The sequence below is a fragment of the Neoarius graeffei genome, chromosome 3, assembly GCF_027579695.1.
Source record: "Neoarius graeffei isolate fNeoGra1 chromosome 3, fNeoGra1.pri, whole genome shotgun sequence".
In the NCBI taxonomy this organism is placed as follows: Eukaryota; Metazoa; Chordata; class Actinopteri; order Siluriformes; family Ariidae; genus Neoarius; species Neoarius graeffei.
The window spans coordinates 66,922,538-67,066,716 of NC_083571.1; the positions used below are offsets into that span (position 1 = coordinate 66,922,538).

Sequence of the window (144,179 nt, forward strand, 5' to 3'; positions counted from 1 at the left end):
CACTGCTTAATTTTTATAATCCATGTCTATGTCTGAGCGCAGCTGAGCTTCAAGATGTAATGAGACAAGTACGCCCTCCAGTTATATGGACAAGGGATTTCAACGCACATAATGTACTATAGGGAAGCAGTAAGACTGATGGTAATGGAGTGGTAATTGAGAATATTATGCAGGATTTTAATTTGGTGTGTCTTAATGATGAGCATCCTACGAGAGTGCAGCTAGCTTCTTTAACCCCTTCATGTTTGGACTTGATGTTAGTTTCTGGCGAGTTGGCAGGTAAGAGTGCATGGGAAGTGCTTGACCCTTATAATTTGGGCAGTGATCATTTTCCAACTATAGGAACTTTTGGACTGAGGTTACCTGCTGAGTTGGACAGGATAGGAGGGAGGTTTAACTTTTTAAAAGCAGACTGGGAAAAGTTTGAAACTTTGTGTGATGACCTCTTACCAGGCCTTCAGGATAACTCAGTAGATGAGTGGAACAATGGTCTTTCAGGCATAATCTCAACAGCAGCAGCTTCAACGATTCCTAAAAAAGGTATAGGCCTACAGAAGAAAATGGTTCCCTGGTGGAATAAAGAATGTGATGAGGCAATCAGGAAAAGAAATAAAGCCTTTAGAGTTTTGAGGAGATTCCCCACTCCTGATAACCTTATACAGTATAAATACTGTAGGGCTCTGGTTAGGAAAGTAATTAAGTCTGCCAAGAAAAGTAGTTGGAGGGAATATTGTTCTTCTCTCTCTGGTGAAACTCCCATCTCCCAACTGTGGTCCACTGTAAGAAAGATGAATGGTGTAGGAAGGAAGGCAAATCTCCCTGTCCTGGTAAGACAGGGAGATTGCTGCAACATCTGTAGAGAAGGCCAATCTTCTAGTGGAAACGTTTAGAAAGGTGTACAGCTCTGATAATTTAGATGAAGAAAGCAGGGAGACCAGGGATCAGTCTGTGAGGGGGTTTATGTTTCCCCAAGAATCAGTGTGTAATGAGGTCAATGTCTTCTTTTCCTTAGAGGAATTAAAGCGAGCCATAGCTGCAGGGAGAAATACAGCTCCTGGAATGGATAACCTGCATTATGAAATGTTTAATCATGTCTCTGATGTCCTTTTGGAAGAGCTCCTCAGCCTAATGAATGAAAGCTGGAAGCAAGGTAGGCTACCAAAGGCATGGAAGCATGCTGTTATTGTTCCTGTTTTGAAGCCCGGGAAAGATCCTAGTTCTCCATCCTCATATAGGCCTATAGCCCTTACCTCTGTTGTGTGTAAGCTGATGGAGCGAATGGTGACTGACAGATTGGTCCACTTCTTAGAAGTAAAGGGAGCATTAGTAGATCACCAGAGTGGGTTTAGGAAAGGAAGGAGCACTATGGATAATGTGGTTGCACTTGACTATGAGGTTAGAAAAGCTTTTGCTAATAAGGAGTCTCTTATCGCTGCTTTCCTAGATATAGAGAAGGCATATGATATGTTGTGGAGGGAAGGCCTTCTTGTGAAACTGTCTAGACATGGTGTCAATGGAAGGATGTTTAGTTGGATCAAGAATTTCTTGGAAGACCGCACCATTCAGGTAAGAGTAGGGGATGCCATTTCAGATGTAGTTTTGGTAGATAATGGAACTCCGCAGGGAAGTGTAATCAGCCCCGTACTTTTTAACGTTATGATTAATGACATATTTTTAGATCTAAGCCAAGGGACTGGGAAGTCACTGTATGCTGATGATGGGGCCCTCTGGGTTAAAGGAAGAAATATCCCTTTCGTTTTAAATAGGTTGCAAGGAGAGCTGAATGTCGTAGAAAAGTGGGCTAGGAAATGGGGCTTTAAGATTTCGGTCTCTAAATCTAAATATGTGTTTTTTAGCCGTAGTAGGAAAAAATGGGACATGTCCTTAACTCTTTATGACTCTTCCATAGAGAAAGTAGAAAGTTTTAAATACCTAGGAGTGTGGTTTGACAGCAAACTAAATTGGAACAATCACGTCTCTAAAGTAATAGCTAAAACTAACAAAGTGTTAAATGTCATGAGGTGTTTGACTGGCTTTTTTTGGGGGGCGAAAAAGAGCACCCTTCTGACCGTCTATCAAGCTATGATTAGGTCCATCTTTGATTATGGTTGTCAAGCTTATGGAGCTGCTGCAAGCTCTGTCTTAAAAAGACTTGATGTTATTCAGTCAAAGGCCCTTAGAGTCTGTTGCGGTGCATTTGCCTCCACATCAACCTCCACTCTTCTTGTTGAAACAGGAGAGAAGCCTTTAATGTTAAGAAGGATCCAGCTCTCTCTTCACTACTGGAACAGACTTAGGGAAAGAATCAGCATCTGCCCCGTAAGTTCCATGTTAACCGACTGTTATGAATTTGCCTCTGATCAGGTGAGGAGTCAGCCTTTTCTAAAACAATGTATGACATGGGCCAAAGATTTTAACTTACTTGAGATGGTCCCAGTTAAAAGTACTTATTGGGGACCAGTCCCAACCTGGCTCCTCCCCCCGTCCAGGTGGACTTTAGGTTACACGAGGACAAACATAATGAAGAGGTTGAATTTTCTAGTGATTCTGCCACAGAGTATATTCAGCTTAACTGGAACTCTTGTTTGCAAATTTATACTGATGGATCCAAAGACCCAGATTCAGGAAGAGTGAGTTGTGCTTTCTATATCCCTCAGCTTAATATCAAAAATGGGTATAGACTTAGTGACAATATGGCTGTTTTTACAGCTGAGTCTATGGGTATCCTAAAAGCTTTACAGTGGGTAGTGGAGGCACAGCCCAAAAATGTGGTTTTATGCTCTGTCTCCTTTTCACTCCTACATTGTCTTAAAGTGTACACTTCCAATGCTCGTCCCAATTTAATTACTGATATTCTTATACTGCTGAACAACCTACATAGGAGAGGTTGTGACGTATCATTTTTGTGGGTTCCTGCCCATATAGGTATAAAGGGGAACGAGGTAGTTGACCAACTGGCAAAAGAATATTTAAATAATGATGTGGTTACGTTGCCAGTTAGTCCAGGAAGGACCGAGTTGAGGAGCCAGCTTATGGAAAAAGTGTTCCAGACATGGCAAGCTCAATGGGACAAGGATTTAAAGGGGAGACACTTGTATTCAATCCAGCCTTCAGTAAATGCACAGTGCACTCTCTCAGGAGTTAGGTCTCAACAAGTGGTGCTGACCCGTCTCAGATTGGGGCATTGCGCCCTAAACTCTACATTACATCTGATTCATAAACACAGAGACGGATTATGCGAAGTGTGCAGAGTTCCTGAGACAGTTTCTCATGTTTTATTAGAGTGTGTGCAATATTGTGAGTCTAGATGTACGTTTTTTAACGACTTGTCCAGCTTGGGTGTTACTACTGTTTCCCTCCCTGTTCTGCTTCAACTGAAGGATTCTAAAGTTGCATCCAGTCTAGTTAGATTTTTAAAATCCTCTGGCCTTTACGCCAGAATCTAAGAGACTGATGGACTAGTAGTGGACTTAATTATCCTGTAGGTGGTGGTAATACACCGGATGGTGTCCAATCCGCCATTATATCCTGAAGAAGAAGAAGTCAGTGTTTCTGTAGGCTTAAATTCTGTTACTGAAAGTGTGTTATGTTTACAGTGAAGGACTGTGTGCACTTTACATTATTTTTTTACTTAATACAAGAAATTAATGGATGCCAACATTTTTGCCAAAATGGTATTTTATTTTCCATTGTTTAGGCAGCTTCAGCATCATACTGTGAGATTCTGTTCAAATTGTTTTTTTCTTCTATGAAGCCTGAGCCATTTATTTTATTAGTTTATAATTATTGTTTAATTTAGTCTTCAGGAGAGACTGCCTGCACACAGTACTAGTATTAATAGTTTTTTTCTTACATGAAAGCTGAGGCATTTATATTATATTTTAAGGTAACTTCATGTTGTGCTGTGAGGTTCTATGCACTTTAACTTTTGAGCCAACAGGTGCATTTGGATAAGTAAAGCCTATTTTTCTGCATTTTTGTAGTCCTGGTAATCTTTTATATTGGTAAAGTTGTTTATAGGACCATTTCTCAGTGTCTTTGTTTTTTTTAATCAATAGTTTTTCAGTAATAACTTAATATTTAACATATCACTCAATTTTAATCACAAAAAGAGAAAATCGCAACAATTTCTCGCAACTTTCACTTCCTTCCGCAATGTAATCGCAACAAAAACCTAAAAAACACTGCAACTTTTATCGCAATTTTTTGGAAAACCCCCTGCAACATCAGACATTTTAGCCCGCAACAATCACAAAAAAGGCCCGCGGAATCCTGGGGGGACTGAATAGCTCTCTCTTCATTTGTTTGTTTCAGATTCTTTCTCTTTTCCTGCTTATACCTTAAAGCATATACGCAGAGCCATGGCCTCACTTTTGTTTATAAATGCCTTGAGACCTCAAGAATGGCACAGGAATAGTTTTAAGCATTAACAATAAATCTAATATAGTATGTTTTACGATTAAAGTGATTTATATAGGTAGCAGTCTGAGTGAATGACCTTGATGTCCGTGACGTCACAGCAGGAAGGCTATCGGTCTCATCGCCATTTCCGCTATACTAAAACACAGAGCTGACTGCAACTCAGGTCCTCCATTTTGAGATAATTTATCGCCATGCCACGTAGATGTGTTGCTGCACTCTCCAGCAACATGACAAAAGGTGGATTTATGTTGCATTCATGGCCCAAGAATGTTCAAACTGCAAAGATTTGGACACATTTTGCAAGAAGTTCACGGGCAGGTTGGGCGGCTACGAAGTGGTCTCTCCTCTGCTCTGCACATTTTACTGAAGACTCATACGAGACCTCTGATCTGTTGAGGAGCGCTGGCTATAAGCCCGTAATGAAAGAGGGTGCAGTACCAACAATTAAAGAAAAAGAAAACAAGAAAAGGAAAGTATTTATTTTATTTTTTTAAAGGAAAGTGAGTTCAGTTGCACCAGTCCTCCTGGAGCGTGAGCCGAGGGTTGTTGGTAAAACCCGGGACGGAACGGGACGGGATCGCTCAGGCAGTGACCTCCCTGCGGTTGTTGCTAAAACCGGTGACGTCCCATTCCGTCCCAGGTTTTAGTAATTGCCTAGGCTGAGCAGTAATGCTGGAATACTCAGTAATGGAGAGAATGGAGAATGAGTGGAGCAGCCGTCTTATTTCTAAACTGGATATCGCTGCCATCTCGCCCTTACATGGAAGAAGCGAATGAACGGAGAACTGAAAGTCAGATTGTTTCAAAACAATCGGCCACAAGATCGGCCTTCAAGAAGCGAGAACACAGATGGGTAAGCTCCGACTCTTCTTTGGATAAAAAACAACAAAAACACATTGTTTACCTGCATTTAGATTAATACATGTAACTTGTATTGTGTATTTAAGTTAGCCGTATAAGATTATTTAATTTGCTTCAGAATGTGATTGTCTCAGTTCATCTGATTATTTAATTAGCCTTTTATGTTTTATCAGTGAAAATGCATGCATGTACATGTATGTTGCATAAGTTACAACCCCGATTCCAAAAAAGTTGGGACAAAGTACAAATTGTAAATAAAAACGGAATGCAATAATTTACAAATCTCAAAAACTGATATTGTATTCACAATAGAACATAGACAACATATCAAATGTCGAAAGTGAGACATTTTGAAATTTCATGCCAAATATTGGCTCATTTGAAATTTCATGACAGCAACACATCTCAAAAAAGTTGGGACAGGGGCAATAAGAGGCTGGAAAAGTTAAAGGTACAAAAAAGGAACAGCTGGAGGACCAAATTGCAACTCATTAGGTCAATTGGCAATAGGTCATTAACATGACTGGGTATAAAAAGAGCATCTTGGAGTGGCAGCGGCTCTCAGAAGTAAAGATGAGAAGAGGATCACCAATCCCCCTAATTCTGCGCCGACAAATAGTGGAGCAATATCAGAAAGGAGTTCAACAGTGTAAAATTGCAAAGAGTTTGAACATATCATCATCGGGCTGAGAGGCTGCTCGAGAGCGGGGTGAGAGGCTGCGCAAGAGCGAGAGTGGGCTGAGAGCGAGAGCGGGCTGAGAGGCTGCGCGAGAATGAGAGCGGGCTGAGAGCGAGAGCGGGCTGAGAGGCTGCACGAGAGCGAGAGCGGGCTGAGAGGCTGCACAAGAGCGGGCTGAGAGGCTGCGCGAGAGCGGGCTGAGAGCGAGAGCGGGCCCGGGCCGCGGCTGAAGCCTCAGACTTTCCTGCAGCGCTGCTGCCGCCGCCCCGCTTGTTCTTCCTGCGCTTCGCTCCTCGCTTCGCATCGCTCAGAAGCTGAAAGGGGCTAAGAAGCTACCAGTGGGCGTGTTATGATAACGGGACACCATGCCACCAAAAAAGAATACAGCACAGGTTGAGGAGGTCGACGATATTAAAAGATCGCTCGACATGTTGATGGAGGAGGTTTCTGCTGTTAGACAACAGCAGAAAACCATCATGAGCCTGGTGGAGGAAGTTAAAGCCTTGAGGCTACAAAACACTGAGAAGGACAAGCGGATAAACTTGCTGGAGAACCGGGTGGCCGATCTGGAGCAATATACCAGAATGAATGACATCATAATCACTGGCTTGGAAACGAAACCTTGTTCATATGCACGGGCAGTGACGATGCGGAACGGAGAGGAGCCGAGCGAGGAGGACGAGGCATCGGTGGAGCAACAGGTGGTGGCGTTTCTCCGCTCAAAGGGAGTTGAGTTAGACAGGGAGAACATCGAGACCTTCACCCGCTCCCAAGGAGAAACGTGAAGACAAAACCGGCAATAATAGTTCGGTTTGCAAATAGAAAACACAAAAACGAACTGCTGAAACAGGGGAGACGGCTGAAGGGATCAGATGTGTACCTCAATGAGCACCTGACAAAGAAAAATGCGGACATTGCCAGAATGGCCCGTCTACTTAGAAAACAGAAGAGAATACAAATCTACATGGACTTCAAACTGCAAAATATACATTAAGTTAAATGGAACACCAGAACAAGCCAAAGTTCTAGTCATCAGGGAGCTGGAGGAGCTGAGCAAATATTAACGAAACGTACAACAACAAGGTATCCTTAAACTATATCCATGACAACTCCTGATAATAAACACACATTAGGACTAGAAAACTTTGTATATACAGAACATAAAATACAGGACATAGAACATGATATCGATCCGGATAACAACTTACTCAGTGATATAGGAAACAGCTGCAGTTATTACACAGATGAGCACTACAACACAACATTCCAATCATAACATATCAATCATCCACTTCAATAGCAGAAGCCTATATGCCAACTTCCACAATATTAAAGAATATTTGAAACAGTTTAAGAACCCATTCAACATCATAGCAATTTCAGAGACATGGATCAGCACTGACAGAGGTGTGGACTTTGAGATGGAGGGTTATGATCTAAATCATATAAGCAGAGTGAAAAAGAGAGGAGGAGGTGTGGCAATATATGTGGACAAAGGATTGAAGTATAAGGTGGTGGAGAGTATGACAGCAGCTGTTGATAATCTGGTGGAATGTATCACAGTGGAAATTTGTATGGAAAAAGCAAAAAATATAATTGTGAGCTGTTTGTACAGAACTCCAGCATCAAGTATTGATATATTTGAAAACTGGATGGAAAACATGTTTTCTAACTCAGTGCAGAAGACTGTGTTTATCTGTGGGGATTATAATATTGATCTGTTAAATCCAAAAAAGCATAAAATGACAGAAGATTTCATAAATACAATGTACAGTATGGGTTTATACCCAAAAATCACCAAACCTAGTAGAATTACTTCTCATTGTGTCACATTAATAAATAACATATTTACAAACAGTATGGAAAATAATACAGAAAGTGGGCTTTTATATAATGACATCAGTGACCATTTGCCTGTATTTATTGTCTATCACTGTAATTACTGGAAACCTAAGGATATGATTCAGCTGAAATACAAACGGGTAAGAACCGAAGAAAACATAAGGACACTTAAGAGTGAATTACTTAAACAGAACTGGAAAGTAGTATATGAGGAAGAAGATATTGACAAAGCATACAGTGGATTTCTAAATATCTTTAAAACACTATATGATAAAACCTGTCCTGTAAGGAAATACAGTGATGGACATAAACAAGCAAATGGTCCATGGATCACCAAAGGATTAAAAAATGCCTGTAAAAAAAAAGAACACGCTGTATAGACAATTCATAAAAAAAAGAACTTTAGAGGCAGAAATTAAATATAAAAAATACAAGAATAAATTAACCAGCATTATGAGGCCATGTAAGAAGGAATATTATAATAAATTATTAGATAGTAATAAAAATAACATGAAGGGGCTATGGAATGTACTGAATAGTATTATTAGGAATGGAGCTAAAAACAAAAACACAAGCTACCCTGATCATTATATTCAGAATGACAGATCAATAAATAATATGGAAGAAGTGGTAAATGGTTTTAATAGATTCTTTGTAAATGTGGGACCAGATCTGGCAGAAAAGGTTCAGGATACAGACACACCTGGAAGGGCGGAGGCTGCTCGATGGGAGAGAAATCCTAAATCTATAGTCACTGGTGCAGTTGGCATAAAAGAGGTCATAGAAATTGTAAGGAGAAGTGAAAGTAAAACCTCCACTGACTGGAATGATATTGATATGAGTTTAATAAAACAAGTTATTGAAGAAATTGCAGAACCATTTACTCACATATGTAATATGTCTTTTCAATCTGGTAAATTTCCAAACAACATGAAAATAGCTAAAGTTATACCTTTATATAAATGTGGGGATAGACACCATTACACAAATTACAGGCCAGTTTCTTTACTCTCTCAGTTCTCCAAGATCCTCAAAAAACTGTTTACAGCAAAACTAGACAACTTCATTGAAAAATACAAACTTTTAGCTGACAGTCAATACAGATTCCAGAAAGACAGATCAACAACCCTGGCATGAATGGAACTTATCGAGAAAATCACAAATGGTATAGACAATAAAAAACATGTTATGGGAATTTTCATAGATCTAAAGAAAGCATTTGACACAATAAATCATGACATTCTATTCAACAAATTAGAGAGGTATGGTATCAGAGGGGTTGGTTTGGACTGGGTGAAGAGCTACTTAAGCAACAGGCAGCAATTTGTAAAAATTGGAGATCACACATCTGATTATTTGCCCATAACATGTGGAGTACCGCAAGGGTCTGTCTTAGGTCCTAAACTGTTTATATTATACATTAATGATTTATGTAATGTATCATGTATAATTAAATGCATTTTATTTGCCGATGATACAAACATCTTTTGTGCCGGGGACAATGTACAGCAGCTTATGGAAACAATCACAACCAAAATGAATAAATTAAAAAGGTGGTTTAATGTAAACAAATTGTCATTGAATTTTAGTAAAACAAAGATTATGTTATTTGGAAAATATAAGTCGAACCCTCAAGTTGAATTGAAAATTGACAACATAACCATAGAAAGAGTTTATGAAATAAAATTTCTGGGTGTGATTGTTGATCATAAAATCTGCTGGAAACCACATATTAATCATGTTAAAGCAAAAATACCAAAGATTACTGCAATTTTGGGGAAATCAAGACACATTCTGGACTATAAATCACTACATACTCTGTATAATGCACTCATACTTCCATATCTGAGCTACTGTGTGGAGATATGGGGTAATACCTACAAATCTAACCTGCAGCCGTTATGCACATTACAAAAAAGAGCAATAAGAATTGTCAATAATACAGGATATCTTGAGCATACAAACGCATTATTCGTAAAAGCACACACTCTGAAATTCACTGATCTGGTTAAACATAAGACTGCACAAATTATGTATAAAGCAAGACATAACCTTCTTCCGGGTGAGGTACAAAATATGTTTATGGAAAGGCAGGGTGGGTATAACCTGAGAGGGGAAATGAATTTTAAGAGAGTAAATGCAAGAACAACTATGAAAAGTATGTGCATAACAGTCTGTGGGGTGCAATTGTGGCATGGTCTGGATAATTAACTCAAAAATAGCACCAACATAAAACTGTTTAAAAAATTATATAAAAAGATGTTACTAAAATATATATGAGAATGAGGACAGGCAGACTATATAGGTGATGATGAAATTGAGAGTAAGTCTGTGACTGGTCTTCTTGTATTTTGTGTATAGTTATAGGTAGGTGTATATGTATGTACTGTATATATGTATTGTATGTGTGTATATATGCATAACATAAGTATCTGTATATATGATTTGATTTGGTCGATATTATACCATGTCGGTATGTCTTGGTATGTTGGTATGTTTTCTTTTTCTTTGTTGCTTTTGTTTTCTTTTGTATATATAGTTTATTATGGTGTAAAGTGACGTTTGATTAGCGGTGGTATAGAGGGTTAAGATTGGATAAGTTATTACTTCTTCCTAATCCTTTCTGAACATTATTATGTTACTGCCTTGTGGCTACGCTATTCTGTTTGTTTATGACAATGTTTTGATTATTGCATTTTTTATTTAAATTTTTTTATTTTTATATCTTTCTTCTTTATTGTTCAGAATAAAGTAATCAATCAATCAATCAATCTACAGTGCATAATATCATCAAAAGATTCAGAGAATCTGGAAGAATCTCTGTGCGTAAGGGTCAAGGCCGGAAAACCATACTGGGTGCCCGTGATCTTCGGGCCCTTAGATGGCACTGCATCACATACAGGCATGCTTCTGTATTGGAAATCACAAAATTGGCTCAGGAATATTTCCAGAAAACATTATCTGTGAACACAATTCACCATGCCATCCACCGTTGCCATCATGCCATCACCATGCCAAGCGCAGACGTCTTCTCTGGGCCAAGGCTCATTTAAAATGGACTGTGGCAAAGTGGAAAACTGTTCTGTGGTCAGACGAATCAAAATTTGAAGTTCTTTATGGAAATCAGGGACACCGTGTCATTCGGACTAAAGAGGAGAAGGACGACCCAAGTTGTTATCAGCGCTCAGTTCAGAAGCCTGCATCTCTGATGGTATGGGGTTGCATTAGTGCGTGTGGCATGGGCAGCTTTCACATCTGGAAAGACACCATCAGTGCTGAAAGGTATATCCAGGTTCTAGAGCAACATATGCTCCCATCCAGATGACGTCTCTTTCAGGGAAGACCTTGCATTTTCCAACATGACAATGCCAAACCACATACTGCATCAATTACAGCATCATGGCTGCGTAGAAGAAGGGTCTGGGTACTGAACTGGCCAGCCTGCAGTCCAGATCTTTCACCCATAGAAAACATTTGGCACATCATAAAACGGAAGATACGACAAAAAAGACCTAAGACAGTTGAGCAACTAGAATCCTACATTAGACAAGAATGGGTTAACATTCCTATCCCTAATGTTACGGTCGGCTGCACTAATGCTTGTTTGGGCTACGCCCCCTCCTGTTTGTGCTTGTTTCTTTTCAGAGTGTGTGAGACAGGTGTGGTGCATTCTTCCTGATTGAGGCCAGTATAAAGATACTGGGTGTCTTCCCTTCTCTCTTGGTCTCGACTTGCGGTGCCAGGCTTATCCCTCCCTCCTGAGAAGACTTTTTATGATCTATTTTTAATATTAGGCATACTTTTGCATACACGCATTACACTTTTATCTTATTCATTACTGACATTTTGTATGTATGTAAATAACTGTTTGGTCTAATTGACGCTATGGTGTGGTATCCCTTTATGTTGAGGTTGCCTTGAGCCAGGCAGTCTTAACATATGGGGGCTCGTCCGGTGTCTGGAGATTTTTTTTTCTCTTTCTCTCCGGGACACCGTTCTAGTTTTGTGATATTTGTAACAGAATTATCTGTCTGTTTGTGCTCACGTAGTTGCGTGAGTATGGGGAAACCCCTGTAGCGTTTGATTGGTTGGGTTAAGTGGTGACGAGGGTTGGGATTCCCTTTTGGATTAATTTAGCTGGCGTCGTTTTTTTTTTTTTTGAACACACGTCTGGTAAGTAATTGTTTAATTGTTGGTGGTTCCTGCTGCAGCGAAGAGAAATTTTAGAGAGGGATTTACGAGGAGCAATGTGTACACCCTGCCGTAGGTAAGACCACTCAAAAGTTTATTATTTTTCTTGTGTGGCATGTCGAACGGGGGGGCGTATGTGGCTCAACCGCGGGGGCATGTGAAGACGTAGGCTTTAGAAATAGGTAAATGTGCTTAGATGCAGGGCTGCTCCAGGTTTCTGAAGTTGTAGTCCTTCATTGTGTCAGGGAACCACTTTAGTGTCCAGACGTGTGTTTTTTGTTTTGTGAGAGAGGTAGTTTGTGGGTGGCGCGGTGGATGTTGGTATGATATTGGATATAGCATTTTGGCTTAGTGGGCATGTTTTGATTAGTGTTTCTGAGTAGTTGGCTGTATGTTTTAAGATTGTTTAGGATTTGTATTGTAGCACTTGATTTTGGTAACCCTGTTAAAATTGTTTGGTCGGAAATGGAATCTTTTGATGAGTTTTTGGCTGTCCCATCTGCTGTGGGGTTGAAGGCACTGAAGAAAGGTCAGCTGTTTACGGTGATTGACCACTTTAATATGGAATTGAAGATTCCTAAGGGTGTTAGAAAAGATGAGTTGTTGAAATTAGTAGAGGATGGGCTTATTGGTAAGGGGATAATTCCGGCCAAGCCTGTTTCTGTAACGCCAAGTGGCGCGACAGCGGAATTTCATGTTCCAGTCTCGTCATCCCTAACTTATGATCAACAGGTGAAGTTGTTGGAGATGCAGTTGGAGCGAGATAAGTATCTTGAATGTGAACATGAGAAAGATAGGGAGGAACTGTCAGAAGAGTGATAGGCAAACACACTTGGAGGTGGTGCGAGAATTGAACACACTTTTTACTCGCTGGCGAACATCAGAAAAGGTTGATACGTTTGAAAAGCTATGTGATTTAGTGGTATTGGAGCAGTTTAAAAACATCGTCCCAGCGCGGGTTGCCATCTATATTGATGAACAAAATGTTAAAATTGCTATTGAAGCTGCCACTTTAGCTGATAAACATATCTTGGCACATAGGCAGCATGAGAATGCAAGAGTTGATGTCCGTTTTCCACGTTTGAGTGGATCACAACTTGATCATGTTGATAGGAGAAAACCAGAGTTACAAGATATTTGTAGATATTGCTTGGAGAAGGGGCATTGGAAAAATGAATGTCCCATGCTGTGATCAACACGTGGAAATTCTCCAGTGAAGCCTACAGCGTGTGCAGCACCACTCCTGTCCTCTGATAAATCATTGTGTGGCGGTTCCATGTTTGGTAGGGGGTGTGAGAACACTGATGTGGTTAGGGGGGGTGACAGGCGGAGTTTATGGACCCTTTATTACAGCTGGATTTGTGTCTTTAATTGGTAGTGACGTAAAAGTGCCAGTTAATATATTGCGCGATACCGGCGCCTCGGAATCTTTTGTGCTCCAATCAGTCTTGCCTTTTTCAGGTCAATCAGATACGGGAACGTGTGTTCTTATCTGTGGTATTGAGATGCATACAATTTCGGTTCCGTTACATCGGGTGGTATTGGAGTCAGACCTGGTAAATGGGGAGGTGGTATTGGCTGTGCGTTCATCCTTGCCTGTAGAGGGTGTTCAGGTTATTTTGGGGAATAATTTAGCGGGGATTTGGTTTGGCCTGAGGCTTCACCCACACCTCTAGTAAACATCAAGCCTGTAGCACCTTTAGATCCAGATCAGTGTGCTGTTGATTTCCCTGATGTGTTTGTCTCTTGCGCAGTTACACGTGCTATGAGTCGGGCTGTAGAAAGCGATAAGTTGGGGATTTTGGATAAAGACTGTGTGGGGATGGAATTGTCCATTTTGCCCCCTACCCTCACTCAAGAAGAGGTGGTGGCGGCTCAAAAAGAAGACAGAGTTGGCCGGGTTTTTCTCTGAGGTGCTGTCACCAGAAGAGATGAGAAGTGCAGCAAGTGGGTATGCTGTTGTGAATGACCTGTTGGTGCGTAAGTGGACACAGTGTAATGGGGAAATTGTGAATCCTGTGGTACAGATTGTGGTGCCCAAGCAGTTTCGGGATGTGGTCTTGCAGACGGCACATGGGGGTGTGGCAGGCCATTTTGGTATCCGTAAGATGTACCAGCAGCTGCTACTACATTTTTATTGGCCAGGTATGAAACGGGATGTTGTCCAGTTTGTTAGGACCTGTCATATTTGTCAGCTGGCTGGAAAGCCCAATCAGGTTATCAAGCTGGCACCTTTGTGTCCTATTCCAGCTGTGGGGAAGCCTTTTGAACACCTTATTATTGATTGTGTGGGGCCGTTGCCCCCTTCCAAGTCAGGATGCAGTTATTTGTTAACTGTTATGTGTCAGTCAACACGCTATCCTGCCGTTTATCCTATTCGTAGTATTACCACTAAGGCGGTTGTGAAAGCGCTTACTCAGTTTATTTCAATTTTTGGTATACCAAGAGTGATAGTGACAGGGGTACCAACTTTACCTCCAAGATGTTTTGCAGCATTTTAAAACAACTTCATGTTAAACAACAGCTGAGCAGCCCATATCACCCCCAGAGCCAGGGGGCCCTAAGTCTCTTCTGCAGGCTTATTGCCTTGAATTGGGGAGGGACTGGGAGGAGGGTGTTCCATGGCTATTGCTAGCAGCACAGGGGGTAGTACAAGACAGTATGGGTTTTAGTCCCAATGATTTGGTTTTTGCACACCATGTCCGTGGGCCCTTGTCAGTGTTGAAGGATGGATTGGAGGAGACCCAGGCCCCTGTCAATGTTATTGATTTTGTCCATGGGTTCCGGCGTAGGCTGACATTGGCCTGGAAAATGGCTAGTGACAATTTAATGAAAACTCAGTCACATATGAAGAAACGATATGATGGCCGGGCTGTGGGGAGGCAGTTCAGTTCGGGAGACCAGGTGTTGGCTTTGTTGCCCATGCCTGGCTCAGCGTTTAGTGCTCGGTTCTCTGGGCCATATACAGTGGTACAAGTGTCTGAGTGTGACTATTTATTAGCAACTCCAGATCGTAAGCGTTCTACACAGGTATGCCATGTGAACCTTCTCAAGCCTTATCTCTCCCCAGGTTCATCTTTAGGAGGGGGGAATGTGTTATCTGCAGCAGTGATGGTGGCTAGTGGGGTCCCGTTTTGTCCTTTGGTTACTGCCGATGATGAGGTTGGTTCAGATGATTTGTGTATGCAGCCAAGGCTTAAGAATTCTGAGACACTGTCTAATCTGGATCACTTGGTGGCTCATCTGTCAGCAGAGCAGAGTGCAGAGTTGAGGTCTTTTAATAATGTCTTATCAGTGTCTATTTTCAGATACACCATCATGCACTGATATGATGGAGCATGACATTGACACTGGGGGGTCTCTGCCTATTCGCCAGCAGTTTTACCGGGTGGGGCCAGAAAAAAGGAAAATATTGGATAAGGAGGTACAGTATTTGTTGGATCATGGACTTGCAGAGCCTTCACACTCCAGTTGGGCTTCTCCGTGTCTGCTTGTGGGTAAGCCAGATAACACCTTCCATTTTTGTACGGATTACCGTAAGGTTAATGGGGTGACTAAAGCTGATTCGTTTCCGCTGCCCCAAGTGGGTGCTGCTCGATATGTTAGCAAGTTTGACTTGTTAAAAGGCTACTATCAAGTCCCTCTTATGTCACGTGCCCAAGAGATATCAGCATTTATCACTCCCTCTGGCCTCTATTCATATAGGGTAATGAGTTTTGGGTTGCGGAATGCACCCGCAACTTTTCAGTGACTAATGAATAGGGTGATATCAAGCCTACCAGGGTGTACAGTGTACCTTGATGATGCTGTGATAGTGTCTGATACTTGGGGGAGCATCTGGATCGTATACAGGCATTTTTTGAACGGTTGGTACAAGCAAAATTAACAGTTAATTTGGCTAAATGTGAATTTGCCCATGCAACTGTAGTTTACCTGGGGAAGGTAGTAGGCCAGGGTCAGGTCCGCCCAGTGCGGGCCAAAGTCCTTGCAATTGATCAGTTTCCAGTGCCCACGACAAGGAAAGAGTTGCAGCGGTTTTGGGGGATGGTGGGATATTATAGAAGTTTCTGTAGAAATTTTTCCACCATTGTGTGTCCACTCACTGACCTTCTTAGGGGGGGTGTTAAGTTTGTTTGGTCTGCCCCTTGCCAAAAGGCATTTGAGAAGGTAACAGTTGCTTACCACTGCACCTGTGTTGGCAGCACCTCGATTAGATCAGGCATTTCAACTTCAGGTGGATGCTAGTCAGGTGGGTTCTGGGGCCGTGTTGTTGCAACTGGATGAGGAGGGGGTTAGCCGTCCAGTATGTTACTTCTCTAAGAAATTTAATAAACATCAAATTTCGTATTCCACTATTGAGAAAGAGGCTCTGGCCTTGGTTTGGGCATTAAAACATTTTGAGGTCTATGTAGACAGTGGGGTGCCACCCATAATTGTGTATTCTGACCATAACCCACTCATATTTTTTACATGCGTTGCACAATCCAAATCAGCATCTTGTGCGTTGGACCTTATTCTTGCAACCTTACCAATTGGACATACGGCACATCGGGGGCCGGACAATGTGGTTGCCGACGCATTGTCCCGCTCTATTGCAAATGCATAATTATGTTGTCCCATTCATTTGTCTGTTTCTCCTGTTCCTCTTTTCCTGTCCCCTTTCCTTAAATTGCTTTCCCAGGGTTTGGGGTATGTTGGTGAAGGGGAAGAGGAGGTTTTGGGGATCGGCAATGTACTTGGTGATGGTTGATGTATCTCATGGGTGTGATTAGACACTGGGGAGAGGTTGAGATGTAAAAGGTGGTTTGTGAAATTTTGCTACCAGAATACAGTGATGTAGTTGATATAGTTGAAACTGCTGATTTGCTATGTCTAAGTAAATTTGAATTATTCAAATGTTTAGTGCAGAGTCCCACTTTGGTTGGCCTCTGTTTTAAGAGGGGGGGGGGTATGTTACGGTCGGCTGCACTAATGCTTATTTGGGCTACGCCCCCTCCTGTTTGTGCTTGTTTCTTTTCAGTGTGTGAGACAGGTGTGGTGCATTCTTCCTGATTGAGGCCAGTATAAAGATACTGGGTGTCTTCCCTTCTCTCTTGGTCTCGACTTGCGGCGCCAGGCTTATCCCTCCCTCCTGAGAAGACTTTTTATGATCTATTTTTAATATTAGGCATACTTTTGCATATGCGCATTACACTTTTATCTTATTCATTACTGACATTTTGTATGTATGTAAATAACTGTTTGGTCAATTGACGCTACGGTGTGGTATCCCTTTATGTTGAGATTGCCTTGAGCCAGGCAGTCTTAACACTAAACTTGAGCAACTTGTCTCCTCAGTCCCCAGACGTTTACAGACTGTTGTAAAGAGAAAAGGGGATGTCTCACAGTGGTAAACATGGCCTTGTCCCAACTTTTTTGAGATGTGGTGTCATGAAATTTAAAATCACCTAATTTTTCTCTTTAAATGATACATTTTCTCAGTTTAAACATTTGATATGTCATCTATGTTCTATTCTGAATAAAACATGGAATTTTGAAACTTCCACACCATTGCATTCTGTTTTTATTTACAATTTGTACTTTGTCCCAACTTTTTTGGAATTGGGGTTGTATAACACCTATCCTGTTTTAATGAGAGTCAACCCACAATCAATGAAGTCAAATCAGTCTTAGTTGAGCAAGTCGGTAACAGGATTTTTTACTTTCACCATAAATTTTTATTTATATAACTTTGGTCTATAGCTGTAAAAGGCCTCGGCCTTAAAACCCGTTACCGCAGTGATGTCACACACTCAGGGCTGGCTGGCTCAGTGGGGCAGCTCGAATGCAAACTTTGCTGTCGATTTTAACTCTCAAAAATATATATATATTTTTTTATTCCCAGTTATGCAGCATACAAGAGTCAAGGATGGAGATACTATCCACTCAGAAATGTATTTAAAAAAAGGTTCTATGTATCTGCTTTAGGCACGGTGGTGTAGTGGTTAGCGCTGTCGCCTCACAGCAAGAAGGTCCTGGGTTCGAGCCCCGGGGCTGGTGAGGGCCTTTCTGTGTGGAGTTTGCATGTTCTCCCCATGTCCGCGTGGGTTTCCTCCGGGTGCTCCAGTTTCCCCCACAGTCCAAAGACATGCAGGTTAGGTTAACTGGTGACTCTAAATTGAGCGTAGGTGTGAGTGTGAATGGTTGTCTGTGTCTATGTGTCAGCCCTGTGATGACCTGGCGACTTGTCCAGGGTGTACCCCGCCTTTCGCCCGTAGTCAGCTGGGATAGGCTCCAGCTTGCCTGCGACCCTGTAGAAGGATAAAGTGGCTAGAGATAATGAGATGAGATGTATCTGCTTTAACTCTATCATCTCCTCTCTCTTGTTTGTTCCACTTTTTTAATCTTTTATTCCTTTTACTCAGGCAAACCCTGACACCCCGTACCAGTCACCCAGCTACAAAGGTGTGACGAAGGACTGCAGGTGTTAAGTATACTGCCTGGCAGGTGCAGGCAATCCAGGTTAATCAGCCTGGAGAATTCTGGGTAACTGAGTTCTCACTCACTGTGCACCACTACTGCCCTCTACTGGCTGCCAGCGGTGTTGCGCAGCCACTTACACCATTACCTGGGATTTCTTCCATGTTTGAACCTTGAAACTCAAATGTCTGATGCTTGAGTCAAAAATTCATCTTCAATCTTTGATGTCTAAAGTAAGGAAAGGTATAGTGATGGTCCGACAGCTGTTTTTTTTCTTATCTTTCTGTTCACACACTGAACAATGCCACAAAGCTGACTGAAGAGACGCCACAGTGTGAAAGCTGACACGTATATTTATGATGCTAAATTGAGGGTTATAAGGCTCTCTTACTTGTTTGTATCAACGCATGACTAAAGACACCAGGCCTGTGTCTGAAATCGCTCCCTACTCACTATTTAGGGCATGATATAGTGGGGACGCCATTTTGTAGTGCTGTCCAAAACCTTAGTGAGGATTATTTACACCCTATATAGTGCACTCTAAGTATCCCTCAATGCATCACAAAAAGTAGTGTACAACCGATGGTCACTAAGCAAAGCAATATATCCCATCATGCATTGTGGTCACACTGAAAGAAATCAAATTAAAAGTCTCAAATTTTATTTAATAAAAAGCAGCAGGGCCATGTTAACCCTTGCCGAGGCCCTGGGCAGACACACCCCCGAGGCCCCACCCCCGCCTGTTGTCAACTGCGCTCAGCAAATTCACCCCCTCAGACGTGCCTGTCTAACTAGACACAGAAACTTAAATAATGACATTGGCACAATTAGAAATACTATCGAACGATAAAACTTTATATCAATCAACACCTATTTAATCGAGAAAAAGCAATGGTGAAATAGGCAATTGCATGGTGAAAAAATCCATCAGACATCACGGTTAACAAGTCTGGTTAACTAAAGTTTAGCCTCAAGAAGCCTTTGAATGATTGAGTCAATGAACAACATGTCAAGAACATAACCTAGGCCTACAACAGTTTCTTTAGTATTCAGAACAAGAACATTCATTTGATATAGAACCGTTCGTTTTCATTTTGGAATCCAGGTGACTTTTAACTTGTGAAAACAAAGAGCGATAACAAAGAAAGAAAAATATCTTGCTTCTCAGAAATAAATCTCAAAATGTTAGGCTATGTGAAACATTTCATCCTTTCACACACGTAATGTCCCAAACAGCAGTGGCACACAGCTTTGCGCATTCAGTTTGACAGCCATGGGTCAACTTACAAGGGCACTTTCCTACTTTTCTGGAAAGCGAAGTCATTAATTAAATCATTGAACTCAAGCTGGTGTAGCATGTGAAGACATGGTGGACAGTGCTCATATTGACAATAATGGGTGATTTATGCGACGGGACAAGGTGGGCTTCCTTACGGGTGGCAAAATGCATCAAAAATGTTATCAATATAATCAAAACTTCTGAAAATATCATTTCATATTTTCCGATCTCGCTACCTCCGAGGCCCCCTAGTGGCTGAGGCCCTGGGCAGCTGCCCATGAAGCCCATTAGGATAACGCGTCCTTGAAAGGCAGCGGCAAAGAAAAAAGTATTCAACCTTGATTTTAAAAAAACCTGAAAGATGCAGGTACTTTGTATTGATTAATGTGGGAAATACTCTCAGAATAATATGGATTTATCACAAAAATACATGCATATATTTATTATTTTGAAAACCCACCAGCCGACTGATTGGCACGTTTTAATTGAGCAACAGTAATGACGTAAATACCAGTACGACGGACTAGTGTCCAAAAGTTGTTGGGTTTTTTTTCATTTTACCAATGAGCTCCCAATAGAGTCCTCTATATAGTAATTCCCTATATAGGGAGTAGGGAGGAGTGAACAAGTGACTGATTTTGGACACAGGGTAAGTCTCAAGTTTTGTAGCTGAGATAAATTGTCCTAACTGGTTCAGTGGCCACCATGGGACAGCAGGATACAACTTATTACAATCAAACCAAATAGATTAAATAATAGCACTTTCATTACGGACTATTAAATTTATGAAATCTAATTATTGCACCTCAAACCCCCACATATACCTTAAATGTTTGATATTGTATCTTTTATAAATTACATGATTTTATTTACATGGTTTGCTTTGCTATCACACATCATGTGCAATCTTATTAAAGCTTTATTAAGCTAATGAGTGCATTAGAGCATGAAAAACACCGATGAAGTGAAAAACACATCCAGATTTCAGGTACATGGTCATGTGACTAATTTACCCATCAGCCAAATGCACCTGTGGGTGGGGCTTCTTCAGAATGATATGAACTTTATTTTAAACTTCATTTTGTGCTGAGGATTTTCAGATATTGAAACCCAACACATGTTTACTTCCAGTGTTGAAAATACTGTGTACAATGTATTTATACAGTGGTGCTTGAAAGTTTGTGAACCCTTTAGAATTTTCTATATTTCTGCATAAATATGACCTAAAACATCATCAGATTGTCACACAAGTCCTAAAAGTAGTTGAAGAGAACCCAGTTAAACAAATGAGACAAAAATATTATACTTGGTCATTTATTTATTGAGGAAAATTATCCAATATTACATATCTGTGAGTGGCAAAAGTATGTGAACCTTTGCTTTCAGTATCTGGTGTGACCCCCTTGTGCAGCAATAACTGCAACTAAACGTTTCCGGTAACTGTTGATCAGTCCTGCACACCAGCTTGGAGGAATTTTAGCCCATTCCTCCGTACAGAACAGCTTCAACTCTGGGATGTTGGTGGGTTTCCTCACATGAACTGCTCGCTTCAGGTCCTTCCACAACATTTGGATTGGATTAAGGTCAGGGCTTTGACTTGGCCATTCCAAAACATTAACTTTATTCTTCTTTAACCATTCTTTGGTAGAACAACTTGTGTGCTTAGGGTCGTTGTCTTGCTGCATGACCCACCTTCTCTTGAGATTCAGTTCATGGACAGATGTCCTGACATTTTCCTTTAGAATTCGCTGGTATAATTCAGAATTCATTGTTCCATCAGTGACGACAAGCCGTCCTGGCCCAGATGCAGCAAAACAGGCCCAAACCATGATATTACCACCACCATGTTTCACGGATGGGATAAGGTTCTTATGCTGGAATGCAGTGTTTTCCTTTCTCCAAACATAATGGTTCTCATTGAAACCAAAAAGTTCTATTTTGGTCTCATCCATCCACAAAACATTTTTCCAATAGCCTTCTAGCTTATCCATGTGATCTTTAGCAAACTGCAGACAAGCAGCAATGTTCTTTTTGGAGAGCAGTGGCTTTCTCCTTGCAACCCTGTCATGCACACAATTGTTGTTCAGTGTTCTCCTGATGGTGGACTCATGAGCATTAACTTTAGCCAATGTGAGAGAGGCCTTCAGTTGCTTAGAAGTCAAGTCAAGCCAAGTCAAGTTTGTTTGTATAGCGCTTTTAACAATAGACATTGTCCCAAAGCAGCTTTACAGAATCTGAATGACCCAAGACATTAGACAATTTTATCCCTAATCTATCCCCAGTGAGCAAGCCCATGGCAATGGTGGCAAGGAAAAACTCCCCCAGATGACACAAGGAAGAAATCTCAAGAGGAACCAGACCCAAAAGGGAACCAATCCTCACCTGGACAACAACAGACAACATGACTATAACATTCACAGTTTTAACATGAAGTCAGTTTCATTGATGTTATAACTCTTCATTAATGGAAACTTGAGTGCAAAACTCTTCATGACAACCGCAGTCCCAAAGTTAGCCAGCCAACTGTAGTCCTCAGCCACAAAAGCATTACTGTAAGTGTCCAGAGTGTCTTCCAAGTGTGACTTTCAACTGTCCATATGGGGCCGTCCTCCACAGGAGTGATGTGATGAGACTCCAACCAGACATAGGGCATCAGGATGGATCAGGCAGGTCTGAGGAGCAGAAGAGGTCAGCACCTTGATCCCAGGATTGACGTAACTCAGAGGGATAGATTGGAGAGGGGGGGATGAGAGAGAAAACACAGGTTGTTAGGTATGCCCAATGTCACCTGAATAAGTAGGTACAGTATACATTTTACGCTGAGTACAAGCAGGGACTCCGGCAAAACTAACTATGACAGCATAACTAAAAGGGGAGAGGCAGAAGGTAACACGGGCATGAGGGAACCCCGGGACATAAAGCAGCCAGCCACTACACCGTCAAAAAACTTGAGTGAGCAAGCGAGTGGGGACTGACAGCATCCATACATCCCAATTTACCAAAACACTCTATGTCTGAGGACCCTCCACATCTACACCTTTACCTCATAAACACCATTAACAAAAAGCTTGACTAAACAGATATCTTTTCAGCCTAGACTTAAATGCTAAGACTGTGTCTGATTCCCGAACACTACTTGGAAGGCTGTTCCATAACTGTGGGGCTTTGTAAGAAAAGGCTCCGCCCCCTGATGTGGCCTTCACTATATGAGGTACCAGCAGATAGCCTGTACCTTTTGATCTAAGTAGGCATGGCGGGTCATAAAGGACAAGAAGTTCGCTCAGGTACTGTGGTGCGAGACCATTTAGTGCTTTAAAGGTCAATAGTAGCATTTTATAATCAATACGAAATTTGATTGGGAGCCAATGCAGTGTGGATAAGACAGGGGTGATGTGGTCATATTTTCTAGTTCTAGTAAGGACTCTTGCTGTTGCATTTTATACTAACTGGAGCTTGTTTATGCACTTATTGGAACATCCAGACAGTAAGGCATTACAATAATCCAACCTGGAGGTAACGAAAGCATGAACTAGTTTTTCTCTGTTGTGTAGTGACGTTAAATTTCTTAGCAATATTTCTGAGATGAAAGAAAACTATCTGGGTAATGTTATCAATGTGAGTTTCGAATGAAAGACTGAGGTCAATAATCACCCCGAGGTCTTTTACTGCTGCACGTGAAGAAACAGAAAGGCCATCCAGAGTCACTGTGTAATCATAAAACTTACTTCTAGCTGTATGTGGTCCTAGTACAAGTACTTCAGTCTTGTCAGCGTTAAGCAGAAGGAAGTTAATAAGCATCCAGTCTCTAATGTCCTTTACACATTCCTCAATTTTATTAAGCTGGTGTCTCTCATCTGGTTTTGCAGAAACATACAACTGTGTGTCATCAGCATAACAGTGGAAACTAATACAATGTTTACAAATAATATCACCCAGAGGTAACATATATAAAGAAAAAAGCAGTGGACCCAAGACAGAACTCTGTGGAACACCAAACTTTACCTCAGTATGTCTAGAAAAATCACCATTTACATCAACATACTGATAGCGATCAGTTCAATAAGAGCTGAGCCAGGAGAGGGCTGTTCCCTTAACTCCCACAACATTTTCTAGTCTGTCCAGAAGAATGGAATGATCAATGGTGTCAAATGCTGCACTAAGGTCAAACAACACAAGCAGCGAGACACAGCCCTGATCAGACGCCAACAGTAGGTCGTTTACTACTTTAACCAAAGCTGCTTCTGTGCTGTGATTTGGTCTAAATCCTGACTGATACATTTCATGGATGTTATTCCTATGTAAATATGAGCATAACTGCTGTGCCACAGATTTTTCAAGGATCTTGGAGATATTAGAGTTTTGATATTGGCCGATAATTGGACAGCTGTCAGGGATCAAGGTCAGTTTTTTTAATCAGGGGTTTGATAACTGCTAGTTTAAAGGATTTGGGTACATAGCCAATCGTGAGAGAAGAATTTATTATTTTTAGAAGCGGTTCAATTACTTCAGGTATTATCTGTTTGAATAGACGTGTTGGTAAGGGATCTAGTACACAAGTTGAGGCTTTTGATGTGGAGATTAATGAAAGTAATTCAGTTTCTTTAAGGGGAGTAAAACATTCTAATTGCTGATCTGATACAGTTATATTGTTAACTACAGGGTCACTTGCATTGTCTGACCTTAAATTAGGAGTTTTAATTTTTTTGTCGGATATTCTCAATTTTGTCATTAAAAAAATTCATGAAGTTGTTACTACATACTGCAGGTGTGCATGTGTCTATTGTGGACTTATTCCTGGTTAATTTTGCTACAGTATTAAATCGGAATCTAGGGTTATTTTTATCTTCTATTAGGGAGGAGAGATATGTTGATCTAGCAGCACTAAGAGCTTTTCTATACTTCAGGAAGCTCTCCTTCCACGCTAATTTGAACACTACCAATTTTGTTTGACGCCATTTACGCTCCAATTTTCGAGTGGTCTGTTTTAAAGTGCGAGTGTCATCTTTATACCAGGGTGCTAATTTTTTCTCTCTGATCATTTTCCTTTTAAGAGGAGCTACATTATCTAAAGTATCGTGGAACATTGACTCAAAGCATTCAGTTGCCTGATCAAGCTCTGCAGGGGCTGACAGTGACCCAATCAAAGTTGATAACTCTGGGAGATCATTTATAAAGCTCTGTGCAGTAGTTGACGTGAATGTATGTTTAATACAGTAGTATGGTGAGGGGCGGCACGGTGGTGTAGTGGTTAGCGCTGTTGCCTCACAGCAAGAAGGTCCAGGTTCGAGCCCCGTGGCCAGCAAGGGCCTTTCTGTGTGGAGTTTGCATGTTCTCCCTGTGTCTGCGTGGGTTTCCTCTGGGTCATTCCATGTCATTTCACACACCCTCCCCAGTGACACCTCTTCAATTTGCCTGATATTTATTTTATTAGTGCCTTATGATGTCAAAGGAAAGAATCCAAAATTTTAGCTTCCTAGCTGGAACAGTTTTTGAATTTTGGCCCTTCAAAGTTTGGGTGCCACGCCCACTTTTGGTGTCTGGGAATTGTACACTTAATTTGCAAGCATTTTTGGAGGCCCATATCTTTTGTTCTAAGGGGAATATAGACCTGTAAATTGCTATATCTATGTATTCTGGCCCTGTCTATCTGATTCTGCACCTAAAAATAGCACAAGTTTACTAACTTTAGAGATATTAACCCCTTAAAAGTGGATTTTTTTTAATGACACAATTTTTTTTTTGACATTTCAGGGGTCCATATATTGGAAAATTTTTGTGTTGATAGGGTTTAAACTGATTTATCATCATATTTGGGAACTCTACTGTGTACTTAGAGAGTTTCAGGGCACTCAGAGGTTTGGTGGGGATACAGGAGGGCCCCAAATATGGCTTCGGGACAAAATTACCATTTGGTACATCCTACTTCAGGCCATTAGTTGGCCATGTGGGCACATGATGACTGGAATGAGCCTTTAACCCTATCAACAGACACCTTTTATCAAACTTTTAAGCCAATAAAAACTTTGATTATCCAACTCCTTCAATATAAACTAAGCATTTGTATATGGTACTGTTTTTGCATATTTTCTGAAAAATCCGAAAAGTCCGGAAATGAATGAGGTAATTATACACATCTGGGTATTCCGCTGGCAGTTCAATATCCACTGACACGGTCGTGAAAACTACGTCTGGTAATCGATAAGGGTCACTAATCTGTAGGTCATTTATTTTAGACATATATCTAGTTATCTGTTCATTAGAAAAATGAGCCGTGTAGTCCGTCGGTTGAAATTGATCCATTTTGTACACGAGTGCAGCAATATTCAGCTGTGTTTTTTACTGACAAGATGGTGGCTGTTTACATTCCGGTCACGTGACTGCAAGAGGTCTATATTCATTTGGTTTAATCCATGTTTCAGTTAAACACAATACATTAAACTCCTGATCGGTAATGAGTTCATTAACCATTAGCGGTTTAGATGTAAGAGATCTAATATTTAATAGCCCCACCTTGAGATCAAAGGTGTTGGCAGCGGCTGAACAGTCAGTATGATCTAATTTTATATTGATTAGGTTACTGGAACAAACTCTCTGAATATTTCTACTTTTTTGTTGAGCTCAGGGAACAGACACAGTCTTGATGTAGTGGACCCTGAGTGACGACTCTGTGCAGCTAGCAGACAGTCAGTTGAGCCTGTTTGTCTGCTCCCTGGCCTTGGCTCTGGGTTGTCAGGAATTAACTCGGCCTGTTCTGAGACTATGACCTATGCTGCAAGAAATGTGAGCAGCACCTTCCCGAGTGGGATGGATACCGTCCCACCCTAACAGGCCAGCAATGCCCTCAGAATTAGCCCAATTATCTATAAAGCCCACACTCTTTTCAGAGCACCACCTGGGCAACCAGCAGTTCAGCGACCATAACCTGCTGTAAGCTACATCGCCATGCCGCATTGGGATGGGGCCAAAGCATACTACAGCATTGGACATTGCCTTCGCTAATTTAAACACCTCTACGAAGTTACTGTTAGAAGTTACCCTGGGGTCCTTTGTGACCTCGCCGACTATTACACGCCTTGCTCTTGGAGTGATCTTTGTTCATCGACCACTCCTGGGGAGGGTAAAAATGGTCTTGAATTTCCTCCATTTGTACACAATCTGTCTGACTGTGGATTGGTGGAGTCCAAACTCTTTCGAGATGGTTTTGTAACCTTTTCCAGCCTGATGAGCATCAACAACGCTTTTCGTGAGGTCCTCAGAAATCTCCTTTGTTCATGCCATGATACACTTCCACAAACATGTGTTGTGAAGATCAGACTTTGATAGATCCCTGTTCTTTAAATAAAACAGGGTGCCCACTCACACCTGATTGTCATCCCACTGATTGAAAACACCTGACTTGACTTTCACCTTCAAATTAACTGCTAATCCTAGAGGTTCACATACTTTTGCCACCAACAGTTACCGGAAACGTTTAGTTGCAGTTATTGCTGCACAAGGGGGTCACACCAGATACTGAAAGCAAAGGTTCACATACTTTTGCCACTCACAGATAAGTAATATTGGATAATTTTCCTCAATAAATAAATGACCAAGTATAATATTTTTGTCTCATTTGTTTAACTGGGTTCTCTTTATCTACTTTTAGGACTTGTGTGAAAATTTGATGATGTTTTAGGTCATATTTATGCAGAAATATAGAAAATTCTAAAGGGTTCACAAACTTTCAAGCACCACTGTAAATCACACATATATTATAGCCTTATATGATCAATGTAAGGAAGTAATTAGCGCACCGATTATAAGTAGTGTAATTAGTAGCCTAAGTAATAAGTCTGTGAAGATTCTCAGTCATCCAGGTCATAGTAAACTGTGGGTGGTAAAAGAGGTTCAAGCAAGTCCAGTTGCTCTCTTTTACCACCCACAGTTTCCTAAGTAATAAGTAGTTTATAGATGTCACTGAAGATCATCCAGTTTCCTCTTGTGTTGGTGGAAATTAATTGAACAGAGTTTTCTTCTTCTTGTGAAATGTTCAGTGGAGAAAATCAGCTCTTGAGGTGTGAATCCAGGACAAAGGACTGATTAGTGGAAGTCCAGCCAAGCTGCAGTGACAGCACTGTGTGTGTATGTGTATGTGTGTGTGTGTGTGTGAGAGAGAGAGAGAGAGAGAGAGAGAGAGAGAGAGAGAGAGAGAGAGAGAAGTTCCTCAGTCTACTACAGCTTTTATTTTTTAACAAACTGGAGGTTGACGTCTGTGAAATATAGCAACACACACACACACAATTATTTTAGACAAACATTACAAGACTAGGATCCTCAATACAGGGATGAAAGAGGCTTATAAAGCCAAAACATATCTCTGACAGATTCGGTTCATCCATTGACACAGATTTGATCAGTTCAAATATTTTAATTTGATTCATTCACCGATTCAGATTTGATTCCTTCATTAATTCAGATTTGATTCCTTCATTGATTCAGATTTGATTCATTCATTAATTCAGATTTGATTCCTTCACTGATTCAGATTTGATTCCTTCATTGATTCAGATTTAATTCACTTGTTGACTCAGATTTGATTCATTCATTAATTCAGATTTGATTCCTTCACTGATTCAGATTTGATTCACTCATTGATTCAGATTTGATTCCTTCATTGACTCAGATTTGATTCATTCATTGATTCAGATTTGATTCTTTCACTGATTCAGATTTGATTCACTCATTGATTCAGATTTGATTCCTTCACTGATTCAGATTTGATTCCTTCATTGATTCAGATTTAATTCACTTGTTGACTCAGATTTGATTCATTCATTAATTCAGATTTGATTCCTTCACTGATTCAGATTTGATTCACTCATTGATTCAGATTTGATTCCTTCATTGACTCAGATTTGATTCATTCATTGATTCAGATTTGATTCCTTCACTGATTCAGATTTGATTCACTCATTGATTCAGATTTGATTCCTTCATTGATTCAGATTTGATTCAATTGTTGACTCAGATTTGATTCATTCATTGATTCAGATTTGATTCCTTCATTGATTTGCTCATTGATTCTTTTTTGATCTGTTCTTTGATTCATATTTGATTTGTTAATTGATTAGGATATAATTCATTCTCTTATTCAGATTTGATTTATTCACTGAAGCAGATTTGATTCATTCACTATTTCAGATTAGATTCATTCACTGATTCCTTCATTAATTCACATTTGATTGTTTCATTGATTTGGATTTGATTAATGCATTGATTCGGAATTTTTCATTCACTGATATAAAGTTGATTAATTCATTAATTTGGATTTGATTCCTTCAGTGATGTGTTAATGAATTCAGAGTGGATTAGTTCATTGATTAGGATATAATTCATTCAAATGGTTTGGATTTGATGAATGCATTGATTTGGAACTTATTCATACAATCATCTGGATTTGAATTGTTCATTGATTCATATTTGATTTATTCACTGATATTGATTTGATTCCTTCACTGATTTGCTATACGACACTGATTTAGGGGGCACGGCCAACTACCAACTCTGTGAGCTATGAGATCTCGAACACTATGCTGTTGACGGGGGATGACAGAATAAACATTACTGTCAGTTGAATCATTGGAACAGGATTTGTTTGATCAGAGACAGAGACATTACCAACAAGGTGACTGGCTTCTTTTAATAAAACTGCTGTCTCTGGCACAAATAAAGCAAGAAAGACAGTGCAAGTATTTTGCTTTTATTTCCTTCAAAATGTGGTAATTTTTATTTACAGTTCAAGTCAATCACATGCAACATTTTTTTAAATGAATAAAACAAAATTAGCAAAACAACAAACAAAATAAAATTACATCTTCCTTCTATTTCTCTTTTTATTTTCTCCAAAATGTCAATTAAATATACAAAAATAGAGCTTACAAATACTGTACAAGCAAGAATGTCTCCAAAAAATATTCTGCTGCAGAATTCTTAGTTTTACAACCATGTCTGTGAGCATCACAAACATTATCAGTGTTAAACACAGGGGGTGGGTGCAGTGTGTGAGTGCAAGGGCTAAGAGGTCAAACACATGGCATGAGGAACTGGGACGCTAGGAAACACTGTACACCACAAACCATGAGGGTTATTTCAGGACAGGACGGGGGACAAGGAAAGAACTGTACAATATCAAGGCCAGAGTCTACAATCTGGAAGATTATTTACGCAAATCATTTAAAGATGACGCCACCGTAGATTATGTAACTAAAGTCTTCAGACTTGGACTGTCAGAGTGAAGATGAGGCCAATATCAAGTGGCACTTTGGCGTTTAACTCAAATCTCAGTGATCTTTGTGTCTAGGAGCCGTGACACACCGAGCCATCGTCATACACTGAGGCTCAACCAATATATGCTGATGACTTCCTACAATTCCTCCCAAAAGTTATGACAAATGATGACCAAAGAATGTTCTGCATCTGTATGAAAGAAAACCTTTCCACAACAGGACAGAGCCACAGCGTGTAATCTTGTGTTTGTAATCATAAGTAATAGTACAAATAATAATAACGTAAAGATGCATTAATAACAAAGTTGAGCTTAGGTGACAATCACCAACATACCCGTACATGCTGCATCTGCACCAAGAAAAACTTCTCCACACCAGCAGGGGGCAGTAGTGCACATTGTGTGTTCCTAACCAAATTGATTTGTGTTGGTAATAATATGAAAATATGCAACACAGATAATAACAGCGTCCTACTGTCTCACTGTCGTCTCGTGTTTTGTGAAGACGACCAAGAATGCATGTAAATTTGAGCGCCGCATTAAAGAAAAGCTCTGCACACCAGCAGGGGGCAGTAGTGTCAATCTGTGTTTATAATATTACAAATAAATATGAATTGATTATTTTGTTTTTTGTCATACATCAACATCATATAAATAAATGTAAACAAATAGGCTGCAGTAATACTGTTGCACATCTTTTGTTGAGGTCGAACGTACCGCCATGACAGAAAAATGATGAATGACATCCACGTATATTGTGCGTTGGCATGAAAGGAAACCTCTCCACTCCAGAAGGGGGCATTAGTGTGTAATCTGCGTTTGTAGTAATTTGCATTAATAATCGTTAGGAATATTTCACAATAATAACTGCCTTCTACTGTCACAGATCTTTCACGAAAACTGACTGAGAACATACCACAAAAACGAGAAATGACAACCAACACTCACATACAGTGCTGTGCAAAAGTCTTAGTCACGTGTAAAGAAATGCTGTAGACCAAAAACGGCTTAAAAATAATGAAATGTTTTAACATTTAAAAAAAAAAAAAATATATATATATATATATATATATATATATATATATATATATATATATATACTATAAAACAGCAGTAAGCCATAATAAATGAAACAAAGTCAATATTTGGTGTGAGACGACCCTTTGTTTTAAAAAAAAAAAAATAGTTGTCTCAGGTACAGTGAGTGCAGTTTAAGACATTAAGACAGTAGGTTTTACTGAGCATCTTACAGAACCAGCCACAGTTCTTCTGGACACTTTGACTGTCACACTCACGTCTTCATTTTGCACCAAAACCCAGCAGCCTTCATTATGTTTTCTTTTTTAATCTGAAAAGTGCTCTCTTATGGAATATGCTGCTCAGGTACACACTGTTTTTTTTTCCTGTATCATTTAATTTTGTGCTGGAAAACGAACATTTGGACTCTAAAATGTTTTTGTACTGACTCGATAATGTAGAAGTCATAAAATAGAAACCTATAACAAAGTTTGCATGAAAAAAAAATGTGTGCCTCAGACTTTTGCACAGTGCTGTTTATTCTGTGTCTGAATGGCGAAAAAACAGAAGGGGGCAGTAGCACATAATCCAGATTCAAATAACTCAAATAACTTCCTCTGATTCCTCCAGTTTCTGTCTTTTAAGAATCTGTGCGCTCAAAGACATCGTAAAGATGCCAAATGATGACCGATACATTCTCTGTGAGTGTGAAAGAAAACTGATTACCAGTTATGTCGTACATCATGTCACAAGTAGAATACTCCTGTATGTAAAATTATATTTGACAGGACCTGACTCACATCACCAATGACGGAAATGTCTTAAATGATACAACACTATGTTGTTGAGCACTAGAGCTTGGATTTTGACATTAGCTCCAGGGGAATCCATGCAACGATTGGCTGAAATTTGGGTTAACGTGATCCGAGGCGATTCAACAACGCAAAACAGACTACGCAACAATCGGCTAGATGATTAGCGAATGTTTCTCAGTCGGCTCGGTGGGTCAAAGCTCAAACATTCACCAGGGATCAGGGGAGTTCAAGTCAATGTTCTTCACAACGTTCCTTGCAGATATGCGAATGACATGATGACTTTTTTTAAAATGTAAAGATTATTAACAGTATAACTTCCTATGTTTTGAATATTTAAGACTCATTTCTTTTCTTCTGTACCACTTTGATTTGGCTTTTCACATCTTTGCATGGCCATTTAGCTCATCATTAGACGTCGTGATTTCATAGGAATCCTTTAAGACAAGAAGAAAAGAAGAAGTCGTCCACCATGAAATGAACATGCACCGATACAAAGATTAGTGTGTAAAATAAGCTTACATTCTGGACGCAATCAAACAAACACATCTTTATAGCATGACTGAGAATTCATTTTAAGTAAGCTGAACAGATTTTCAAATATCTCTCCTAAAAAAAAAGCATGAGATGTGAGACCGGAACTGGACACATGGCACTAAACTGATCCGAGCTTTCACCAGTGTGACAAAGAACGCCTTCTGCTTTCATAAAGTTTTAACCCACAAGATCTATTTAAAACCTGTGACCTCCATTGAAAGTGTCTGACGCAGCACTTTACACCACGAACAATGCAGCTACGGGGAGGGAAAGCACCAGAATGCAGATTCAATAAAGGTGCAACCTGCTGACTAAAATGCTGCAGCAAAATGCGCTTAATGCATTTACAGCTCTTTGTGTCTTTTTTTTTTCAGATATGCTGAGCGATGCTAGAACCTAGCTGCCTCTGGCTCTGGGACTGTCTGTAAACATGGATGCAGAAACTGACTTGACTTGAGCTGTAGTTTGTAGTGTTGGCTAAGGGGGGGGGGGGGGGGGGGGGGGTGTATGTGTGTGTGTGTGTGTGTGTGTGTGTGTGTGTCTGGTTCAATGCGTCTAACTGGAATATTACTGTGTAACAGAACATGAGACATGCCTTGTCCTTCCAGTGGAAAAATATACAACCCTGATTCCAAAAAAGTTGGGACAAAGTACAAATTGTAAATAAAAACGGAATGCAATAATTTACAAATCTCAACAACTGATATTGTATTCACAATAGAACATAGACAACATATCAAATGTCGAAAGTGAGACATTTTGAAATTTCATGCCAAATATTGGCTCATTTGAAATTTCATGACAGCAACACATCTCAAAAAAGTTGGGACAGGGGCAATAAGAGGCTGGAAAAGTTAAAGGTACAAAAAAGGAACAGCTGGAGGACCAAATTGCAACTCATTAGGTCAATTGGCAATAGGTCATTAACATGACTGGGTATAAAAAGAGCATCTTGGAGTGGCAGCGGCTCTCAGAAGTAAAGATGGGAAGAGGATCACCAATCCCCCTAATTCTGCACCGACAAATCTCATCTCATTCATCTCATCTCATTATCTCTAGCCGCTTTATCCTTCTACAGGGTCGCAGGCAAGCTGGAGCCTATCCCAGCTGACTACGGGCGAGAGGCGGTGTACACCCTGGACAAGTTGCCAGGTCATCACAGGGCTGACACATAGACACAGACAACCATTCACACTCACATTCACACCTATGGTCAATTTAGAGTCACCAGTTAACCTAACCTGCATGTCTTTGGACTGTGAGGGAAACTGGAGCACCCGGAGGAAACCCATGCGGACACGGGGAGAACATGCAAACTCCGCACAGAAAGGCCCTCGCCGGCCACAGGGCTCGAACCCGGACCTTCTTGTTGTGAGGCGACAGCGCTAACCACTACACCACCGTGCCGCCCGCGCCGACAAATAGTGAAGCAATATCAGAAAGGAGTTCGACAGTGTAAAATTGCAAAGAGTTTGAACATATCATCATCTACAGTGCATAATATCATCAAAAGATTCAGAGAATCTGGAAGAATCTCTGTGCGTAAGGGTCAAGGCCGGAAAACCATACTGGGTGCCCGTGATCTTCGGGCCCTTAGACGGCACTGCATCACATACAGGCATGCTTCTGTATTGGAAATCACAAAATGGACTCAGGAATATTTCCAGAGAACATTATCTGTGAACACAATTCACTGTGCCAGCCGCCGTTGCTAGCTAAAACTCTATAGTTCAAAGAAGAAGCCGTATCTAAACATGATCCAGAAGCGCAGATGTCTTCTCTGGGCCAAGGCTCATTTAAAATGGACTGTGGCAAAGTGGAAAACTGTTCTGTGGTCAGACGAATCAAAATTTGAAGTTCTTTATGGAAATCAGGGACACCATGCCATTCGGACTAAAGAGGAGAAGGGCGACCCAAGTTGTTATCAGCGCTCAGTTCAGAAGCCTGCATCTCTAATGGTATGGGGTTGCATTAGTGCGTGTGGCATGGGCAGCTTACACATCTGGAAAGACACCATCAATGCTGAAAGGTATATCCAGGTTCTAGAGCAACATATGCTCCCATTCAGACAGTGTCTCTTTCAGGGAAGACCTTGCATTTTCCAATATGACAATGCCAAACCACATACTGCATCAATTACAGCATCATGGCTGCGTACAAGAAGGGTCTGGGTACTGAACTGGCCAGTCTGCAGTCCAGATCTTTCACCCATAGAAAACATTTGGCGCATCATAAAACAGAAGATACGACAAAAAAGACCTAAGACAGTTGAGCAACTAGAATCCTACATTAGACAAGAATGGGTTAACATTCCTATCCCTAAACTTGAGCAACTTGTCTCCTCAGTCCCCAGACGTTTACAGACTGTTGTAAAGAGAAAAGGGGATGTCTCACAGTGGTAAACATGGCCTTGTCCCAACTTTTTTGAGATGTGGTGTTGTCATGAAATTTAAAATCACCTAATTTTTCTCTTTAAATGATACATTTTCTCAGTTTAAACATTTGATATGTCATCTATGTTCTATTTTGAATAAAATATGGAATTTTGAAACTTCCACATCATTGCATTCCGTTTTTATTTACAGTTTGTACTTTGTCCCAACTTTTTTGGAATCGAGGTTGTACCATCTTTCCAAGCCAAGACAAACAAAAGTCACCATTTTATGTAAATGATCTACAGGGATACAAGACTCCAAGTTAAGACCTTTCTGAAGAACTCTTTGTTCTGCTTGGACCTTCTTAGAACTTGCCATGACTGAAAATGGTTTGGGACGTGTCAGGATCTCAGACTATTCATTAACGTACAATGGGATTGGGAAATGGAAACACCTCCAATTTCAAACAGCTAGCTAGCAGCTAAGTGCTTGTTTGATCTCAATCTCTGTCCTTTTCTCAACACATTAAACGTGACCATAACAACGACAATTTGCATCACGAAAATACTGAGCGAGTCTTGATTGACAAACAGAAGGACATAAAATAAGTTGCATCTGCAAATTCAGTCATTCGAGAGCAGGTGATCATTTCAAATCATGCTTCGAAGTTCAGGAGTCGAGTGGAACTGATTTAAGAGTCTTCACTCTGAGGTGTGTTCCGATACCTAAATCGATTCTGTAGGACGTAGTTGTTGAAGCCAAAACACAAGTAATGCTCTGGTTTTGGGGGTAAATGACGACAGTGTGGGTGAGTTTTTAAGCAGGTGGAGGTTGATTTGATGTGATTGTCACTTTTTACACAATGGAAGGACATTCAGATGTTGGACCAGTGTAAGAAACCTTGCACGTTAACACCAGCAAAAAAGCAACTGGGACATAAATCTTGTTTGGCCGTACTGCTGCAGTCATGCTGCTGCTGATGACCGGATAGAAACTAGCGACAGAAAGTTTGTCTCATGATCCTTTCCTCCATTGTTGAACTTCTTATTCACATTTAGTTGGCCAACACCTTGAGGTCTTCCAGCCAATCTTCTGTGCTGATACAAAACCCGAACCACAAAACTAGTCTCGTACCAGCTCAGCCCAGAAAAGCTCCTTCTATCCACCTAGAATGGCTTCCTAGTGCACTACAACAGAGTGTGAGTGATCGACTCATCAACCTTCTCCAGGAAGCCAAATGTCAAAAGACAATTTCCGCTTCCATTTATAGCTTCTTCATCGACAAGGACTCCACTGCCAACAGTTGACCTTTTGCACTGTGCAAAGCGGTTGTTTCTTTTTTTATCACATTCTGTTCATGTAACTGACCACTAAAAATGAAAAATAGATAGTAATAATAATAATACAGTTAATTGAAATAATACAAAATGTAAATTGCTACCATCTTCACAAGCAATTATGATTCAGATTGAGTCCAAGTAAAGTGCTTGTTAGAAAAAAAAAACACTTTTTGTTTGTTGTTGTGAATAATTCTTCTTCTTCATAAATAGTTTGTGTTCGCCTCTTCAATAGTGTCCCCAGAAAAGTGCTTTGGTGTAGAACAGTCCGAATCTTCACTGTCCTCTTAAAGAAAACTGAAATAATAAAATGTTGATCTTGGTTAGGACTCGCCAGTCGTCACCGGAGGACGAGAATCTGTTTGATCATGACTCTGCCAAGGCAGAAAGCGAGGATGCTGCGGTTTGTTGTTGTTGTTGTTGTTGTTGTTGTGTACCTGTACAGTAGAGCAAATGAGGGCGGAGGTAGGAGGAGGAAGATGAAAAGACGAAGACATCAAGGCTACACCAGGTTCTCCACCCCAGGCAGGGGCTGCTGCGTCAGGGCCGTCGTCTCAGAGGTTCCCTGCTGTTGCGCCAGCTGTAAGACGGGCATGTTACACAGCGGACACACCTTCCTCACCTCCAACCACTTGATGAGGCACCTGAGCGAGGTGATGAGAGGGTCAGAAGGAGGGGAAGAGAGATGGAAAGAAGAACAAGATTAAAGGTTAAAGCTGATGACTAAATAGTCCTCGTCAAATCTCATCTCATTATCTCTAGCCGCTTTATCCTTCTACAGGGTCGCAGGCAAGCTGGAGCCTATCCCAGCTGACTACGGGCGAAGGTGGGGTACACCTTGGACAAGTCGCCAGGTCATCACAGGGCTGAGACATAGACACAGACAACCATTCACACTCACACCTACGGTCAATTTAGAGTCACCAGTTAACCTAACCTGCATGTCTTTGGACTGTGGGGGAAACCGGAGCACCCGGAGGAAACCCACGCGGACACGGGGAGAACATGCAAACTCCGCACAGAAAGGCCCTCGCCGGCCACGGGGCTCGAACCCGGACCTTCTTGCTGTGAGGCGACAGCGCTAACCACTACACCACCGTGCCGCCCCCTCGTCAAATCGATCTGGTCTTAATATATTAACAACTATTCATTTTAAATACAGACAAAACAGCTTTTTCGGATAGGGGGAATTTTATTTGGAAAGTTGCAAAGTGTGCTTTATTTTGTCAAGGTGTCAGATCACCTGTATCACCTTAGAAAGAGCTGTCTGCTATGGCTAAACCATAAATGTTGGCACCTCTGCTACAGGTCCAATTTATGTGTACGGTCCAATTTATCAATCTGGTACAGGCCCAATTTATCGATCCAGTTATCTTTATTTTCTGAAAATGAACGAGCTCGTTTTCCTGACGCTCCACCACCAGGACCAGGATCAGGAATTGGGAACGGAGAGTGAACAACAAGGACGTGGGAAATAAAACTAGGGATCGACCGATATGTTTTTTTCAGGGCCGATACCGATACCGATCATTATGGAATTGGGATGCCGATAACCGATATGTGCAACCGATAAATGTAAACATTATAATTCACATGAAATTAAACATAGCACACACTGACACAGACCTTCATATCCATGAAATGTATGTTTAATTGTAAAATTGAACATGAAATTTTGTGCAGGGAGATGCCAGCAGCATTTGTACAATAAAGTCAAACATTAGTTAGAATAAAATGAGAAATAAAATAATAATAAAATAAATATTCACCAATAAAAAAATAAATCACTCCCTACTATATTACAGCTCACCATTTTCAGTGGAAAATAAATGAAAATACACTCTGGATTCTTTTACACTAAGAACTAAGTAAGACTTACCAACTTCAAGTAGTTTTTAAATAACAAATCAAGTGTAGGGAGCTGCCTGCAGCATTTTTTAAAAAGTAAAATCAAACATACAGTAAAGTAGGCTATCACTCCCTATTAGGAGCGGCTGCTCCTTTAAGAGTATATCGCTTTCCGAATCAGAAGCGCTAGCGAGGAGAATCACTTGCGCAAAAATTATAAATACTAGTCACACCTGGCTTGTTTAAATGTTCAAATAGCGCTTTATAAAGTTACCCAACATATACAAGTGCAATGCACTTTTTGAGCACGGATCACGTCATGAAGTTTACTCATCACCATAACAAATAGCCTTCTGTAGGCTAGGCTTGCGCTAGCCTACAGAACACAAACACTACGTTTTATTTCGTCTTCCCTTGACCACCTCTCTGTATGGCTGTCATTCTACTGTTCGAGTAGAACTACTGACACATTCACAACGTTTCCAGACGGGGATTAAAAATGACTGCAGCCTACGTTATGCTGTTTCAGAGAGACTAGTTGGTTGTAGGCTAATTCAAGTGCTTCCTTCTGTAAGCTAAGTTTGCCTGGCTACACAGATGCAAATGGACAATTTTAACGAGTAGTAGATGAAGAATGTAAACATATAATGATGTTGTGCTTTTGCAACTTGTGTGTTTGTGACTTATTGCGGGAAAAGCAGCGTGTCCTTACCTTGATACGGGCGCCTTGAAACAGTTCAGAGTGTTTAGCTGCGCGTGTCGATTGGCTATATCTCTTGTGCCAAACAAATCAGATGTTGTGGTGGGTGGGACTGTGTTCTTGAACTCAGAGAGGCGAGTGCAGGAAAGGACCAATGAAATGTGCCCTGTGCCACTGACTGCAACACAACTCCAAAGCATGATCGATCCACACCCATGCTTCAGAGTTGGAGAGGTGTTCTTTTCCTAGAATTTGGCACCCTTTTTTCTCCAAACATACCTTTGCACATTGTGGCCAAAAAGTTCAATTTTGATTTCATCAGTCCATAGGACTTGTTTCCAAAATGCATCAGGCTTATTTAGATGTTCATTTGCAAACTTCAGACGCTGAGTTTTGTGGCTTGGACGCAGGAATGGTTTTCTTCTGATGACTCTCTCATGAAGGTCATATTTGTTCAGGTGTCACTGCATAGTAGAACAGTGCACCACCACTCCAGGGTCTGCTAAATCATTCTGAAGGTCTTTTGCAGTCAAACAGGGGTTTTTATTTGCCTTTCTAGCAATCCAATGAGCTGTTTTTTCAGAAAGTTTTCTTCATCTTCCAGACCTCACCTTGATCTCCACTGTTTCTGTTAACTGCCATTTCTAAATAACATTACAATCTAAGGAAACAGCTACCTGAAAACACTTTGCTATGTTCTTGTAGCCTTCTCCTGCTTTGTGAGCATCAATTATTTTATTATTCAGAATGCGAGGGAGTTGCTTAGAGGAGCCCATGGCTGTTGATTTTAGGGACAAGTTTGAGGAGTCAGAGAATTTATACAGCTTTGAAATCTGCATCATCTGACCTTTCCTAACGAAGAATTTGAACAAGCCACAGCTCAGTAAGCTAATTAAAGTCTGGAACCTGTCAAGGACCAGACAGGAGAGAAGATCAAATGCACTCGAACCACAGTTTATTAATAACAGGGGAAAAGGGAGTTGGGAGAATGTGTGTGTGTGAAGTTCAGTGGCAGGAGGACTGAGAGGTTGGTGGGAGTGTGGTGGTGACGTCTGAGGTATCCCATCCAAGTACTGACTGGGCCCGACCCTGCTTAGCTTCTGAGATCAGACAGGATCAGGCATAGTCAGAGAGGTGTGGCTATAGGCTGACAGCTCTTGGGTTTCAGGCAGTCTCCCAGCAAGCAGTCCCTCAGCAGGCAGGAGATAGAGAGCAGGCTGGAACACAGAGTCACAAATCAGGTAGCAAGATAGGGGACAGAAATGCAGGGTCAGGTTACCAGGGCAGAAGAGTAGGGCTCCAGGCAGGGCTGCTCACACCAGGCAGATGGAGAGGCAGGCGAGCAGCAGGGCTGGGCAAGCTGGAGATCAGGCAAAGGTACAGGAGAGGCAGGCAAGAGGCAGAGTCGACAGGACAGAAGGCAGATCAGGTTACCGGGGCTGGAGAGCAGACAGAGTCAGACGGAACAGAATATCTTCAGGAGTCAGAGTAGTAGGAACACAGAGCAGGTTATCACGCTAAGAGTTGCAGACGATCTGACACAGAAGCTTGGGAGGACTGAAGAGAGAAACCCACAGGTAGGACCATGACAGAACCCCCCCTCAAGGGACAGCTCCAGAAGTCCCTAGCCACAGATCCACAAAGACGGGCGGGAGGAGGGGGAATACCGGTGGAGGGTCAGAACTCCTCTGACCGGTCAGTGTCCAAGGCCTCAGGATCTGGTTCAGAATTGGACTCGGGGACAGTAGCAGTTGGCGCATCGTCATTCCGACAAGGACCCTTTGGTCGACCCCTCCGGTTGGCCGGCTGGTCTGGATGCAGGCAATGAAAGGTGCTGATGAGGGTACGGTCTACGATTCTCCCAGCAGGGAGAATCCTCTCCTCAGGACCATAGCCCTCCCAATCCACCAGGTATTGGAGGCCCCTGCCCCTGCGCCGTGACTTCAGCAGTCGCCGGATGGAGCAGACCGGGCCACCATCGATGAGACGAGGAGGAGAAGGTGCAGCTGGGACCAGCGGGCTCTCGTGCACTGGCTTAATCTTAGAGACATGGAAGATGGGGTGCACTCTCATTGACTTGGGCAGTCGGAGCCGGACAGCAGACTGGCTGATTATCCTCTGGATCGGGAATGGTCCGACGAACCAAGGTGCCAGCTTACGAGACGCCACCTGGAGGGGCAGGTCCTTGGCTGATAACCACACCTTCTGGCCCACCCGGTAGGTGGGCACAGGCGTCCTCCGCCGGTTGGCTCCAGTAGAGTAGCTGGTGACTGACTTGAGGAGTGCAGCGCGGGCTTGAGACCAGGTGTGGCGGCATCGGCGTGCATAGGTGAGGGCAGCCGGGCAGGTGACCTCTCCCTCCTGGCTGGGGAACAGGGGTGGTTGGTAGCCATACATGCAGTGGAATGGGGACAGCCCAGTGGCAAGCTGGTGAGGGAGTTGTGAGAGTATTCCACCCACAGCAGGTGCTCACAACAGGCCCTAGGGTTGCGTGACGCCATGCACCGAAGTGCCTTCTCCAACTCCTGGTTAGTCCGCTCTGACTGGCCGTTGGACTGGAGTCGGAATCCGGAGGTGAGGCTGGCGGTGGCCCCGAGTAGGTGACAGAACTCCTTCCAGAAAGAGGAGGCGAATTGCGGCCCCCGGTCCGAAACGATGTCCTTGGGCAGCCCATGGATGCGGAAGACATGCTGCAGGACTATCTGGGCGGTCTCTTTGGCCGACGGTAGTTTTGGGAGGGGAACAAAGTGTGCCATCTTGCTAAAGCGGTCCACAATGGTGAGTATGACTGTCATCCCGTTAGAAGGGGGCAGACCCGTAACAAAATCCAGGGAAATGTGGGACCAGGGTCGCATTGGCATGGGCAGAGGCTGGAGTAAATCGGCAGGAGGCCAGCTGGAGGACTTATTTTGATTACAGGTAGGGCAGGCTCGGACGAAGTCTCGCACATCCCTGCTCATAGAAGGCCACCAGAACCGTTGGGTGAGCAGGTGGTAGGTGCGAGTGGAACCAGGGTGGCAGGCTAGACGGGAGTCATGTCCCCATTGTATAACCTGGGATCACAGGTCTTCAGGAACAAAGAGGCAACTTGCGGGGCATGCACTGGGGCTGGGTTGGTCACGGAGGGCTTCCCGCACTCGTTCTTCGATGTCCCAGGTCAGAGCAGCAACGATACAGGGATCAGGTAGGATGGGAGCCGGCTCCTTGGAGGGGGCATCATCCTTCTGGAACTGGCAGGAGAGTGCGTCAGGCTTGGTGTTGCGAGATCCGGGCCGGTACGAAAGGGTGAAATTGAATCTGGTGAAAAAGAGAGCCCAGCGGGCCTGTCTGGGGTTGAGTCGTTTGGCGGTGCGGATGTATTCCAGATTCTTATGGTCTGTCCAGACCAGGAATGGGACTACGCACCCCTCCAGCCAGTGACGCCATTCCTCCAGGGCGAGCTTGACCGCCAGCAGTTCCCGGTTGCCTATGTCGTAATTGCGTTCAGCCGGCGATAGCCGGCGGGAGAAGAACGCACAGGGGTGGAGTTTGTTGTCATCCGCTGACCTCTGTGAGAGCACTGCCCCGACTCCCACATCCGAGGCGTCCACCTCTATAATGAATTGCCGCTCCGCATCTGGCATCCGGAGGACGGGAACAGTGGTGAACCGAGCCTTGAGGGTGGCAAAAGCTTCATTGGCAGCCAGGGTCCAGGCGAAGGGCTGTTTGGTGCTGGTCAAGGCAGTGAGGGGTGACACAATGGTGCTGTAATTACGAATGAATTTCCTGTAGAAATTTGCGAAGCACAGGAACTGCTGAAGCTTCTTCCTGCTCTCTGGTACTGGCCATGAAGTCACTGCTGAGACTTTGGCAGGGTCCATCTGGATGCTCCCCTCTGCCACGATGTACCCCAGGAACCCCACAGACTTGGCATGAAACTCACACTTCTCTGCCTTGACGAAGAGGGAGTTTTCAAGGAGACGACAGAACACTTGCTGGACATGCTGGGTGTGTTCAGACAAGGTTTGGGAGAAGATCAGGATGTCATCGAGGAAAACGAACATGAACTTGTTCAACATATCTCACAGGACATCATTCACCAGAGCCTGGAATACCGCTGGTGCGTTGGTAAGGCCAAACGGCATCACCCGGTATTCATAATGACCGGTGGGGGTGTTGAACGCGGTCTTCCACTCATCTCCCTCCCTTATCCGAACCAGGTGGTAGGCATTCCGGAGATCGAGTTTGGTGAAGACCGTGGCTCCCTGGAGCAGCTCGAAGGCGGAGGTGAGCAGTGGGAGAGGGTATCGGCTCTTGACGGTGATGTCGTTGAGACCCCTGTAATCGATGCAGGGGCGCAGGGATCCATCCTTCTTTCCCACGAAGAAGAACCCAGTGCTGGCGGGAGAGGAGGATGGATGGATGAGGCCGGCAGCCAGTCACTGATGTAGTCCTCCATCGCCTTCCTTTCCGGGGCGGACAGAGAGTAGAGACAGCCCTTGGGTGGTGCAGTGCCTGGGAGGAGATCAATGGCGCAGTCGTAGGGCCGGTGAGGAGGCAAGGAAGTGGCCTTGGCTTTGCTGAATACCTCCCGAAGGCTGTGATAACACACTGGGACATTAGTGAGGTCGGGGGCAGAGCTGGCAGGTGGAGTATGGGGGTTTAGAGTGGCGGCTCGTAAGCAGGTCCGGTGGCAGTCCTTGCCCCATTCTCTTATCGCTCCAGTGGCCCAGTCGAGGTGAGGACTGTGCTGGCGGAGCCATGGATAGCCCAGGATGAGAGGTTGGCCGGGGGAACGGAGCAGGTGAAACTGGATGGTTTCATGGTGGTTGCCTGACAGAGTCATCGGAACAGGGGCAGTGAGGTGGGTGACGGTGCCAAGGAGATAGCCATCCAGCACCCTGGCTGGAACGGGAGAGGATAAGTGATGGCTTTGCAGACCCAACTGGCGCGCAAGCTCGGTGTCCATGATGTTAGCCTCGGCGCCAGAGTCAACCAGGGTGGCCAGGGTGTGGGTGGAATCCAACAGATGAAGACAAACTTGGAGCATAGGTTTCTGGCTGGTGGAGGAATGGATGGTCATTGAGCTCAGCCAGGCCCCTCCTATGTCCGGTGAGCTCGGGCTTTTACTGGGCAAGAGGCAGCATGGTGACCGTCACCCCCACAGTACAGGCACAGATTGGAGGTGATCCGATGCTGGCGCTCTGCCGGGCTGAGGGAAGCATGGCCAATCTCCATGAGCTCTGACTGGTCCAGAAGGCTCGGCGGAAAAGCAGCAGGAGACGTGGAAGGGGCTGGGTTACTCCGTGTGCTGGTGACTGACTGAGTCTGGCGGGCCCTCTCTCGTCGGCGGGTCTGGACCCGGCGGTCAATGCGGACGGCCAGGGCAATGGCCTCATCGAGTGTCGATGGTTGTTCGTACGAGACCAGGTCGTCCTTCATGTAGTCGGCCAGGCTGTGCAGAAAGGAGTCCACCAGCGCCTGCATGTTCCACTTGCTGCGCCGGGCCAAGGTCCGGAAATCGATCGAGTAGTCAGCCACTGTTCGTCTGCCTTGGCGAATACTCATCAGTCCTCCGGATGCCTCTACTGACGACGAGCCCAGGTCAAAGACCTTAGTTATCTCCGCTGCAAACAGGGAGAAGGAGGCACACGCCCGTGTCCGGCGTTCATACTCAGCAGTCCCCCACAGGCGGGCGCGGCCAGTCAGACAAGTAATGATGAAGGCCACCTTCGCCGCGAAGGTTCTGGGCTGCAGGTCAGGAAAGCATGAACTTGGGAGGGGTCACCGTCAAAACGCTCCAGACTGCCAACCTTGGGTTCCAGGGCATCGAGTACAGCAGGAGCACCTCCCGGAGCTGGCACGTCAGCAGCGGGTATGACAGGGGCTGATGCAACGAGGGGCGGTGGTGGTTGACTCAGAGGAGCAGGGGGTGCTAGGACGGTGAGCAGCTGGAGTGCTTGGTCCAGTTGTTGTTGCTGGAGCTGTTGCTGCTGCCCAAGCTGGATCAGGGCTGCAATGTCGGCAGACATCTGACTGACATCTCCTTCTGTGCGCTGCAGCCGGTCTAGGGCAAAGGGTTCGGGCGCTGACTCCATGTCATGGTCAGATCGTTCTGTCAAGGACCAGACAGGAGAGGAGATCAAATGCACTCGAACCACAGTTTATTAATAACAGGGGAAAAGGGAGTTGGGAGAATGTATGTGTGTGAAGTTCAGTGGCAGGAGGACTGAGAGGCTGGTGGGAGCGTGGTGGTGACGTCTGAGGTCTCCCATCCAAATACTGACTGGGCCCGACCCTGCTTAGCTTCTGAGATCAGATGGGATCAGGCATAGTCAGAGAGGTCTGGCTATAGGCTGACAGCTCTTGGGTTTCAGGCAGTCTCCTAGCAAGCAGTCCCTCAGCAGGCAGGAGATAGAGAGCAGGCTGGAACACAGAGTCACAAATCAAGTAGCAAGATAGGGGACAGAAATGCAGGGTCAGGTTACCAGGGCAGAAGAGTAGGGCTCCAGGCAGGGCTGCTCACACCAGGCAGATGGAGAGGCAGGCGAGCAGCAGGGCTGGGCGAGCTGGAGATCAGGCGAAGGTACAGGAGAGGCAGGCAAGAGGCAGAGTCGACAGGACAGAAGGCAGATCAGGTTACCGGGGCTGGAGAGCAGACAGAGTCAGACGGAACAGAATATCTTCAGGAGTCAGAGTAGTAGGAACACAGAGCAGGTTATCATGCTGAGAGTTGCAGACGATCTGACACAGAAGCTTGGGAGGACTGAAGAGAGAAGCCCACAGGTAGGACCATGACAGAACCTTGGTAAAAGTTACCTGAGAACTCAAATGTATTGGGGTGCCCAAACTTTCGCATAGTGTTCCTTTTCTTTTTTCACTCTCCAATGGTACAAAACAAAAATAATACACAAATCTTGCAGAAAATGCTGAAAAGAAATGTGTCGTCTTTATCTTTATGTCTTTTGGTGATCAGTTCATTTTCTGCTCACTTAACTATTCACAGTAACAGACATTTTCAGTAAGGGTGCCCAAACGTTTGCATGCCACTGTATATGTTGCATCTGTAATTATTTATACATTTGATCGGAAGTTATTGGTTCTAAATGATTAAGTTAAGTTACATTATTAACTATTGCAGTGTACAATTTTTAATTCCTTTTAAATTATTCTGCTATGCTAACTTAACCAAATTAAAGTGGATTCTCTGTGTAAAAATTCAGTTACTACAATGTAAAATTATAAGTTAGTACAACTTACGGTTGAGTTGACAAAAATCAGAATTCAGAGTTGAGCAAACTCAAAAGCAAAACTTAAAATATTTAGTGTAATTGCCCAACTTAAAATTTTATCGAAGTTTGTTGCCTTGAAATTTCGTGTTCACCCGACTTTTTTTTTGCAGTGTAAAATGTTATATTACCTTCGAAGTTGTAGTTTATGATTTTACTTGATTAAGCACAAACAACTTTAAATTTTACATACGTACTAGTAAAACTACACTACATATAGTCACATCCATAATTATTGGCACCCTTGGTAAATATTAGTTGAAAAGGTTACAAAATTATATTTGTGGCTAATTAATTGAATCTTAACCTGCACATGGATTTTGATAAGGTTTTGTTGTTGTTTGCTTTTTTAATTTACTTTTGAAAGTTTACATTTCAGTGTCAGAATAAGAAACCATTTTTGTGGCTACTGCCTCATAGAAACGAAGCGAGGCAGTAGCCACTATGTCATCGTGTAATGTAAGAATGAGTGTAACAATAGTGCACTGCGTATACGCATAAGCATTACAATCACCAGAACGGCGAATCGTGATCTCGTGAAATGAACATTTGATCTTGTGTTGTCAAAGGTATATAAGAACGAGTGGCAAAGCCACTATATCATCGTGTTGTAAGAATGTAAGAATGAGTGTAACAATAGCGAAACTTCGTAACCAATCAGCACTTATCCTGATCAAGTTTGATCACCCATTTTACTTCTTGATCAACTTCAGAACCAATCAGAACCAGAAACAAAATAAGAGAAACCTTGTTATAACTTCTTAGTATCGGAAGATAATCGGCGGATAAAAAGATAAACGAAATTCACCTCGGGGTTCGCCAAGGCTACTGATTCGATATCAAGTAAGTGGTGTTTATTTTGAAAGGTTTGCAAGGTTTTTTTAGCTTTTTGGCAGATATACTGAAAAGCTGACATCAAACTTCTGCTATTCGCTTTAATTTTTTATTGTATTTTTTATTTTAGAGTCTTTACACTACACTTGTGAAACAAAATGTGTTCATTAGTACTAAATAATGCTTCTAAGACAATTCATGAACAAGTGCTTTCTTACTATTTTGAAACTAGATCTAGTTCACAGCACTGTATTTTGAACAAAACACAGTAAACAAAATACACCAAGCCCTGATGCTGCTCACAGCTTGGTGATGCTTGCAAGAGATGAGGCGAGTAGAATTGATAACATGTATATATGCTATATTTACTGTATGGACATGGGATCAGAAAACTATTTTATTTATAAGCAGTAGCCACATATACCCATAAGGTACCTATTTTTTTACCTCGCCCCGGGACAGAGTCCAAGGTATTGTTTTCGGTCGGGTTTCTTTGTTTTTTTTGTAAATGATATTACAGGAAAACGGCTGGGTCAATCTTCATGAAACTTTCAGGATAGATGGGCACTGGTCTCAAATAGAACCTCCAATATTTTGGGAGTCATCTGGTCAAGATCAAGGTTTTTGTGGCTACTGCCTCATACACTCATATGTAAGAGTGTAACAATCGCACACTGCTAGTGATGTGGTGATGCGGACTGCGCATGCGCATACACATGTTCCAATTAAAACAGCCAGTGAGTATATACAATTCGGTTCACCATTCGAAATAAATGGACTAAAGAAATCACTTTCAGACATGTTTATGCTTATTACAGAGGGAAAGCATGTTCCACTGAGCTCTAGTGCCGGGCCATTTCTGGGAAATAAGAGTTTGGGTCATGGCGACAGCGTGTGTATGTCAGCCTCGGTTTGGAGGTTTCAGTTTCAAAAACTGTAAGAGAAGAATAATATAAAGTACAGACACTTGGTATATTTTACTTCTGTGATTTTTAAATTGTTCATTTTTGGATTATGCTTCATTTTTGTGGCTGCCGCCGCATAGAGTAAATATATATGCTATATTTACTGTATGGACATGGGATTAGAAAACAATTTTATTTACAGTGGTGCTTAAAAGTTTGTGAACCCTTTAGAATTTTCTATATTTCTGCAAAAATATGACCCAAAACAACATCAGATTTTCACACAAGTCCTAAAAGTAGATAAAGACAACCCAGTTAAACAAATGAGACAAAAATATTATACTTGGTCATTTATTTATTGAGGAAAATGATCCAATATTATATGTCTGTGAGTGGCAAAAGTATGTGAACCTTTGCTTTCAGTATCTGGTGTGACCCCCTTGTGCAGCAATAACTGCAACTAAATGTTTCCGGTATCTGTTGATCAGTCCTGCACACCGGCTTGGAGGAATTTTAGCCCATTCCTCCATACAGAACAGCTTCAACTCTGGGATGTTGGTGGGTTTCCTCACATGAACTGCTCGCTTCAGGTCCTTCCACAACATTTTGATTGGATTAAGGTCAGGACTTTGACTTGGCCATTCCAAAACCTGAACTTTATTCTTCTTTAACCATTCTTTGGTAGAACGACTTGTGTGCTTAGGGTCGTTGTCTTGCTGCATGACCCACCTTCTCTTGAAATTCAGTTCATGGACAGATGTCCTGACATTTTCCTTTAGAATTCCCTGGTATAATTCAGAATTCATTGCTCCATCAATGATGGCAAGCCGTCCTGGCCCAGATGCAGCAAAACATGCCCAAAACATGATACTACCACCACCATGTTTCACAGATGGGAGAAGGTTGTTATGCTGGAATGCAGTGTTTTCCTTTCTCCAAACTTAAGGCCCGGTCCCACTGGCCGATGGACACAAAACGTATGCAAAAAGGACACAGCGGACGAGCAAAATTTCGGGGGTGGCTCTATCCGTTTTCATCCGCTCCAGAAATGGACAAAATTGGCGAAAATTTGCGAAAACAGAACGGAAAAGAACGGACGTGGGTAGTATATAGCGGGGATGTTAAACGCATGTTCATAGGAAGCCTAGCGGATGAAAGCGGATGGAAGTGGATGACAGCTCCGAAGGGGTTACCGGTGATAACTGAGAAGCGGACGCATAGCAGAAAGAGCGGATGCATAGCGGATGAAGGGGATGCATCACATACGCCTAACGGAAACAAAGGGGATGTTGCGCGGATGTATATCGGATGCAGACCGTTCACTGCGCATGCAGGGGGTATGAATTGCGTCTGCTCCGCAGATATAAAGGGATGCAGCACGCACGCCATCAGCATAAAGCGGAAAGACGTGCTGGCGGCTACATCGATACATCTCTACTACTAGATGATTTTCTCCCCCTTTTTATACAAAATATCGATTGTCCGCTAGGTGTCCTTCTACATACTCTAGACATACTCCAGACATCCTAAATATACGAGATACATCCCAGATATAAACGCTTTGTCCGTTTTGAATACTTTATATACGAGATGCATATGCTTACATCCTTTCTATTTCCGTGCTACTAACGATGAATAGACGTTTCATGTACCTTATCTTTCCTCCCTCTTTCCGTTTTCAGCTGCAGCGGATGTGAGTTGCGAGGATGCCCAGAGGATGCAGAGAGGATACAGCAGACGTTTAACGGATGATGACGGATATAGAACGTTTGTTGCTCGTACATGTCGCGGATTTACATTGTACACGGCGGAAAGTTCATCCGTTCTAAAAGTTTTGTGCAGCTCAAAACTTTTTGCGCGGATGAAATCACAGTGGACGGATTCTCGATGGATAGAGCGTATGAAGCACGTATGCAATGAGTACACAACGGATGCATAGCGTTTTCCAATGGATGGCAAAGATTTTTTTATGTTTTACATCCTCTTTGCATCCATAAGTGCAGTGGGACCGGGCCTTTAACGCTTCTCATTTAAACCAAATTGTTCTATTTTGGGCTCAGCCATCCACAAAACATTTTTCCAATCGCCTTCTGGCTTGTCCATGTGATCTTTAGCAAACTGCAGACAAGCAGCAAGTTTTTTGGAGAGCAGTGGCTTTCTCCTTGCAACCCTGTCTTGCACACCATTGTTGTTCAGTGTTCTACTGATGGTGGACTCATGAACATTAACATTAGCCAATGTGAGAGAGGCCTTCAGTTGCTTAGAAGTTACCCTGGGGTCCTTTGTGACCTCGCCAACTATTACACGCCTTGCTCTTGGAGTGATCTTTGTTGGTCGACCACTCCTGGGGAGGGTAACAATGGTCTTGAATTTCCTCCATTTGTACACAATCTGTCTGACTGTGGATTGGTGGAGTCCAAACTCTTTAGAGATGGTTTTGTAACCTTTTCCAGCCTGATGAACATCAACAACGCTTTTTCTGAGGTCCTCAGAAATCTCCTTTGTTCGTGCCATGATACACTTGCACAAACATGTGTTGTGAAGATCAGACTTTGATAGATCCCTGTTCTTTAAATAAAACAGGGTGCCCACTCACACCTAATTTGTCATCCAATTGATTGAAAACACCTGACTCTAATTTCACCTTCAAATTAACTGCTAATCCTAGAGGTTCACATACTTTTGCCACTCAGAGATATGTAATATTGGATCATTTTCCTCAATAAATAAATGACCAAGTATCATATTTTTGTCTAATTTGTTTAACTGGGTTCTCTTTATCTACTTTTAGGACTTGTGTGAAAATCTGATGATGTTTTTGGTCATATTTATGCAGAAATATAGAAAATTCTAAAGGGTTCACAAACTTTCAAGCGCCACTGTATAAGCAGTAGCCACATGGACCCATAGGGTACCTATTTTTTCTACAATATCTTCCTTCATGTTCATCATAAGTGCTACCGGGCGAGGTTTGTTTTGCCTGGCAACACTTGTTAACCATTGTTACCATGAGTGCCAGTAATTCTGGAGCTGACTGTAACTGTATCATGATATAAGAGTTGGACAATATCGCCCACCTTTAATATACTATACTTCAAATACATTTACAATAAATTTGCTGACGCTATTCCTCCTGCTAAATTCCAGCAGTGAAAATGTCAGTATTAGTATGATGATTGTGCAGCAGGACTGACTGAGCTGATATGAGTGCAGATTTCATGGTTAATAATTGGTGAGGTGATGATACACAGAGAAAGAGATTGAGTCAGTGGCGGTACACATTCCACGCTGATGAATTATTCACCGCTTCTTCTGCTGTATTTAGGACACCGGGAGCCGTAGGGACAGCAGGAGACATGGCATTTCGAGGATTTTTTATGCATATGGCAATTGCACAGCTAAGAGTGTTGGAATTAGGGCTGTCAAACTTAATTGCTTATACTAATTAGTATTCGTATTCATTTGAATATTCATGAGTTTATATGTAATGATATACTGTTACAGACAGCGAACGTTGTGTTTCACACATCACATAAATCCTAATACAGTTAAAATTTGTCACTTTTTAAAGCAATAGAGATCAGGAGGAGGAAAAAAACTGAATTTTAACATTGAAACATTAAAGTTTCAGATGTGTTTTATTTGTTTGAGTTGTTTTTTTCGACATTCATGTTTCTTTTTTACTGATATTTAGGACCAAATCAAGTTACTATAGGTCAGCCATTTTACTCAAAATAAAATCCAATATACACTCACAACACATTATTTAAAGGTTCTGACTTACTACCTCAGAATGCTAACGTCTCATATATTATCTCAAAATGCTGACATTTTAACATTGTTATGTATTATCTCAAAATTCTGAGGTATTATCTCAAAATGCTGACATTGTAAAATTATTATGCATTGTCTCAAAATTCTTATGTATTATCTCAAAATTCTGGCATCTCAAAATTCGTATGTATTAGTCAAGTCAAGTTTATTTGTATAGCGCTTTTAACAATAAACATTGTCGCAAAGCAGCTTTACAGAATTTGAACGACTTAAAACATGAGCTAATTTTATCCCTAATCTATCCCCAATGAGCAAGCCTGTGGCGACGGTGGCAAGGAAAACTCCCTCAGACGACATGAGGAAGAAACCTTGAGAGGAACCGGACTCAAAAGGGGACCCATCCTCATTTGGGCAACAACAGACAACATGACTATAACATTAACAGTTTTAACATGAAGACAGTTTCATTGATGTTGTAACTCTTTATTGATGGAAACTTGAGTGCAAAACTGTTCATGACAACTGCAGTCCTAAAGTTAGCAAGTCAACTGTAGTCCTCAGCCATAAAAGCATTACTGTAAGAGTCCAGAGTGTCCTCCAAGTGTAACTTTCAACTGTCCTCATGGGGCCGTCCTCCACAGGAGCGATGCAATAAGACTCCAACCAGACACAGGGCACCAGGATGGATCAAGCAGGTCCAAGGGGCAGAAGAGGTCAGCATCTCGATCCCAGGACCGACATGTAACTCAGAGGGACAGATTGTGGGGGGGGGAGAGAAAACACAGGTTGTTAGGTATGCCCTAAAAATGACACAAGTATTAAGTCTGTGTGGTAGGCTCGCAGAGACAAGAGTCTTGACATCAGGCATAATACACAACAATGGCATGTTAATATGGTTAAAAAATATCATGACCTGCTCTGGCTGGATGCTTGATTGGGTGATGGGAGCACACTCCTCAGCAATGATGGGATGCAGATGGGACCCTTAGGGCTGGCCAAGACAATTCAGTTACATTTCACCGGGTCTGGGACATGCGACAGAATGTCTGACGGCCGATTCCCTGCAGGCTACGATAGCCAGTCGAGGTCTCCACCCTCTCCACCAAAAGATTTCCTGTTGACTCCATGTAACTCAGAGGGACAGATTTGGGGGGAGGGGGGAAAGAGAGAGAGGGAAAGAAAACACAAGTTGTTAGGTATGCCCAATGTCACCTGAATAAGTAGGAACAGTATACATATTGCACTGAGTACAAGCAGGGACTCCGGCAACTAACTATGACAGCATAACTAAAAGGGGAGAGCCAGAAGGTAACACAGGCATGAGGGAGCCCTGGGACATAAAGCAGCCAGCCACTACACCGTCAACAAACTTGAGTGAGCAAGCGAGTGGGGACTGACAGCATCCATACATCCCAGTTTACCAAAACACTCTATGTCTGAGGACCCTCCAGATCTACACCTTTACCTCAAACACCATTAACAAAAAGGCTTGACTAAACAAATACAGTATGTTTTCAGCCTAGACTTAAACACTGAGACTGTGTCTGATTCCTGAACATTACTTGGAAGGCTGTTCCATAACTGTGGGGCTTTGTAAGAAAAGGCTCTGCCCCCTGATGTAGCCTTCACTATACGAAGTACCAGCAGATAGCCTGCACCTTTTGATCTAAGTAGATGTGGGTGCAATCAGTTAATTATTGAAATTAAGTGATCAATCTCGTTAAATCAGTCTCATTAAATTTTGAAGGTTAATAATTAAAATGAATCAATCCCATTGAATCATTTACTTTGACTCACTTGAAGTGAATCATACCATAGAATCAGTCTCATTCAGTGAATCATTTAGTGAATCGTTCAATGAATTGTTTAGTGAATCATTTGGTGAATCGTTCAATGAATCATTTAGTGAATCATACCATTAATCCTGGTGCTTAATAATAAATTACCAAACAGCTAAATTATGGTATATTTCCAAATTATTACAATCACTTACCACATTACATAACTTTTATATGCACCCTTTTTGAATTCTTTGAGAAGATTGGGGACTTCACATATTGTTCACCAACAAGATGAATACACACAGCTTTGATAAATGAATTTATTATACAAAGATAAAAATGGATAATCAATATATACAAGCAGTGAGGTGTATATACCTGTGGGTTTATGTGTGGTGTGTGTACGGCCTAGCTTGTTGCTAGCTAAAACAAAGGAATGTTATCCAAGTAGAACAATAGGTTAGCTCTGTTGCTAATCTTTACTTGTGCGTGTGTGTGTGTGTGTAGGACTTGACCATGTGTTTAGCCTCGTGTAGCTAACTACACGTGGTGGAGGCCTAGATTAGCCTTGTGTTGCTAGTGTGTGTTTGCTAAAGGCCCTATGGCCTAGCTAAAGTGTGTTTGTTAGGCCTTATGAGGCCTACTGAGCACGTGTTGCTAAAGACAAAGGGAAGCTATCTAAAGTGCATCAGGCCTGGTCAGGCCTGTTGAGCACGTGTTTTCTCAGTAACAAAAAGATTCCACACTCATAACATTACCAAACTCACTGAAACCTTGATAAGGTCAAAATGTATGATAAAGAAATTAGTGTTAGTCAGAATAAGAGAGAGAAGCATGCGTAGCCTATCTATTAAACAATTTAGAGAACATAGAACCAAAATAAATCAACACGCTGCATGTCTAACAGTGTAACAGATAAACCGGGGTTTAAATTCACACTATTTCAAATAAAAGCAAATTCCTAAGACTATCCTAATTATGCCCAAATGCCAAAATCTTACTTAATCCTGCCTTTAGCAAGATATGAAGAACTATTCGCCGGTGTAGTTTCGGGCCTCGCCGTGGGAGCATGTGAGCCGCTCATGATGGAGGCGTAGAAAACTTTCGGGTCCAGCGGAGCACTTGGGTGGTTCCCGTGGAAAGCAGAGGATTCTTGGTCCGAACCTCAGCGTTCGTGAGAAAAAGTCTCTGATCAGAATAAGATGCACAGCGCTTTTGAGTTAAAAAGGATTCAATCGCTTCTTAACTTTTAACTGCCTGGGCTGCAGTCGTGACGTCACTTCTAATGCAAGTAAACCGGTTGTAACTCAGGTTGAGTTTAAAGATCGCGTGACTCTAGAGTTTACCTTTGCCAAGGGTAAGTAAGAAAATCGCGCTGAGTGATGGATCTTGCAAGAGAGAAGGCGTCTTTTTGATGGAGAGCGCCTCTTTATACGTCCAGATTCATCGGAAGCCAGACGCGAGAGACAAAGATGGTGGAGCTTCCGCTTGGACTTATGCGTGCATGGCAGACTGACGTAGGTGATCCCGCCCACGCGTGATGTAGGTCACACGGAAGTTGCCTGGGAATTGTAGTTCTGACACAAGATGGCGGCATGATACCTACATAGGCGTGACGGGTCATAGAGGACCAGAAGTTCACTCAGGTACTGTGGTGCGAGACCATTTAGTGCTTTAAAGGTCAATAGTAGTATTTTATAATCAATATGAAATTTGATTGTGAGCCAATGCAGTGTGGATAAGACAGGTGTGATGTGGTCATATTTTCTAGTTCTAGTAGGGACTCTTGCTGCTGCATTTTGAACTAACTGGAGCTTGTTTATGCACTTATTGGAACATCCAGACAGTAAGGCATTACAATAATCCAACCTGGAGGTAACGAAAGCATGAACTAGTTTTTCCACATCATGTAGTGACATTAAATTTCTTATCTTAGCAATATTTCTGAGATGAAAGAAAGCTATCTGGGTAATGTTATCAATGTGAGTTTCGAATGAAAGACTGGGGTCAATAATCACCCCGAGGTCTTTTACTGCTGCACGTGAAGAAACAGAAAGGCCATCCAGAGTCACTGTGTAATCATAAAACTTACTTCTAGCTGTATGTGGTCCTAGTACAAGTACTTCAGTCTTGTCAGAGTTAAGCAGAAGGAAGTTAATAAGCATCCAGTCTCTAATGTCCTTAACACATTCCTCAATTCTATAAAGCTGGTGTCTCTCATCAGGTTTTGCAGAAACATACAACTGTGTGTCATCAGCATAACAGTGGAAACTAATACAATGTTTACAAATAATATCACCCAGAGGTAACATATATAAAGAAAAAAGCAGTGGACCCAAGACAGAACCTTGTGGAACACCAAACTTTACCTCAGTACGTCTAGAAATATCACCATTTATATCAACATACTGATAACGATCAGTTAAATAAGAGCTGAGCCAGGACAGAGCCGTTTCCTTAACTCCCACAACATTTTCTAGTCTATCCAGAAGAATGGAATGATGAATGGTATCAAATGCTGCACTAAGGTCAAGCAACACAAGCAGTGAGACACAGCCCTGATCAGACGCCAACAGTAGGTCGTTTACTACTTTAACCAAAGCTGTTTCTGTGCTGTGATTAGGTCTAAATCCTGAATGATACATTTCATGGATGTTATTCCTATGTAAATATGAGCATAACTGCTGTGCCACAGCTTTTTCAAAGATCTTGGAGATAAAGGGGAGGTTTGATATTGGCCGATAATTGGACAGCTGACAGGGATCAAGGTCAGGTTTTTTAATCGGGGTTTGATAACTGCTAGTTTAAAGGATTTGGGTGCATAGCCAATCGTGAGAGAAGAATTTATTATTTTTAGAAGAGGTTCAATTACTTCAGGTATTATCTGTTTGAATAGACGTGTTGGTCAGGGATCTAATACGCAAGTTGAGGCTTTTGATGCCGAGATTAATGAAAGTAATTCAGTTTCTTTAAGGGGAGTAAAACATTCTAATTGATGATCTGATAGAGTTATATGGTTAACTACAAGGTCACTTTCATTGACCTTAAATTAGTAGTTTGAATTTTTTGTCGGATATTCTCAATTTTGTCATTAAAAAAATTCATGAAATTGTTACTATAATATACTGCAGGTGTGCATGTGTCTCTAGTGGACTCATTCCTGGTTAATTCTGCTACAGTATTAAATAGGAATCTAGGATTATTTTTGTTATCTTCTATTAGGGAGGAGAGATATGTTGATCTTGCAGCACTAAGAGCTTTTCTATACTTCAGGAAGCTCTCCATGCTAATTTGAACACTACCAATTTTGTTTGACACCATTTATGTTCCAATTTTCGAGTGGTCTGTTTTAATGTGCGAGTGTCATCATTATACCAGGGTGCTAATTTTTTGTCTCTGACCATTTTCCTTTTTAGAGGAGCTACATTATCTAAGGTATGGCAGATTGTTGACTCTAAGCATTCAGTTGCCTGATCAAGTTCTGCAGGGGCTGTGTGACAGACGGCCCTGTCTAGCTCCTCCTCAAGTCTGTTTTCCCTTTCCCAGTTAGTTACTACAGCAGGGGTGCACACCTGACTTTAGTAGCAGCACACACACACGGCAACAAACAACAGTACATGAGAACAAAAGCGCACACACACGGTGAGTACAACACTACATGCGACAGTACACGCGAACAAACACACGCACACGCGACCACACGCAAATACAATTAAACTCGCGTTTTTTCCCTACCGCGGTAAAAACACAACTCGCTAAAATAAACATATACTTACCTGTTTGAGCTATCTAGGTAATGTTGATTGTGTCTTGTGTTTAGTTTTTTTCTGTCTTGTCCGTCTTTTCCATGGGGTTTTAGTCCAGTCGGCGTTTGTTTAGGGAAGGTTTGAATGGCTTGCGCGCTGCCATGACAGGCCAACCCGAGCAGCAGTAACTGAGGGCTAATTCAGTAGCATCAGGGCTGCGCAATGCAGCATGGGTACGGGCAAAACCAAGTTTTGAGGGTGTTTTGCAAACTAATGAAATAATAGTGTTTGTGGGGGATAAACTGTTGTGAAATGGATGCTTATGCAGGGTATTGTTAATAAACTATTTGATGGCTGTGTTATTTATGTCTGAAAATGTTTACTTGTGGTAATTTATTTTAAAACTGTGTAATGGTATGACCTGGGGGAGGGGTTGAGAGCCTAAAATGTTCACCCTGATCATTCTGTGGGAGAGAGAGTGAGGGAGAAGCAACAGAGTACCAGCTCAGGTAACCAATTGTAATGCAGATTGCGGCTGTAGTTGTTGGATGTAATTTAAACTGAACTGAATTGCTTTGGAATATTCTCGTGTTTGATTTGTTACACTAGGAAAGTACTTTTTTTTCTTTAGTGTTAGTTTTTTTTTCTTAGTAAATTTTGCTACTGGCCAGCTTTATTTGCAATCCTCACCTTTGCACTGTTGGACTATTTGGGTGCACTTTTTAAAATAAACACCTTGCACTAAAGTGCTGCTGTGGCGGAGCCAGTTTATTTATGAGTGGACCTACACCTGAGCTGTGCTACTCCGTGACACATGGTGTCAGAAGTGGGATTGGCCAGCCACAGAAAGTGCATCTGAAAGACCCAAAATGGCAGATGTAAAGGGCGAGAAGGGCGATGAGTGGGCGGATGCCTCTGAGGAGCAGTTGGACCAGACGCAACCAGATGTACGGCCAAAGATGATGGCTAGCACACCAGCAGACCAGCACGTCAAAGCCCGAGCATGGTTCCACACAGAAGCAGTGGCTACAGCGACAGCACCTGAGACAGACAGGGCTATGAGAGAAATAGCAGGCCTGCTGAGGGATTTCCTGACCACCCAGCAGCGACGTGAAGAGAGCATCTTGGAAGAATTCCATGGCCTAGCTACAAACTTCATCCAAGGGCAAGCAGGAGGACAACAGCCACACCACACAGCCCCGTCAGCGTCAACAACTGCGTCTGAGAATCCACGGATGGGCCTCCCCACACCAATCCCCCATCGATGTCCAGCGGCCCGAGAGACATTGGCAGATTCTTTTACTGAGCTATGGCAAGTTCCTGCTCTTCAATTCACCCAGGGTCCTGCTTCTCAGCCATCCTGGCCAGAGAGGGTTGTGCGTAAGGAGCCCAAGATGCCTGTTTATCAGTAAGGGGAAGACATTGAAGATTACCTGCTGCGGTTTGAGCGCATGGCCAGAACCTGGGCTTGGCCAGAGCGAGACTGGGCGTGTCGCCTGGTGCCACTGCTGACTGGGAAGGCGCTTGCTGCATACACAGCCATGGATGAGGAGCATTCCACCACACACAAGTGCCTGCGAGAGGCCCTGCTGGAGAAGTTTGATATTGCACCAGAGATGTATCGTCAGCGCTTCAGAGCGTCCACGACACCACCTGGAGAGACCCCTACTGAGACCTATAACCGCCTGAAAGGCCTCTATCATCATTGGATACGACCTGAGCAGCATTCCAAGGATGACATCGCAGAGATGATTATTCTGGAACAGCTGATCCAAGTCCTACCATACGACATCAGAACTTGGGTCAAAGAGCATGAGCCAAAGGATGGGCAAGTGGCTGCAAAACTTGCCATGCAGTACTTGAACGTGCATCGGAGGGGTAATCAGTGACCTCAAGCACCACTACAATCTCAAGCAACACCACCACCTCAAGCATGACCTCAAGCATCTACGCAGGACAGTAGAGGTACCGTGGGTGGGGCTGTAAGATGGGACAATGCGCAGAATAGATTTCAGGAGTTAGTCTGTTTTTACTGTCAGCAACTGGGTCATAAAGCTGTTGTATGTCCTATGAGAAAGCCAAAGCTGAATGGATTCTGTTATGTACCAAGGGAGGGGGACTGTCTTTGTGGGGATACTGATGGTGATGAATTGAAATGTGAACTTTTGTTGAATGGTCAAGCTGTGCAAGCACTGCTTGATACTGGAAGCTCTGTGACTCTTGTTAACAAATGTGTTGTTCCTGCTGATAATCTGAACTATGAAAAGAAAATGGTTGTGCAATGTGTACATGGTGATAAGAAAGAATACCCGACAATGGAGGTCACGGTAACTGTAAATGCACAAATGTTTTTGATTAATGCTGGAGTGGTGGAGGGTTTACCAACTGACATGGTGTTAGGCAGGGACTTACCAGCGTTGTTTGATCTCGTGACTGCCCCTAAGGGTGAAACTGCAGATGTGCATCTGTCTTGTCCAGTGTTTACAAGATCCCAAACTCGGGGAGGACTGGAGCCCCTACCAGACTTGTGTGGTAGTCTGTGCCAGGGCGAGTCCAAAGCCCCCAGAAAGACGCGTAGACAACGGTGTCTAGAGAAGCATCTGGGTACACCGGTGGTCAAACCAGAAGTAGGTGGGCTTGAAGTTGAGGGGTTGTGGGAGGTACCAGAGAACATTGGGGCCTTGCAAACTGCAGATATGTCTTTGAAACCTTTATTTGACAAAGTAAATGGGAAAGAGGGTGATCACAAGGGGGTAGATGGGGAAAAAGTGTTGGTGGAAAATGGTATTTTGTACATTGAGGGGGATAATGTCAAACGCCTAGTCATACCAACATGTCGACCGTTAGTGCTTCACCTCGCACACACGCTTCCCTGGGCAGGTCATTTAGCTCTACAAAAAAACTATCTTAGGTTAAGTGCACGGTTCTACTGGCCCTCTATGTATGCCAACATGCGTGCATATTGTGCATCCTGTCCTGTGTGTCAGAAAACAGGTGCTGTGAGGAGAGCTGACAGTCCCTCTGCATCCACTACCCATGATCGCCACCCCCTTCCAACGGATCGATATGGATATAGTGGGACCACTTGAGAAGAGCAGCTCTGGGTACAGGTTCATCCTTATCATATGCGATTACACGACTCGCTATCCAGAGGCCTTCCCACTTTGATCAATCACCACGCTGAAGGTCATCAGTGCCCTGGTCCAGCTGTTCTCCCAGGTCGGATTCCCGAAGGAAATCCTTACCGACCAGGGGACAAACTTCACATCGAGACTGATGCAGCAGCTCCACCAGCAACTGGGTATCAAAGCCCTCCGGACCAGTCCCTACCATCCACAGACGGACGGGCTCATGGAGAGATTCAACCACACCCTCAAGAACATGCTGAGGAAGTTCATCTCAGATACCGGCAAAGATTGGGATCGATGGCTACCCTTCCTCCTGTTTGCATACAGAGAGGTGCCTCAGGCATCCACAGGGTTCTCCCCATTTGAGTTGGTGTATGGCTGGCAAGTTCAGGGCCCATTGGACCTGCTGAAGAGAGCCTGGGAGAAATCACCTGACGCTTCATCAGAAGTAGGAATTGTGCAGTACGTGCTGCGAATGAGGGATCGCCTGGACCAGTACAGAGAAGAGGCTGCAGAGAATCTGAGGAAGGTACAGAAGGCCCAAAAGCTCTGGTATGACCAGTATGCCAGCCACCGTGAGTACAAGCTAGGTCAGAAGGTCCTGTTGCTGCTTCCCACCAGTACCAGCAAGCTCCTTGCGAAATGGCAAGTCCCTTATGTCATCACCAAGAGAATGGGTCCAGTTACCTATGAGGTACATCATCTTGACAAGGGCAAGACTAAACAGGTGTACCATGTGAACTTGATGAAGGAGTGGAAGGAGATGAAGACAAATTAAATAAAAGCAGAGACAGAGGTGGACAGAAAGGAGGTGAAGGAGGTGATGGCAGAGGTGGACAGAACGGAAGCCAAGGTGATGATGGTGCAGAGGGTGGAGGCAGATAGAGAGGATGAAGATGATATGCAGACCTGGCAGCAGCAGAGAGAGGCAGAACCAACCCTTGATCAATTGAAGAATGACCTACAGAGGGCTCTTCTGAAGGTCTTTGACCTCTTCCCAGCTTTGTTCCAGCCTAGACTGGGCCGCACTGGAGTGTTGGAGCACAGAAATTTAAAAGACCCTACTCCAATTCGGCAAAGGCCTTACAGGGTGCCGGAGACCCTGGTGTCTGGACTGAGGGAAGAAATTCAAACCATGCAGGAGCTGGGAGTCATTGAGCTGTCAACAAGCGAATGGAGCAGTCCAATTGTAGTTGTCCCAAAAAGGGATGGGTCCCTGAGGATATGCATGGACTTTAGGAAGCTCAACGCAGTGTCACAGTTCGATGCCTATCCAATGCCCCGAATAGATGACCTGCTAGAAGATTGGTCGTGCCAGGTACATCACAACGCTAGACCTCTGCAAAGGTTACTGGCAGGTGCCACTGGAGGAGAAGTCCAGGGAGTATACAGCATTCAGAACACCTGTAGGGCTCTTCCAGTTTACCGTGATGCCCTCCGGGCTGCATGGAGCCCCAGCAACTTTCCAACGGCTTATGGACAGAGTCCTACAGGGGTGTGACGACTGCTGTGCTGCCTATTTGGACGACGTGGTCATCTTTAGCCAGACCTGGGCAGAACACTGCCATCACTTGCGGAGGGTCCTCCACCGTATCCAAGAGGCAGGACTGACCCTGAATGTACAAAAGTGCGAGTGGGCCAAGGCTGAAACCAAGTACCTGGGATACCTTGTTGGCCATGGGGAGGTTCGGCCACAAGTGGACAAGGTGGAGGCCATTAAGAACAGTTCACGTCCTCGCACCAGAAAACAGGTCAGGTCTTTCCTGGGTCTTGTTGGGTGGTATCGGCATTTCATACCCAATTTTTCCACCATCGCCGCACCCCTAACTGACCATACAAGCAAAGCCGCCAGGAATCCAGTTGAGTGGACGGAAGAGTGTGAGAGAGCATTCACTACCCTGAAGACATGTCTGTGTTCCTCTCCTGTTCTGCAAAGTGCCGACTTCACTCAGCGATTTCTTGTGCAGGTTGATGCCTCATCTGTGGGGATTGGGGCAGTCCTGGCACAAGGGAAGCCAGGAGAAGAAAGACCAGTCCTCTATCTCAGCCGGAAGATGCTGCCCAGGGAACAAAGGTACTCCACCATTGAAAAAGAAAGTCTTGCAATTAAATGGGCACTGGATAGCCTTCGCTATTATCTGCTAGGAAGAGAGTTTGATCTGGATACTGACCATCGGGCCCTGATGTGGATACAGACCATGAAGGACCATAATGCCAAAGTGACAAGATAGTATCTGGCGTTACAGCCTTATAGATTCCAGATCCGTCATAAAGCGGGAAAACAAAATCTGATGGCTGACTACCTGTCCAGATTGCCGATGCTCTGCAATCTAGGAGAAGGGGGAGGTAATGTGACAGAGGGCTCTGTCTAGCTCCTCCTCAAGTCTGTTTTCCCTTTCCCAGTTAGTTACTACAGCAGGGTTGCACACCTGACTTTAGTAGCAGCACACACACACGGCAACAAACAACAGTACATGAGAACAAAAGCGCACACACACGGTGAGTACAACACTACATGCGACAGTACACGCGAACAAACACACGCACACGCGACCACACGCAAATACAGTTAAACTCGTGTTTTTTCCCTACCGCGGTAAAAACACAACTCGCTAAAATAAACATATACTTACCTGTTTGAGCTGTCTAGGTAATGTTGATTGTGTCTTGTGTTTAGTTTTTTTCTGTCTTGTCCGTCTTTTCCATGGAGTTTTAGTCCAGTCGGCGTTTGTTTGGGGAAGGTTTGAATGGCTTGTGTGCCGCCATGACAGGCCAACCCGAGCAGCAGTAACTGAGGGCTAATTCAGTAGCGTCAGGGCTGCGCAATGCAGCATGGGTACGGGCAAAACCAAGTTTTGAGGAGTGTTTTGCAAACTAATGAAATAATAGTGTTTGTGGGGGATAAACTGTTGTGAAAATGGATGCTTATGCAGGGTATTGTTGATAAACTATTTGATGGCGGTGTTATTTATGTCTGAAAACGTTTACTTGTGGTAATTTATTTTAAAACTGTGTAATGGTATGACCTGGGGGAGGGGCTGAGAGCCTAAAATGTTAACCCTGATCATTCTGTGGGAGAGAGAGTGAGGGAGAAGCAACAGAGTACCAGCTCAGGTAACCAATTGTAATGCAGATTGCGGCTGTAGTTGTTGGATGTAACTTAAACTGAACTGAATTGCTTTGGAATATTCTAGTGTTTGATTTCTTACCTTAGGAAAGTACTTTTTTTTCTTTAGTGTTAGTTTTTTTTTTTCTTAGTAAATTTTGCTACTGGCCTGTTTTATTTGCAATCCTCACCTTTGCACTGGGGCGGCATGGTGGTGTAGTAGTTAGCGCTGTCGCCTCACAGCAAGAAGGTCCGGGTTCGAGCCCCGTGGCCGGCGAGGGCCTTTCTGTGTGGAGTTTGCATGTTCTCCCCGGGTGCTCCGGTTTCCCCCACAGTCCAAAGACATGCAGGTTAGGTTAACTGGTGACTCTAAATTGACCGTAGGTGTGAATGTGAGTGTGAATGGTTGTCTGTGTCTATGTGTCAGCCCTGTGATGACCTGGCGACTTGTCCAGGGTGTACCCCGCCTTTCGCCCGTAGTCAGCTGGGATAGGCTCCAGCTTGCCTGCGACCCTGTAGAACAGGATAAAGCGGCTACAGATAATGAGATGAGATGAGACCTTTGCACTGTTGGACTATTTGGGTGCACTTTTTAAAATAAACACCTTGCACTAAAGTGCTGCTGTGGCGGAGCCAGTTTATTTATGAGTGGACCTACACCTGAGCTGTGCTACTCCGTGACAGGCTGACAGTGACCCAATCAAAGTTGATAACTCTGGGAGATCATTTATAAAGCTCTGTGCAGTAGTTGACGTGAATGTACGTTTAATACAGTAGCGTGGTGAGGTGCATATATATTATATTATTACTCAGACATAGTTTGAATGAGATGAGATAATGAGCTGAGATAACTTCAGACTGTGGAAGTATGACTATATTGTCTACGTTTAACCTGAATGTTAGTATTACATCAAGGGTGTGACCACCATTATGGGTCAGTCCTATGACATTCTGATTAATCCCTACTGAATCTAAAATGGACACAAATGCTGTTTTTAAAGGGTCTTCTGAGTTATCAAAGTGAATATTAAAATCTCCGACAACTAAAGCTTTGTCTAAGGAAATAACCAGATCTGAGATAAAATCTGCAAATTCAGAAAGAAACTCAGAATATGGCCCCGGGGGCCTGTAAATAATAAGCAATGGAATTAACTGGGTAGACTTATTTTTCGAGGCTACATACATTATATGAGTATGAAGAACTTCAAATGTGTTAAATTTATAACCAGGTTTTTGTGTTACACCTAGATAATCATTATAAATAACCGCAACACCTCCTCCTCTGCCAGTTTGACGAGGCTGGTGTATATAACTGTATCCAGGAGGACTCGCTTCATTTAATGCTATATATTCATTTGGCTTAATCCATGTTTCAGTTAAACAAAGTACATTAAACTACTGATCAGTAATGAGTTCATTAACCATTAGCGCTTTAGATGTAAGAGATCTAATATTTAATAGCCCCACCTTTAGATCAAAGGTGCTAGCAGCAGCTGTACAGTCAGTATAATCTAATTTTATATTGATTAGGTTACTGGAGCAAACTCTCTGAATATTTCTACCTTTTTGTTTAGCTCGGGGAACAGACACAGTCTTGATGTAGTGAACCCTGAGTGACGACTCTGTGCAGCTAGCAGACAGTCAGTTTAGCCTGTTCGTCTGCTCCCTGGCCTTGGCTCTGGATTGTCAGGAATTAACTAGGCCTGTCCTGAGACTATGACCTATGCTGCAGGAAATGAGAGCAGCACCTTCCCGAGTGGGATGGATACCGTCCCGCCCCAACAGGCCCGCAGTGCCCTCAAGATTAGCCCAATTATCTATAAAGCCCACACTGTTTTCAGAGTGCTACCTGGACAGCCAGCAGTTCAGCGACCATAACCTGCTGTAAGCTACATCGCCATGCCGCATTGGGATGGGGCCAAAGCATACTACAGCATTGGACATCGCCTTCGCTAATTTAAACACCTCTACAAAGTTACTCTTAGTAACCTCAGACTGATGAAGGTGTATATAATTAGCTCCTGCATGGATAACTATCTTTGAGAACCTGTGCTTGCCTAGGACCCTAAGATTACCTGCTGTATCCAGCACCCTGGCTCCCGGTATACACCTGACTAAAGCTGCTGGTGCCCCTAAAGGCTGAGCTAATTTAACATGCCATATGATAGAGTCCCCTATAACCAGAGCTCTTTCAGGTTTCTCAGTGGGTGCATCACTAAGGAGAGCAAACCTGTTCGACACGTGACGCGGAGAGGAGTGGTGCTCCTGTGGACGAGCCTCAGCGGTAGCTTTGGCTCTATACTTATGCCGCCGAGTTGTCACCCTTTCGCCCCGCTGTAAGGGCTCTAATGCCGGAGTTGGGGGATTACTAACTCCACCTAGGGCATCCAGACTTTCCCCTACAGAAACTACACTGTTCTCACACTCACTAACCTTCTCTAAAGCCGGGATACGCGCTTCTAACACTGTAATCTTCTCCATCAGAGAGCTAACTAATCTGCACTTATCACTAATAAAGCTATCGCTAGCGATGGAGGAAGAATGACTAAACATCCTGCACTCAGCACACTGAACAGGCTGAAGGTGTGCCATGATGAAAAGATTCACGTACCTTAATCAAAGATCTGTTGATATTAAAGCAGATCCGATGTAGATGGCCTCCGCTTGTGGTCTTTACACAGGAGGAGAGAAAAAGAAAAAGAAAACTTCCGGTCTCGGTGTTCTTCCGAAAAAAGAGAAAGAAAAAAACGGAAAAAGGAAAGCGAAAGTGAAAAGTACAAAAAGGAAAGCGACAGTACAATAAAAATGAAGAGGATACTGGAAAATTATTTGTAGAAAAAAGTTAAAGTGCCATTCCACCATTGGATGTATTCTTTGGCATAAAATACAATATATTTTATGACAACATGACTAGACAGAGAAATCTTTTAGCTTCAAAATGATATATTTTTTTGACAACGACAAGTATATTAATTTTGCAACCAAAGTCACCTACCCTTTTAATTTCCGCGTGGTAGTGAAACGTGATGTCATCGGCAGGTTCCCCTTCTTGTGTACCACGTCACGTGTGACGTGGCACAGATTATCAGCAATGGCGGATAGAACGCGATTTCCACTTGTCGATTGCTGTGCCGATATTCACCATCGACCGTCTCCTTTGGGCATCACTTGCTATTTTCCTTTGCTTCTTTTCCGAAGCTGACAATCGCGTTCTATCCGCCATTGCTGATAATCTGTGCCACGTCACACGTGACGTGGTACACAAGAAGGGGAACCTGCCGATGACATCACGTTTCACTACCGCGCGGAAATTAAAAGGGTAGGTGACTTTGGTCGCAAAATTAACATACTTGTCGTTGTCAAAAAATTATGTTTGAGATATCATTTTGAAGCTAAAAGATTTCTCTGTCTAGTCATGTTGTCATAAAATATATTGTATTTTATGCCAAAAAAATACATCCAATGGTGGAATGGCACTTTAAAAAAGATTAGTAATTAACGCCAGCACTCGCGGGAAAAAAGGACTCGGCGCAAACAACTCAGGAACCAGGAAGTGCGCAAAGAACTCAGTATGTACTCAGTATGTAAAGAACTGAGTATGTATTATCACAAAATGCTGACATTTTAAAATTCTGATGTATTATCTCAGAATTATGACATCTCAAACTTCTGACTTATTATCTCAAATCTAGAATTATCTGAAGGGACTGACTTATTATCCCAATATTATGATGTATTACCTCAAAGTTCCAATTTTTTTTTTAACCTCAAAACTTACTTATTATGTCAAGGTTCCAACTTATTTTAAGATTCAGACTTATCATCTCAAAATTCTGATGTATCATCTCAAACTTCAGACTCATCTCAATTCAGAATTATTTCAAATTTCTGACTTATTATTTTAATAATATGACTTATTATCTCAATTTATGAAGGCTTCCAAAGTTTTAATGCTTTCATGAAGTGACTAAAAGCGAAACAAAGAATTTCTTGGGGCTTCAAATACATAACTATGAACACTTAAAGAGGTAGAGGTGTATGTATAGGTGTATGCTGAGGTGAACATCTGAAGGTAGAAGCATGTGCATGTTATAAAACAAAATACAATGGCATGCAAAAGTTCGGGCACCCTTACTGAAAATGTGTGTTACTGTGAATAGTTAAGTGAGCAGAAGATGAACTGATCACCAAAAAGCATAAAGGTAAAGACGACACATTTTTTTTCAGAGTTTTCTGCAAGATTTGTGTATTATTTTTGTTTTGTACAATTGGAGAGTGAAAAAAGAAAAGGAACACCATGCGAAAGTTTGGGCACCCCAATACATTTGAGTTCTCAGGTAACTTTTACCAAGGTTCCAGACCTTAATTAGCTTATTGAGCTGTGGCTTGTTCAAATTCTTCATTAGGAAAGGTCAGATGATGCAGATTTCAAAGCTGTATAAATTCTCTGACTCCTCAAACTTGTCCCTAAAATCAACAGCCATGGGCTCCTCTAAGCAACTCCTTCGCATTCAGAAAAATAAAATAATTGATGCTCACAAAGCAGGAGAAGGCTACAAGAATGTAGCAAAGTGTTTTCAGGTAGCCGTTTCCTCAGATTGTAATGTTATTAAGAAATAGCAGTTAACAGAAACAGTGGAGATCAAGGTGAGGTCTGGAAGATGAAGAAAACTTTCTGAAAGAACTGCTCGTTGGATTGCTAGAAAGGCAAATAAAAACCCCTGTTTGACTGCAAAAGACCTTCAGAAAGATTTAGCAGACCCTGGAGTAGTGGTGCATTTTTCTACTATGCAGTGACACCTGAACAAATATGACCTTCATGGAAGAGTCATCAGAAGAAAACCTTTCCTGCGTCCTAGCCACAAAATTCAGCGTCTGAAGTTTGCAAATGAACATCTAAATAAGCCTTATGCATTTTGGAAACAAGTCCTGTGGACTGATGAAATCAAAATCGAATTTTTTGGCCACAATGTGCAAAGGTATGTTTGGAGAAAAAAGGGTGCCAAATTCTAGGAAAAGAACACCTCTCCAACTCTGAAGCATGGGTGTGGATCGATCATGCTTTGGGGTTGTGTTGCAGCCAGTGGCACAGGGCACATTTCATTGGTCGAGGGAAGCATGGATTCGAATAAATACCAGCAAATTCTGGACGCAAACATCACACCATCTGTAAAAAAGTTGAATTTAAAAAGAGGATGGGTCCTACAATAAGATGATGATCCAAAACACACCTCAAAATCTCCAATGGAATACCTCAAGAGGCACAAGCTGAAGGTTTTGCCCTGGCCCTCACAGTCCCCTGACCTAAACATCATTGAAAATCTGTGGATAGATCTCAAAAGAGCAGTGCATGCAAGGCAGCCCAAGAAACTTGTAGAACTGGAAGCCTTTTGCAAGGATAAATGTGTGAAAAATCCCCCAGGTAAGAACTGAAAGATTATTAGCTGGCTACAAAAAGTGTTTACAAGCTGTGATACTTGCCAAAGGGGGTGTTACTAGGTACTAACCATGCAGGGTGCCCAAACTTTTGCTTCGGGCCCTTTTCCTTTTTTTGTCATTTTGAAAATGTAAAAGATGAAAATAAAAAAAATTGCTTTTGCTTTAAATATAAAGGGAATGAGTCATCTTTAACTTTATGCCTTTTGGAGATCATTTCATCTTCAACTTGCTTAACTGTTCACAGTAACAGCAATTTTGACCAGGGGTGCCCAAACTTTTGCATACCACTGTAACATGCATGTGAGCATGAGACCCCTTTCTTCTCCCAGACCCCCAGTGAGGTGGACTGCAGGGTCCGTTTACACTCTGCGGAGAGGTGGGGTGAGAGAGAGGAGCTGACACTGAGCCAGCAGACACCTTTCTCCTATTTATACATTACAAACTGCTGATTTCTAGAAGCTTCCTGCTTGACACATACATCCACATGAACCACAGCCAGGAATTCATACTATGTAGGTTCTGTGGAAATTGTTTTATTAACATCACACTGATGTAGCTCTCAGTCAGTTTACAGTCTGTCAGTTGCTAGAGTTTTATTTAACCCATTCATGCACCTTGTTCACATTTATGGAGAATTAATTTATGGCTATTTTGGGAAAATACACTCACCGGCCACTTTAATAGGAACTTGTTCTTGATTCTAAGATTCCTGTTCTTGGCTGCAGGACTGGAACCCAATGTGTTCTTCTGCTGTTGCATGCTGAGAGGCTTTTCTGCTCACCACGGTTGTAAAGAGTGATTATATGAGTTACTATATCCTTCCTGGCTAAAAGCTTGACCCAATTTGGCCATTTTCCTCTGACCTCTCTTATCAACAAGGTGTTTGTTTACACCCACAGAACTGTTGCTTACCTTATGTTTTTTTGTTTTTTGCACCATTCTGTGTAAACTCTAGAGACTGTTGGGTGTGAAAACCCCAGGAGATCAGCAGTTTCTGAAATACTCAAACCAGTCCATCTGGCTCAAACCAACACCCATGCCACAGTGAAAGAAAGTCACACTTTGAGATCACAATTTTTCCCATTCTGATGTTTGAAGTGAACGTTAACTGAAGCTCTTGAAACTTTTATCTGCACGATTTGATGCATTGTGGTGCTGTCAAGGGATTGGCTGATTAGAGAACTGCAGAAAACAACACTGTTCCTTCGGGCGTTCCTAAGAAAGTGGCTGGTGAATGTAGCTAAGAAAATAAATGCATTGAGACACGCTCTGCTATCTTAAAATCATCATGGAGATCACATCCAGAAAGGTATGTTTAAAATAAACAGATTTTCACAATCTCCTGATCTGATTCATACATGGGAATGCTGTTTTTCTGGATTTTATATTTTAATGATATTTAACGCTGATGCATGCACTGATACTCACTTCCTGTGAAAGGCATGTTTGCATGGGCAAATCCCCAGCTCGTCCTTCTGCTTGAACTCCTCCAAGCATACGGCACAGATCTGTGGACGGAAAACAAGAACTGTGAACTGAATGAATAAAATATTTTGCTTCGACACAATTTCCCAAAGCATCGGCAGGGAACTTTCCAGAACATTCAGGATCATGTTGGTTTTAGATGTCATTGATGCTTTGCTTGTACCATCAACTGTTTATTTTTAAATACCATACACTCAATATCAGGTATATCACACACATTATGGTATAAAAGTCGCTAAATAAGTGCGTGAGACTAGCAAGCAAGATTTTTCAATGCTTTACAGGATGAAAGCTCTGGATTACACTTCACACTGACATTCAGGAGTGCTAAATATATGAAGGTGCTCAGAATAACGTGTAATTTGTTTGATACATCTATGTATGAATTCACATGAGCTAGCCTGCTAGACGAGTTAGCAAAGAAATCTAGCAAGCTACTCAAGCCCTCTAAAGCTGCTTAAAAGGCTGCTAGCATGACTTTTTTTTTCCTTTGCCAGTTGTAGCCAGGTAAAAAGATCATTTGATGACTTGTTTCCTCTTATCTTGATCAAAACTTTTACTTTTATTCAAGTGAATCATTACTACATTAGCATGGTTTGCTCTGAAGTCGGTATGTTTTTTATGTCATTTTCTTAACGCACCACAGTGCATTAGTGATCTAACACCCACCCAATTTAGATTCAGGAAAAAAAGGAAAAACAGGTGTTTATTCAGATTCGTTCTATTCACAGACATGACGTTAACTGCTGACGTGCTGATGGCAGCGGGTCTCTTCTACACTCGGCAGCTAGCATAAATCCAAACCACGCAAGTGCTGATTTCTGAGCAACGAACCCCAGAAAGCCTGCGAGATCAAAATAGCAGCCGTGTGAAATGAAAAGCTGAAATAACAATCAAGCATTTCAGAGTTTTATAAAGCTCAATGGCATGAGCACTTCAAAGAAAAAAGTCCTTGCTGTGAGATAAGAAGGAGATAAAGTGCTCTGGAGAGAGAGTTGAACAATAAGATAAACAGCAAGCGTCTTTCCAAGGATTTGTGCATCCTAGCGACTGATTTTTTTCCCATGGATCATGATAGTAGCTCAGCGATTCAAATAATTGCTGTTTTTCATTATAGATAGCTCCATGACTCAGTGTTTCTAGTTTCAACAAACAGAACTCAGGCTAAGCTGAGGCTGGGAAATTCACACTGGAGCATTAGTGCTGGCCTTTCATTAGCATTCATCCAACAAGTCACAGCAAAGATCCCAGATATTTGCTATATATAGCAGAGGGAAGAAGATCTAGTATGTGTTTTTTATCTTCACCAAGGTGCTGGGGGAAGCAGCATAATTCTTAAAAAATCAACCATTTATTTTGGTAAATTTGACCAAAATGTCACATCCGTTCTTGTCTAATCATCTCATCTCATCTCATCTCATTATCTGTAGCCGCTTTATCCTGTTCTACAGGGTCGCAGGCAAGCTGGAGCCTATCCCAGCTGACTACGGGCGAAAGGCAGGGTACACCCTGGACAAGTCGCCAGGTCATCACAGGGCTGACACATAGACACAGACAACCATTCACACTCACATTCACACCTACGGTCAATTTAGAGTCACCAGTTAACCTAACCTGCATGTCTTTGGACTGTGGGGGAAACCGGAGCACCCGGAGGAAACCCACGCGGACACAGGGAGAACATGCAAACTCCGCACAGAAAGGCCCTCGCCGGCCACGGGGCTCGAACCCAGACCTTCTTGCTGTGAGGTGACAGCGCTAACCACTACACCAGCGTGCCGCCCCTTGTCGAATCAATAAAAATATAATTAATAAAAATAATAAAATATTTGCGGTGGTGTAGTGGTTAGCACTGTCGCCTCACAGCAAGAAGATCCTGGGTTCGAGCCCAGCAGCCGGCGAGGGCCTTTCTGTGTGGAGTTTGCATGTTCTCCCCGTGTCCGCGTGGGTTTCCTCCGGGTGCTCCGGTTTCCCCCACAGTCCAAAGACATGTTGGTTAGGCTAATTGGTGGCTCTAAATTGACCGTAGGTGTGAATGTGAGTGTGAATGGTTGTCTGTGTCTATGTGTCAGCCCTGTGATGACCTGGCGACTTGTCCAGGGTGTACCCCGCCTCTTGCCCATAGTCAGCTGGGATAGGCTCCAGCTTGCCTGCGACCCTGCACAGGATAAGAGGTTACGGAACAGGATAAAGTGGCTACAGATAATGGCTGGATGGATGGATAATAAAATAATCATAAAATGCAGATATTGCACAGTAACAATCTGTTCAATATCTGCTTCTACTGCATGCCCCCCCACATACTTTTTCTTGTATTTTATTATGATGATTTTTTTACATTACTGCTTTTTCTTTTTGTGCTATCAAACAAAGTTTTGTTGTGTAACTACAATGACAATAAAGTCTTATCTAAAATGGTTAGCTCTTCTAAAGATCACTGATTTCTGGATGTATCACAACAAATTTTTCATTTTAACAAATAATTTTTAATCCAACACAGACAACTTATTCACATACCATAAATGTATGAAAAAGGTGTTTTCTTGAAGATGTATTTATTTATTTATAACAGAAGGAGTCTCCAGTGTTAGCACTTTGTAACAATCAGAGATAAAGCTCTAACTTTAACAGAAATAAAAAAAAAACAGAAGTTGGTGAAGGAATGACTGTATAGCAGCTATAAGACAAGCGAGAACAGGAATGAACTTGTTTCTTGGTCAATAAATGTAATTACTATAAATATGGAGGTGATTACAGGAAATTATGCATGCTGATTGGTCGCAAAATTAGACTATTTCTCGATAATCACCTCGAGCAACTTGGCATAAGTGAGGAAGAATTAAAAATAATGAAATAAAATGCAGCTTCTAAAAGCACTAAAGATGCTATGAAGTTTGGTCTAAAATGATTGAAAGGTAAGATGGAATTGTGATTTATTTTATCTATTTCAAAACAAAGTATTTTATGTGACTCAGCGTAGATAAGTGACACAGGTCTGTGCTGCGCCATTATTACATATGCATGCTGCTTTTGAAGTTTGAAATAAATTTTTTTAATATGATTTTTCAAAATAATCACGTGTATTTATATTCAAGCAATTATCTGCCTCAGGCTCAGTGAACATTGACTTGACTTCATCTCGGCGATTATTTAAATAATATTGACTGGCGTTGAGTGGTGTATCAGATCTATTCCACTCAGCTTGCATGATATTGAATGAGTCAAAGACGAGTAGCTGAATGGAATATACAGTGGTGCTTGAAAGTTTGTGAACCCTTTAGAATTCTCTATATTTCTGCGTAAATATGACCTAAAACATCATCAGATTTTCACACAAGTCCTAAAAGTAGATAAAGAGAACCCAGTTAAACAAATGAGACAAAAATATTATACTTGGTCATTTATTTATTGAGGAAAATGATCCAATATTACATACCTGTGAGTGGCAAAAGTATGTGAACCTCTAGGATTAGCAGTTAATTTGAAGGTGAAATTAGAGTCAGGTGTTTTCAATCAGTGGGATGACAATCAGGTGTGAGTGGGCACCCTGTTTTATTTAAAGAACAGGGATCTATCAAAGTCTGATCTTCACAACACATGTTTGTGGAAGTGTATCATGGCACGAACAAAGGAGATTTCTGAGGACCTCAGAAAAAGTGTTGTTGATGCTCATCAGGCTGGAAAAGGTTACAAAACCATCTCTAAAGAGTTTGGACTCCACCAATCCACAGTCAGACAGATTGTATACAAATGGAGGAAATTCAAGACCATTGTTACCCTCTCCAGCAGTGGTCGACCAACAAAGATCACTCTAAGGCTGCGTTTACATTACGTCGAATCAGCGGATCATCAGATTAACGTTCTAAAACGATTCGCGTTTACACTAAAACCATTAGCCGTGCACACAGCAACGCCAATACGTGGATACGCTCGGCTCCGCAGACATCCTGCGCTCCAAATCACTCCGCCCTGAACAGCGAGTGCCTTCTGGAGGGTGCGCACTCCGGCCCTGCGCAGCTCACACAGCGCGCGAGTGAAGTGCACAAGCCACGATTCGGGACTGAGCCGCTGTGTGTGAGATCCCAGCGCATATCACTTACTACTTGCAAGTGGAAGGATGGCAAGCCTAAAGACAATCATAACTACACAATGGGCAGTATTTGCATCAGTATTTGCAGTATTTTCATACTTTTATACTCTTTAATGAAAGGTGATACAAGGCGGAAGTCCGTGCCATTTTTCAGCAGTCGCGTCACATGACCAACGCCAACGAATCAGGAAGGTGGATGTCACAGTGACGTTGTCCAATGAGATGCCAGCTATAGCTCAGCACAGCGTATCTGCGTATTTTGAATGTTTACACAGCACCGGAGCTGACACGATCTGGATTGAATACGTGGACGCTGGCGGATTCCCGTTTCCAGGCGTTTCCAGGCGGTTTAATGTAAACGGACAGTGCATCCGCGAAGAAAACGAGATAGATACGGTCTAGTGTAAACGTAGCCTAAGAGCAAGGCGTATAATAGTCAGCGAGGTCACAAAGGACCCCAGGGTAACTTCTAAGCAACTGAAGGCCTCTCTCACATTGGCTAATGTTAATGTTCATGAGTCCACCATCAGGAGAACACTGAACAACAATAGTGTGCATGGCAGGGTTGCACGGAGAAAGCCACTGCCTTCCAAAGAGAACGTTGCTTCTCGTCTGCAGTTTGCTAAAGATCATGTAGACAAACCAGAAGGCTATTGGAAAAATGTTTTGTGGATGGATGAGACCAAAATAGAACTTTCTGGTTTAAATGAGAAGCGTTATGTTTGGAGAAAGGAAAACACTGCATTCCAGCATATGAACCTTATCCCATCCATGAAACATGGTGGTGGTAGTATCATGGTTTGGGCCTGTTTTGCTGCATCTGGGCCAGGACGTCTTGCCATCATTTATGGAACAATGGATTCTGAATTATACCAGCAAATTCTAAAGGAAAATGTCAGGACATCTGTCCATGAACTGAATCTCAAGAGAAGGTGGGTCATGCAGCAAGACAACGAACCTAAGCACACAAGTCGTTCTACCAAAGAATGGTTAAAGAAGAATAAAGTTAATGTTTTGGAACGGCCAAGTCAAAGTCCTGACCTTAATCCAATCGAAATGTTGTGGAAGGACCTGAACCGAGCAGTTCATGTGAGAAAACCCACCAACATCCCAGAGTTGAAGCTGTTCTGTACGGAAGATTGGGCTAAAATTCCTCCAGGCCAGTGTGCAGGACTGATCAACAGTTAACGGAAACGTTTAGTTGCAGTTACTGCTGCACAAGGGGGTCACACCAGATACTGAAAGCAAAGGTTTTGCCACTCACAGATATGTAATATTGGATCATTTTCCTCAATAAATAAATGACCAAGTATAATATTTTTGTCTCATTTGTTTAACTGGGTTCTCTTTATCTACTTTTAGGACTTGTGTGAAAATCTGATGTTTTAGGTCACATTTATGCAGAAATATAGAAAATTCTAAAGGGTTCACAAACTTTCAAGCACCATTGTATCTGATATACCACGAAAAAAGCCAGCTAATAATATTATTATACATACACATCCTTTCAGGTGTTCAATGCATCTTTCTCTTTCAAAATTCTCTCAAAATCTTCCATATTTAACGAAGCAAACCTGGTGGCCATGTTTGTTTACAAATTGTCACAGTCGCTCGCTAGCGTGGAAATTTGATGACTCAAACGTGCCTCTTTTCCAGTTTTTCGATGTCCGTTGGTATGTTTTTCTCTTGTAAATATGTGTGAAGAATATCTAATGAACTTCTGGTAGCCTTTCCAGTGTTCAACATGTCTTTCTCTTTCCTGGTGAACAAAGAAATGCTTCTGTGCATGTGCAGCAGAAAACTTTCTCATTGAATATTTGCATCAGCTCTGACATGTGACGTCATGTTGTCTTGACAACCATATGATATCATACACCATATTCAATGCTCATTCTCCATTGAGTAGAGTGATGTAATATATAATGATGTAATATATGATAAGTGATATGCTAACAATATTGCATGCTATCTAACCAAATGAATGAAACACGCTAGAAGGGAATAGAACACGTTTTTATTCCATTGAACAAGTGTCCTGTACATATACACTACCGTTCAAAAGTTTGGGGTCACCCAGACAATTTTGTGTTTTCCATGAAAAGTCACACTTTTATTTACCACCATAAGTTGTAAAATAAATAGACAATATAGTCAAGACATTTTTCTGGCCATTTTGAGCATTTAATCGACCCCACAAATGTGATGCTCCAGAAACTCAATCTGCTCAAAGGAAGGTCAGTTTTATAGCTTCTCTAAAGAGCTAAACTGTTTTCAGCTGTGCTAACATGATTGTACAAGGGTTTTCTAATCATCCATTAGCCTTCTGAGGCAATGAGCAAACACATTGTACCATTAGAACACTGGAGTGAGAGTTGCTGGAAATGGGCCTCTATACACCTATGGAGATATTGCACCAAAAACCAGACATTTGCAGCTAGAATAGTCATTTACCACATTAGCAATGTATAGAGTGCATTTCTGATTAGTTTAAAGTGATCTTCATTGAAAAGAACAGTGCTTTTTTTTCAAAAATAAGGACATTTCAAAGTGACCCCAAACTTTTGAACGGTAGTGTAATAATAGCCGATATTAATTTCACCTTCGGCGAATAAATGTAACCATGAATGGACAAAAATCTTGTGTGTCATGCTTTATTTAAATAAAGGTGGTATAAGTGGAATAAACACTTCAAGACGTTGAATGAAAACAGTCATCACTGGGAATGGTAACAGTAACTCAGCATCATTGCATCATCACTCCATCATATTATTGATTCTTTTCCGATAACAGCAGAACAAGGAGTATTTAATTCCTGACATAAATAACTTGAACTGTGTACATTACTTGAATTGTTGTCAAGTCTATTTGTATAGCGCTTTTAACAATAAACATTGCCACAAAGCAGCTGTACAGAATTTGAACGACTTAAAATATGAGCTAATTTTATCCCTAATCTATCCCCAATGAGCACGCCTGTGGCAACGGTGGCAAGGAAAAACTCCCTCAGATGACATGAGGAAGAAACCTCGAGAGGAACCAGACTCAAAAGGGAACCCATCCCCATCCGGGCAACAACAGACAACATGACTATAACATTAATAGTTCTAACATAAAGTCAGCTTCGTTGATGCTATAAACCCCCCACCAACGGAAACCCGAGTGCAAAACCGTTCACGACAACTGCAGTCCTAAAGTCAGCAAGTCAACTGCAAAAGTCAATTGTTGTCATAGAGGCAAAATGATAACCATCCTTTTTTTTTTTTTGGTGGATAAACATGGAACCAGCACTCACGCTACTTTTGACTGTTTGCAATCATAATCTGTGTGTGTTTGAGACTAAAACTAAAAGCCTAATCATGGCTCCATGTTTCCTTCACAAATATACAAAGCCGAGCCAATCTCTACACTTATCCAGTGACAAGCCAAAGTTCCCCCCAAAAATAAAGCCCTTCAACACCAAATCAATCATGGCTTATACCAAACTGTACTGACAAATACCTGAGTATGAGCTTACAGGATCCCATCTCCTATTTTACCCATAAGATCACATGTTTGGAAGTGAGCAAGCCCTAGAACATGCAAGTATTTTTAGCCTTTCTCTGTAAGCAATCTGCATATTCACAAGCTGTTCTCAGATCTTCAAGCAACACAACCTTCATCAACACCATCATACGACTCGAACGGATCACTTTTGCAGCTGTGTTGCTGTTTTGGGGGGCTTTTTATGGAGAGACAGCTTGTAAAAGGAAGGCTTGAATATCATTATGGTTGGCCAATGTAGTGATACACTCGAGCGAGTGCAATAAACTTCAACAAAATGGAGGATTTTTCAAAACATCAGTTCCATGATGGACTGTAACCCTGTATTTCTCTCCTTCCTAATGACATCACAATGAATAATATTTGAAGATATATTTAAAAAAATTGTCAGTGCTTTAAAACCACAGTACTGTGCGAAAGTCTTCGGCACCCTTTTTTTCATACAAACTTTGTTACAGGTTTGTATTTTATGACTTCTACATTATCGAGTCAGTACAAAAACATTGTAGAGTTCCAAACGTTTGTTTTCCAGCACAAAATTAAATATTACAGGAAAAAGAAAAAAAAAAGTTTGTATCTGAGCAGCATATTCCATAAGAGAGCACTTATCAGATTAAAAAAGAAAACATAATGAATGCTACTGGGTTTTGGTGCAAAATGAAGAACCGAGTGTGAGTTTGTTTTTAATGTTGAAACATTTCATTTCATTATTTTTTAAGCCATTTTTGGCCTACAGCATTTCTTTACATGTGCTGAAGACTTTTGTACAGTACTATCTCATCTCATCTCATTATCTCTAGCCGCTTTATCCTTCTACAGGGTCGCAGGCAAGCTGGAGCCTATCCCAGCTGACTATGGGCGAAAGGCGGGGTACACCCTGGACAAGTCGCCAGGTCATCACAGGGCTGACACATAGACACAGACAACCATTCACACTCACATTCACACCTACGGTCAATTTAGAGTCACCAGTTAACCTAACCTGCATGTCTTTGGACTGTGGGGGAAACCGGAGCACCCGGAGGAAACCCACGCGGACACGGGGAGAACATGCAAACTCCACACAGAAAGGCCCTCGCCGGCCCCGGGGCTCGAACCCAGGACCTTCTTGCTGTGAGGCGACAGCGCTAACCACTACACCACCGTGCCGCCCTGTACAGTACTATATGTTAGCAAAACAATTTCATTATGTATTGCATGGTACTAGGAGGCAGGATGCAAGTGCATGAACCCAAGCATGTTCTTTATTTGGAGCGAATCCACAAACCCAAACAGGCAAAAAAAAAAGTCAATCAATAAAGTGGGATGTACATATAAACAGGAATCCAAGACACAGTATTTAACCATACAAATATGCACTATGAGACTTGGAAGACTTTGCATTTAGACAAAGAAACAGCAGGGCATGAATACACAAACTAATTACGGACAAAACACGGAACAGGCGCACACATTAGGAGCACAAACCAATGACAGGACAGAGGTACAGACAGGACCAGATGAAAAAACAAAGCACATGGCAAAACAAACAAAAGAACATGAAGGACATAGAACAGAGGGCAGTTCAGCAGTGGTGAAGGATATGATTGTCGTTTTTTTCTTTTAAATGCGCTTATCATGTATAACATCCCATCACCTAGCACTTTTAAAAGTTTAATTACATTCATATGTGGAAATATTAGCACCTTGCTATAATTTGCAGGAAATCGATAAAAAAATATTGGTGTTGAACAATTCTTTAAGAAGAACTTTCTTCGTTTCTCTCTGCAGCAGCAAACACACATGTGAGCAATGAGCACACACACATACCCAGAGCAGTGGGCAGCCATGCTAACAGCACTCAGGGAGCAGTTGGGAGTTAGGTGCCTCGCTCAAGGCCGTCCCATATTAACCTGACCGTATGTCTTTGAACTGTGGGGGAAACCAGAGCACCCAGAGGAAACCCACGGGGAGAACATGCAAACTCCACACATTCTGGCCCTCGTCAGCTGCTGGACTTGAACCCAGAACCTTCTTGTTATGAGGCAACCGTGCTAACTACTTACACCACCGTGCCACCCACAGTTTACTGTTTGCTGTTTACCCCACGGTTTACTGTTACCACGGTAACTCAGTGAACCATCACCAAGCAAATAAAACCAACACTGGATTCTGAAATTCTGAAAAGTAAAGATGTGAATGTAAGGGTGCTTACCTCATGCAGATTTAGCTCTTTGACCTTTTCCTTCTGAATCACCTGGAAATAGATGAGGAAAAAAAGCCACTCAGTTTCACTTGGTTAATTTTCCAAGAACAGAATAGTTCACTAATGTGTTTACATTAACTAAGTTATTGTAACATTGGCTCGCAAGCAAACTAGCAAGCTAGCTTAGATGATACAAAAGTGACTCTCAGGTTGCGGTAAATCAGACTGCAAGGGTGAAATGAATTATTTGAATTGATTCCGCCCTCTATTTAAGTATTGCACATTCATCATGGTTTAAAAAAAAAAAGAAAAATGGGCAAGATGCTGTTCTGCTCGTGTGAAAATGAAAATCAAATTCTGCACTGTCTCTGTTAATAAAGCAGCATTCACATTGTTTGTGTGTATTATTAATTATTATGTGTTTTAATAAGTGCAAAATCATTCAGTAGATCAGGGCCTGAGTGAGTAGGAAGCAGGCTGTCGACTTAAAGCTGTCACTTTGCGTATAATTAGATTCGAAGAACCAACACGGCTCAGCTTTACAGATTACTCAGATTTATTTGTGTGTGCGGGTTTTAATGTCATTGGCAAAGTGTTTCTAATTATGTAACAGAATTATGCACATTATTCTCACAGCTTTCAATCAATAATAATTATAATAATAATATAGAGCACCTTTCATACACTGAAATTCAGCTCAAAGGGCTGAAAAAAGTAAAATAAAATTAAACAGCAAAAGGGAAATAAATTAGAGAAAAATAAAAATCCAATGGAAATTCCAAAAATAAATAACTCAAAAAAAGAATAACACCATCTTTTCCATGTTTCTACTTCATAGCTCGCTCTCTCTCTCTCTCTCTCTCTCTCTCTCTCTCTCTCTGTTGTTTTATGTAAGTACTGACTGAATAAGTTTGTATGTGTAAAAAAAGTGCTTCATGTTCGTCTGTGGAGTGGTGGTGAGAGAGAGAGAGAGAAAGAAAGAAAGAAAGAATGTTGATCTTCCAAATCCAGCTCATACGCCACTTTGCTTTTATCCTATAGTAATATAAACTGCTGAAAGGACTGCAAACTCAATTTAATCATGGGGGGGGAGGGGGGGGTAACTAACTTTTGGAACAGGCCAAAATAAGCATTTCAACAGCCAGAATGCCCATTTAAATAACGGTTTATAATGCAAGTAGTCACTAAATACCTGTTTATATGCGTAGAGCTCCTTGTGTGCTTGGTGTCGTAACCTGCGGAACCCAAACGAAACATTTTTCATCAGTCACTAATTTAAAACAGCAGACATTTAAAAAAAAAAAAAACGGACAAAGGAAATATGTCCTGTTTGGCAATATTAAATAAAAAAAATTGAGGTGGTGTAAGGGTGAAGGGTAAATAAATAAAATTGCATCCACTAAGAGCAAAAACAGCACTTCATTTTAGCTGCAAATAATATCTGATATACAGTAACAAATTAATGGAAAAAACAACAAAATGTTAATATATTAGTAATATCAACATCTCAGTTTTGATGATGGTCTGAAAGACATCGTGCCACAATCTCCCAAAGGTGTTGAATTGGTTTGAGTGTGAAGGCTGTATCATGTGACTTACATCACTTTTGTGTTATTAAAAAAAAAAAAATTGAGTCCACCATGCTGTCATCCAAAAACCTGCTTGTTGTTTTTGTAATGAAAGTTTTAGGCTCCAGTAATTTTCCACTCACATACCCACTCCCTCTCACACAAGCATCATGATTTATCAATATACTGTAACAAATGGGTGTTGGCAAAAGTGGCTGTGTATACTTGCTTGGATGCTTGGACTTCCATATCGGGTCTGAGCGCTAGCTGGGAAGTGTTGAATTTCAGACAATGTAGTCGTTCCAGTAAAGGCTGGTTCAGAGCAGCTAATGGGGTCCAAAATCTAGCATCAGATCATGTTCACATTCGTATTATCTTCCAGATTCAGGGTCATTTGAGCCCAGAGAGTTTGATATAATTGTTGGGTGTGAAAGCTCTTCAAACTGGTGGTCTGGGGTTTGCTTCAACCAATGTGGAAACTGTCCAATCTCAGCACCCCATACTGCGTGATGTGATTGGTTCAACTTGTCATGTTACTTCCTGTTTCAAGGTTAGTGATTGTCGGGAAAGGGTTGTTACGGTCAGAGGAGGAGGCAGAGGAACTTATACTTGAGATTCTTGGAACTGAAGTGCTGGAATTAGCTCAGCATTTCAGTGCTTGCATTGTAAAATAAAAATACAAAGAGTTTAATCAGATGCAAGTATTCCTGCACAATGACATGACATGCGTCCAAAAAGCACTGTTCTTCACTGCTTGAATGTCGGCACTAAAGGAAAATAATAAAACAAACAAACAAAAACCCAGCAAATTGAAGAACATAGTGCCTACCATTTTGCAAACCTGCTGAATTGCGCAATTAAGTCATAATTCAGATTCAGGAATTCATCTAAATGAACATAAATTTGACCTGGGTATGGACTCGAGCATTTAGGCCAAGACTATTAGCTCACAGTTACACCCTTAGATCATTTTTTGGGTTTGTCTCAATAGGATATCATGAAAAATCTAATCTAAAACCCTACAAGGATAGACAGTCCTTCTAGTTTCTGGGAGAACCTGTTTGGAAAGCTACAGCCTGAGCACCCAGAATAACTCCACTATTATTTCTTGCTTCACCATGACGCAATCCAAGAGACTACATCATGCATCACGTGGTGGGCTTTCCCCGTTCGTGAAAGGCATTGTGGGATACAAATTTGAAACAGGAAAAGAAAATGGAGGACGTGAATGAAACGTGAAAGACAGACTACAGTAACGGAAAGTGATAAGAAAAGACATTATGTTGCAAAGGAAAGGAAACGCAGGACCAAACTAATAAATATCAGCGGTCAGCGAGCACCTCGGTGTGATCAGCTGTTTGTTTAGCGACAGAATGATGTAACTGTCAGTGCATGGTCAAGGTAAACCTGTAGATGGCAGTAATGCAACACGGGATGCCAGCTGCTGTAAAACCCAAGAGAAGAAGAAGAAGAAGAAGAAGATGATGCCGAAGGGTAAACCTGCGCATGCACACATGGACTTCTTCTGTCTGCTTGACTGCGCGAAGTGAGCGATTTCATGCACATTATTTGCTCAGGAATCCCCTCAAATTAAATAACTTCCCAGCCACAGAATGGCCTGTTTTTTTTTAGATATTACAGAAATAAACAAATATCACAATGACTAAATATCAGAGGGAACTAAATTTCACCGGTTTTATGAAATCGAAAGGCCGTCTACTTTTAAAGAAGCTTTTTCCTTTCACATCTGCGTTTCAGTTATTTTCTAAAATGGCCTGGAACAATACTCTCACTGAGCTCCTGGCATGCCATGTGAGCAATGTCATTCATTTTCATTTTCTCTCCTTTAGAATATCTGCAGAAGATAAACACGAGGCTGCTGTTTGTGTTTTCAAGGCCTGGAAGCACTTTCGCATGTGTGTGTGCCGTCTTTGGTAAATAGCTGCAACGTTTATCCTTGCATCACTGTGTGTAGGATGAATCATGGGACATTTGGTGTATCAATGTGAGCTCACGACTCGCTCGTGCTCCACGTAGCGTGCGTGCTCAGAAGACGTGTCAGGAAACACTTTCAGGTGGAGGTGACATGAAGTTGTGTAATCCTAAACAATCCAAGAAGATGCTCTAATAAGAAGGCCACTTCCCTGCATTGTGTGAGCCACGAGGCTGCTATTTTTGGCACCTTTTAAAATGGTGACTCGCGACATGTTTCATGTCATCCGACTGGGGTGGAGCAGTGTGAATTTATGAAAGCCGTGAAGAAAGCGAGATCTTGGACTGATATTGCGTATTTGGCCAACTGGCAAAGGAAAATCCATTTTTACAGTTGAAGTGCTTCATGTATATGATGTTTCATTGAACCCCCCTCAGTGCGCTTCTTTTTTGCTCTTAAACTCTTTTGCATGGTGGTGCTTTTTAAAATTTGTGATATTTATCTATTTATTTGTTTGTTCAAGCCTTCATCCAATGAAAAATGTCAATGAATTCCAAAGGTGATGTGGACAGATTTCATCCAAATAAATTCCTAAGGAAAGGTACAAACACTAACCCATTCATTCTTTTTGTGTTGAGGTGTGCAAATTGGCACAACGTGGAAGTGTGAGATGATGTGTACACAACCAATCATCGATAAATAGTCCTCTAAGCCATGCCCCAAAAGCTTTATTTCCTCTTGGTACCAGTATTGAAGAGTAACCAAAAACTGAAGCTGTCAAAAAGTTTTAGGATCATTATCAAATCAAATCAAAGTCCCTCCCATGCCACATTGCTGATCTCCATTTCATAGCCGTCGGCTTCTCACCTATTACATAGCTGGGGTTACAGTGTGTGTGTGGGGGGTCCTCTGGTAACAACAAGAGTTTGACTCCAGACTCACATCTGTATTATGGCGCCTCGCCAGATGGCTGTAGGTACCATTTTTATGATGGTCTTTGACACGACCCAACCACAAGTAGAACTCACGATCTTCCAGTCAAGAGGCGGACACGCTAACCACTAGGCCAACTTGTAGTTTAAGGCCATTAAGAGTCCTTTCAAATCTGCAAAATGAGAGGTTTCATCTCTCATACCCTTTTTCAACCAATAACGAATGGGTTCTTGAACTGGTCCCACTCAGGATTCTTTGAACCTTGGTGCCGGCTCGCAAACCAGCCCATGTTTTCACCAGTTTTAAGTGGAACCTTTGTAATCAAGGATGTGTCATGAGCGGAGGACGTGGCACAATTCACAACAGGAGTAAACAGTCATAGCAAGATGGAGGTGCGCACTGATTACCGCTGAGCTTTTGTTCTGTGATTGCAGATATTTGTTTTTAATCCATTTTTTTTCTGTAGATGTATCCTTTTCTGTTGCTGCTCTCTGCTTCTTCTCCAAACCAATGACATGCCCACTGATGTTGTCATGGTTCTCACTGGACAAACCATCTAGAGTTTGGTTCCCAGCTGATGAACCAATTTATTTTTGGTCAAAATACTCTGAACGGTTCTAAATTTGATGCATGAATCAGAACCAAACCCGTTCCCTGTTGGTCAAAAGGGGCATCAGTGAGCTTGGCCTTTTACTGCCTTTTATGGGCATGGCTAAAGCTGGTTGGTTGGTGTTCATCAATATCCACATATGAGTCAGAAGAAAATCGATGAAACTTGTAATTTCAGGAATTTCAGTTAGGATTGGCGAAAGCATTTACACACAACTTTAGTACAAGTTAAATGTGAGTATTTGAGCTGAGTGTGTGATGATGATGCTAAGCTGCTATCTGCTGTCATGTACAGTAAGTATTCATATCACATCATGTCATATATATCTCCAAATATGTCTTGAATTTGAACTGCATGTACTGTCATTTAATATCTATGTTTCTGGAATGTGTTCATTCTGAATTTCTTGAACTTCAGTCTCTTTGTTGCTTCTCAGGAAAAAAAAAATCTGCTGAGCATGAAGTAGTGAAAACGATGAAGGCATGATGTAGCATCCTCAAGGCTAAAGCCGGTGCAGGTCGTGACTGCACAAGCGTGAAGCTATTCATTACGCTGCTGAGCACACAATGCTTTGAAGAGCCTTTTGGAAAGAAAAACATGACGGATCTTATCAATGGGAGTCAGTCTTTCTTTCTTTCTTTCTTTCTTTCTTTCTTTGAGATTATTAAACCAGGAGTTGTTTCAAGCTTCTCCACATTGTTCTGTTTGACCTTCTCACGCTTAAGGACAAACCACATCTACATTCACAAAATGATTTAAATACCACAGAATGACATCCATGTTAACATGCAAAATGGATGGAAAGTCATGCTAATTTATCTAAATGTTTCAGACTTTCCAGTTTTCAACGTTGAAGAACCATCAGGTCATTTTCCCATTGCAGAACGTGCCAAAATAGAACAAAATTAAAGAAAACATTCTTTGAAGTAACAAAACCACCCAGAACTGATCACATCAACTCAACTCAAAAATAAAACACCTATTTATCTCCATTTTCCTTCCTGAGCGCAGGATTGATTACCACATGATTCCGCTGTTCAAAGTCATCGATGTCTTCAAAGTAAAGGTGATCAAAGAACCTTGTTCTTTCTCTTTGCAGATGAACACCACCTGCCAGCACTTTCTTTCCTGCCAAAGACCAGTTAGCTTCTCTCTGCACCACACACCTCCTCCTCCTTCTTCTTCCTTCATGTCGTTTCATTCTTAACACTTGCTGCTTAATCCACAGTTCAATCTTTTCCTCTATCATGTTTCTGGAGGAACCTTTCAACAATCAAGCCACATTTCGACCAATTTAAGAGCCAAACTAATGGAGCATGGAGTAAAAATAATCCATCCATTATCTGTAGCCGCTTACCCCGTGCAGGGTCGCGTGCAAGCTGGAGCCTATCCCAGCTGACTATGGGCGAGAGGCGGGGTACACCCTGGACAAGTCGCCAGGTCATCACAGGGCTGACACATAGACAAACAACCATTGACACTCACATTCAATTTAGAGCCATCAATTAGCTTAACCCGCATGTCTTTGGGGGAAACCGGAGCACCCAGAGGAAACCCACGCAGACACGGGGAGAACATGCAAACTCCACACAGAAAGGCCCTCGCCGGCCGCTGGGCTCAAACCCAGAACCTTCTTGCTGTGAGGCGACAGTGCTAACCACTACACCACCGTGGCACCCAGTAAAAACAATACAAATTAAAAAATTTTAACTCCTGGAGATAGATAACATGCTTTCAGATAACTAAAGACAGTTTCTTTAGAATTAGCTCAAGAGGATCTTGTGTATTGTTTCTTGTGAAATTCATTCTTTGCTCAGGTTCACACAGCTTTTCTAAAGAAAAATTCCAATCTTCTTTGCCAACCTGATCAATTAAAGGAGCTAATCAAATTTTTTGGATCAAGGAAAAGGTTTTAAAACTAGCATTCTTAAACATTATGCTCATTGGTAGTTTCAAACTGCAATTTTCAACAGTTTACGATTTGGACTAAAGCCAAAATGTTCAGGTTTTTTTTGTTGTTGTTTTTTTATTTTTTATTTTTTAATCGCTTGTTAGCATTAGCTTCGTGAGTAAACCAGTTGATTTTTCCTCAGATCACTGATGCTAATATTTTTTTGAAAAGCATGTTTTTCCATCATTATAACTCCCAACTCCTGGAGATGTACATGTCACAGTCCTTCAACTGCGATCTGCAAATCCACGTTGGGTGTTTATTAGATGCCCTGTTTGTTTTATGATGGAAAAACAGTCCACCTTTTCCAAGGAAAACTGTAAACTGTAACTGTGTTAATGAGTTCCCATTGTTTCCTCAGTTTATAAGCTTGCAGCAGGTTTTCTTCACAGCAGCTAACTCGCTGAATTACAGCTAGCGTGCATGTTATCACTTTACCTTACTGCTACATATACACCAGATCTGCTCATCTTAATGCAGTAAACATAAATATGGCATTCTTAAGTGCTTGGCCCCATTTGTATGCGTTCAGATTCATCTTTGTTACAGTAAAACTGCAGACACGGCAAATGAAACATGGCACGCATCAGGACCGTGAACGCTTGATTAGCCGTGTTTAAACTAATCTTGTGGGCACAGCAGCTCTTACTACGAGATAAATTCATGCTGAAGGTTGAAGGAAGCACTGCATGGCTTACCGTATCAGATAGCAGCAGAACAAAAGGCTGAGGATGAACACGAAGATGGCAGTTCCGAACACCACGATGTAGATGTTGAGGGGGAGGTTTTGAAATCCTATATTCGGCATCCTGAAGCTGTCGTGCTGGAAATCTGAGGTCATGGATGTCCTAGTGGAGGAGACAAGAAAAAAGAGGGGATTAGAGACCAACCATTTTTCTTTCATTTCTGTATTTGTGTGTGTTGTGTGCGAAAAAGAATGAGGCATTTCAAAATGCTAGTTTTTGTGAAGAAAGTAGCAAAGAAAGATTGCACATGCCACTGCTGAGGAGTACGTGTCACGAGTATGGTTTACTTGCTTTGCTAATCTACTCTGAGAAAAAAAAAGCTATATATTATTTCGTCACATTGATCAGCTGTAACGGACCCAGCAAACGACACTGATGTCACCAAATTCACCCTGACTAATTTAGCTAGCATTATTTTTAGCTGCTTGCGGTAGATTGTAGATAACTAGGTAGCATCACTCCAATAAAATCCCAATCAAACATCAGGTTTAATCATCATTTTCAGTTTTATTAAGTTGATCAGAAACCTAAAATCTTCACTCTTTTCATCAGAAGTGAGGGACAGAATACAGAAAGATCTGACAGATCTGATTAGCGAGGTTAAATGCCAGTCGAGAGGACGTGAGAGTGAGTGCCCTTTCTGAATTCCATCCGTGAAGCAGACCGCAGACATGTTACAGATTGATTCCCACCTCTGAGCTCTCGACAGCATGCAGCCTGCTTTCTGTTCACTCTCATCGTCTGTCTCCATAACAACAATTACCACTGAAGTAACGATGAGACCAGCTGCCCATTATCGTGTCTGTGTGTGTGTGTGTGCGCGCGTGAGGAAGCCCAGAAACTCAGCCAGACTTTGGTTGAGTGATTCTGCGACGAGGGTTTGAAAACATCAACCCTGTAGGAGTCATTACACGGCACACACACTTCCGTCTGCAGGAAAATTGGTGTTAAGTGATCATTCTTGAAGATTCTGCTAGTTCATTATGACTTGCCTCACTCTGAATACCTTTCTTTAGTAAATGCAGTAGACTGATATTAGAAAAAATTAATTGTAGATTATTTTGAGCTCAAATAGAGCCTTGCTCTAGGACACACGCAACACTGACAGTCTTTGTTTGACTAAATGAAAACTAATTGGGGATATGTCTTGGATGTGAACATTTTCGACTGCAATTTGTAAACAATGTTTGCATCTAAAACCTTTTTCATACTGGAGGGTATTCTGTAATATCAAGTCTCTTCTTAAGCCTTAAAGCTGGACTTATGTGAACATTCAGGAAACCGAAGTCGATGGAAATAAGGTGAATCCCATGGTATACTCGTATACTTGTCAACATCATTGAGGCATTTCTTCATCTGTACTGGAATTATTGAAGATTAAGACTCAAGAAACGTACTGGCAAGCATCCCACACAATAATAAATGGAGACAGCCCATCTAAGCACATCCAGAAAGCAATAACGGACTGTTTTGGAAATAATACAGTTTACACACACACACACACACACACACACACACACAGAGTCATAAAAGGGCTGTAATAGTTCACCTATAAGCTCTCCAGCATGCTGGTTGTAAACAGTGGTTCACCTTGGTTGGCTGCGTTTGCCTGTTAGTCTTGGACCTGAGCTAGACCCAATTCAGCTGTCACTGGTTTCAAAATCTGAACTATAACTCCAACATGCTGAGTTTTTCTCTGATATTGTGCTAGCAAAAGGCTGGGTTGCTGCTGAATCATGAATATCTTCATCTCATCTCATTATCTCTAGCTGCTTTATCCTGTTCTACAGGGTCGCAGGCAAGCTGGAGCCTATCCCAGCTGACTACGGGCGAAAGGCGGGGTACACCCTGGACAAGTCGCCAGGTCATCACAGGGCTGACACATAGACACAGACAGCCATTCACACTCGCATTCACACCTACGGTCAATTTAGAGTCACCAGTTAACCTAACCTGCATGTCTTTGGACTGTGGGGGAAACCGGAGCACCCAGAGGAAACACACGTGGACACGGGGAGAACATGCAAACTCCACACAGAAAGGCCCTCGCCGGCCACGGGGCTCGAACCCGGACCTTCTTGCTGTGAGGCGACAGCGCTAACCACTACACCACCGTGCCGCCCGAATATCTTCATGCACATGGAAATACAAATAAAACATTAGGTACGAACTGTACTTGTAAAATGAACACAGCTATTACCCAAGCAAATGCAACAAATGCATAAAGCAATCCTGCCAAACCATGAAGCTGAAAATGTTTAGCAATGTGGAAATATAAATACCTAGATTTTAACAAGTCCAAGGCTACCCGAGAGATTAAAATAAGAGGAGGATGCTTTCTGAAGCTCGTGACCAGAGTTCTTCATGTGATTGTTTGGTCCATCCATAAACCCAAACAACAAGCTAAATGGCTAAAAATCAAGGTCAGGGGTTCAAGGGTTTCACGTACAACCTGGCAGAGTTAGTTGGTGGATCTCCAGATTGAACTATACTAATAAGGAGGCTATCCCAGGAATACTAGGTGAAAGGCAAGAATACACCTGGATGGGAAGGCAGTCCATTGCCTAACAATCCAAGTAAATTCACTAAACGTAGCTAATGAGTGACCTGACCCATGATTTGACCACGCAGTGAATGACTGAACATTCATCACGCCAAGAACACTGGACATGACATGGGAATACACCATAGATGTATGGACAGTTCATTACACAGCGTCATGCACACATAGACATTCACACAGTCATTTCCACCGAGAGGCAATTTAGCATATCCAAGCCACCTAGTGGTATGTTTTTGAGGAAACCCATTTGTGGCAGCGGGGGCGTGGTCAAGCGTCGGTCTGTGACCGGAGGGCGGAGTCGGGGAAGGTAAGTGGCAGAATCATGACACCTGATGTCAGTTAACGTGTGTTTGTGTCTTCCCCAGTGACCGCGCCCTATATAAGGAGAGAGAGAGCAGAGGAAGAGGGCTCTCTCCCCAACCAGACGACCTGTGTGTGCGTGCGTGTGTGGCTGGAAGAGTTTAAAAATCACTGAAAAGTGCCAATAAAGAGTTTTTTTTTTTAAACTCAGTTCTGGCCTGCCATCCTTCTATGCTCCACCCACCCGTCCGAATTTCTACAGTGGTGCCAAAACCTGGGAGTCGGAGCACAGAGAAGAACAGCCCCATGGAGTCCTCCCCCTTCGCAGACCTGGTCCACACCCTCGCCACGGCCCAGCAGAGCCAGCACCAGGTGCTAGTCGCCCTCCGGAAGGAGCAGGAGCAAAGGTTCAAGGCCCTGGTGCTGGCACAGCAGGAAGATCGTCAGGCGTTCCGGCACCTCCTCGCATCAGCGGGGTCCACCAACTCCACCGCCGTGAGCCCTCCTCACCTCACCCTAACGAAGATGGGCCTGCGCAATGACCCCGAGGCCTTCCTCACACTCTTTGAACAAGCAGCAGAGGCCTCAGGCTGGCTGGTGGAACAGCGTGTGGCATGCCTCCTCCCCCTGCTAATGGGCGAGGCGCAGCTGGCTGCGCTACAGCTCTCCGCCGACAGCCGGCTGGTCTACGCAGACCTCCGCCGGGCCGTCCTCCAGCATGTGGGGTGCACCCCAGAACAACATCGACAGCGCTTCCGCGCTCTGCGCCTGGAGGAGGTCGGCCGGCCGTTCGCATTCTGAGGGCTGACAACCGCGACGCCGAGGGAATTGTCGATCTGGTGGTACTGGAACAGTTCATCGCCTGACTACCCGAAGGGACCACGGAGTGGGTCCAGTGCCATCGCCCGGCATCACTGGATCAGGCCATCGAGCTGGCGGAGGACCATTTGGCGGCTGTTCTGATGGCAGGACAGCAGATCTCCTCTTCTCCCCTCTCCTCTCTCTCTCTCTCTCTCCCCCTCCCCTTCTGTGTCTCATCCTCGCCCCGTTCCCCCACCGCGGAGGCGGGGGCCGGCTCTACCCCAGCTGGCCTGCCGCACCCGCGGTGCCCTCCCACTTCCCACTTCCATGTCTGTCTCTTCCCTCCCTCAGGTGAGTGAGCCCCAGAGTGCCGGTGCAGAGAGAAAGCCCGGGCCGGTTTGCTGGTGCTGCAGGGAGCCGGACCACCTCCAGCAGCAGTGCTCGGCAATGGAGGTGGGCGCGGTGGTCCGGATCCCGACGCGCCAGGAACTGCCCTCGATCGGGCCGGAGCGTATCGCATACTGGTGAGTGTCCAAGGAGATACGTATCAGGCTCTGGTGGACTCTGGTTGTAATCAGACCTCAATCCACCAAAGCCTGGTGCAAGACGAGGCATTGGGGGGAGTACAATTGGTGAAGGTGTTGTGTGCGCACGGGGATGTTCACAACTACCCTTTAGTGTCAGTCCACATTCTTTTTCAAGGAGAAAAATTTAGTGTAAAGGCGGCGGTTAATCCTTGCCTTACCCACTCGATAATTTTGGGGACTGATTGGCCGGGATTTCGGGAATTAATGACTCATTTAGTGAAGAGTGGGTCCTGCCGTAGTTCAGCAGGGGGAGGTCCCGGTGTGGCATTGGCAGGAGCAGCTGTCACAGAGCCATCTACGTCATCACCGCGTCAGAGTGAGGAGCCGCAGGCTCCTTCTCTCGGGGAATCTCTCACTGATTTCCCGTTAGAACAGTCGTGGGACGAGACTCTGCGGCATGCATTTGACCAAGTGAGAGTAATCGATGGTCAAACGCTCCAGCCAAACACCACCCCATCCTTCCCCTATTTCTCCATTATGAGGGATAGGTTATACCGAGTGACGCAGGACACTCAGACTAAGGAGCTGATTACACAACTTTTGATTCCAAAGAGCCGCCGGGAATTGGTATTCCAGGCGGCTCACTTTAATCCCATGGCTGGACACTTGGGGCAGGATAAGACACTAGCCCGAATAATGGCCCGGTTCTATTGGCCAGGGATTTGCGGCGATGTCCGTAGGTGGTGTACGGCATGCCACGAATGCCAGTTAGAAAATCCAGCGGCCATTCCAAAAGCGCCTTTGCACCCTCTACCATTAATCGAGACCCCGTTCGAAAGAATTGGGATGGAGCTCGTCGGGCCATTAGATCGGTCAACACGAGGGTATCGCTTTATTTTAGTTCTGGTGGACTATGCAATGCGATACCCGGAAGCAGTGCCTCTTCGCAATATCTCAGCATGCAGTATTACAGAAGCGCTCTTCTGCGTCATCTCCCGAGTCGGAATCCCCAAAGAGATTCTGACTGATCAAGGCACCTCGTTTATGTCACGCACACTAAGCGAACTGTATGGGTTATTGGGAATTAAGCAGATCCGCACCAGCGTTTATCACCCACAAATGGACGGTTTAGTCAAACGGTTCAATCGCACACTCAAGAATATAATTAAACAGTTTGTTCGCGAGGACGCATGCAATTGGGATAAATGGCTCAAACCCCTGTTATTTGCAGTGCGAGAGGTCCCACAAGCCTCCATGGGGTTCTCCCTGTTCAAATTATTATATGGGCATAAGCCGCGCGGCATCCTAGATGTACTGTGGGAAAATTGGGAGGAGGGACCTTCACTGAGCAAAAATGAAATCCAATACGTTATTGACCTGCACGCAAAACTCCACACACTCACACACCTAACCCAGGAGAATTTGCGGCAGGCCCAAGAACGGCAAACCCGCCTGTATGACAGGGGTACGCGCCTTCGGGAGTTCGCACTGGGAGATAAAGTACTCATACTGTTGCCCACGTCGAGCTCCAAATTGGTCGCCAAGTGGCAAGGACCCTTTGAGGTCACACGGCGAGTCGGGGACGTTGACTATGAGGTGAGGCAAACAGACAGGGGTGGGGCACTACAGATTTACCACCTCAATCTGCTCAAACTCTGGAATGAGAAGGTCCCCGTGGTGTTGGTTCCGGAGAAGGCGGAGCTGGGGCCGGAGGTTCAAAAAGGGACATTGACATCGCTTACCTCTCCGGTCCCCTGTGGAGACCACCTCTCCCCAACCCAGTTCAGGGAGGTTGCCCAGTTGCAGACCGAATTTTCGGACGTGTTCTCGCCCCTGCCCGGCTGCACCCACCTCATAGAACACCACATTGAGACGCCCCCGGGGGTGGTAGTGTGCAGCCGCCCTTACAGGCTACCCAAACACAAGAAAAAAGTGGTTCGGGAAGAACTCAAGGCCATGCTCGAAATGGGCATTGTCGAGGAGTCCCACAGTGACTGGAGCAGCCCGGTGGTCTTGGTACCCAAGGCCGATGGGTCGGTCCGGTTCTGTGTGGACTATAGAAAAGTCAACGCGGTGTCTAAATTCGATGCGTACCCAATACCTCATATTGACGAGTTGCTGGATCGACTAGGCACGGCTCGCTTTTATTCGACACTGGATTTGACAAAGGGATCTTGGCAGATCCCCTTGACTCCACTATCCCGGGAAAAAGCGGCCTTTTCCACACCATTTGGCTGACATCAATTTGTCACACTTCCTTTTGGGCTGTTTGGGGCGCCCTCTACGTTCCAGTGGCTTATGGACAGGGTCCTCCGCCCCCACGCCACCTATGCGGCCGCATAATTAGACGATATTATAATCTATAGTAACGACTGGCCGTGGCATCTACAACACCTGAGGGCCGTCCTTGGGTCGCTGAGGCGAGCGGGTCTCACGGCCAACCCGAAGAAGTGTGCGATTGGGCAGGTGGAAGTACGGTATCTGGGCTTCCACTTGGGCAATGGGCAGGTGCATCCCCAAATTAATAAGACAGCAGCAATTGCGGCCTGCCCGAGGCCCAAGACCAAAAAGGGGGTGAGACAGTTCCTGGGGCTGGCTGGCTACTATTGTAGGTTCAGACCTAATTATTCGGATGTCACCAGCCCGCTGACTGATCTCACTAAAAAGGGGGCACCAGATCCGGTCCAGTGGATGGAGCAATGCCAGCAGGCTTTCTTTGTGGTGAAGGCTGCACTGTGTGGGGGGCCACTGTTACACTCCCCTGACTTTTCTCTCCCCTTTATGTTGCAGATGGACGCATTGGACAGAGGGCTGGGGGCTGTTCTGTCCCAGGAGGTGGAGGGGGAGGATCGCCCCATGCTGTACATCAGCAGAAAGCTGTCGGTGCGTGAGGGGCGTTACAGCACAATAGAGAAAGAGTGCTTGGCCATCAAGTGGGCGGTCCTCGCCCTCCGATACTACCTGCTGGGACGCCCTTTCACCCTCTGTTTGGACCACGCGCCCCTCCAGTGGCTCCACTGCATGAAGGATGCCAACGCGCGTATCACCCGTTCGTATCTGGCACTCCAGCCCTTTAACTTCAAGGTGATCCACAGGTCGGGGCGCAGATGGTCATGGCGGACTTCCTCTCCCGTCAAGGCTGCCCGGCCTGAGTCGGGCGGTGGGGGTATGTGGCAGCGGGGGCATGGTCAAGCGTCGGTCTGTGACCGGAGAGCGGAGTCAGGGAAGGTAAGTGGCAGAATCACTACACTCGATGTCAGTTAATGTGTGTTTGTGTGTCTTCCCCAGTGACCATGCCCTATATAAGGAGAGAGAGAGCAGAGGAAGAGGGCTCTCTCCCCAACCAGACGACCTGTGTGTGTGCGTGCATGTGTGGCTGGGAGAGTTTAAAAATCACTGAAAAGTGCCAATAAAGAGTTTTTTTTTTAACTCAGTTCTGGCCTGCCGTCCTTCTGTGCTCCACCCACCCATCCGAATTTCTACACCATTGTAACCAGGGTCAATTTTAGTTTCTGTGTCCCGGTGGTGAAAACACACTTAGAAAGTCAAGTTTACCTTCACCCTGTTACATCATGTGCCCTTCTTGAGGCTGTCTTATTGTACTGGTTCCAACTCCATTGCTTGACATCACAGAGTGATGTACCAGGTTAGCGTAAACTTGCCTTTATAGGTGTGTTTACACCACAGGAACCATTTCACAAATGTTGGAACTTTGACAGGAAATGTTGACACATTTGAAACATTTCCACTGAGGTAAGTAAACGTTTCTGGGCTGTAGATGCAGGAGTTCTTTTAGTTTCTGCTCAAGAGTTGGTAGTTTTAACTATTTCATGGCCCAAGCCCCAATAAAAACCAAAAGCAAAGGTTTATCAATCGCCTGTTCACTAAAGAGGGTTAATCATGCAAAATCATGTTTTCAACCAATCAGTGCCATTCAGCTTGGCATGTTCCATCCTACCCTGGAACTAGAGCCTTAGAATGAAAGCCACCCCTGGTTCCACCAGTGGAGACATGTCTGAAGTTCCTGAGTGACTGGAAAAGTTCTTGACAGTACTCTAACAGTGCACATTTTTGAGTTTGCATCTAAACCAAGTATTCCATCAAGGACTGCTTTGGGAAGCATTTTTACATGTGTTTGAGTTCCATATACACTGATATAACATCATCACCAGGGAAAAGAAGCCAAAGGTGAGACGTCATGTCACTGATTAAGCTTATTTTTCATGGTCTTGCTGGCAGAATGCCATTAGCCCAAGGCATCATGTTTCAAGCCACTACATTTCCATCCTTGCTATGTTTTTAAGCCAATTAAATGCCAGCCAGGTTAAAAGAGTATTTCATCAATAATGGAACGCTTCAAATGACTTAAAAGGTCCAAGTGTAAATGTCACTTCAACCACTTGACCATGTGGTGTGAGTGAGATGCACAAGAAACTTCCAGCAAGGCTCGAGTAACTCATTGCTGTATAAAATGACAGATCCCTTTCTAGCCTCTGCCTTGTTCTTATTTGTGCCTATCACCATCAGGATTCAGCACGGTGGAGAGCAACAGCAAGCTTCAATCCTACTGTGGCTTACAAGTGTGACTACAAAGCCACTTTTGAACTAGATGTCAAGCTATTCACTTTCAAATCCAAAGAAGCAGGAAATACCCCTGAAAACCGGTATTCCTGCACTTTATCCGTCTATTCATCGTTTGATCCTCAGCTATAGGTTGCAGTCTCTTTCACTCTCTTTGACTGGTTGTCTTCACTGCCATCTTCTCACCACCAGACACTTTCTTTTCTTTTTTCTTTTCTTTTTCAAATTCAGGACTGATAAGTTTACCAGTGGGGGTTCACTTTCAGTCGGTGCAATGAGTCACATTCTCTCAGGCTTCCTGTCTAAGTCAGGGATGTGGGGGCAGTTCTTTCAAAGACCCTCTATTTCTGTCCTGGGGGACTTAAAGTTCTCGTTCTAATAACTTATTCAGGGTGGAATTCAAAGTAACGTCGAAGATAATCAAGGACGAGAAGTTAGAAAGTGCATTCAGAGTTTGATATTTTATCTTAGCACTTGTCTAGTTAGCATTTGGATCATGAAAAGCACACATGCCTGGATGCTCCTGAATGTAGAAAAGATCTAAATTGTAAAATGAGAGAACAGGTTTCTTACAATGACAAGAACCACAAAGTTGAAAAGAATATTCAAAGTCCACATGTGGCTCACTAGTTCCTGTTTGGAATGGAGCACTTCTTTTCCATCCTCCTCCTCCTCCTCGTTCTTCTCGTCTTCTCTTCTCTCGCTCCTTCCTTTGCTGTATTACATACCAAGCAAACACTGCTGCAGTACCACATTCCAATGTATGAACGTTATCTACAACACATGTCCCACATCTCCCGAGCCACTGTGCTTTCCATAAACAAAACCACAGTTTCACCATAACACGAAGGAAAAACCCATTTTGTTGCTACTCTAGAGAGACAGAGCAGTGAAAACGCCCTGAAGCAAAGAGGAACAAGAAATAAGTGCATGAAAAAACCCCGAATAAAGTACCTTGAAGTTTCCTCCAACTGGTCAAGTAGATAACACATTGAATTCTGGATTGTGATTTGTCAGAAGGAATTGATTAATGTTCTATAACAGCAGCTCTGTCAGTAGTGCAGCTGCAAATCACAAGTATATCTGCATGAATGCACTTGTTCTCATAATATTGTTTTGATAATAACAGCTCATTCACAGGGAAAATATTAAAAGTAGCTATAAATGAATAAAAACTATGATGGAGGAGTCAAACAATTCAGGGCATGCTGTTATGGGAAAATAATCAGCTTTCTGGTAGTAACAGGAATGTTGCTACATTACACCACACCATCATTGATTATTTTCCTATAACCGCACAACACCAAGTGTTTATTGCTTACAGTGGTGCTTAAAAGTTTGTGAACCCTTTAGAATTTTCTATATTTCTCCATAAATATGACCTAAAACATCATCAGATTTTCACACAAGTCCTAAAAGTAGATAAAGAGAACCCAGTTAAACAAATGAGACAAAAATATGATACTTGGTCATTTATTTATTGAGGAAAATGATCCAATATTACATATCTGTGAGTGGCAAAAGTATGTGAACCTCTAGGATTAGCAGTTAATTTGAAGGTGAAATTAGAGTCAGGTGCTTTCAATCAATGGGATGACAATCAGGTGTGAGTGGGCACCCTGTTTTATTTAAAGAACAGGGATCTATCAAAGTCTGATCTTCACAACACATGTTTGTGGAAGTGTATCATGGCACAAACAAAGGAGATTTCTGAGGACCTCAGAAAAAGCGTTGTTGATGCTCATCAGGCTGGAAAAGGTTACAAAACCATCTCTAAAGAGTTTGGACACCACCAATCTACAGTCAGACAGACTGTGTACAAATGGAGGAAATTCAAGACCATTGTTACCCTCCCCAGGAGTGGTCGACCAACAAAGATCACTCCAAGAGCAAGGCGTGTAATAGTCGGCGAGGTCACAAAGGACCCCGGGGTAACTTCTAAGCAACTGAAGGCCACTCTCACATTGGCTAATGTTAATGTTCATGAATCCACCATCAGGAGAACACTGAACAACAATGGTGTGCATGGCAGGGTTGCAAGGAGAAAGCCACTGCTCTCCAAAAAGAATGTTGCTGCTTGTCTGCAGTTTGCTAAAGATCATGTGGACAAGCCAGAAGGCTATTGGAAAAATGTTTTGTGGATAGATGAGACCAAAATAGAACTTTTTGGTTTAAATGAGAAGTGTTATATTTGGAGAAAGGAAAACACTGCATTCCAGCATAAGAACCGTATCCCATCTGTGAAACATGATGGTGGTAGTAGTATCATGGTTTGGGCCTGTTTTGCTGCATCTGAGCCAGGACGGCTTGCCATCATTGACGGAACAATGAATTCTGAATTATACCAGTGAATTCTAAAGGAAAATGTCAGGACATCTGTCCATGAACTGAATCTCAAGAGAAGGTGGGTCATGCAGCAAGACAACGACCCTAAGCACACAAGTCGTTCTACCAAAGAATGGTTCAAGAAGAATAAAGTTAATGTTTTGGAATGGCCAAGTCAAAGTCCTGGCCTTAATCCAATCGAAATGTTGTGGAAGGACTTGAAGTGAGCAGTTCATGTGAGGAAACCCACCAATATCCCAGAGTTGAAGCTGTTCTATACGGAGGAATGGGCTAAAATTCCTGCAGGACTGATCAACAGTTACCGGAAATGTTTAGTTGCAGTTATTGCTGCACAAGGGGGTCACACCAGATACTGAAAGCAAAGGTTCACATACTTTTGCCACTCACAGATATGTAATATTGGATCATTTTCCTCAATAAATAAATGACCAAGTATCATATTTTTGTCTCATTTGTTTAACTGGGTTCTCTTTATCTACTTTTAGGACTTGTGTGAAAATCTGATGATGTTTTAGATCACATTTATGCAGAAATATGGAAAATTCTAAAGGGTTCACAAACTTTCAAGCACCACTGTAGATAATGACTTAGTAGTGGTCATATCCCCAACATCCCATTAAACAGCAAATGTGTGCCAAGTAGAAGATAAAGAAGTGCCCATAAAGTGTCCATGTCTGTCCCTCTGAGTTACTTGTCCATCCTGAGATCGAGATGCTGACCTCTTCTGCTCCTTGGACCAGCCTGATCCATCCTGATGCCCTATGTCTGGCTGGAGTCTTATCACATCACTCCTGTGGAGGACGGCCCTATATGGACAGTCGAAAGTCGCACTTGGAAGACGCTCTGGACACTCACAGTAATGCTTTTATGGCTGAGGACTACAGTTGACTTGCTAACTTTAGGACTACAATTGTCATGAACAGTTTTGCACTCAAGTTTCCATCAATGAACAGTTTATAACATCAGTGAAACAGACTTCATGTTAAAACTGTTAAAAATGTTATAATCATGCTAGCTGTTATCACCCAAATGAGGATGGGTTCCCTTTTGAGTCTGGTTCCTCTCGAGGTTTCTTCCTCATGTCGTCTGAGGGAGTTTTTCCTTGCCACTGTCACCATAGGCTTGCTCATTGGGGATAGATTAGGGATAAAATTAGCTCATGTTTAAAGTCACTAAAATTCTGTAAAGCTGCTTTGCAACAATGTCTATTGTTAAAAGCGCTAGAAAAATAAACTTAACTTGACTTGACTTGATAAAGAAAAGCTCTAGCAATACGCTAGCTTATGTAACTGCACCCCTTTCACCAGAACTGATTGCTAAAGTGTTCAGATTAGCTGCTCCTGATTTGAAACTCACTGAGGCAGACTCTGAGCACACAGGTTGACAAGAGCCACTTTCACACTGCCCAGCAGCCACACAATACTTCCTGATCACACCTGGACATAATCATACAGCAAAAAGAAAAAAAAAAGAAGAGGTCAGTTGGTTTGATTTGAGCAAGATCCATTCTGAGTAGCACACCTCTTTAAACTGCTGGTCGTGTAACTAAATATCAGTTAAGTTCAAGAAAATACTGATACCCATTTGGAACTGCATGACAAATGTGAAATAAATCTGGGTGTCACATTACACAATTTAAGGATGTCCCAGTTCTGAAAACAGACTCATATGGACACAATGGCAGTTTAAATGAAATAGTTGAAATAGCTGAAACTGATGAACTAGTGATGAAGCACAATGATGCAATTGATGCAATGTTGCAATGTCTATAGCGACGTCTGTAAGGCAACCTTTTGATCGTACAGCATTGTACCAATCGCATAGTGGAGCATATTATACTCCATCCATTCATCAATTATCTGTAATCGCTTATCCTGTTCAGGGTCGCGGGCCCTGGTTTACCAGGTTTAAAACAGCAATAAACAGTTGTGCCATGTTAATAAAATAGAAATTCGGCTCCAGGGTGGGCAATATGACAAAAATTTCCATAATATGCATCATAATATATAGGTTTGTGTCAGTCCTGCGTGCTGTGGAACATGCACCTGAGGCGCGCCTCGGCCTGCGTGTGCATCAAGCGGACTCCCGCATGTGCGCACCTGAACTTACAGTGGTGCTTGAAAGTTTATGAACCCTTTAGAATTTTCTATATTTCTGCATAAATATGACCTAAAACATCATCAGATCTTCATACAAGTCCTAAAAGTAGATAAAGAGAACCCAGTTAAACAAATGAGACAAAAATATGATACTTGGTCATTTATTTATTGAGGAAAATGATCCAATATTACATATCTGTGAGTGGCAAAAGTATGTGAACCTCTAGGATTAGCAGTTAATTTGAAGGTGAAATTAGAGTCAGGTGTTTTCAATCAATGGGATGACAATCAGGTGTGAGTGGGCACCCTGTTTTATTTAAAGAACAGGGATCTATCAAAGTCTGATCTTCACAACACACGTTTGTGGAAGTGTATCATGGCACAAACAAAGGAGATTTCTGAGGACCTCAGAAAAAGCATTGCTGATGCTCATCAGGCTGGAAAATGTTACAAAACCATCTCTAAAGAGTTTGGACACCACCAATCAACAGTCAGACAGATTGTGTACAAATGGAGGAAATTCAAGACCATTGTTACCCTCTCCAGGAGTGGTCGACCAATAAAAATCACTCCAAGAGCAAGGTGTGTAATAGTCGGCGAGGTCACAAAGGACCCCAGGGTAACTTCTAAACAACGAAAGGCCTCTCTCACATTGGTTAATGTTAATGTTCATGAGTCCACCATCAGGAGAACACTGAACAACAATGGTGTGCATGGCAGGGTTGCAAGGAGAAAGCCACTGCTCTCCAAAAAGAACATTGCTGCTCGTCTGCAGTTTGCTAAAGATCACGTGGACAAGCCAGAAGGCTATTGGAAAAATGTTTTGTGGACACATGAGACCAAAATAGAACTTTTTGGTTTAAATGAGAGGCGTTATGTTTGGAGAAAGGAAAACACTGCATTCCAGCATAAGAACCTTATCCCATCTGTGAAACATGGTGGTGGTAGTATCATAGTTTGGGCTTGTTTTGCTGCATCTGGGCCAAGACAGCTTGTCATCATTGATGGAACAATGAATTCTGAATTATACCAGTGAATTCTCAAGGAAAATGTCAGGACATCTGTTCATGAACTGAATCTCAAGAGAAGGTGGGTCATGCAGCAAGACAACGACCCGAAGCACACAAGTCGTTCTACCAAAGAATGGTTAAAGAAAAATAAAGTTAATGTTTTGGAATGGCCAAGTCAAAGTCCTGACCTTAATCCAATCAAAATGTTGTGGAAGGACCTGAAGTGAGCAGTTCATGTGAGGAAACCCACCAACATCCCAGAGTTGAAGCTGTATTGTATGGAGGAATGGGCTAAAATTCCTCCAAGCCAGTGTGCAGGACTGATCAACAGTTACCAGAAACGTTTAGTTGCAGTAATTGCTGCACAAGAGGGTCACACCAGATACTGAAAGCAAAGGTTCACATACTTTTGCCACTCACAGATATGTAATATTGGATCATTTTCCTCAATAAATAAATGGCCAAGTATAATATTTTTGTCTCATTTGTTTAACTGGTTTCTATTTATCGACTTTTAGGACTTGTGTGAAAATCTGATGATGTTTTAGGTAATATTGATGTAAAAATACAGAAAATTCTGAAGGGTTCACAAACTTTCAAGCACCACTGTAATTAAGGAGCGATGTGTGCACCTACAGTATTTAAGGACTGTGCAGATGCATGGTCAGTGCAAAGTATTACAATATGTCAGTACGCATTACCGAGCCTTTCTTCCCATGTTTCTGATTTCCTAATTCCTGTACCTGTTTCTCGTTCCCGTTTTCGCTTTGCCTCTGATATCCCATTTGCACCTCGCCCGACCCTTTGCTTTTTCCACGTTACTGATCTAGCCTGCCGTTTTGGAATGTTTGCCTTTGTGTGTGTTTGTGCACTTTGTTTATACACTGCACTGTTATTATTAAATTGATCACTTCTGCACTTACATCCACCTCCCTTGCGTATCTGACAGAATATTTCACGGCACAATGGATGTAGCAGAAGTTTTTCAGCACGTGATTCCACGCCACTTCCGGGTCTCCCTGTCTCAGCCCCTCGCCTCATATTTCCGGCTGAAGTCTGACTGGAGTCCCCCAGCACCCTACTGTGGAATACATCACCCTATGGGATTCATCATGCAGTGTGACTTCTATAAGGACCTCCAAGAGCCCAAGCCACCAGAACCCATCTGGGTAAGCTTTATCCTAATGTTTATTGCTGGACGAGCACACAAATGGGTGGATTACCTGATCCGAGTCGAGCACCCATGACTTCGGAGTTCACAGACTTTCTTTGCCATGCTCCAGTTCATTTTTGAATCACTGGAAAAGGAGGAATCCCATGATTTTTTATTTTGGGGGGGGCAATCATTCCGATGGCCGATGCAGTGGAGGAGGCTGTTGCTCCAGAGCTCCCTCCAGTGGCTGATGCAGCAGAGGAGGTCATCGCTCCAGAGCTCCCTCCAGTGGCCGATGTAGAGACAGCAGAGGAGGCTGTTGTTCCTGAGCTCCTCCTAGAGGCTGTCTCTCCAGAGCTGGTTTCTCAGCCAGAACCAGCACCTGGATCAATGCCTGAACCAGAGTCTGTATCAGCACCCATGTCGGAACCTGAGCCAGTGCCAGCGTCTTTTCCAGTGCCAGCATCTGTTCCAGTGCTAGCACCAGTGTCTGTTCTAGTGCCAGCGCCTGTTCCAGTGCCAATGCCAGTGTTGGCACCAGCGCCAATGCCTGCCCCAGCACCAGTGCCAGAGTCGGAGTCAGAGCCAGTGTCTGCTCCAGAACCAGTGCCAGAGTTGGAGTCAGAGTCAGCACCAGTGTCTACTCCAGAGCCAGTTCCAGCGCCAGTGTCAGAGTCAGCTCCAGTGTCAGAGCCTGCGTCAGTGCCTACTCCAGAGCCAGTGCCTGGGTCAGCTAGAACATCAGAGCCTATGCCAGAGTCGGCACCTACGCCAGCTTCAGTGCCGATGCCAGAGTCAAGGCCAGTGCCAAAGCCTGAGCCTGTTCCAGAATCTGTGCCAGAGGACGTCAGAGTGACCTCTGCCTCAGCTGGCCATGAAGACATCACTGTCATCCCACCGTCAGGTCCTAACCAGGACCGAAGCAACATGCTGACAGAGTTCGAGCCCATGCCTGAGTCCAGTTCTGAGTCCAAGCTAAGTCCTGAGTTTGAACTAGAGCCAAGTCCTGAGTCCAAGTCAAGTCCACAGTCCAAGTCAAGTCCAGAGCTTGAGTCCTCTACTGAGCCCGAATACATCCTGGAGCCTGAGTTGAAGCTCACTTCCTGCCCTGAGCCCAAGCCAGTTCCAGAACTCCAACCTGAGTCATCTCCAGAGCTTGAGCCAGAGTCCATCCCAGAGCTCAAGTCGTTGCCAGAGCTCAAGTTGTCTCCAGAGCTCGAGCCCAGCCCTGAGTCCAAGCCAGACCCAGAGCTCAAGCCTGAGTCATCTCCTGAGCTGGAGCCAGAGGCCAGCCCAAAGCTCAACTCATCTCCAGAGCTCGAATCCAGCTCGGAGCTTGAGTCCACCTTCAGTCCTGGATCCAAGCCAAGTCCAAGACCCAAGTCAAGTCCCGAGCTCAAGCCCACTCCTAGTCAAGAATCCAAGTCTTGTCCCGAGCCTGAGCCCCCACCGGAGCCAAGTATGATGGATTTTCGCTCCCAGTGGGAGCTCTTTGGGAGGGGGTTCTGTCAGTCCTGTGCGGTGTGGCGTGTGCACCTGAAGGCACATCTCGGGCTGCGCATGTGTCGAGCGGACTCCAGCACACGCGCTGTTAACGATGTGCACCTGAACTTAATTAAGGACCTATGTGTGCACCTATTTAAGGACTGTGCTGATGCATGATCAGTGCGAAGTATTACGATATGTCAGTATGCATTACCGAGCCTTTCTTCCCATGTTTCTGATTTCTTGTTTCCTGTGCCTGTTTCTCGTTCCCGTTCTCGCTTTGCCTCTGATATCCTGTTTGCACCTTGCCCAACCCTTTGCTTTTTTCACATTATTGATCAAGCCTGATGTTTTGGATTGTTTGCCTTTGTGTGTGTTTGTGCACTTTGTTTATGCACTGCACTGTTATTATTAAACTGATCACTTCTGCACTTACATCCACCTCCCTTACATATCTGACAGTTTGCTAAGAAATTTCCAGAAAAAGTTTCCAGAAATGGAAAACAAAAACCTGTTCAATGATACTTTTATTTAATTAATGACAACAAAATTTTGAAAATGAATTCACGCTGTAAAAAATATATTAAAATCAGCTGCTCGGAAACAGTTTGTAATTATATTTTATTAAAAAATACAATAAATAAAAGATTTATACGAAAAAATATCCTCAATATCATAATATCATAATTTCTCAAAAATGCATATGCAATATGACATAATTTATCATTATCAAGCAATGACAAGTGAAAAAAAAAATCCAGTCTGAAGCTTGGAAATAGGTTATACAGTTAATATAACCTCAGGATGCCTTTATTTATTGATGAATCAGAGAAAAAAATCTGTCTAGATTCACCAAAAAAAAACAAAAAACCTAACAATGTCAGTAAGACAGCTGAGCTTGGTCACAGCATCACAATTCTGCAATATTCTCTCTGACCTTTAACATGTTCCTGCTGGTCTCTTAAATAACAATCATTAAAATGTCCTTTACTCGGACCAATTCTGTTCTCTAATGCAAAAACAGTTTTAGTCTTGTTTTCCCATAATAATAACAAACACCGGACAATGAGGTGTAGACACATACATGTGAATGTCCATAACATCCTTCAGGACATTAACGGTCAGAATATTTCAGCTGTAACATGTTCATACACAACACTGTTTATACAAAGCGACCTCACCACCAATACATCTGTTATATCCATAAACGCCTTTATTCCACTCAGACGATCCTTGGCCTTAATAACTTTTTGTTGATTTTTGGAATAACTTTGTTTGTAGCTTCATTTTGCTAAAAAAACCCAAAATGATATCCTCTCGTTTAGCTGTTAGTAATTATTTTGACGTGCTTTTAAATATATTTCTCTGTCTGTTATTTTAATTAAATATTTAGTAAAGGTTTGGCTGCTCTACTGTGGAACGCATATTCAATCAAGATCTCGAAAGCCATTTGGTAGAGTCCATACCTCCACCAAGCCACATACAATCAACATCAGAATCTAATCACTTGCTCCTAGGATAATACTAAAGCTGTACACCAAATTTCATCCAAATCCATTCACTACTTTGAGTTATGTTGGAAACACCAAAACCATCATGGATCTGCATACAATTCTGGATTTGCATCAAAATCTAATCAATTGTTCCTTGTCCCATGGTTCACCTTTCCTCCAAATTTCATCCAAATCAGTTCACTATTTTTTGAGGGCTGCATGGATATTTTCCTGAAAATTTTCAAAAAGAAAAAAGACTGAAACTTTTTATCTTAACATTTTGTTGCATTCCACCAAAGGTCATAACTTGTCATTCCTAACCTTGGAAACTAGAAAGAAAAGAAAGCAAGCACAACTTTTATTCATCACACAATTGTGAAATTTCCTCTCTACATTTAACCCATCTGAAGCAGTGAACACACACATGCACACACACGTAACCAATGAGCACACACACATACCCAGAGCAGTGGGCAGCCATGCTAACAGCACCCGGGGAGCAGTTGGGAGTTAGGTGCCTTGCTCAAGGGCACCTCAGCCCAAGGCCGTCCCATATTAACCTAACCACATGTCTTTGGACTGTGGGGGAAACTGGAGCACCCGGAGGAAACCCACGCAGACACGGGGAGAACATGCAAACTCCACACAGAAAGGCCCTCACCAGCCACTGGGTTCGAACCCATAACCTTCTTGCTGTGAGGCAACCATGCTAACCACTACACCACCGTGCCACTCAAAACATTAAAAAACAAAACAAAAAAACCCAACAAAGAACACACACCCTCATCTCAAAATTCTGATTTAGGAAACTCTGGATGTTCTCTTCAACCCCAACCCCTGAGTTCAAAGAGTGACATCAAATCCAAATGGCCACTCACAACGGTATGAGCAGTAAACACAGCAGCACTTCTGAGTTGTACTGGATATACACAAGTTTTAGCTTTAGCTCAGTCAACACAGAGACATGTTCACTTGTTAAATCTATATCACTGAGTCCAAGTTCACTGTTCTGATGAGGAAAATATACACCACTCATTCATCATAGTTAGTTGGTTACCTCTGCCAACTGTATTGGAGGAGGTGATGTTTTCAACTCCGGATTTTTTTTTTTTTTGGTTGTTTTTTTTTTTTTGTCTGTTCCCAATGTAACTCAAAATGTACTGAATGGATTTGGATGAAATTTGGTGGACAGCTTTAGTATTATCCTAGGTTCAAGTGGTTTGATTTTGATGTTGATAACATGTGGCTTGATGGGGGAAGCCATGGCCTAATGGTTAGAGAAGCAGCTTTGGGACCAAAAGGTCAGTTGTTCGATTCCCTGGACCACCAGGAATGGCTGAAGTGCCCTTGAACAAGGCAACTATCCCCCAACTGCTCCCCAGGCTGCTCTGGGTATGTTGTATGTTGCTCTGGATAACAGTGTCTGCTAAATGCCATTAATGTAATGTAATGGAGGCATGGACTCTACCAAGTGCCCTTCTAGTTAGCGTCTTGCAAACAAAATGGAGGCATCTGTGGGTTTTCCCCCCACTTTGTTGTAAAAATGGCACAATTCTGAGTGTAGGCTTCAAATACATGATCCTCCAGCCTGAAATATGGTTATTTGATCTTTCCACTCATCTTTCCTGTTTGTTTGCGTTTTGCTCAACATGTCAATAAGCTCTGAGCGTGAACCAGAGGAAAACACACTGAACTCATTCTGCATGTTTTTTTTTTCAATAAACTCAACCCCGGGATGTCCTATAAATGTTAAAAGATGATCAGACACTTCAGGGTTTTAGAGAATTCTGATCAGACCTGTAGGTCATGACATATGCTTTGGAGCGTGTTGTTTTTCTGAAGATTTCCAGTCACAAGTTCACAATGAGATACTTCCTGCTGACTGAAACTTACAGGCAGTTTATAATAGATATTTAGTAAGTTCCTTATTTATCTCTGGAAAAATACCAAAGATTCACTGGAAATAATTCTTGGAAAGAGGAAGTTATGGTCTCATTGTGCAACTGTTTATTATTAGAATTATTATTAGAATTATTCAGATTTTGTTTGCACAACATAAAGTGACATTATTTTTTGAACTGTTAAGGAGAAAAAAAGAGAAAAAAATAAATAAAACTAGACAAAAAAAAAAAAAAAAAAAAAAAAAAATATATATATATATATATATATATATATATATATATATATATATTTTTTTTTTTTTTTTTTTTTTTTCTGAATGAGAAAAGAAATAATGTGTTCATGAATAAAAACCAAAATGGAATTGAATACATGGGAGAAAATTTTTAATAAAAAGTACAGAAATCTTAAAAACAAACAAACAAATACATAAATATTTTAAAAAGAACAGAAGAAGAATAAAATGTGGAGTAAATGTTGACATATTGATGTGTGTGTATGTGTGTGTGTGTGTGTGTGAAAGAGAGAGAGAGAGAGAGAGAGAGACAGAGACATATAGATACTGCAATATAAATGCATTTTTATGTTAAAAATGCAAACAAATAAAAGATAAATTACTCATAAAAACTAAAAATAAATGTAACTAAAATGAGAAAAATTTAAATCTGTGAAAAGAAACATTTTACAATTTTGATGAGGAAGTGCAAATCTTTAAGACTTTAAGACAAGTGCAAATCTTTTATCCACTGCTTCCACATTCATTTTAAAAGGGTTTTTTTTTTGGTAAATACACGAAAAAGATCTCATAATATCTCAGAAGTACATTGTGGCATGATTTATCATGAGATCAAAATGATATCATCATCTCACACAGCCCTGACCGTCTCATTTCTCTCCCTCCCGCCTCCTTATGTTTTTTTTTTTTTCCTGCTTTGGCTGCAGCCACTCGAGTCGACTTCCAGTGACGGCGGAACAAAGGAAGCTCGCTGACTGTGGAGTGGAAATTTCCACTGTGAGCTCGAGCCCCAGCCCCAGCCAGAGCGACATGAACATTTGAAACCTAATCCAGCAGAAGGACAGCAGTAAAAGCCCTGGGGTCATCAGAGCTTCACACTTGTGCAACATTCTGGAGTAGTGCTGTAAATAATCCCTGCATTTATTTATAGTAAATCCAATAGCGTGTGTAAAGATAAACTGATATCATGAAGCTGATCTGTCGAACATCTCCAGGGTCTGGTACTGCTATTAAACACAGCTCTATCTGTATACCATCCCCTGTGTGTGTGTGTGTGTGTGTGTGTGTGTGTGTGTGTTTTGTTTTGGTTCCACAGGAATACAGGACTGTTATAAAAATCACATTGAACAGCAGTAAAAGTGAAACCAAAACCTGACTCTTCAAGTCTAATTAAAAATAGGAAACTTTTTATGAAAGCAAGGATCTCAGCTTTGCCCTCCTCCCCTCCAAAAAAATAGTTGCAGTGTTTAAGTACTGAGCTCCTGTATTTAGTTCAGTCCACTAAAATAATTCAAATCACTGATTCATGATTCTTTTATTTTAAAGTGGTCAGCGTAGTTTATTTGTTTGTTTATTTGTTTGTTCATCAGCAGTCACCCCGTCACCTGGGAATTTATTTCTACTCCATGTCTCAGGCTTACTTATTTCAGACAAATTATGAATTAGTCTAATGTCTTTAGTCTAATAAATTACTAATTACATGCGAGCAAACAAACTCAATGTCGCCTCACAGCAAGAAGGTCCGGGTTCGAGCCCCGTGGCCGGCGAGGGCCTTTCTGTGTGGAGTTTGCATGTTCTCCCCGTGTCTGCGTGGGTTTCCTCCGGGTGCTCCGGTTTCCCCCACAGTTCAAAGACATGCAGGTCAGGTTATCATGGGGCGGCCTTGGGCTGAAGTGCTCTTGAGCAAGGCACCTAACCCCCAACTGCTCCCCGGACGCTGTAGCCATACATGTCAACCTTTGGTCAATCAAACCTGTATAACCAACCTCCAAAATCTGTATTTCCCTTATAAAATCCGTATAAGATGCAAATTAAAAGAATTTACCTAAAATTTGAATGATAATTAACAATGATATATCCCAGTTACTTTTTATTCAATATTAATAACAATAAACCTTCAGAATGAATACAAAGCTCCAATGTTTGACAAAAACACAAAGTGTTATCAGCGTAGTTACGAAGGAAATACTTCATTGTTTGGAGACAGGTTTCATCGAGCGGCTATTATGCACGAGACTTCATATTAGCCACAAAGTCAGGAAAATCTGTTCGTAAAATTACGTTATAATGACCAAATACAATGAAAAGTATTTTTCCAGTCTCACCTGTGAAAGGTAATCCCATGTGATCTCGTTTGGACGGTAAACCTGTTGGTACAGTTAAACGCAGCACATGAATGAGGCATCTTTATTCTCGGCTACTGTCTAGACGCTATACCAGAGACGGTTGAAGAATCTCCACTTTGCCACATCCAATATGGCGGCGAGGATGACGTATGATTCTACGCAGAAGGCGGCGTCTATGTTTATATGTCTATGACTTCACGGTTGGTGGGATTCTCGCAATGCGGTGTGCGCATGATCAAAAGTGGAACGAAGTCTCGCTACCACAAGATAACGCGCGATTTCATAAGACTCTTTACTGGCTGTCTGTGGTGTACAGTACATTTGTAAATGTTATGCACTCTTTTATCATCATGGGAATTGATTATAGCTCTAAATAAATATTGAAGTTTTTTTAAAGAATCCGTATAACTTTATTTATACGCCCGTATACTACGTTTATTGAATCAAATCCGTATAAAATACGGACATTCCGTATAGATTGACATGTATGTGTAGCATAACTGCCCACTGCTCTGTGTGTGTGTGTGTGTGTGTGTGTGTGTGTGTGTGTGTGTGTGTGTGTGTGTGTGTGTGTGTGCGCTCATTGCTCACTTGTGTGTGCAAATGTGTGTGTGTTCACTGTTTCAGATTGGTTAAATACAGAGAAGAATTTCACTGTGCTTGAGTGTGCAAGTGACAAATAAAGGCTTCTTCTTCTTGGAATTCTACCATAAACAAACAAATAGGTAATTTGTGATTTGAGCTATTTGCACTGAAAAAAATCACACTGATTTGTGATTCTCTCAGTTTAGAAAATAAAACAATGCAAAGTAGAATTATTATTATTATTATTATTGGTAGTAGTGGTGGTTCGAATGGAAGAAGAAGTTTATTTTATTTAATAATTATTTTATTTTATTTAATAAAATCTATTTTTGGTCTTCATGTCACTTGGGAATTTATTTCTGTTCTTGGACTCAGATGTTTAGTTCAGACTTAAAGTCTCATGAAAAATACAAAATGTGACTTTTATAAAATGTGACTTGGTTCTGCCAAAAACAAACAAACAAACAAACAAACAAACAAACAAACAAACAAATAAAAAGTACAGAAGTCAATTTCATCCTTTTACTTTCTTTCAGTTCACTAAAATATTTTGACTCACTGATTTACTTTCCTTTTTTCCCCCATCGGCCCCTAGCTGTATTTTGTGACCTGGGAACTGATTCAGAATTGGGCAATTCCATATAAATGTCAACCTCACCATGCAAAAATAAAGCAACATGTAATACATCAAAACCACTCCCAGAGATATCACCTAGGCCTGTATTTTACAGATGTGAATAAGTTGAACCAATTTGTCACAAGAATTGTTCCCTTCGCCTTCACTACTTTAGCTAATGACACGAATAACTTTGATCATGTACAATTCTATATTATTGCCACAAGCCACAGAAATGTATGCTAAAATCCACAAAACAGCAAAACAATAGCCATCCTAAATATTATTTAAGAACTTTGATAGTTTTAGCTGATATTTAGAGAGTTTTTCAAAGGGTTATGGTGGTTAAATTGCTGATTTTCTAAACATATGCCATGTCTATTTCAGACGCATCACATCCATAACGGAATTTCGTCACATCCATAACGCTGACTTTTCCTTCCGAAACTCTGCATAAAATACAAAATATTTTAAACAAAGATTTTTTAAGATTCACCTTGGACCCCTTTATCAAATGGATATCTCCATTTCGACATTAGGTTTACGATTTCACAGAGTTTGATAAAAATGTACAGTCACCCAAGAAAAGTGATACTTTTTCTGTCACATCCATAACGCATCTTTTATTGGCATTTTCTGGCATGCCCTAGATGTACTATGGGAATTGTTCTTGTTCTATCACTTCTCCAGTATGGTACAGCCTTAAAATATGCAACACTTGTTTAAATACTGGGAGACAATAAAACATGCACTGGGTCATTTGTTGCCATTTTGAGTTCAAGTGTCACGTCCATAACGCTGGAATTGCTCAATTTTAGTTTGTTTCATTTAAAATATGTGATGTTTATTAAAGGAAAAAAAACAGTCCCCCCCCCCCCCCCCCGCGCGCGCGCACACACACACACACACACACACACACACACCCATACACGCCCACACCAAATAGTGGTGATGATAATTTTGGAAGGTTTTGCTTATCTGTTAAAAAATAAATAAATGAATAAATGAATGAATAAGTGCATCAAAATTCCACCTAGACAGACTTCCAATTTAAAAAAATGATGGCGCAGCACTTTAAAATAGGAAGTGGGTTACTGTGATTCTTAATGCTAAGTGATTAACTTTACTCAGAATCTGAATAAATGAATGGATAGATGGATGGATGATGTTAGATCAAAGGATGGATAAATGAATGGATAAGTGGATGAATGGATGGCTAGATGGATGGGTGGATGTATGAATAAATGAATGGATAAATAAATAGGTGGATGGATATTGGATCAGCGGCATGGTGGTGTAGTGGTTAGCGCTGTCGCCTCACAGCAAGAAGGTTCGGGTTCGAGCCCAGTGGCCGACAGGAGCCTTTCTGTGTGGAGCTTGTATGTTCTCCCTGTGTCCGCGTGGGTTTCCTCCGGGTGCTCCGGTTTCCCCCACAGTCCAAAGACATGCAGGTTAGGCTAATTGTTGGCTCTAAATTGACTGTAGGTGTGAGTGTGAATCGTTGTTTGTCTCTGTGTCAGCCCTGCGATGATCGGGTGACTTTCACCCATAGTCAGCTGGGATAGCCTCCAGCTTGCCTGTGACCCTGCACAAGATAAGCAGCTACAGATAATGGATGGATGGATGACGGATCAAAGGATGGACGAATGGATGGATGGATGGTGTTGAAGTGACGGTGTAACACCCTGACATGTTTCAGTTCCAAGAATGGAATGTGTTCAGGTATAAAAAGCACACAGTCATATGAGTGAGAGAGAGAGAGAGAGAGAGCCAGAGAGAAAGAGAGAGAGAGCGAGAGTGGTGTTTTGATCGCCAGTCATATCTCACTGTGCCTCGTCTCTGAGCTGAAACATTAACTCTCTCAGTGACACAAACACACTGCAGAAATGGCAGAGGCAGCTGTTCTGTTGCCCCTCGACCTGGATTCCACTTCACACAGCTCTCTCTCTCTCTCTCTCTCTCTCTCTCTCTCAAAACCCCTTCTCAGGCCATGTACCCTCACAAACACACCACCACATTAGCTTGTCTGTCATGATTGGGAAATTTTGCCTCATATACAGGATAGAGTTGGTTAAATTTAAATTTATAATATTTTATGAGTAATTTTAATTGAATAATGTACACACACACATAGCTATCACACTTCAATAAGGAGAAACGTACAGTTCTAATACACCATTCAAGATCCATCCATCCATCAATTATCTGTAGCCGCTTTATCCTGTTCTACAGGGTCGCAGGCAAGCTGGAGCCTATCCCAGCTGACTACGGGCGAAAGGCGGGGTACACCCTGGACAAGTCGCCAGGTCATCACAGGGCTGACACATAGACACAGACAACCATTCACACTCACATTCACACCTACGCTCAATTTAGAGTCACCAGTTAACCTAACCTGCATGTCTTTGGACTGTGGGGGAAACCGGAGCACCCGGAGGAAACCCACGCGGACACGGGGAGAACATACAAACTCTGCACAGAAAGACCCTCGCCGGCCACGGGGCTCGAACCCGGACCTTCTTGCTGTGAGGCGACAGCGCTAACCACTACACCACCGTGCCGCCACCATTCAAGATGTATAAAAATATTTTTATTAAAATTATTTTTTAATTATTGCATTTATTTTTTAATTATAAAAGTGAAGGGAAGAAATGACACAAAGTCATTTTTTTTACTTAATATTATTGGACTACATGACAAAACATGGATATAAATTCTTCAAAGATTAGGATACATTTGTTTATTCTGTCACCACAGGCTTGCTCACTGGGGATAGATTCAGGATAAAATTAGCTCATGTTTAAAGTCATTAAAATTCTGCAAAGCTGCTTTGCGACAATGTCTATTGTTAAAAGCGCTATAAAAATAAACTTAACTTGACTTATTTATTTTAAGTTTTTAGATTTGATAATTTGTTTATGACAAACAGACTTGTTTAAAATAAAAATAAAGAAATATTCACATGTAATGGGTAATCAAATTAGTATTTTTTTTTTTTATTCAAATTCAAAATTATTCAGTAATAATTATGACAGGATGAGCAACCATCTGAATTTTGGTCCAAAAACACAAAAATATCTGTTAGTGTTTTTAAAAAAATTCTATATCTAAAAAAAAAATGTTTGCCTTTTGTTGAAATACAAGCTCTTGTAAAAATATACAAAATTATTTGAAACAATTTAAATTATTGAAACATTGCAATTCTAATATATAAAACAAATATACTGTATATATATATATATATATATATATATATATATATATATATATATATATATATATATATATATATATTAAACAAATGACAAAATGGAGTTGTAGAATTGTTGTTTATGTACAAATTTAGGTGACCTTGCAGAACTTTAGTGAATCCTTGAAGCAAACCAGCTGTGAGTACATTTATTCAATCACTTGTACAAAATGGCTGCTGGATTCCGGTTTTCTCAAATACTGTTAGATATTAAAGATACAAAACAGAGATTTCTCACCTCTGTCTGTCTGTCACCTTTTTATGCTTCTGTCTCGGTCTGACAGTTTAGCCTCTTTGCCTGTCTCTCTGTCCAACATATCTGCCTGTCTCAGGTTTGTCTGAGTGTGAGACTCATTTCTCTATCTGTCGATCAGGTATATTTGTCTGTCTGCCTGTCTGTCTGTCTGTCTGTCTGTCTTCCACTACTGTATGTCTACCTGTCACTCCATCTGTCTGACTGTGAGAGTTGTTTCTCATTGTGTCTGTCTGTCTGTCTGTCAGCTTATTTTGTCTCTCTTTTTCTCTGTATGTTTATCAGGTTTTTCTCTCAGTCTGTCACAGTAATAACACTGCATGTGTGTGTGTGTGTGTGTGTGTGTGTGTGTGTGTGTGTGTGTGTGTGTGTGTGTGTAAAACACTGAGTTGAGGGAGAAAGTGTTGGACTCCCTGCCTCCATCATTGAGCTCATCTCATCCTGCTCCTGTTCTGACTGCCATGTCCCCAACATCACACGTCTCATTCGAACCGGAGAAAAGAACATGCGACTTACTTCAGAGTCTCATATCATCTCATTATCTTGAGCCGCTTTATCCTGTTCTACAGGGTCGCAGGCAAGCTGGAGCCTATCCCATCTGACTACGGGCGAAAGGCGGGGTACACCCTGGACAAGTCGCCAGGTCATCACAGGGCTGACACATAGACACAGACAACCATTCACACTCACATTCACACCTACGGTCAATTTAGAGTCACCAGTTAACCTAACCTGCATGTCTTTGGACTGTGGGGGAAACCGGAGCACCCGGAGGAAACCCACGCGGACACGGGGAGAACATGCAGACTCCACACAGAAAGGCCCTCGCCGGCCACGGGGCTCGAACCCGGACCTTCTTGCTGTGAGGCGACAGCGCTAACCGCTACACCACCATGCCGCCCTACTTCAGAATCATTAATTCTAAATAAATACGAGCTCTTCGAGGGAAATCTTCTCAAAGCTTTCTTCAATAGATTCTGCAGATAATTAAGGGTTCTTAGCTCATGAGTTTGACATCACTTCCTGAACTTAGAGTTGAGCAGACCATCTGGAGTTCTACAGCATCCAGGTGACAATAAACTGAAGAACTGAAGCAGGAGAACTATTTTTCAGGAATCTTCAGCAGAGCATCACAGCAAAAATCACAGCAGTGCATCTTCGTTATAAATCGATATGATTATCGAAAACAATCTCGCATCCTGATACAACATCATCATCAACAACAACAACAACAACAACAACAACAACAACAACAGCAACAATGTTTCATTACATTCTGGAATGATGCGCGTGGTGAAAGTGTCCTGAGCAGTGCGAGGAGATTACAGTTGCATTGAGATGTGTAAGGGCTGAGAGGTTTATGTCGGAGTTGTAAAACGCATTATCGACTGATGAGGCTGTAAAAGACGCTGGATGAATGAAGCGCTCTAGCAGAGTGAGTGACGAATCCGGACGGAGGGATGAATGGAAGAGGGAAAAAAACCATCCATAATATGTATAATGTTCCCAAAAGCATGCAGCTCATTACTCAAAACACATTTACAAGCAAGAAACCAAGGTACAATAACCGGAAGAACCGAGCGAGCCTGACTAGGAATGATGTTTTATGAGAATCATCAATGAAACTCAAAAACTAAAATGCATGATGTTCATCTGTGACCTGGAGCTTTTCTAGAAACAGGGTTCCTCAAAGGTTCTTCTACTTGGAATTAGTTTCTGCTGGGAATCATTTCAGGACCTTCCACCTTCTGAAGTCAGAATTGTGAAAGGATCTTGCACTCAAGAACTCATGAACACATGAACTGAAGAATAGCATACGAGATGAAGAAGCGTAGATGTTCGATTTGAAAGTGTAGATGTTGAGCAATACAGCGATCCTGCAACAGCAGAACCGTGTGAGGGAAATCAAGCTTAATGCATGCAGCAATATACGCGTAATAACGCGTAATAACGCGTAATAACGTGTAATAAGGCGAGCCTGGCACTGAAACCGCTTTTAGAAAACACACACACACACACACACACACACACCCCTACCTTTTTTCTTCTTCTTTTAGACTCCGTTCTTCTTGCGATCCAATGCTGTGTATTTAAAAGCCACCCTGTGTGTGAATCACGGACACGTCGGTCGGTGGGTGTGTGTGTGTGCGCGCGCGCGCTGTTAAACGTTACAGATAAGCGAAACTGCGCTCATCGCGTCACTTCTTCCCGAGCGCTTTAATGGTGTGTGTGTGTGTGTGTGTGTGTGTAGGAAAGTCGCAGCTCTCAGAGCTTCCTTGCGCTTCAGCAGCAGAGAGAAACACACGCACGCACACGCCCCTCAAAGACACACACGTGAGTCTCTCTCTCTCTCTCTCTCTCTCTCTCTCTCTGTTACGGTGCGACGACGACAGCGTTTCTGCACGTAGCGCGCGCGCACCGTCCCGCCCTCCTCTTCTGTATGCGGACTGTTAGCGGGAGCGCGCATGGAGACCGCGCCAGAGCGCAGGGAGCGCGCACAAGGGGTGGGTGGGTGGGTGTGATATATATATACAAAAAGTAAAATCTAACCAAGATTAAATATCTTAAATCAAGACAAAATATGCTTGTTATTTGTCTGCCAAGATAATTCTCCTTTCCAGGCAGGTTTTGTGTAAGAGTATTTCACTTACTTTAAGCATTTTTTCCCCTCAATTATCTTAATAAGGTATTATAACTTGTTATTGAGATTTTATTACCGGTTATGAGTAAGTTTTGTCTTAAAATGACAATTACCATAATTTCATCGGTGTTATATTAACCATGGCAAGTTTGTCAAAGTCAGAATTTCTTATTTCAAGAGTCTTATCCTTTCTTTTAATCTCTTAACACAAAACAGATAACTAAATGAAATGAATTGTTGTATTGTCAATCTGGCAACAAAAATAGGCGACAAAATGGATTGGTTTGTTGTTTTGATTTTGATTTATTTGGCGGTCTCAGCTGGTATAAACACTTACTTAAACAGAGCACACCAATATGCCCAGATGAAATAGTCAAACTGTTGGCTGGGGGACAAAGTATCTAGCATGTTAAAATGAGTAGTACAAATCTACTTGTTTTTAGTATAAATACACTAGTTTTAAGACATCTGTGGGGTTTCTAAAGCTAGATATATTTACTTGTTTTTAAAAATCTTGCCAAGTCAAATTTTCTTGTTCTGTTGGAAGATAATTTTGCTTATTTTAAGTAAAATATTCCTCATTTTATTACTTTTTTTTCTTGTTTTTGTAAGCCGGGTTTTTGCAGTGTACCGTTCAAAAGTTTGGGGTCACCCAGACAATTCTGTGTTTTCCATGAAAAGTCACACTTTTATTTACCACCATAAGTTGTAAAATGAATAGAAAATATAGTCAAGACATTTTTCTGGCCATTTTGAGCATTTATTGAGCAATATGCCTATGCCATTCTCTATTCCTGTGTTGATAAGAAATAGAAAACACAGAGCATATTTAACCCAGGGGGTAAACCAGTCTAGTCTCCTTCCTGTTTCAAAACAACATCAGCGTGCCCAAGCGGATATTACTTCTAGACTTTCTGTAAAGCTAGCTCTTCTGAACGTTAGATCACTTTCAAACAAGTCATTTTTAATTAATGATCTTATCTGCAAACACAATCTTGATTTTTTGCTTCTAACTGAAACTTAGCTGGGTCAAGCAAATAGTGCTACCACCCTTATTGAAGCAGCTCCCCCAAATTTTAATTTTATGAATGTTACCCGACAGGGGAAAGGTGGAGGGATCACAAATATATTCAAAGTCTCTTTTCAATGTAAACAATCCTCACTTGGTGATTTTACATCCTTTGAACACTTATGTGCACTTGTTACATGCTCTCCTAACATATTGTTATTAACTATTTACAGGCCTCCGAGACATTCAGCCAAAGTTTTTCTGGAAGAGTTTGGTGAACTGTTGTCAGTCATTTGCTTAAAGTTTGACTGTCTTATTATACCTGGGGATTTTAACTTGCATGTAGATAATCCTGAAAACACTTATGCCAGAGAAATTCTTGCACTTATTGACAGCTTTAACCTAGTACAACATGTACAGGGGCCAACCCACTCTCGTGGTCATACCCTTGACCTCGTTATCACTGTTTCTACTACTGTTGTTGACCTGGCCTTATCTGATCATTTTTGTGTTTTCTCTGATGTTTCTATGTCTCGTCACATTCAGAACAGCTCAACGACTATGGGTAGGAGAGTCATAAATGACAACACATGTGTTCTCTTTGAGCAAGCTCTCTCTCGGATCTCAACCAAAATGTCAGACTCTGTAGATGATTTACTGGAAATTTTTAATTTAAATATGACCCAGATTATGGATGATATTGCTCCATTCAAAATCAAAAGAGTCAATGACAAGCAGAAAGCACCATGGAAGCAATACCCAGCTGTTAAACTGCTAAAGAGAGAATGTAGAAAGACTGAAAGAAAATGGCGCAAATCTAAACTTCACATCCATTATCAAATCCATAAAGAGATGCTTTGTAAATATAATTATGAAATTCATAAAACAAGACAGTCTTTCTTCTCCAACATCATAAACAGGAATATGAACAATGCCCGTGTGCTATTTTCAACAGTAGAGAAGCTAACTAATCCCCCACCACAATTAGCACCTGAACTTCCCTCAGTTAATAAATGCAATGAGTTTGCATCCTTCTTCAAAGGTAAAATTGATAAAATACAGCAGAATATTGCTCATAATATATCTCAGTTGCAAATAATTGAAAAACTGCAATCACCAGTGACACAGACAGATAACTTCAACACAATGTCAGAATTTTGTTTCATTGATTATGAGACTCTTGAAAAAACTGTACAAAATCTCAGTTCCTCAACATCTGAATTGGACATTCTGCCCACCAACTTTTTTAAGTCTGTTCTTCATCTTATAATTACAGATGTGCTTCAAATCATAAATACATCCCTAGAGACTGGCATTGTTCCTATGTCCCTGAAAAAAGCCGTTGTAAAGCCCCTACTTAAAAAGAATAATCTGGATGCTTCAGTATTAAACAACTACAGGCCAATATCAAATCTACCATTCATCGGGAAAATCCTTGAAAAAATTGTCTTCAATCAATTAACTGCCTTCTTGATGTCAAACAGCTGTTTTGATAACTTTCAGTCAGGATTTCGTGCCAATCATAGCACTGAAACAGCACTGATTAAAGTTATAAATGACATACGTCTTAATACTGATGCAGGCAAAACATTGGTCCTGGTATTACTGGACCTCAGTGCAGCTTTTGATACTGTTGATCACAACATACTGCTATATCGACTTGAACACTGGGTTGGGTTGACTGGTAAAGTTATCAATTGGTTAAAATCATACTTAAAAGATAGAAGCTTCTTTGTTACCATGGGAAATTGTACCTCAACATCAATGTCCTTGACCTGTGGTGTCCCCCAGGGGTCGATTCTTGGACCATTACTATTCAACCTTTATATGCTCCCACTTGGGCAAATTATCAAGAACAACTCAATCTTGTATCACTGCTATGCAGATGACACCCAAATTTATTTTGCTCTATCACCTAATGATTATACCCCCCTTGAATGTCTCTCCCAGTGTATCGACCAAATCAACAACTGGATGTCACAAAATTTTCTTCAGCTGAACACAGATAAAGCAGAAGTAATTCTATTTGGGAAAAAAGATGAAAGACTCAGGATTACCACAATTCTTGACACAAAGGGGATTAAAACAAAAGAAATGGTTAAAAATCTTGGTGTTTTCATTGATAGCGAGCTAAATTTTGAAAGTCACATGAAAGCAATCACTAAAACGGCATTTTATCACCTAAAAAACATTTCCAAACTAAGAGGACTTACGTCAAAAAATGATCTGGAAAAACTTATGCATGCCTTCATCTCTAGTAGGGTTGATTACTGCAATGGCCTTTTCACAGGCCTGCCAAAAAAGACCATCAAACGACTTCAGCTGGTTCAAAATGCAGCGGCTAGGGTTTTCACACAAACAAAAAGAACAGAGCACATTACTCCAATTTTAAGGTCCCTTCATTGGCTTCCAGTAAGCTACAGAATTGACTTTAAAGCATTGCTGCTGGTGTACAAATCTTTAAATGGTACAGGGCCCAATTACCTCTCTGATATGTTACAGCGGCCTAACCCAATCAGATCTACCAGATCGCAGCAGAAAAATTTACTGTTAAAACCTGTTGTTAAAACAAAGTGTGGTGAAGCAGCTTTTAGCTACTATGCAGTACAGCTATGGAACCAACTGCCAGAGGACATCAAAAATGCTCCTGCTGTTGGCAGCTTCAAATCTAGATTAAAGACCAAGCTGTTCTCAGATGCTTTCTGCTAAATTATTAATATTGTCATCTCTACATGTTTTAAACTCTTAACTTTTACAGTCTCTGCATGTTTTAAATTTTACTTAACTTTTATTCTATTTTATTCTGCTGTTTTTTTTCTTTTACTGAACTTTTACTTCATTTTATTATTTTATTTCTACTATTGTTTAATTCTTATTATTTTTCTTCCCCATTTATTTTATGTAATTTTATTTTCTATTGTTTACTGTTTTGCTTTTACTTCTGTAAAGCACATTGAACTGCCACTGTGTATGAAATGTGCTATATAAATAAACTTGCCTTGCCTTTAATCGACCCCACAAATGTGATGCTCCAGAAACTCAATCCGCTCAAAGGAAGGTCAGTTTTATAGCTTCTCTAAAGAGCTAAACTGTATTCAGCTGTGCTAACATGATTGTACAAGGGTTTTCTAATCATCCATTAGCCTTCTGAGGCAATGAGCAAACACATTGTACCATTAGAACACTGGAGTGAGAGTTGCTGGAAGTGGGTCTCTATACACCTATGGAGATATTGCACCAAAAACCAGACATTTGCAGCTAGAATAGTCATTTACCACATTAGCAATGTATAGAGTGGATTTCTGATTAGTTTAAAGTGATCTTCATTGAAAAGAACAGTGCTTTTCTTTCAAAAATAAGGACATTTCAAAGTGACCCCAAACTTTTGAACGGTAGTGTGTATGTATATATATATATATATAAAAAAATTTTTTGTAAGCGCTCAAGAATGGACACACACACACACACACACACACACACACACACACACACACACACACACACACACACACAGCAAAGATAGCTATCATAAACGCCCCTGTGTTGTGATTTTATTGTTTAGTGTTTTTTACTGAAATGGTCTTTTTTTACTCACTTTGTTCTTTTTTCCATTTCTATGATAAATATTTAAATATACTTTCTGCATTTTTTAAATCTAAAAAACTAAAAATGATATATTTCAACATGTATTTATATTTTTACAGTTAAATTTTTTTTATTTCCATATTCAAAAATATTTTACTTCATTTATAATTATTTGATCCATTTTTAATTAATTTGTGCTGATTAATCATCCATTTCCTCACTCTAGCCTTATTTAAATACTTTGCTCGACTTAATTTATCGTTATTTTGTAGCTTTACTCATTTTATCATTCTTTGATAAGTTTTTCTTTAATTTATTATTTTAATTTTTGTTATTGAATTCTTTTATTCTTCATTACTTAACATTTTCAGAGTTTTATAATTTTATAACTTTTATATTTACCAGTTTTATTCTTCATTTTCTCATTCTTTCATTACTGACCAAATGTATACTTATCAAAAAACACAGTATCAATATATTGAATTTTTTAATATTAATTCATATTTAATTCATATATATATATATATATATATATATATATATATATATATATATATATATATATATATATATATAAATTTTTTTAAAAGAATGATTAATTAATGCGAGAAACACAGTTTCATGTGACTCATTTATGACAAAAAAAAATAATATTACACAATGAATAAACCTTATCTGTTCTGGTTGTTTTATTTTGCTCAATATCATATCAATGAAGTCATAAAAAGGAAAATAAATGTTATATATATATGCATGGTGGTGTAGTGGTTAGCGCTGTCGCCTCACAGCAAGAAGGTCCGGGTTCGAGCCCCGTGGCTGGCGAAGGCCTTTCTGTGCGGAGTTTGCATGTTCTCCCCGTGTCCGGATGGGTTTCCTCCGGGTGCTCCGGTTTCCCCCACAGTCCAAAGACATGCAGGTTAGGTTAACTGGTGACTCTAAATTGACCGTAGGTGTGAATGTGAGTGTGAATGGTTGTCTATATCTATGTGTCAGCCCTGTGATGACCTGGCAACTTGTCCAGGGTGTACCCCGCCTTTCGCCCGTAGTCAGCTGGGATAGGCTCCAGCTTGCCTGCGACCCTGTAGAACAGGATAAAGTGGCTAGAGATAATGAGATGAGATGATATATATATACACACAGACACCTTTTTATGACTTCGTTGATATGATATTGAGCAAAATAAAACAACTGGAACAGATAAGGTTTATTCATTGTGTAATATTATTATTTTTTAAATAAATGAGTCACTTGAAACTGTGTTTCTTGCATTAATTAATCATTATGAAATACACACACACACACACACAAATAAATAAATAAATAAATATGATATCAACCTCAGGCCTAGCCCTAAGTTTAATTTGAATATAAATTGATTTAGATAAATTTATGGGAATGAAACTATGTTTTTGTAAAATTTAAGGACTGTTCCCACATTTTCTTACTTTATTATCTTTCATAAAAGTTTATTTCTCATGTTTTTATTCAATTTCCTGTTCTTCAGTGAACATATTTTATTAGCATGCCTGTGTAATGATGCTAATGATGTTACTGAAGAGATTATTCAGTTAAACTTTTTTTGAAGAAAAAGTGTCCGATATTTTTCATCTGTGTTGAGCAACGAATCCCCGAAATGAACGAGGAGCTGGAATAAATCATTGTAAGCTAAATTTCTAGCATTATCTGTTTTAAATTTTGTGCTTGACAGAAATAATTTTGCCAGATTTTTCTGGTGTCCCCCCCCCCCCCCAAATTAAAGCATCATACTGCAGTTCATCACACAGTCCCTTCATAAACACTGAGATGTTGATCATCAGGATCCATCTTCATTCCTGAACAGGAAGACTTTTTCTTTGGTTTAACTGTTTCAGGAAGTGCATTGTGGGAGGAAACAGAGGGCACGCTTGGTTCAGACGTGGAGACGTGTGCCAGTGCATGCCAATGAGGAGGCCGCGACAGCCGTGCATTGTGAGAAGGCTGAGTGGGAGGCATCACGTGACCTCGAGAACGAGAAGGCAAGGGAGTGAAAGAAGACAAAGCAGTGAAGGTTTAGTGATGAGACGAGGACATGGTGCAAGGGGGAGGGGGGACACTGTGGAGACACTGCGGGGACAAATAGAGGGAGAAAAAAGGAGGACAGGAGTCCTGGACTTTACTTACAAATATACAGTATTCACTGTAGAAACTCTCATAATCCTCTTTGCTTCTGTGTTTAATTGACCATTTAGATTCGGACTAAATTACGAGTAATACCTGTGCTAGGATCAGTCACAGAAGAAAAACAAATTAATTAATTACACTTAATAATATGAATAATAAAAACAGCAACACTACTATTAGCATTACGACTAAAGACAATGAAGTAGAAGAAGAAGAAGAAGAAGAAGAAGAAGAAGAAGCTGGGACACTGTGTAAAACGTATTTAAAAACAATGCAAATCATGGAAACCCTGTGTTTCACTGAAAATAGTACAAAGACAATATATGAAATGTTGAACCTGATAATTTTACTGTTTTTTGAAAAATATATGCTCATTTTGAAATTGACATGAGCAACATGTTTCAGAAAAGTTGGGACAGGGGCACGTTTACCACTGTGTTGCATCACCTCTACTTTTAACAACACTCTGTAAATGTTTAGGAACTGAGGAGAATAATTGCTGGAGTTTTTAAAAAGAAATGTTGTCCCATTCTTGCCTGATATACAGTTTCTGCTGCTCAACAGTTTGGAGTCTCCTTTGCTGTATTTTGTGTTTCATAACGCAGCAAATGTTTGAAATGGGAGACAGGTCTGGACTGCCAGCAGGCCAGTTTAGCACCCGGACTCTTTTACAGTTGTAATACGTGCAGTATATCATCTGGATGGCAGCATGTTGCTCCAAAACCTGTGTATATCGATCGTTCAGCATTAATGATGCCTTCCCAGATGTACAAGCTACCCATGTCATGTGCACTAATGCACCCTCATACTATCACAGATGCTGCTTTTGAACTGTGCACTGATAACAAGACAGATGGTCCCTCTCCTCTTTAGCCTGGAGGATATGCATACATGTCAACCTATACGGAATCTCCGTATTTTATACGGATTTGATTCAATAAACGTAGTATACAGGCGTACAAATAAAGTTATACGGATTCTTAAAAAAAACTTCAATATTTATTTAGAGCTATAATCAATTCCCATGATGATAAAAGAGCGCATAACATTTACAAACGTACTGTACACCACAGAAAGAGAGAACTGATATTTTATCTGTGCTGTATGTCGAGCATGTATAGCATATTTGACAATAAAGTTGACTTGACTTAAAAAAAAAGGCACAGACAGCCTGTAAAGAGTCTTATGAAATTGCGCGTTATCTTGTGGTAGCGAGACTTCGTTCCACTTCTGATCATGCACATACCGCATTGCGAGAATCCCGCCCATAGACATATAAACATAGACGCCGCCTTCTGCGTAGAATCATACATCATCCTCGCCGCCATATTGGATGTGGCAAAGTGGAGATTCTTCAACCGTCTCTGGTATAGCGTCTAGACAGTAGCCGAGAATAAAGATGCCTCATTCATGTGCTGCGTTTAACTGTACCAACAGGTTTACCGTCCAAACGAGATCAAATGGGATTACCTTTCACAGGTGAGACTGGAAAAATACTTTTCATTGTATTTGGTCATTATAATGTAATTTTACGAACAGATTTTTCTGACTTTGGGGCTAATATGAAGTCTCGCGCATAATAGCTTGTGGCAGCGGGGGCGTGGCCAAGCAGCAGTCTGTGAATGGAGGGCGGAGTCAGGGAAGGTAAGTGGCTAGGTCATTACACCTGATGTCAATTTGTGTGTGCGTGTGTGTGTGTGTTTGTTGCAAGGATGGAGTATAAAGGGAGGGGGAGAGGAGAGAAGGTGGCCCTGACCACAGCACTTGTGTGAATGAGTGTGTGTGTGAGCAAGTGAAAGAAAGAAAGAAAGAAAGAAAGAAAGAAAGAAAGAAAGAAAGAAAGAAAGAAAGCTGAAAAGCTCAATAAAAGTGAGTGTGTAAACATGAACTCTCGCCTGCCGTGCTTCTGTGCTCCACCCACATCGGGGATTACTACAGTGGTGCCGAAACCCGGGATGCGCGCACAGAAGGAAACTGCCCCATGGAGTCCTCCCCATTCAAAGAGCTCATCCTTGCCCTCACTACCGCCCAGCGGAACCAGCATCAAGAGCTGATCACCCTCCGGAAGGAGCAGCAGCAGCGCTTTGAAGCCTTGATGCTGGCCCAGCAGGAAGATCGCCAGGCGTTCCGGCACCGACTCACGTCAGCAGGGCTGCCGGCCGCCGCTGCCGCCACCCTCACGAGGATGGGACTGCAGGACGATCCGGAAGCGTTCCTCGCTCTCTTTGAGCAAACAGCCGAGGCGTGGGGGTGGCCGCTGGAGCAGCGCGTGGCGGGCCTCCTCCCGCTCCTATCTGGCGAGGCGCAGCTCGCAGCGCAGCAGCTCCCTGCTGACAGCCGGCTGGTTTATGCGGACCTGAGCAAAGCCATCCTGCAGCGGCTCGGCCACTCCCCGGAGCAACACCGTCAGCGCTTCCGGACGCTGACAATGGAGGGGGTCGGCCGGCCGTTTGCATTCAGCCAGCAACTCCGGGACGCCTGCCGCGGTGGTTGAGGGCGGAAGACCGCGACGCCGAGGAGATCATCGATCGGGTGGCACTGGAGCAGTTTATCTCTCAACTTCCGGAAGGAATGGCGGAATGGATCCAGTGTCACCGCCCGGCATCGCTGGAACGAGCCATCGAGCTGGCGGAGGACCATCTGGAGGCGGTTCTGACGGCAGGCAGATGAGGCGCCTCCCCTCGCTTCTCTTCCCCCTCTCTCTCTCCCTCTCTCTCTCCTGTCTCTGGTCCCCCTCCCCACCCCGTTCCCCTGCCATGAAGGCGGCGGCTGGCCCCTCCCCAGCCGGCCTGTCGCACCCGTGGTGTCCTCCCCTCTCCCTCTTCTGTGTCTGTGTTGTCTCCCCCTCAGGTGAGTGACACCCATAACATCAGTGCAGAGGGAAAGCCTGGGCCAGTGTGCTGGCGCGGCGGGGAATCGGAGCATCTCCTGAATCAGAGCCCCACAAGGGAGGTGGGGGCTGTCATCCGGATCCCCGATGCGCCAGAAACCACCCCCGATCGGGCCGGAGCGTATCGCTTACCGGTGAGTATTCAAGGGGGTACATATCACGCTTTGGTGGATTCCGGTTGTAATCAGACCTCAATTCACCAACGCCTGGTGCAAGATGAGGCATTGGGGGGAGCACAAGCAGTGAAGGTGTTGTGTGTGCACGGGGATGTTCACCATTACCCTCTAGTGTCTGTCCACATTCTATTCCGGGGCCAAACGCATAAGATGAAGGCTGCGGTTAATCCTCGTCTTACCCACTCGTTGATCTTGGGTACTGATTGGCTGGGATTTAAAGAATTAATGGAGTATTTAACATGCAGTGGGTCCTGCCCTAGTAGGTCACGGGAAGACCCAGGTGTGGCATTGGCTGGAGAAGCTGTCGCAGAGCCGTCCGCGTCAACACCGCGACAGAGTGAGGAGCAGCCCGCTCCTCCTCCCTCTCTCGGGGATTCTCTTGGGGATTTCCCATTAGAGCAGTCGCGAGACAAGACTCTGCGGCATGCGTTTGACCAAGTGAGAGTAATCGATAGTCAAACTCTTCAGCCAAGCGCGGCACCAACCTTCCCCTATTTTGCCATTATTAAAGATAGATTGTACTGAGTGATGCAGGACACTCAAACCAAGGAACGAGTAACCCAGTTGTTAATCCCAAAAAGCCATAGAGAACTCGTATTCCATGCAGCTCACTTTAATCCCATGGTGGGACACTTGGGGCAAGACAAAACACTAGCCCGAATAATGGCCCGGTTCTATTGGCCTGGGATTCGCGGGGAGGTCCGTCGGTGGTGTGCGGCGTGCCATGAATGCCAATTAGTAAATCCCACGGCCACTCCAAAAGTGCCATTGTGCCCTCTTCCTCTAATCGAGACCCCGTTTGAGCGAATTGGGATGGATCTCGTCGGACCATTAGATCGGTCAACATGGGGATATCGCTTAATTTTAGTTCTGGTGGACTATGCAATGCGATATCTGGAGGCAGTGCCTCTCCGCAATATCTCAGCACGCAGTATTGCGGAAGCACTCTTCCGCATTATCTCCCGGGTTGGGATTCCAAAAGAAATCCTGACAGACCAAGGCACCTCGTTTATGTCACACACACTGCACGAGCTGTATGGGTTACTGGGGATTAAGTCCATCCGCACCAGTGTATATCACCCACAAACGGATGGATTAGTAGAGCGATTCAACCAGACACTCAAAAACATAATCCGGAAATTCGTTAGTGAAGATGCGCGTAATTGGGATAAATGGCTCGAACCCCTGTTCTTCACAGTACGAGAGGTCCCACAAGCCTCCACAGGGTTTTCTCCCTTCGAATTATTATATGGGCGTAAGCCGCGTGGCATTCTGGATGTGCTGCGGGAAAATTGGGAGGAGGGACCTTCACAGAGTAAAAATGAAATCCAGTACGTTCTTGACCTGCGCGCAAAACTCCACACCCTCACGCAATTAACCCAGGAGAATTTACGACAGGCACAAGAACGTCAAAGCCGACTGTATGACAGGGGCACGCGCCTTAGAGAATTCACGCCGGGAGAAAAAGTACTCGTATTATTGCCCACGTCGAGTTCTAAATTAGTCGCCAAGTGGCAAGGGCCCTTAGAGGTCACACGGCGAGTCGGGGATGTCGACTATGAGGTAAAGCGAATGGATAGGGGCAGGGCACTGCAAGTCTACCACCTCAACCTTTTAAAACGCTGGAATGAGGGGGTCCCCGTGGCGTTGGCGTCGGTAGTCCCAGAGAAGGTGGAGCTGGGGCCGGAGGTAAAAAGGATAACATCGCAGGCCACTCCGGTCCCTTGTGGAGACCACCTCTCACCAACCCAACTCACGGAGGTAGCCAGGTTGCAGAAGGAATTTTCCGACGTGTTCTCGCCCCTTCCGGGCTGTACCCACCTCATAGAACACCACATCGAAATGCCCCCGGGGGTGGTAGTGTGTAGCCGCCCTTACCGCTTGCCCGAACACAAGAAAAAGGTGGTTCGGGATGAACTCAAGGCCATGCTCAAAATGGACATAATCAAGGAGTCCCACAGCGACTGGAGCAGCCCAGTGGTCCTGGTTCCCAAGACCGATGGGTCGGTCTGGTTCTGTGTGGACTATAGAAAGGTCAACATGGTGTCTAAATTTGATGCGTACCCAATGCCTCGCATTGATGAGTTGCTTGATCGGTTAGGCGCTGCTCGCTTTTATTCGACACTGCATCTAACCAAGGGATATTGGCAGATTCTCTTGACTCCTCTATCCCGAGAAAAAACAGCCTTTTCCAGACTGTTTGGGTTACACCAATTTGTCACGCTCCCCTTTGGGTTGTTTGGGGCGCCCTCTACGTTCCAGCGGCTTATGGACAGGGTCCTCCGCCCTCATGCTGCCTACGCGGCCGCCTATCTAGATGACATAATCATCTACAGTCATGATTGGCCGTGGCACTTGGAACACCTGAGGGCTGTTCTAAAGTCGCTGAGGCGAGCGGGCCTCACAGCTAACCCGAAGAAGTGTGCGATTGGGCGGGTGGAAGTATGGTATCTGGGGTTCCACTTGGGTCATGGGCAGGTGCGTCCCCAAATTAACAAGACTGCAGCGATTGCGGCCTGCCCGAGACCCAAGACCAAAAAGGAGGTGAGGTGGTTCTTGGGGCTGGCTGGCTATTATCGTAGGTTTATACCTAACTATTCGGATGTCACCAGCCCGCTAACTGACCTCACTAAAAAGGGGGCTCCAGATCCGGTCCAGTGGATGGAGCAATGCCAACAGGCCTTCTCGGAGGTAAAAGCTGCACTGTGTGGGGGGCCACTTTTACACTCCCCTGACTTCTCTCTCCCCTTTATTTTGCAGACTGATGCATCGGACAGAGGGCTGGGGGCCGTTTTGTCCCAGGAGGTGGAGGGTGAGAAGCGCCCAGTGCTGTACATCAGCCGAAAGCTGTCGATGCGCGAGAGCAAGTACAGCACAATTGAAAAAGAGTGTCTTGCCATCAAGTGGGCGGTCCTCGCCCTCCGATACTACCTGCTGGGGCGCCCTTTCACTCTCTGTTCAGACCATGCGCCCCTCCAGTGGCTCCACCGCATGAAGGATGCCAATGCGCAGCTCACCCGTTGGTATCTCGCTCTCCAGCCATTCAAGTTCGAGGTGATCCACGGGCCGGGGGCACAGATGGTGGTGGCGAACTTCCTGTCCCGTCAGGAGGGGGAGTCAGCTGCAGGCCGGACGGCTCCCCGGCCTGAGTCGGGCGGTGGGGGTATGTGGCAGCAGGGGCGTGGCCAAGCAGCAGTCTGTGAATGGAGGGCGGAGTCAGGGAAGGTAAGTGGCTAGGTCATTACACCTGATGTCAATTTGTGTGTGCGTGTGTGTGTGTGTGTGTTTGTTGCAGGGATGGAGTATAAAGGGAGGGGGAGAAGAGAGAAGGCGGCCCTGACCACAGCACTTGTGTGAATGAGTGTGTGTGTGAGCGAGTGAAAGAAAGAAAGAAAGAAAGAAAGAAAGAAAGAAAGAAAGAAAGAAAGAAAGAAAGAAAGAAAGAAAGAAAGATGAAAAGCTCAATAAAAGTGAGTGTGTAAACACGAACTCTCGCCTGCCGTGCTTCTGTGCTCCACCCACATCGGGGATTACTACATAGCTGCTCGGTGAAACCTGTCTCCAAACAACGAAGTATTTCCTTCGTAACTATGCTGATTGTTGTTAGTTGCTTAGCTAACTTTTCACATACTATGTAGGTTTCCCAAAAATAAAGACATGAAAAAACAGTGGGAGACAGCTGTGCGACGGGAAGGGTTTTCTGCTACTCCGTCATCCATGCTCTGCAGTGAACACTTCAGAACGGAGGATTTGGACAGAACAGGTCAGACAGTCAGGATCAGAGAGGGAGCTGTTCCTTCAGTCTTCAGTAACTGAAGACTGAAGGAACAGCTCCCTCTCTGATCCTGAAGTTCAGTTTCCCAGCTCATCTCCACTGGGTAGGTGTATAGTTATAAGCAGTGAGAATTAGATAATACAGTGCCACACTATGATGAACGTTTTTGAATGTATGATGAATGTTTTTAACCTTTCTGAATGTGAAGGAATCAGTGATGTATTTTGTTTTGGTATGACGTTAGAACCTGGCCGAACTCAGTTTGGCGGTCATTCAGCTCACTTTATTCAACGAGAGTAGGTCTGTGTGGTGACTCAATAAATAAAACAGTAAATTTTTATTTTCATTCACTATTTCCAGTTTTTCCACTATTTCCATCATTTATCATATTCAGTCTTGTAGGTTGGTTATTGTAGCCTCAGGTTTTGGTAGCTTGCTACGGTATGCTGACTGATTAGCTTACCTGAGCTATCTATCGCGTATCTGTCGCTAGTTTGCAGTGTACAGGGTATTTCGCACACTATTTATAACCATCACATTAAAAGTTATATGTGTTGTTTTGATGCCTGTTTGTTTCCCAAATATATACATATGTGTCTTAATGGGTGAATAAAAGGCATCGAGTTAAATATTATTGTAGAAAGGGGCTTTATGAAGTTCAGTCCATTTACTTGCATTGGTTTACGGGGAAGATTTGCCACATCAAATATGGCGGACACTCTGACGTATCCCAGCAATGGGGCCACCAGCTCAATACGCCGTCTATGTTTATATGTCTACGATCCCGCCAACCGTGAAGTAACATTTTGTTTGAAAAGCGTATTTCCACCTGAGCAACTTTCAATAGCGACTGAAAAGATTCTGAATGGGCACTCCGGCAAAGAAATTCAAAACACAATACAGCGGTAGGTTTCTCCCTGAATGGAAGGACCTTTTCAATGGCATAATCCAACTGGCAGCCTCCAAAAACGAAGAATACGCACACTGCACACTGTGTGTGCATGACATCAAAGTTGCAGCATCGGGAGTGTATGATGTGAAAGAACATTTCAAATCGAAACTACATCAGCGGAATGCAAGCCAAAGGCAAAATCAACCACTGATGACAGTATTTGCATGCTCAAAAACTGATATGCCAACAACTGGAAAAGACAGAAAACACAAGGTAGTGGCCGTTTTAGTTCAAGTTAGGCAGTGCTCTGTTTACCCCACAGTAATGCTGACTGTGAGAGAGTTTTCTCTCAAGTCAGGAAGATACACACAGAGAGCAGAAAGAACCTGAATGCAGACACACTGACCTGGCCTACTGCAGTGTAAGATCAACACAGCTAGACACTTGCTGTGACATGCAGCCTAGTGAGGTATTGGTGCAGAGTGCTAAAAAAGCTGTCATGGAGTACAATTCAGAACATTAGAGTGACACTTTGTGTTTTAGTCAAACATTGGAGCTTTGTATTCATTCTGAAGGTTTATTGTTATTAATATTGAATAAAAAGTAACTGGGAAATCTCATCTCATCTCATCTCATTATCTCTAGCCGCTTTATCCTTCTACAGGGTCGCAGGCAAGCTGGAGCCTATCCCAGCTGACTACGGGCGAAAGGCGGGGTACACCCTGGACAAGTCGCCAGGTCATCACAGGGCTGACACACAGACACAGACAACCATTCACACTCACATTCACACCTACGGTCAATTTAGAGTCACCAGTTAACCTAACCTGCATGTCTTTGGACTGTGGGGGAAACCGGAGCACCCGGAGGAAACCCACGCGGACATGGGGAGAACATGCAAACTCCACACAGAAAGGCCCTCGCCGGCCCCGGGGCTCGAACCCAGGACCTTCTTGCTGTGAGGCAACAGCGCTAACCACTAACTGGGATATATCATTGTTAATTATTCAAATTTTAGGTAAATTATTTTAATTTGTATCTTATAAGGATTTTATAAGGGAAATAAGGATTTTGGAGGTTGGTTATACAGGTTTGATTGACCAAAGGTTGACATGTATGGATATGGTGTCCATGATTTCTAAAAAGAATTCTACTTTTGATTCGTCAGACCTCTGGATAATTTTCCACTTTGCCTCAGTCCATCATAAAAGGGCTCGGACCCAGAGAAGGTGGCGGTGTTTCTGGATATTGTTTATATCTGGTTTTAACTTGCATTTGTGGATGCAGTCATAAACTGTTTTCCCAGACGATGGTTTTCTGAAGTGTTCCTGAGCCCATACAGTGATTTCCACTACAGACATGTGTCTGCTTTTAATGCAATGTCTCCTGAGGGCCTGAAGATCACAGGCACCCAATGTCAGTTTTCAGCTTTGTCTCTTGCATACATAGATTTCTCCAGATTCTCTGAATCTTTTAATGATATTATGTACCATAGATGATGTGATCCCCAAATTCTTTGCAATTTTACATTGAGGAACGTTATTCTTAAATTGTTGCACTGTTTGCCCATGCAGTCTTTCACAGAGCGGTGAAACCCTCCCCATCTTTACTTCTGAGAGACTCCGCCTCTCTGGGATGCTCTTTTTATATCCAGATTAACAATTGACAATTAACCTAAAACTGTAGTTGTTTACACAACTTTTCCAGTCTGAAAGCTAAAAAAAATAGTCTTTGTCCTATTTTCAGTGAAATATTGGGTTTCCATGATTTTCAAATCATCACATTTTGTTTTTATTTATATTTTACACAGCATCCCACCTTTTTTTGGAATCGGTGTTGTACATTATCTTTTTATGGTTTTTAAAGCAACAACTAGCTCGCAGAAGGGCTGTGGCATTGTCAGGATTCAGACTCGAAACTTGAATGCTTTTCACTGATTTTAACCATGAAACGTCTTTGACATCGCTGTAAAGAGACGTTTATTCAACACTTTGGGGAGACTTCCAGATTTGGAAGTATTGTTGATACTGTAGCTGTTGTTACATGAGTAATAACAGGAAATAACTTGGTATAGACGTTGCACAACATGAAATCTAAGTAAACAGATAATAATTTAATAATATGTTGTTTTTTGGCAAATAAAATTTGCAGATTGCTGTGGTATAACTGGAATAAAACACTTCACCAGATCATTGATTATTTTCTTGTTACAGCATGTTGCATGCTGATTCATCTGTTATAGACGCAGATACTTTTTCAGTGTTTTACAGCATTTTGTAACATACAGCACAGAAAAAAAATCCACCAATTTCCTGAAACAAACATTTGTGAAAACTGTGTTGTATAAAATGACTGACAGAGGCAAACACTTTTTATTTTTGAAGTGTAGACGGACATTTTATGAATAAATTCTTTTCTGATTTATAAAAAAAACCAACCGCCAGATATAAAGAGACAGCAGGAGGGAAAAGTCTGAAAACAGTCTCTAGTGATGATGATGATGAGGGCCACGTGGCATGAAATCAGCCCTTGTGTCGAAAGCAGGACAGATTTCAGTCTCTCTATCGCCACCTAGTGTTTGAAATGTGTCATTACACACTGACAGACGAAGTAAATCATCCTGGATCGTCTAATGGTTGTGTATTGGTGTTGTAACGGTTTTGTGTGCCCCATATGGTTTGATATCACAGTGAAAAGAAGGTCATGCGACCTGGATGTATTTCAAGATGCATTTCACTTCGTGAGTTGTCTAACAGGACATGAAAGTGTTGTACTTTCCAACAAGTTGTGACTGATTTCTCAGTGAAATTCACATCTGAGTTTAATCTAAGGGAAAACAAACAAAATAAACAGATCATGGATGAACAGATAAACACTGCATTACACAGAACTAAATCATTAAACAGTAAAAAAAAAAAAACACATCAAAATCATGAGCTGCTGATGAGGAAATTAGATGGAAACCATTAAACCAATTCTTTTTCAGAAGTGAAAATAACATTTATAGTGTTTTTTTTTTTTTTGAGAGCAGGATGGGCCATGGGCGGCACGGTGGTGTAGTGGTTAGCGCTGTCGCCTCACAGCAAGAAGGTCCGGGTTCGAGCCCTGTGGCCGGCGAGGGCCTTTCTGTGCGGAGTTTGCATGTTCTCCCCGTGTCCGCGTGGGTTTCCTCCGGGTGCTCCGGTTTCCCCCACAGTCCAAAGACATGCAGGTTAGGTTAACTGGTGACTCTAAATTGACCGTAGGTGTGAATGTGAGTGTGAATGGCTGTCTGTGTCTATGTGTCAGCCCTGTGATGACCTGGCGACTTGTCCAGGGTGTACCCCGCCTTTCGCCCGTAGTCAGCTGGGATAGGCTCCAGCTTGCCTGCAACCCTGTAGAAGGATAAAGCGGCTAGAGATAATGAGATGAGATGAGGATGGGCCATTTAAAAGTTTTTTTTAAAATTCTGAATTCTTTGTGCTTGAGATGAGTATAAATAATTCTAAACGACTCCTCATGCTTCACTAGTGTTTTGTTCTGCCATGTCCTGATTCATGATAGCAGAATGTTTCTCCTCCTCCTCCTCCTCCTCCTTCTTCTTCCTTTGTAATAACATTTCTGTTTTTATTATTAATTGCACAATTCCTCTTTACCCCAAGATGATGATAATAACAACCATCATCATCATCATCATCATCATCATCATCATCTTCTTCTTCTTCTTCCTCCTCCTCCTTCTTCTTCTTAAGTCACATAATGACTCTTTACACCAAGCTAACAACAACAACAGCAGCAGCAGCAGCAGCAGCAGCAACAACAACAACAATACCCATCCTTCTCTGACCTCTCTTCTTCTTCTTCTTCTTCTTCTTCCTCTATGAATAATTCATGCAATTCATCTTTACCCCAAGATGATGATAATAACAACCATCATCATCATCATCATCATCATCATCATCATCTTCTTCTTCTTCTTCTTCTTCCTCTTCCTTCTTCTTCTTCTTAATTCACATAATGAGTCTTTACACCAAGCTAACAACAACAACAACAACAACAACAACAACAACAACAACAACAACACCCATCCTTCTCCTACCTCTCTTCCTCTTCTTCTTACTCTATGAAGAATAATTCATGTAATTCCTCTTTACCCCAAGATGATGATAACAACCATCATCATCATCATCATCATCATCATCATCATCATCATCATCTTCTTCTTCTTCTTCTTCCTCCTCCTTCTTCTTCTTCTTAATTCGCATAATGACTCTTTACACCAAGCTAACAACAATACCCATCCTTCTCCTACCTCTCTTCCTCTTCTTCTTACTCTATGAATAATTCACGTAATTCCTCTTTACCCCAAAACTAAGCTAATGAAGCTAAAAATCAATCATATGCTGATTATTTTTCTCTCCTCTCTCTGCTCCATGATAAATCAGGGACAGTTTTGGGACTCGGCTCATCTCCAGTTTTCTGCGCACTGCAGTGTGTGAGGTTTTCCTGTAGGCTGCAGCAAATCCACTCTCACTGACATGTTTCCACTCAGACCCTGACTCTGCACCAGTTTCTTCTGACTCTGACGTGTAATCTGTTGATATCATTCACATGTTTAATCCTGAAGCCTTTAACTGAGTAACTACAGTAGAACTAATGCAGACGTGATGATTTGAGAGTGTGGAACAGAAATCTGAACTGATAAGGGGGCTTTAAAGTATTAAAGGATTTAACAAAAAAGAAAAGAAAAAGAAAACAGCAGAATTTATCATTTGCACAGTTCCAAGCTGTGACTATGAGTAAGACAGGATTTTGTGATCCTCATAGGTCTGGTGAAAAACCACGAGCGATGAGGACACACAGTCCTGGACATGTGGATAATGTGGCTTTTCTTTCCTCGTAGTGCAGAGTTCTATAGGACGCACCAGACGCCTGGGGTGAAAAAAATAAGCTGCGTCTTGACTTTAGCTTGAGTTAAAATCTCGACACGAGAGAACTTTCTGATTTTTTAACATCATTATTTTTCCTTGGATAGGATAGTCGTGGGGCGGCATGGTGGTGTAGTGGTTAGCGCTGTCACCTCACAGCAAGAAGGTCTGGGTTCGAGCCCCGTGGCCGGCGAGGGCCTTTCTGCGCGGAGTTTGCATGTTCTCCCCGTGTCCGCGTGGGTTTCCTCCAGGTGCTCCGGTTTCCCCCACAGTCTAAAGACATGCAGGTTAGGTTAACTGGTGACTCTAAATTGACCGTAGGTGTGAATGTGAGTGTGAATGGTTGTCTGTGTCTATGTGTCAGCCCTGTGATGACCTGGCGACTTGTCCAGGGTGTACCCCGCCTTTCGCCCGTAGTCAGCTGGGATAGGCTCCAGCTTGCCTGCGACCCTGTAGAAGGATAAAGCGGCTAGAGATAATGAGATGAGGATATTTGTTTTGCGTAAGTAAATAAATCCGCTGACTGTCACAATTCTAAAAGAAAAAGAAAGTAATCAAGGAAAAATACAGAAAATGTTCTGTAAGGAAGAGTGATACATATGCAAGTTTGAGGCCTCAAAATGGTTCAGTCGCTAAAATACAAAAATGCACGGTATTTTTGCAAATCATAATGCTTGCAAAGGAATTCTTATACTGGGTGAGCTTTTAATATGAAGTCAATTCAGTGTCTTTTTTTATTTTTAAAGAAATATGAGCACCAACTTCAGAAAACGCTCTCACAACATTTCCGATCAACACATCATTTCGGCTGTTGTGATCCTGAGGCAGTTTGCTGGCTTGTCTTGTCTCCGTGCTTGATGGACAGTTTGATTACTTTGCCTCAGAAATATAGCTAGAAATATTACATTAACTCAAAACTGTGATGAAGTGAAATCAGTACAATCACTTCAACCACTTCATCATCATCTACAGCATCTCTGAATCATGATGTATGAAATTGAATGTTTTTCCAAACCCGAATGAAGTCTACCTTCTGTAGAAGAAGCAGAGAGGGTTTCAGAGCCTTGCTCTGTGCTCCTGCCTGAATAATCATGTAGTAGCCCTTTAAATGTCCCACTGCGTCTCCTTCACTTATCTGGATCGTCGCCGTTCCGTGTCCTGACCTTTCAATGCTGAACCCACAACCACAGAGGCGTCTTATAAAATACTTCTGGCTCACGTTTACTCCGGAGTCCTGACTCGTGTAGAATCTCTCTCTCTCTCTCTCTCTCTCTCTCTCTCTCTCTCTCACACACACGGCATGTTTATCCACACTGACCTGCGACAACGTTTTATTCATTATTAAAGCAAAACTCAGCAGTACAGAGTCCAATTAAACACACTATATGAAAAAAAAAAGATCATCAAAAAGGTCTATCTACACTCACCGGCCACTTTAACAGGAACTTGTTGTTGATTGGCTGCAGGAGTGGAACCCAATGTGTTCTTCTGCTGTTGCATGCTGAGATGCTTTGCTGCTCATCACGGTTGTAAAGAGTGATGATATGAGTTACTATATCCTTCCTGGCAGCTTGAACCAATCTGGCCATTTTCCTCTGAGCTCTCTTATCAACAAGGTGTTTGTTTCCAACCACAGAACTGGCGCTCACTCGATGTTTTTTGTTTTTCCGCACCATTCTGTGTAAACTCTAGAGACTGTTGTGTGTGAAAACCCCAGGAGATCAGCAGTTTCTGAAATACTCAAACCAGTCCATCTGGCTCAAACCAACACCCATGCCACAGTGAAAGAAAGTCAGACCTTGCGATCACAATTTTTCCCGTTCTGATGTTTGAAGTGAACGTTAACTGAAGCTAAGGAGATGTTTAAGGAATGTTTCTGGAAGGAGTCTCCACTTCAGTGTCAGCGCTCTTTTTTTCACAGTCAGAGATAGTTTCAGTTTCTCAGTAGAAAGGAACTCGATGTTCCACAGCATTAAATGTACGGTAAAGCCCTGCACTCCCGCGGGACTCGCGGGACCCGCCGCAAAGCAGTGCGGCGCGGGACAAATTTTGAAAGCTCATTGCGGGCGGGATAGGAAGTGCACATATGCGGCGCGGGTGGGAGCGGTGATAAGCTACAGTCCCGCTAACTAAAAACGTGCTTGAAATGAAATTTATGTTATTAATTTATGTCTATCATATATAATTTGTGCTAGATATTTTACTTGGTATTAATAAAAACACTTTAAGATACGTAAATTTCCCGAGAAAATCGGATTGCCGGATTGAGTAAAAAATGGGATTTTAAACTTGCCATTGATCATCCTAAAGGGAAATTCTTTAATTATTCTGATGACTCGCAGTTCACACTCCCCTAACTAGAAAACCATGAGTGAATTGATTTACTTGCTGTGTTAGTCTACAACTTTAACCAGAGAGACAGGTTACACAGTGACGGTAGGCTTGACTCAATGCTATCCCAGAAATCCTTCCTGTAATATGCAAATTTGGCTGTCCAATCAGAGGCGGCCAAATTTGCATACTACAGGAAGGATTTCTGGGATATCATTGAGTCAAGCCTACCGTCACTGTGTAACATGTCTCTCTGATTAAAGTTGTAGACTAACGCAACAAGTAAATTGATTTTTTTCTTTTACTAGCTTTGCTTTGCAATAAAAAAGAAGAAACGCGCACACACACACACATATTCACCCCATTGGTAAAAAACAAGCTATTCACTTTTTTATTCTGATCAGAGAATTACAATGGTTTCTCATGTGATAAAAATGTGCGATTAAATATTTTAATGGTTTGACAGCATTGATTATTAGTACTAAAAATACTACATACTGAATTCAGAAACAAGATAAACAATAATAAACGTGAGCTGTAGATATTTATGCTCAAGTCCACTCAGAGTAAGGGGCGAAGCACCATCATACTGTGTCAAGACAAGAACTTTCCTGAGAAATAACGCGAACGTCTGCATCATGCGGGATTTGCGGGGGGGCGGGGGCGGGACTGAAAATCATAATTTCTTTGTGGGCGCGGGCGGGAGTGGGACTGAAAATCATAATTTCTTTGTGGGCGCGGGCGGGAGTGGGACTGAAAATCATAATTATTTGCGGGCACGGGCGGGAGTGGGACTGCACAATGCGGGTGCGGACGGGGGCGGGACTGAAAAATCCGACCCGCGCAGACCTCTAACCTACGGTATACGGATAAAAGGTCATGGTTTCTCAGTGATAGTGACATATCATTGCCGAATAAATAAAAATTGTAATTGTTTCCAACAAAAAGAAATGAAACACTTTTTACTGTGCGCTGTTTGAAGGTGTCGTCTCACCTCTAATTTTATTTATTCGTCTTTATTGTCAAAACTTTTAATGTATTTAAGTATTTGATTAATAAATTCATTGTTATGTGCATAGAATTTTATATGCATATGTTTTGTTTATTAATTGACTGTATATCATAATACATTTATTAATATCTTAACAGCTCATCACATTTAAACTCGGAGTGGCTCAAGCTGGGGGCGGAGCTTATTTCAGGGCCTGAAATGAGGAATGTGAATTGAATTGATTTATTAGTGGCGGCATGGTGGTGTAGTGGTTAGCACTGTCGCCTCACAGCAAGAAGGTCCTGGGTTTGAGCCCAGCAGTCAACAGGGGCCTTTCTGTGTGGAGTTTGCATGTTCTCCCCATGTCCGCGTGGGTTTCCTCTGGGTGCTCTGGTTTCCCCCACAGTCCAAAGACATGCAGGTTAGGTTAACTGGTGACTCTAAATTGACCGTAGGTGTGAATGTGAGTGTGAATGGTTGTCTGTGTCTATGTGTCGGCCCTGTGATAACCTGGCGACTTGTCCAGGGTGTACCCCGCCTTTCACCCGTAGTCAGCTGGGATAGGCTCCAGCTTGCCTGCGACCCTGTCAAACAGGATAAAGTGACTACAGTTAATGAAGGGATGGATGGATGATTTATTGGCTTTTTTAAATTATAGAAATATGACAGAATTAGAAATGATTAAGAATGACAAACTTGAATGCATGCGTTCACACACACACACACACACACACACACACATTCCTTTTTTTTCTGGAGTGGCTCTAGATCTCAAACTCTCTAATGCCGCTTTTCCACTACAAACGCGGCTGAGCCGTGCCGTGCCGAGTCGAGCTGAGTCGGGCTGAGCGGGGCTGTTGGAGTTGCATTTCGACTACAACCGCGCTGAACCGTGCTGGCTGGAAGTGGGTGGACACATTGGGTGGAGTTAGCGAAAGTGGGTGGATGTCACGTGATGTCGTTAAGCAGCGCAAACAGTGACATCAGTGACAGTGGCGGAACAAGTCAGAGCCGGGCCGGGGGCGGGGCAAATGACCGGGCCCTTTATTAAAGCTTATCATAACATCATTTTAGGCTACAAAATGTCCGCAACTGCGGTGTTTACCAATTTCAACACTACCGGGTGCAACTATGTTATTTAGTACATCAAGTCCTTCAAACGAACATGTAACTCAGAAACAAAAAACATTAGGATACTGTACATGGCTCATAATAAAACATCAATAGCCTATACTGCGCACATTATTTGAAGGGCATACGAATGAGCGCTCAGAGGTTGCAACGGTGACAGGAAGAGTCAGAAATAAAAGGAGGGCGGTGCAAACCTCACTGAATGCACTGTGTTTACCAATTTCAACACTACAGGGTGCAACTATGTTATTTAGTACATTAAGTCCTTCAAACGAACATGTAACTCAGAAACAAAAAAACATTAGGCGACATACTGTACATGGCTCATAATAAAACATCAATAGCCTACTGCGCGCATTATTTGAAGGGCATACGGGGAGCCTTGCGCTCCGCGAACTCGTCCACGATGCTCTGTATGTCACTGATTCAGTGATCTTTTAAGCAGTAGTCTCACGACCCGAATAGTAAACAATAAACATGGAGGACATGGAGTCTTTAGTGTTGCTGGGCTTGGTGCTGTGGCTTGTTGTCACCGACAACGCCAACAGATACTGGCAAGAGCGTATAGATGAGGCGAGGCGCATAAGGCTTCAGAAATTCTCGTAATTCATAATTATTCTTCTTCCGGGTTTGCGGTGTTTACAGATCCCAGCGCGCTCGCGGGGCGTGTGTGGGCATGTGAGGACACGCCTCCTCACCAATCAGTGCACAGGGGAGTGTCTGCTCACGCCCCCAGCCTCAGTCGGCACGGTTTGGCTCGCTTCAGCCCCACTCCAAAACGGTGCGAGTTTTAGGGGCTAAGCAGGGCTGAAACAAGCTGAGTCATGCTGGTTTTTGGTAGTCGAAACGCTAGCCGTGTCGGGCTGAAGTGAGCTGAAGCGAGCTGAAGTGAGCTGAAAAAGGGTAGTGGAAAAGGGCCATAATACAGTGTTAATCCCTGTGGGATTTATTCATCGAGTGTGTGTGTGTGTGTGTGTGTGTGTGTGTGTGTGTGTGTGTGTGTGTGTGAGGGCGTCATTGGGTTTAATGTGCTTACTGTATGATGAAGGTGTTCCTGCTGTTATAGGAAATTAATCAACACCTTCCAACCAATCAGAAGGCAGGAAAGCAGTCTCGATTGTTTGAACTCATCTGTAGCCTGAAGCTTCCTTCCCATGAGCCTCTGTTCAGGATGTATGGTGTGTGTTATTACCGCCGCGCCCACAGAGACAGGAGGAAGCCACAGCATCCTCACCATCCACACCTACAGATAAGAATAGAAGGGCAGAGGATGGACGGAAACACACACACACACACACACACACACAGAGTGTTTTGTCTGTACAGCACTCATTTCCTTTTCTTGACTCATTTTGTTAACACTTTGTTACCCTGCATCATAAGACTGACATAAGCACATCATCAATGTCTCATGGCAGACATAATGAGTTGTCATAACACTGATATGTGATCTTATTCTCCATGGCAATAATGCTTAATTCCATAACTGCTTATGTCACAAGATCTGCGACAGCCATCTGCAAAGTTTTAAGACACCTCACTTTACCCTGCAGTATATGGCTGACATGAGCGTGTCATAAATGTGTCCTGGAACATGGAATATGTTGGCGTAACTTAGTTGTGTCATCATTCATAGTAATAATGACTGATTGTGCCACAATAACATTTACATTAAATACTGAAATGCAGAAAGTCACAATATGACAATTCATCACATCTCACATGAAAATAGCAGGCTTGTAGTACTCAAGCCCGACTCGTGCCCTAATTTTAAGGACTCGTGACTTGACTGAGAGTTGAGCACTTATGACTCGGACTTGGACTTGGACTCGTGCATTAACTACATTCAAACTCGTACGGTAAAATGGAGACAAGGACTCTGATTTTTTTCTTTATTTTTTGTAACATGCCATAATAATTTCCCCTCATCTCATCTCATCTCATCTCATTATCTCGAGCTGCTTTATCCTGTTCTACAGGGTTGCAGGCAAGCTGGAGCCTATCCCAGCTGACTACGGGTGAAAGGTGGGGTACACCCTGGACAAGTCGCCAGGTCATCACAGGGCTGACACATAGACACAGACAACCATTCACACTCACATTCACACCTATGGTCAATTTAGAGTCACCAGTTAACCTAACCTGCATGTCTTTGGACTGTGGAGGAAACCGGAGCACCCGGAGGAAACCCATGCAGACACGGGGAGAACATGCAAACTCCACATAGAAAGGCCCTCGCCGGCCACGGGGCTCGAACCCGGACCTTCTTGCTGTGAGGCGACAGCGATAACCACTACACCGATAACCACCACACCACCGTGCCGCCCCCATAATAATTTGGCATAAGATATTTATATCTACATTAATTTTGTACTAATTTCGTGTAAGAGTGTCACACCTGCATGCTTTGGCACATGCATCAGATAGACTCTCTGGCATGGTCCGGACAGCGTGAGCTGTAAACCACTCGCACCTGCACAGGATTAAGGTGCAATCACAGCGCGCCTATATAAAAAACTGTGAAAACACACTTACTTTGCGAAGTATTGAGTTGCACTGCTGACACGTTACTGAGCCTTATTTCCTTGTTTGGTTTCCTGATCCCTGATTTCCTGTTTTTCGACTTTGATTCTGCCAAGTCTGCGATAGCCTGTTTGTCCCTCACTCGACCTATCGCCTGTTTTACTGCTTTACGATTGTGCCTGCCATTCTGGATTGTTTACC

General features: G+C 42.6%; 1 protein-coding gene across 4 annotated transcripts; it reads right to left on the reverse strand.

Moving 5' to 3' along the window:
• Positions 1 to 36,205: 36,205 nt before the first annotated feature.
• rnf24 (ring finger protein 24) lies at positions 36,206 to 117,301 on the reverse strand. Of its 4 annotated transcripts, XR_009654330.1 has the most exons (7): positions 117,005 to 117,301; positions 87,598 to 87,747; positions 81,097 to 81,139; positions 79,914 to 79,955; positions 70,033 to 70,112; positions 36,513 to 36,719; positions 36,206 to 36,372 (listed from the first exon to the last, which is right to left on the reverse strand). XR_009654330.1 is itself a non-coding variant. In XM_060917179.1 (6 exons), the coding sequence occupies exons 2-6, from the start codon at positions 87,738 to 87,740 to the stop codon at positions 36,578 to 36,580; spliced, it is 450 nt and encodes a 149-aa protein (XP_060773162.1). In that variant the 5' UTR covers positions 87,741 to 87,747; positions 117,005 to 117,301; the 3' UTR covers positions 36,206 to 36,577. The 4 variants fall into 4 exon arrangements, 3 of the variants coding, with proteins under 3 accessions (XP_060773162.1, XP_060773163.1, XP_060773164.1); XM_060917179.1 differs by having other exon boundaries at positions 36,206 to 36,719; XM_060917180.1 differs by lacking the exon at positions 117,005 to 117,301 and adding an exon at positions 97,045 to 97,064 and having other exon boundaries at positions 36,206 to 36,719.
• Between the last annotated feature and the right edge of the window lie 26,878 nt (positions 117,302 to 144,179).

Excerpts from the sequence above, each read along its gene's own strand:
- rnf24 (XM_060917179.1), bottom strand. The coding sequence starts at position 87,740 with ATGACCTCAGATTTCCAGCACGACAGCTTCAGGATGCCGAATATAGGA. Across the intron at positions 79,956-81,096 it reads AGCTCTACGCATATAAACAG|GTGATTCAGAAGGAAAAGGT; the intron begins GTATTTAGTGAC and ends ATCTATTTCCAG. Across the intron at positions 36,720-70,032 it reads AAACATGCCTTTCACAGGAA|GTGCCTCATCAAGTGGTTGG; the intron begins GTGAGTATCAGT and ends CACCTCGCTCAG.